We start from the raw sequence: 140,068 nt of genomic DNA, 5'->3' as shown, positions 1-140,068 counted from the left end.
CGTATTGTGGGAAAAAATAGTTCCTCTTGTTTGTTTCCTATCAGCTCTAAGATGCCTGAGAGTGTATTTCCAGTAGATACAGATGTTATCTTTTTCCAATGGCAATGTGCTTCCTTTTCCTATGCAGTGACTCAGCAACTAGAAATAAAGTCTTAAAAAACACTGTAATCTATTTATACAATGCATTTGAGATTTCTCCAGCACCAATGAAAACACACTCCAGTTCAAGATATCAAAAGGTATAAAGATTCAAAACATAACAACAAATTTAAAAATTGAACTTGCATTTACAAATGACTGATCTAAAAGCCTGTTTTTAGCTCTGGAAACAATTCAATTTTACAACATAATAAGAAATCCTGAGTATGTATCTGCAGTGACTGAACTGGCCAGTTCTTAACCGTGTCTTAATGAAAACACAATATGACAATATACATCTTAAATGTTAAGAAAATCTGCCCTCTAAACAATGCCATATTCAAGGGCATACTCAAATGTTAAGGAAGTTACTAAAGAAACTGCAGGTAGGTGCTAGGACCCTTCTTCCCAGCATCCATTTCCTCCTGTCAGGGTTATGCTTCCACTTCAGGTTTGGTATGCAAGGCCCCCTGGCTGGGGGTATCTCCCTGCACCAGGCTCTCAGCCCAGGGTCCCCCTCACTCTCCCCAGTTACAGGGGAGAGTGAGGGGCTGTAACAACCAGGTATTTAAGAGCACTCAAGGAGGTTTTTGTTTGTTTAAATAACAAAAGTCCCCAGGATCCATTGACTATTTCAGGAAAAAAGATTGAGCAGCAGAGATATGTACAATAATACTTCCTCTGATTTCCATCAAGAGCAATTGAAATGTCTCAGGGAAGCACTGAATTGATCCTGCTTTGAGCAGGGGGCTGGACTAGATTACCTCCTGAGGTCCCTTCCAACCCTGATATTCTTTGATTAAAACGGATCAGCTTTATGGGAGAGACTTGGGATCAGCACTCACCAGGTCCCTTCTCTCAGCCAAGGCAAGCCAGAGCCCACGTCCAGACTAACCCGCAGCATCGGCGGGTTAAAATCGATTGCTCGGGGATCGATATATCGTGTCTAGTCTGGACGCGATGTATCGATCCCCGAGCGCGCTTATATCTATTCCGGAACTCCATCAACCCGAACGGAGTTCTGGAATCGACACGGAGAGCCGCGGACATCGATGCCACGCCGTCTGGACGGGTGAGTACCTCGATTTTAGAAATTCGACTTCAGCTACGTTATTCACGTAGCTGAAGTTGCGTATCTAAAATCGATTTTAATACCCTAGTCTGGACGTGGCCAGAAACTGCTCTGTCCTGGGTCCCATCCTATCAGCTGTGTGGGAACTATTTACCCACATGAAGTGCTTTGAGTGCATCTGTGGCCCAGGGGCTGCTAGCACTGCTGCTGGCTGGGGGAGGAATTTGTAACTGGCATAGGCTCTCTGCCTGACGGGGCATTTGAGAAACTCAGTGAAGACTCCCTCTGTGTGCGAAGGGGTGGGGCGGACAGAGCAAAGCAGATAGCTCTCCAGCTCTCAGCCTGGGAGCAGCAGCAGCCCACACCATGGGTAATTTACATTTCCCACAGCCCAGAAGGAGAGAGGAGCTGCTGATCCAACCCCTCCGGGACAGCCCTATCAACTTCTTGCTCAGGGAGGAGTAAAAGCCTGCTCTGCCCTGGAAATGGACCACAACTGATTATACCTGTGCGTGCAGAGCACCCACTATTTTTTTTCCCATGCGTGCTGCTCCAGAGTCGGCGCCTATGTCCCTTGTCACCCATTCCTAGCTTCTGGCCAACAGAGGCTAGGGACACTTCAGAGCATGGTTTTGCCTGATCTTTGGTGTTTGTTAAAGCCCCAGCTCCTGGAAGCATGTGATGAAGTGAGATGCTTGGCTTTTGTTCCCTAAACAAAGGAAGTTTCTAGCTTTCTTGATTGCAGAGAAAAATGTAACAATGTGAATGCAACCTAAAGGTCTGAGAAGCCAGACAGCAAATAGAAAGAACCCAGCATTTATTATTAAGGATTATTTTTAAGTCTCATGGTTTTAAGGCAATCTCATTCTATCACATGTACTGCCTCATGATTTTTAAACGTTTGGAACTGGCAATACTGCGAGAATTCAGGCCTTAACTCTATTCACTACCCATGGAGAGCCCCCTAATTTAATGCCATCATTTATCTAAAACAGCAGAATCAACAGAAAGGGAAACAGAGAGGGCAAGGTGTGGGAATGCGCATGGAGCCGGGCTGTGAGCCCAAGCAGCAAGTGAGCACAGGCCCCCTGGAGTAAGGGTGAAGTAAAGAGCGAAATTAAAATGTTCATTTTTATATTTAGGTCCTTAGAGCCTTTGCTGGAAACAAGAGGCCTGAAAACAAACTGATCAATGCCAACGCAATATTACCAGCACCGCATAATCAAAAATCTTGAGGTTCGCTGAAGGAAACATGAGGGGTTTTCTTCTACAAAATTACATTCTGGAGTTTTTGTTTGTTTTGGAGCGTTCATGATTTGCTCTGGTCACTTTCTCAACCTTTTCTACTCAGCCATGAGAGCAAGAAACTGACCTTTGTTAAAGTGAGAGCTGAGATTGTCACATAATCACAGGATTCCAGGAGCTGGGGTGTTAAGAGAAACACCAGCTAGTGAAAGAGTCAGTGTGAAATTAGGAAAGTTTGTGACAACCCTAATGTGATGTTTTTGTGATCTGATGTGACAGGAAACAGCTGCACTTCTAGTGATTGCAGGTCCTTACCTGGCCCCTATCACTGCACTGTCTGAGCACCTCACAAATGCCAACGTGATTAGCCTCACCATACTGCTGTGCAGAGACAACCTGCCTGCAGTGTGGGGGGTGGGGGCAGAGTGAGGGCAGCACCTTCAGCTGATGTTACTGAACATGCTCAGTCTCTGTGAGTATGGTCACTGCAAGACAGGCAGCAAATCTGGGGGACACATGACCCCATGTGCCCTCTTCCCCCTCCCCGACACCCATATGATGCCTCTGCTACTGTGAGATGGGGAAGGGCTGTTTCCTCCTTTTTAGAAAAGGGGAAATTCAGACCCAGGCAGAATCAGTGACTTGCCTCACTTCACACAGATCAGAGAACAGAATCTGGGTAATTTAGCACCTTCGCTACTGGGCAAACCTCTCCCTCTACAGCCAGAACCTGGGAGAAGAGGATAAGGAGATGGATGGACACACTCAGACACAGAGTTTGTCTGATAATCATCTCACTGACCCTCCCCCTAGGCCAGTCTGTGCAGAGTCAGGTGATAATGGTCATGTTACCAGTCCTTGATGTGGCCTTTATCCCTGGCCCAATATTGACCTGATAATCACTGGGTGGTAACTCCCTTCTCTTCATGTATAATAATGCCTGAATCTGTAATTTTCACTCTATACATCTGAGGAAGTGGTTATTTTTTTACCCACAAAAGCTTATGAACAAATACATCAAACTCAGGGTGGTGAGTTCAATCCTTGAGGGGGCCATTTAAAGATTTGGGGATTTAGTCCCTTCCAAACCCTGTGATTCTATGATTTCTATGAAATCTGTTAGTCATTTAGGTAGCACTGGGCTCCTCGTTGTTTTTGTGGATACAGACTAACACGGCTACCCCCTGTTACTGTCTGGGCTGGTTCTGCTGGGTGGAAATAAGAGCCAGGGATCCTCATTTGGGTTTTGTCTGACTGTGGGCAGAGGAGTGTCAGGCCTGAGAGAAGGGACAATGGGGACTGCTCAGCACACAAAGCTGGACATGCTCAAGTCCACAATTAGCCGCAATCTGCTCCTCTGCACAGGCTCTTTGCTGCTGGAGCTCCCCGCAGCTATTTCCCACCAATGCATTTACCTCCACAGGTCTAGATTCTGACTCAGGTTGTACCATTGCTCCTTTGACCTCAGCAGTTAGCCAGTGTTTGGGGCCTTGCTGGGTTCTTCCATTAGGAGGAGAAATGGATTATAGGAGTCAGGTATTTCTGTGGTGAAATCTGTATTAGTTACAAACGATGTCCACACATTCCTGTGCCCTGAACACGATACAAACAAACAGCAACCGGCAGTTTTCTTACTTAGGACTCCAAGTCTGCCTTTCCAGGGAACCCTGGGCCTGAAGCAAACTCTGTTACTCAGTTTCCTGTTGGGGTCACACTCAGGACTGGTTCTCTTGGCTTTCTGCCTCACGCACACCAAGCTGCTAGCCAGTCTCTCAGTTTCTGTGTTTCCAGTCAGCTCCAGGGAAACCCCTCTTAGACTTGCTCAACACTTTACACTTAGATCAACCTGGTGACATTATTCAGGGCTGTGATACTTTGCGTGCCCTGAGTGACACAGCTAGATCGAGCTAACACCCAGTTCAGACAATGGAATTCTGCCAGTGACCTGGCTATGGTCTCACAGAAAGGGGAATTAACTACAGCAATAGAAAAACCACTTCTGTCAATGTAGGAAGCATCTACACTAGGGCACTTCAGGGACACAGCTGTAACGTTGTAGCTCTCCCACTCTAGCCACTGGCCAACCACTAAACCTTAGGTTAATCTAGCTACATTGCTGTCAAGGTTCCTCCCCCACTCTGAACTTTAGGGTACAGATATGAGGACCTGCATAAACAATTCTAAGCTTAACTACCAGCTTAGATCTGGTTTCGCTGCCACCATCCAGATTCCTCAGTCTGGAACACCCCCTTTACTCCCAAAACCTTCCCCTCCCTGGGTAGCCTTGAGAGACTTCTTCACCAAGTTTCTGGTGAACACCGATCCGACCCCTTGGATCTTAACACAAGGAGAATTTAACCATCCCCCTTCCTTTCCCCCACCAATTCCTGGTGAGTCCAGATCCAATCACCTTGGATCTTAAAACAAGGAAAAATCAATCAGGTTCTTAAAAAGAAAGCTTTTAATTAAAGAAAGAAAGGTAAAAATCATCTCTGTAAAATCAGGATGGAAAATACTTTACAGGGTAATCAGATTCATATAGCCCAGAGGAAACCCCTCTAGCCTTAGGTTCAAAGTTACAGCAAACAGAGGTAAAATCCTTTCAGCAAAAAGGAACATTTACAAGTTGAGAAAACAAAAATAAGACTAACCCACCTTGCCTGGCTGCTACTTACAAGTTTGAAATATGAGAGACTGGTTCAGAAAGATTTGGAGAGCCTGGATTGATGTCTGGTCCCTCTTAGTCCCAAGAGCGAACAACTCCCAAAACAAAGAGCACAAACAAAAGACTTCCCCCTCACCAAGATTTGAAAGTATCTTGTCCCCTTATTGGCCCTTTTGGGTCAGATGTCAGCCAGGTTTCCTGAGCTTCTTAACCCTTTAAAGGTAAAAAAGGATTTTGGTGTTTCTGGCCATGAGGGGTTTTATAGTATTGTACACCGGAAGGCTGTTCTCTTCCCTTTATAGTTATGACAATTTGCTCAGAGCTGTGAAAACTTACACACCCTGTGTGATGTAGTTAGGTCAATGTAACTCCTGCTGTAGATGCAGACAAGTCAAGGGAAAAAAATTTGTTGCTCTAACTACTGCCTCTCCTGGAGCTGGATTTATTGCATTGATGGTAAAACCTCTTTTCTCCCCCTGCACCCCCAGAAGTTCTTCACCCCTTCCCCTCCCATCTCTGGTGCTGCAGGGAGGGAGGGGGAGGAGCTTCCAGGGGTCATAGAGCTCAGAGGCAAGAGGTTGGGTAGACAGGAGCCCTCCAGGCCATAGGGGCTGGGATTACTTGGCTAGAGACACCCATTTTTCCATCTCCAGTGGGCTGTTCCCCCCCATGTCTCGGTGACACTGTCTGACCCCGGATCCCCAGAGTCCTCCTGGCTCATAGAGGACAGTGGCAAACAGGCTGCAGAGTCCCTGGGGCAGTGATGCTATTGGCTTCTCTACCACGCAGCAGCCTCCAGGGTCACAGAGACGGGATGACAGAAAGTCCACAGGGAGAGGTCACAGAGACAAGGGTGTGTGTGCTAGAGAGGCTGATCTCCAGGCTCCCAGTGAGATATTCCTCTGCCCCTCCCCTGTGTGTCTCAGGGACACAGGCAGAGCCGGGATCGGTATCCCACGCAGAGCCAGGGTCTGATTCTCCCCCCAGGGACGGAGCCCGGCGGGAAAGTGAAGATCGGGGCCTCGTCACCAGCACTGATAAATGTCACCTGCCCCCGGTCACAGTCCAGACAAACCCGGATCCTGCTGGGGATCCGGCTCAGGGGCAGGGGGGTCACAGGGGAGGTGAGAACCTGGAACTGACCCAGCCACCACCGCTCCACAGCCCAAATCCCTCCCTCGTGGCAAAGGAAGATCCTTCCCTTCCTCTGCACAGATTCTCTGGCCACCCCTACAGACCAGAATCCCCAATCCCCCATCTCCACCTCCCAGAAATGTCTCCCCAAGGTGAATCCCTCACAGCCCAGCACACAGAGATCAGTGTCAAATCTCTTTGGGTTGTTGGGCAGTTGCTGCTGTGTCTCTCCCCATCTCAAACTTCTCCGATCCTCAGACAGGATGAGTTGGGGATGAGCCGTGTCTGGATCCAGAGTCACATTCAATGGGAAGAGAGAATCAGAGCATTAGGGGCAGAGCTCAGCCCTGGGGGAGGCTTGGACCATTTCTCACACTCCCCAGCAGCCCTGTCCTGGCTGGGTCAATCCTGGATCCCAGGGAGCTGCCTCTGCCTTGGGCATCTGAGACTGAGCAGAGATGTCACTGCAGCTCCTCAGGGTACGTCTACACTGCCCGCCAGATTGGTCGGTAGTGATCGATATATCGAGGACTGATTTATCGAGTCTAGTCTAGACGCGATGAATTGTTCCCTGAGGTTTCTCCCCGTCAACTCTGGTACTCCCCTGCCGCGAGAGGTGGAAGTGGAGTCGATGGGGGACAGCGGCAGTTGACTCGCTGCCGTGAGGATGCCAAGGTAAGTCGACCTAAAATATGTCAACTTCACCTATGAAGTTGCATATCTTAGGTCGACCCCCCCTTCCGCCCTTTAGCATAGACCAGGGCCTAGTGTGTTTCTCATTTCTTTCCAGAAGCTTCAGCTCCCAGCTCCCTCTGCTGGGGCTGCTCCATTCCCAGCATCAGACACAGCCAGGAAGGTGTGAGAAGGGAGCAGAGGAGGCAGTTACCAGCTCTATACCTCGGAGGGGAGCTCTTTCCCCTAACTGCAGCCTCCACTCCCAGGCTGGAGAACAGAGAGGAAGGTGCAGCATTGGAGAAGAGCTGCTTAAAACCAGAGAGTTTGAGGTGGCATTAGGTGAAGTAGCTCCATGCCCAGCGCAGAGAGAAGGCAGGAGCTGGCAGCATCACAGGGAGAGCATCTCCCCAATCCAGGAAGCAGCGAGCAGCTCCAATGAGAGAGCCCAGCCCTGCCCACAGGAAAGGCAGGATGTTGGAGAAGAGCGATGGGGAGACCCCCCTGCACTGGAGTGAAGTTGATGGATGTGTCATCCCTCAGGGTAGAGAGCTCTGTTCAGGTGCTGCTCAGTGAGTGTTTCTGTTCATCAGTGTGGGCATGAACTCAGCACTAAGGTTGGTGTCAAGTTTGTTTGTGTGATGTCGGCTTTGGATCTCCCCAGGAGTTCTGGACCCTTGGTAGAAGTTGGGGGTGGGGCATGAGGTCCCACCATCGATGGCCCCGCCCACTCCGTGGCCCTGCCTCATTACTGCTCTTCCCACCAAGCCCCTGACCCCTGGTCAGGCTGGGAGCCTTGCCTGCTGGGGAGAGCCCTTGACCCTAGACCTGCCCTGGGTGGGTTTCTGGGGGGCCTGAGATCAGTCCCCATCCCATGTCCCCACTCCCCAGAGTGCGCCACCCAGGGCAGGTCGAGGATACAGAGCTCCGCAGTGCTGTTCGGGCTCCCTGGGTGGGAGCCTGGCTCTGGTTTCTGGCCTGGCCAGGGGCCAGGGCCTCGGAGGAAGTGGAGCAGGGGTGGTGCCACAAAGAGGGGCCAGCGCCGGGAAGCAGCTGCAATCTCACCCTGTCTGTGTGCTCCGAGTGGTTCCCCTCTTTTTCTCTCCAGTGCAGACGGCAGAGGGTCTGAAGGGGGAAAGGATAAGAGAGGTGAGATTTCAGGCTTCATATTTGTAACAGTATCATCACTCTGAACTCCTAGAACTGTGTTTTCATCCTGACACAGAAAGAGACGGAGACACACTCAGGTATTTAATGTAAAAAGGTCTGACACCTCTTTCCTCTCTCATTCAGGCATCTCCCAGCAATGGACCCAACATCCTTGTCTAATTCCCAACTTGTCAAAAGACATGAAATTGAATAAAAAATCCTTTGTCCTGATTCTGTCATCTCAGATCTGCTTAGGCTTCATCAGGGGAAGTTTGAGTCGCAAGACTGAGGTCGCAGTTATGCTGGTACGCTCTGAAGGTGATATTGGACATTGGATTATAAACTATTTCTGAAAGAACTCTTTACGACTAGAAAGCTCACCATCTCCGCTATGAATCTGAACCTTGATGAATCAAACTCATGTCTGTATGTATATTGATCTTTTAACCATACTTTCTTCTTTTGTTTTTTAATAGAGTTTAGTTTAGTTAATAAGAAATGGCTGTAGCGTGTATTTGGGTAAGATCTGAAACATTCTTTAACTTGGAAGGTAATGTGTTTGATCCTTTGGGATTGGTAGAATATTTTCTGTTACATGATGAAATAAGATTTTCAGAAATCATCATATTTGACATAAGGGAAATGTTACCTTACGTGGCCTTGTAATTAAATGATTGTTTATCAGTTGCCATATAGGACAAAGAGATGTTTTGACTGCACAATGTGCTTAAAGACACCAGACACCCAAAATGTGCTGCCCAGGAGCAGTTAGCAAAGTCCAAAGAATCCCATGTGGAGAAAAAGGGTCAAAGTGACCCACACACATCAGTGTGTAATGACTGGTAATGAACGAATCAGAAACAAGAATAACTTGAAAATAGCTTGGACAGCAAAAGTCCTGCCAGTTAGAAGATACTTACAATGCATAACACACAAAGGTGATTGGAAAAGAACTAATAAATATATAATCTGGATGTGTATAATATGTCAGACATTGTAAGAAGCATCATAGGAGAAATGCATCATGACCTGCCTATGCCCCAGGAGAAGGTAACTAGGCAGTAGTTCTTTCAGTATGTCTGTCATTTCTTTCTTGAATAGTAGTTGTAATAGCAAGCCATGCTTTTGGAACAAATAAGAGGTTGAATTAATCAGTCTGAGCATCTTGGACCCTAAGTGTGTGGCATTCTCACCAGTGACGTAGCCAGGAGGAGGGAACAGGGGGAGCAATTAAAGAAAAAAAGAAAGGTGCCATCTGCTGTGGCGCTTTTACTCACCCGGCGGCGCTCCGGGTCTTTGGCGGCAGGCCCGTCACTCACTCCGAGTTTCTTCGGCGGCACTGAAGGTCCCGCCGCTGAAGACCCGGAGGGTCTGGGTGGCAAGAGCTGTGGGAGGCACTTTTGGGGGCTCCCACAGGCCCAGAATGGCCCAGCAGGGTATTGGCAGGAGATGGGGAGCGGCCAGCTCGCCCCAGCCCCAGCCGTGTCACTCGGGGCAGGGGGCTTGGGGAAAGGGTTCCCCCCCTGCACTCACTGGCAGCGGCCCCAGCTGGGGTAGGGGCAGGGGCAAGGAAAGTGGAGCGGGCTGGGACCGCATCGCTCCATTTCCCACCGCTGGTGAGTGGGGGGTAAGGGGGGCAGGGACCTTTCCCCAATCCCTCTGCCCCTCCCCCCACAACACGGCTGGGGCCCAAGCAAGGGAAGTGGAATGGGCTGGGGCCGCATCGCCCTGTTTCCCGCCCCAGCTCACCTCCGCCTCCATGGGCCTGAGTGTGAAGCTGCTGCTTGCTTCTCTGCCCTTGCAGGCTTCCCGCGCAAACAGCTGATTCATGGGAAGCCAGTGGGGAGGGCCGGTGAAGCAGAACGGGGCGGCGCGTTTAGGGGAGGAGGCGGAGTGGAGGTGAGCTGGGACTGGGGGGCGGGGCAGGCAGCTGCCAATGGGTGCTCTGCACCCACCAAATTTTACCCTTGGGTGCTCCAGCCCTGGAGCATCCAAGGAGTTGGCGCCTAAGGTGCCGCTTTTGGAGAATGTGCTCGGGGGAAGCAGCCGCTCCCCCTGCTAAACCCCTAGCTACACTAGGGATTCTCACCCAACAAATAATAGATACATAGTCTAATTATGAACCAATTGACCAGCGCCATTCTCTTCCCACAGTCATAGACTCATAGACTCATAGACTCTAGGACTGGAATGGACCTCGAGAGGTCATCGAGTCCAGTCCCCTGCCCTCATGGCAGGACCAAATACTGTCTAGACCATCCCTGATAGACATTTATCTAACCTACTCTTAAATATCTCCAGCGATGGAGATTCCACAACTTCCCTAGGCAATCTATTCCAGTGTTTAACTACCCTGACAGTTAGGAACTTTTTCCTAACGTCCAACCTAAATCTCCCTTGCTGCAGTTTAAGCCCATTGCTTCTTGTTCTATCATTGGAGGCTAAGGTGAACAAGTTTTCTCCCTCCTCCTGATGACACCCTTTTAGATACCTGAAAACTGCTATCATGTCCCCTCTCAGTCTTCTCTTTTCCAAACTAAACAAACCCAATTCCTTCAGCCTTCCTTCATAGGTCACGTTCTCAAGACCTTTAATCATTCTTGTTGCTCTTCTCTGGACCCTCTCCAAATTCTCCACATCTTTCTTGAAATGCGGTGCCCAGAACTGGACACAATACTCCAGTTGAGGCCTAACCAGCGCAGAGTAAAGCGGAAGAATGACTTCTCGTGTCTTGTTTACAACACACCTGTTAATGCATTCCAGAATCACGTTTGCTTTTTTTGCAACAGTATCACACTGTTGACTCATATTAAGCTTGTGGTCCACTATGACCCCTAGATCTCTTTCTGCCATACTCCTTCCTAGACAGTCTCTTCCCATTCTGTATGTGTGAAACTGATTGTTCCTTCCTAAGTGGAGCACTTTGCATTTATCTTCATTGAACTTCATCCTGTTTACCTCAGACCATTTCTCCAACTTGTCCAGATCATTTTGAATTTTGACCCTGTCCTCCAAAGCAGTTGCAATCCCTCCCAGTTTGGTATCGTCCGCAAACTTAATAAGCGTACTTTCTATGCCAACATCTAAATCGTCGATGAAGATATTGAACAGAACCGGTCCCAAAACAGACCCCTGCGGAACCCCACTCGTTATACCTTTCCAGCAGGATTGGGAGCCATTAACAACTACTCTCTGAGTACGGTTATCCAGCCAGTTATGCACCCACCTTATAGTAGCCCCATCTAAATTGTACTTTCCTAGCTTATCTATAAGAATATCATGCGAGACCGTATCAAATGCCTTACTAAAGTCTAGGTATATCACATCCACCGCTTCTCCCTTATCCACAAGGCTCGTTATCCTATCAAAGAACGCTATCAGATTAGTTTGACACGATTTGTTCTTTACAAATCCATGCTGGCTATTCCCTATCACCTTACCACCTTCCAAGTGTTTGCAGATGATTTCTTTGATTACCTGTTCCATTATCTTCCCTGGCACAGAAGTTAAACTAATTGGTCTGTAGTTTCCTGGGTTGTTTTTATTTCCCTTTTTATAGATGGGCACTATATTTGCCCCCTTCCAGTCTTCTGGAATCTCCCCCGTCTCCCATGATTTCCCAAAGATAATAGCTAGAGGCTCAGATACCTCTTCTATTAACTCCTTGAGTATTCTAGGATGCATTTCATCAGGCCCTGGTGACTTGCAGGCATCTAACTTTTCTAAGTGATATTTTACTTGCTCTTTCCTTATTTTCTCTTCTAAACCTACCCTCTTCCCGTAAGCATTCACTATACTAGACATTCCTTCAGACTTCTCAGTGAAGACCGAAACAAAGAAGTCATTAAGCATCTCTGCCATTTCCAAGTCTCCCGTTACTGTTTCCCCCTCCTCATTGAGCAGTGGGCCTACCCTGTCCTTAGTCTTCCTCTTGCTTCTAATGTATTGATAAAAAGTCTTCTTGTTTCCCTTTATTCCCATAGCTAGTTTGAGCTCATTTTGTGCCTTTGCCTTTCTAATCTTGCCTCTGCATTCCTGTGTTATTTGCCTATATTCATCCTTCGTGATCTGAGCTAGTTTCCATTTTTTATATGACGCCTTTTTATTTTGTAGGTCACGCAAGATCTCAAGGGTAAGCCAAGGTGGTCTTTTGCCACATTTTCTATCTTTCCTAACCATCGGAATAACTTGCTTTTGGGCCCTTAATAGCGTCCCTTTGAAAAACTGCCAACTTTCCTCAGTTGTTTTTCCCCTCAGTCTTAATTCCCATGGGACCTTGCCTATCAGCTCTCTGAGCTTACCAAAATCCGCCTTCCTGAAATCCATTGTCTCTATTCTGCTATACTCCCTTCTACCCTTCCTTAGAATTGCAAATTCTATGATTTCATGATCACTTCCACCCAAGCTTCCTTCTACTTTCAAATTCTCAACAAGTTCCTCCCTATTTGTTAAAATCAAGTCTAGAACAGCTTCCCCCCAGTAGCTTTTTCAACTTTCTGAAATAAAAAGTTGTCTGCAATGCAGTCCAGGAACTTATTGGATAGTCTGTGCCCCACGGTGTTATTTTCCCAACATATATTTGGATAGTTGAAGTCCCCATCACCACCAAATCTTGGGCTTTGGATGATTTTGTTAGTTGTTTGAAAAAAGCCTCATCCTCCTCTTCCGCCTGATTAGGTGGCCTGTAGTAGACTCCCAGCACGACATCACCTGTGTTTTTTACCCCTTTTAGCCTAACCCAGAGACTCTCCACCCTTCCGTCTCCTATGTCCATCTCCACCTCAGTCCAAGTGTGTACATTTTTAATATATAAGGCAACACCTCCTCCCTTTTTCCCCTGTCTATCCTTCCTGAGCAAACTATACCCATCCACACCAACATTCCAGTCGTGTGTATTATCCCACCAAGTTTCAGTAATGCCAATAATGTCATAGTTGTATTTATTAATTAGCACTTCCAGTTCTTCCTGCTTATTACCTATACTTCTTGCATTTGTATAAAGGCATCTAAGATACTGGTTTGATCTTGCCTCCCAGCTGTGCCCTGACCCTCCTTCCTCTCTGCCATTATCCCAGACTTGCATGTCCATGTGATCCAAATGATAACTCTAGCCTGTGTTCTTGCACATATGTTGTTAAACCCTGGAAACTGCAGGGAGCAGAGTTAATCAGGCTCTATCCAGTGCCACAGAAGCGATACCAGTTTGTACTGACAGCTACAGATGATTTTTCAAAAGAGGTAGAAGAATTTACACTTAGAACTATGACAGCACATGAGGTGGAGAAGACATGTAAAATTATGTATCAACATGGCTGTGCAGAGCAGACACTGGCAGATCTAGGTTCTGAATTGAATAGTGAGGTAACAGTGAGGTAACAGTTTACATTTGGTGTTATTTTCACTATATAGTCAATTACACAATCATGGCTGTGTGACGGGGGCTGTTAGCAGCTACAAACTAAGCCCTTTGGAAGCCAGCACCCTGCTCACTGAGAACACCCAGGGCACCAGGTGAAGTTAGAGTGTCGGAGACTGAGTAGTTTGGGTTTGGAAGGGCAGAGGGGATCACTTGCACCTGTAGGAAGCCTGGTGACATCACTAGCTCACCATGGAGAAGAAAGCAGCAGTATAAAAGTCTGAATCAGGGAGCAGGGAGGAGTATCCTCATAACTGCTGCTATGTTGTGATGCACCATAAAAAGTTGTGAAGACACTTGGTGGAAGTTCCCTGGCAGACTGCAGGCTGCTTCATTCACAGAGAGGTCTGCCAGCCAGGGGTTGCAGGAACTGATGGGGGAGCCCATTCAGTTAGACATTTAAAAATGAACATTGCCTGCAATCTCTTCATGACGCTTCATGCTGTAAATTGTGAGTGACAACACATTTTTGTGTCTTGTCAGATAGTAAAAACCATGTTGTATATTAACCTATTTGCCAACATATTTCCCCATGTAATAACACAATAAGATTGGAAGCACGGTAATTACAAATAATTCAGTGAGAACTAGGGAAAGGAACGCAGATATTTCTGAAGGAAATTTATGGGAAAAATTATCTATTTTTTGATTAAATTTCCCTGTGTTAAAAACTAGAAAGAACACATAGCTTCAGCAGCCCATGCCACCTAGACATCAGCAGACTGGATAAAAAGTACAAATTAATCCATCAAAAGATAATTTTAGGGTATTTATTTTCAAATAATCAAGGGACGTTTAGGGCACTCTGCCATGGATGGCATATTGTGAATAAATCTTCAAAACTGAAATATTACATTGAAAATGTTCATCACACATCACGTTTAAAACAAAAAGTAGTCCCAGCAATGCCATGTGATGTGCCACCCCTCAGACTCTGCTCAGCTAGATCTTCAAGAAATTAGTCTCAATCACTAATTTCAAGGAATTAGATCAATTGGTCACTATTTTGACAGAGAATTCCAGAAGGGAGTGGACAGAACACAGAGGAATTGTGATGAATTTCCTGGAGAAACTTTATTTTCTTTGTACTCTAAACCTCACATGACAACAAAAATATCACCCTTTCGACTGATTTATGGTCAAAAAGAAAGTTTTATCAAAAAGCTTCACTAAATTTCATGTTATGTGTCACTAAGTGCCAGCATATTTAATACAATTACGTTAATTTGTGATGATTCAGTAAAGGAACACAACCCCTTCTCTATTTCTTTATCAAACTGCATTTGTTGTGTCCTTATAACCAAGACATGAAGAGCCTGGCAGTACACTTGAAATCAATAGCTGACACAGTGACAGTACATTGTCCTGGCAAATAATATGTCTAAGAAAAATAAACTAAAAACTGGAGATTGTAGAAGAGATTTCTATCGATAGGAAGAGAGCATTTGAGGTTGGAGACCTGTATTTGTTAATTGATGTAAGAAAAAGAAAGGAAGGGTCATATCTTGATTACCAATGAAAGTTAGAAAGTAAATCACATGAATTAATGCTGACAGAAGTTCAAAGATTATTATATAATCATGTGTGAGTTAACTTAAACATATTGCTTAATTAATTCTATCATTTTTTCAACTATTAATTGTTAAAAGTGTAGTGCAGGAGGTGGATGTATGTGTCCTGCCATCCAGAGAGAACAAGTAAAGACAATAAAGACAGAAGGGGGAGAGAGTACAGAGAGCAGCTGCACGTGTAGTTGTCATGTTTATGACACGTGTACATTGTAACTGAACAACCCAGTCTGACAATTTAATAGTTTATTTTGTTAAGATAAATAGTTTGGATTTCTTGAAATTCCACAATTGAAATACAAATGACATTATTTAGAGAAGTTAAACTTGACTATAGATTTGAGGGAAAAATAAAAAAAATGTAAATAATTCCATTTCTACAAATATATTTAGATGCTTGTTTTCGAGATACTGTTGAAATGTAAATTAAAATACTCTTGTATTTACACCTTGTTTCAACAATATTTTCTAAATTAAAATATTTTTTCTTTCATATTTTACACTGAGATTTCACAGGGTTAGAAAATTCTGACTGGAGTGAATGACCCCATCCCCTACCATCTGCTACCCCTGGGGCAGGGGACGGGGAAGGTGGGGGCTGGGGGTTCCCAGGTGTCCGGTTTTCAACTGGAAGCTCCAGTTGAAAAAAGAAACTGGCAGCGTCCGGTCAGCACAGAAAGTCCAGTTGCTGCAGTAACTGACCCCCAACACTGGGACGGGAAGAGCAGCGGGGCTGGGAGGGGCCAGTCTGTGCCGCGGGGTCACTGTCAGGGACAGAGATTCCCTCCGGCCTGAGCTGGGACAGGGCAGATGATCAGAGGAGCCGCGTTTTTACCCCCAGCGTTGTTACAGGGACAGAAATAAGGGCAGAGCTTCCCGGAGAAGGTGTCGGTGAAAGTGTAGAGATGGGACCTGTCAGTCACATTGTAAAACGAGACCTCGCCCGCCTCATAGTCCAGGAAAATCCCCACCCGGCTGGGCCTGACGCTCATGGGGAGGGGGGTCGGGGTGGAGGTTAGGGCCTTGTATCCCCCATCCCTCAGCCATATGGCCCAGAATCCATCCTCAGGTGAGAGTGTGACCCATCCCTTCCTGTTCACAGATTCCCTACAAACCCCCAGGTCCCAGCCTGTCTTGTCTCCCACCTCCACCTCCCAGTAACACCTCCCGCCCGCGAACCCCTCAGCGCCCAGGACAAAGACACAATAATCAAATCTCTCAGAGTTGTTGGGCAGATCCTGGCGTTTGTCTCCATGTCTCACACGTTTCCGATCCTCAGACAGGACGAGCCAGGGATTTGCCGTGTCTGGATCCAGAGTCACGTCCACTGGGGAGAGAGTCACAGAGTCAGGGCCGGGGGCCGGGGCTGGTCACTGGGATCAAAGGGAAATTAACCTGCGTCCCCGTTAATCACTGGGGGGGGGAGGGGTTGAGGCCTGAGGGGAGTCAGGGCCCCTCTGCCTGTGAGGAGACAATGAGGGGGAAGGGCAGGAGGAGCGGGGGAGGGGTGGGAAGGTGTCAGGGGAGGCGGGGGAGGGGACGTGACAGGCTGATGCTGGGAGAGGAAAGGGGGGGAGGTGACAGGAGCAGAGGGGGTGGAGGGAGGGACATGGGGTGGGGCAGGCACAAAGACTATGGGGTGATAAGGGAAGGGAGGGGCACCAGAAGGACAGAGGGGTGTGAAGGGAAGGGCAGGTTCCAGGGAGCCACAGGGGGGAGGGAAGGGGTGGGCACCGGGGGAGAAGAAGGGGATAGACCCCACGGGGCACAGGGAAGCAAGGGAAGGGGCAGGCACCAGGGGGCAGAGGGGTGTGAGGGAATGGGGGAGCTCCAATGGGGCAGGGGAAATCAAGGGCAGGGTGAGCTGCCAGGGGGTGAGGTGATGAGTGGGGAGGTGGAACCATGGGGGGGAGTGAATGAACAGGCATTGGTGCCAAAGGGGCAGAATGGGGGGTGAGGGAGCAGGTGAGCAGAAGGGGGCAGAGAGAGGGGTATGGAGAAGGGCAGGCCCTAGGGGGGCAGAGGTGTGTGCAGGGAGATGTGGGCACCAGGGGGGTAGAGGGAGGAGGAAGGGAGGGGTGGGGCCCCGAGGTTAGGAGAGGGGGAAGGGAGGGGTTCGGCAGTGCTGAGGTGAGGGGAAGGGCTGAGACCAGGAGTCCCAAAGGGGGGCGAGGAAAGGGACTTGCACCAGGCAGGCAGAGGAGGCAAAGGAAACAGCAAGCCCCAGGGAGGCAGATGGGGCCAGGGTAGAGCTAGGACTTGGGGAGTGAAAGGCCCCAGCTGCCCTCACTGCCCCCCCTTGGCCTGCCCAGCACCCCCAGCCATTCAGTGCAATAACAGCCATGCTCAGGTTTGGTGACACAGCCAGTGCCCCAGCGGGCAGGGCGAGGGCCTGTCCAAGGAGCAACGGGCACAATCTGCAGCAAGGGAGGTTGAGGCTGGAGAGGAGGAAACACTTTGTAACTCTCAGAGCAGTGAAGCTCTGGACCTGGCTCCAGGGGAGGTTGTGGGATCCCCGTCACTGGAGGTTTGTAAGAACAGGTTGGACAAATCCCTGCCAGGGATTGTCTAGTCCCTGACCTAGCGTGGGGGGCTGGACTAGGTAACCTCTCAAGGTCCCTTCTAGCCCTGCATTGTTATGGTTCTAGGTTACAGCCGTTCCTGGGGCTGGGTCCAGGGGGCTCTAAGCGTGGTGATTGGCATGTGACAGAGTTAACACTGTCAGTGACCATGGCAGCTGGCAGCTCAGGGTCCCTGCCAGGGGTCTGGGCTGGCATGTGGCTGCCTGTACCTGGCTCAGCTGGGTGTTACTGGGCCATGTGGACAGGACCTAGAGTTGGCACCTGTCCATAGGGTTGCCAGACGTCTGTTTTTTTATTGGAACACCTGGTCGAAAAGGGACCCTGGCAGCTCCAGTTGGCTCCACCAACTGGGACACTAAAAGTCTGGTCAGTGGTGCAGCAGGGGCCTGGGGCTAAGGCAGGCTCCCTGCCTGCCCCAGCTCCATGCAGCTCCTGGAAGTGGACACCAATTTACTTCCCTGGAGTTTGAAACTTTTCTAGCAGAACATAACCAAGTGTCAGCCATGGTCAAGCCTCCCTTTGAATACAGGTTGGCTCTGGGGGTAGAGGAAAATGTATCAAGAGGGCTGGCCCTGTTAGGGGAGTCAGGGACCAGACTACCAGTGACAGGCTCCTGTAAGGGACAATATGACAATCCAGACCAAACTGGAAGTAATTAAATCCCTAGGTGGCTAGTTGGCAGCGAAACAGCTAATGAGGCTGAGAAAGGGTAACCAGGGCTCAGCTGAAGGGATCCTAGGGACAGGAAGGTGCTGAGGAGAGGAGCTCCCAGGAGAGCTCAGCAGAGCAAGGGGTCTGGAAGGGGAGCTCCTAGAGCAGTGCTCCCCAAACTGTGGATTGTGCCCTCCTCAAATGTGGAGGAATATTTGGGGGGTCTGACAGGACCTGGACCAGCCCCCATTTGTGGTGGAAAGGGAATGTTACCCAGCCCTGCTCTGTCCCCAGCTCCACTCCGGTCCCACCCTCAGCCTCAGCCGCACCTCCGGCCTCGAATTCAGCCACCAACTCTTGGCCCTGCTCCAGGCTGAGAACCCAGCTGCAGCCCCAGCCCCAAACATGATTCCACCCCTGGCCAAAGCCCCCAGCTCCCGGCCCCAACTGTGGGTCCACTCCCAGCCATGGCCCCCAGCTTCTGGCCCCAACTGGAGCCCCGTTCCTGGCCCAGCTCCTGACAGCAGCTCCCAGGGTGAGGGTGCAAATCAGGTAAGGGAGGGCTTGAACAAAAAAGTTTGGGGACCACTGTCCTAGGCAGAGGAGCTCCCCTAAAGGAGTTGCCAGAGATGACAATGACAGCAGCAGCTGTAGCAGGACAGAACCCTGGAGAGCTGCCCCCGGCTGGAGAAAGTGGATGCAGAGAATTGAGGCACAGTCTGAAATGACCCAGCTCAAGGAGGGAGGGCTGGAGTCATCGGATTCCACGATGGAAACTAATCCAAGCCCAGCTCCGGGAAAGAGTGAGGGCTCCTGACTTGAGGACAGTGAGGAGCTGGAGTGAGAGCTGGAGGCTGGAGCAGAGTGAGGGAAAAGATTTTATTTCAGGGTTTACTTGGACTCAGAGCAGATCCCAGGAGGGGACTTTTCTCTCAGATCTTTTGGACTGTGAGACGTAATTTAAGGAGTGCTGAAGAGGATAAACTGAGGCAAGATGCTTGCCAAGATACCAGCCTCATCCATTTCAGGGTATCAATAACAACACTCACTGCCCAGCCCCTAAGGGCTTCATGACAGCGCAGGGCCTTCCCCATTGCACTCAGGGACCCTGGGGCTCAGGGAGCCCTGGTTACTCTGCCCCACACATTTACCCAGAGACTCCCCTGTGCTGCCGGATCCGGGTCCCTGGGGTCAGAGTGCAGGCAGTAGAGTGGCACTGACCGGCCGGGGCTGCTGGGGTGGGGGAAAGGAAAGGGTTAATCCCAGCGCAGTGGCACTTTGCTGCCCAGCTCTGGCTGGTCTCTGCCCTCTGGGTGCAGCTCAGGGCGTGTTTCTCTGAGCAGGTCCCTGCCCTCTCACCCGCCATTTGCCCCAGACACAGAGCACCCAGGTGCAGAGAGAAGGAGCAGCCCCAGCAGCGCCGCATTGGCCCTGGCACGGGCTGAGCCTGCGAGCGCAGCAGCAGAGGCAGCGGCAGAGAGAGGGGCTCAGCCATTGAGAGCAGCAGCGTTCCCAGCCGCAGGGGAGGGGTCAGCGCTGGGACAACGGGCCGGGCTGGGTCGGGGCTGGGAGCTCTGGCAGTGAGCCCGGCGCCAGCACCAATGGACCTGCTGGAGATCCCGGGCCTGGCCAGCCTGGAGCAGCCAGCGAGTGACTCAGAGCCTGGGACCTTGCCCAGGAAGGGGCTTCTGTGGGGCTGACAGGAGGCTCCCCAGGGGCTGGAGATCCCCTAGAACGAGGCACTGAGCTGACTGGCTCAGGATCCCGACAGGCTCAGGGGCCAGGGGTGTGGAATGGCCCAGAGCCCAGCCGTGTTCAGGGCCCAGTGGGCACAGACTGTGCTGGGCTGGGGGCAGTGAACAGGGAGGGGAGCAGGGATGTGCTGGCTCCAGCTCGTCACAGAGAGGAAGGTGCTTCCCCCACAGCCTGGGGTTCCTGCTCCCTGGAGCCCTGAGATCCTGGCCCTGCAGTCAGCACCGACTGCGCAGCATCCATCGGTCAGGACAGACACACCCAGCTTGGCCCCTTCGACTGCCCCTTGGTGGGGGTGGGTTGGAAGAGACGAGCAGCGGCGGGTAGGATGAAAGGGCCAGTTCAACAATCACAGACCGAGCTCACTGAACCTTCCCACCCTCCTCTCCTCTGCCTTAGCTTCTTCTGTGTCCCTCCTCGTTGTCAGGTTTCTGCCGTTGCCCCCAGTCTCCACGCTGGGGTTGTGGGAGGGGTTTGAACAGGGGCAGCTCACGCTCAGCCGTTGTGACAGGGTCACACACTTGTGAGAGAGTCTCACTCACTGAGCAGCAAACTACTGACCCAACCTCACACTGGGTTGTGCTCAGAGCAGACGAGGGGCCCGTAGGATTCAGCTTGTTACCCAGTAACTCACGGCCCAGGTCAGACCACAGTAGCCAGACCGGTCCCTCCTCCAGCTCAGAAAACTGGGCCAACCTTGGCTAATGGGGGCTGGGGCAGTGCTGAGCGGTGCCCACACAACTCAGCCCTCACATGTCCCAGGAGAGAGAGACAGACACGTCATCCATTACCCGTCTGTGCAGCTCCCAGTACAATGGGCCCAGTTCAGGCCTCACAGCACCTGGCTCAGAGACACCCAGTAACTCAGCCATGGATAGGTCAGGATGTCAGAGTGACGGGGCCTGGTCAGACACCTGGGCAAGTACCAGCAGGTGGCTGTAAGTAGCAGGCAAACTGCCCAGCACTCAGCGCATCACCCTCCAGCTATTACAGCTCCAAGCCTGTAAACTGGGTGCATGCGTGTCCTGGGGTCCCAGGCTCTGTTCAGAGCCCCAGGCACAACACAGCTGAATGTCCCAGTAGAATCCACTCACCTCCAAATCTCTTCAGCGCTTCCCTCATGTCAAGGGAAATTTTATACACGTTCTCCAGATCAGTAGAAACAGCTTCTGGTTTCTGGAGTTTCACATTCTCACTCCTATGAAGAAAACGTCCCATCATCACTCAGCTGCTCTGTACACACATCATCCCAGAACCACCACCAAGAATATAAGAGCAATGAACATAGGAAACACACCTGCTCAAGGTGCTTTTCACATCCTGAAAGGAAAAAAGAGAATCAATGTTCTGTATTAACACAATGTGCATAAAACTGTGTGAGTTTCACTCTGGGTATCAAACTTTCATCTAGAAAATAGATCAACCCTCCCAGGCTTCACTGCTTTGTGGTAAAATCTCGTACACTATTGTGCAGTAACACATGTTTCATTTATGTAGATGAGACAGGAATTTAGCTAAAGGGTTCTCCCTTCTAGGGACCCAACCCATCAGTATCTCTGTTTAGCGCCTGTGTTGGCTCCAATGTTCTGGAGTCAGAGCAGGGATGGGTTCAGCTCAGTATCATTCTTGTATCATCCATTTAATCTCCCACTGGCCTCACTGGGCCTCCATGGGGAGAATTCCCCTCTAACATGAACTGGGATATTTTGGAACTGATGGAGCCCTTAGCCGGATGTTCTGTTTGTCAGTAAACCGCAGAACACATTTACTCTCATTGTTGGAAATCAGACCCAGGGATCTGAGTTCTAATTCTGGATGAGGTGGAGAATTTTGATGCCGTCTCACCTTTAGCAGCTCGACAACTGGTTGCTGACACTTCTCCTCCATCTCTGTGATCAGCTGCTGCAGAGAGGAGCTTTGCTGGGAGAGTTTGGTTACATTTTCCTGTAGTCTCTGCAGAGTCTCCCTCTCCTCCTCCTCCAGACTCTGCAGAAGCAGCTGTTCCTCCTCTCTCAGCAGTGTGTGCAGTTTGTTAAATTCACCTGCAATCATCTCTCTCCTATTCTTCACTTTCCCCTTGAAATAGAAGAATAGGAAAGGCACAGTGAAAACATGAGCCAGATGCTGAGTTACGCAGACTGGGCCTCTGTCCATGGAGCAGGGGATTAGATCAGTATCAGGTTTGTAAGGACATTTACTTCTTTGGGAAACGTACCATACTGGGTTTCTTTTAGTTCAGAGTTCATATGGCCAGTTCCATAGCGGTAGTTGTCTAGGGTGCTTTGTGAGGACACAGTATGTTATTGCAAGTAGCATGGGATGGACACGGGGAGTGGGGAGAAATCGAGGGAGCAGGAGAGATTTACAGGGGGCCACACAGGGTGTCCATGGAGGCATTTGGGTGCCCAGTGCTGGGCACTCAGACACCCAGGGCAGCCAGTCACAGCAGGATGTGGGCGATGCTCCTTCTTTGACAACCTGCTCCCAGGGCTGCAAAGTTCAGGACCTAGGGCTGGTGCTAATAGTCCTTTGGGTGCCATCCGGGGGATCACATGGGTGTTTGGCAACCAGGCCACTGTCAGAGCTGGCTTCGGCCTCACCCAGCCTAGCTGAGCGCCCCATGCCCATGTGCCCAGTGCCCCTGGGATCGCAGCCTTTAGGGAGCCCGCTAGGCTCACAGAGCAGCGGGTTGGCTGATGCCAGCTCTGTCCCCACCTGCTCTCTGGGCACTTTGCCGGACACAGTCAAACCTGCTGTTAATTGTTATCCACCTAAATCCCTATTGTCTGAGGAACTGAGCACCAACTGCTTCCGCTGCAGCAGTGGGAACTGCTGCGGTTCTGTCCTCTGGAAGCCAGCCCACTTCCGCAGGGCTCTAAATACGGCTTCAGATGTAGAACCAGAGGCACCCAGCTCTGACCACTTCAGCTCTTGTAAATGGCCATTTTTATCTGAATAGTGGGGCACCTACTTCTCCTCTCATCCCTGCTGCTGGCGTCTTCCTCACACCCCCCACGCTCCCTGCAGGGATTTCACCGTAAGAGGCAGATGAATCTGAACAGACTTTTTTTCCCATGGGTTCATCACCTGGCTACAGACAAGCACAGGGAAAGTCACAGTGACAGTAGCAGGTGACTGGGATGAAGTGGCCACGTGATGGCAATAGAGGCATCAAAACGGCCAAGCGCTGTCTGGCTTGACACTAACCTGCCCCCGGTTCTGCTCACTCAGGGGGTGTCCCCACTGCAATGAAGGTGCGACAGCACCGTGTGTAGACACACCCAGGCTAGCTCTGATCTGGCTAGCTCGGCTACTCGTAGCTATGAAGCCGCACCAGCAGCACAGGCTGTACAAGCCCACCCAGACCCTGGCTATTACTCAGTCATTAGCCTGCAGCTGGCTGTTGGGGCCATGGAGATGCACCCTAGGGGCAGATTTTCCACAGAGCTCCACACTCTCAACTGGGTTTGATGTTCAGAAGTGCTCAGCTCCCAGCATGCCCCCAGCCCAGCCAGCTCAGTGAATCTCAACCTCACCCATGGGGGGCAAATCATCCTCCCAGCTCCAGTGTCTGGCCCAGGCACTGGTACAGATTCACTGCAGGGATTGTGGGTGCAGAGCGAAGAAGGAACAATCTGTTTCCTCCAGGCTGCAGAGATGCTGCAGAGCTTTATCATGGAGGCCACTGAAATACGATGGCTGTATCCACCAACACACCATCCCCATGTGCAGGAGGGAAAGAGGATCCACATAATAGTGAAAACACTGCATCAAATATTGAGAATTTGCCCCTATCAGAGATCCCAGGGATGGGTCTGCACCACTGTACAAGGGCCAGGAACTGTCCCTCCTCTGCCTACAGGAGCTGCTGCGCTGACATACCCACCAGAGACACAGCCTGATGCTGCCAGCACCCTGGATGGCAGGTACCGTAGGCCAGGGGAGGCTGAGCTTCCCCAAACAGGATGCAGCGCCCCTCTCTTTGGAGGATGCTGCAGATCTGCTACCCTTGGAGTGCTGCCTGCACTCTGCCCGGAGCCCTCGCTCCAGCTCTTCGCCCGAAGCCTGCAGCACCCACCACCTGCTGCCCGTCAGCTGTGGGGGGGGGCCCTGCCAATTGCTCCTCTCCGTCCCTCCCCCCCATCACTCACCCTTAAGACAGGAGGGGGCAGAAAGGAGCAAGCGGTAGGGGAGGGGTTCTTGGAGGAGGGGGTGGGGGAGAGGAGCGAGTTGCAACAGTGAACGATAAGCGAGGAGCCTCTGGGGAGGGGGCTGAGTGAGAGCAGGGCATGGGGCAGAACAGGAGCAGCGCATGGGCGGGATCTCAGGGAGAGGAGGACAAATGGGGGTGCAGCAATGGGCAGAGCAATGATCTGGATGCTGGGAGTTTCCGGCACTCATGCCCGGCATCCTCAAATGCCGGAGGTATGCGCTGCCCATGGCCAGCACCAAGCCGGTGCAATGGAGCAAACAACCAGAGCAGGGTTCATAACCTCATCCTGGAGCTTTACGGCCCTGTCATTCCTGGGAACGCTGCAGGGGGAAGGGCTCAGGGAGGAATAAACCTCGGACACCCACCTGCCATTCTGTGGTTTTCTCCTCCTCTGCAGACATCAGAGCCAGGGCCTCTTCCAGCTCCTTCCTCAGAGGGCCCAGGGCTCCCTGGAGTTTCTCCTGCAGGGGCATCGCATGTGATAAACAGCCATTAGTCTGCCTGTCCAATAGGGTGGACAGTACTGTCCATATTGGCATTTCATTCACGAGCAGTAAAATACCCTGGAAGGAGGCAGCAGACTGGGCTCTGTCGGCCCCAAAGGCCCCATGGGAGCAGAGACGCCAGTCTCAGAGCAGGGGCTCTGCTCCCTGCAGACACTCAGGACTTCTCAGAGCCTGTGTTTGAGCTAAAGTTTCCCATCACCGACCACAGGCCAGAGGGGAAACAGCTGGGAAGGTTCTGAACGATCCCTCCTGCCAGTGTGAGTGAAGAGGTTGGGGCAGCATCTCGCTGCACTGTACCCAGACCCAGCCCAGGAACAAGACCCCACTGTGCTCCCGTCTGTCCAGGCTCCCATGTGGCCTCCCCCAGGCAGTGGCTGAGCACCTGAGCCAGCGCAGTCCCATTAACTGCACAGGGTGAAGCTGTGATGTGTCTGGAGGTCAGTGAGGAACAGGGAACACTCGGTCTGGGGGAATGTGCACCCATAGTTATAACTGCTGCAGAGCTGGAATACCCCAGGGCTCTTCCCCTTTGACAGCGTCTGATTCCTTCACCCGGCACAGCAACGTGACTCCTGCCCCCTCAGCCCCGCTCTGTGCAGCACCCATGGCAGCCCCCAGAGCCCTCCTGTTTCCTCTTCTTTTCTCTGAGCCCTCGAGTTCTCTCCTGCCCTCTGCCCAAGGGCCCAGGCTGCTGCTGAGAGCTCCTGGGGAGCTGCTCGGTGACACCCCTGCGGTGCTGCTGCAGGGAAGCAGTGAGGGATGGAGCCGGCAGGGGCTAGTGAGAGACAGGAGGTCGGAGAAGCAGCCTCTGCATCCAGCAAAACAGCTTCATCAATGAGCAGGGATCAGAATGTGGGAGGGGCAAAGGTGGCTGGATTATTTAAGCTCCACCCACAAAATAAGCTTCCCAGTGAGTCACCAAAAGGAGACACCAGGATCTGTTCAAATGGTGCATTGTTCAAAACAGGACGGAGCTGATGATTGGCTGCAAGGGGCTCCTGGGGCAGGACTCCCCTCATGGGGCTAGAATGTACCCCTGGGCTCTGCTGGGCTCTCTGGGCCTGGTCCTCCTTTACTGGGGGGAAATAAGAGGTGGCATCTCCCAAACATCACCCGCTTGTGGCACCGGAAGGAGGCGCCACTGGCAATAAATGGTGCCGAGTTGTAATTCTCCCTCTCCGCTCTCACAGGGGGAACAAAATAATTAACAGTGTTGATATTTAAATGATCAGTTCTCCAGTCTGAAGGAGACACACTCACCTAGACTGGCCTGCAGCTCCTGTGATTTAAACCTCACTGATGGTTAACACCACCCATGGTGTAAAAAGTACCCTTATTTCAGCAGTGGAAGCTGAGTGTGAAAAACATTCAGAAACTCAGAGAAAAGTTTCCCACATCCAGGTATCTTTCAAGATCTTGATATTCTGATTCTGTCACCACACTGCCAGATCATTAATTTTGTGATAGCATCTCCCCTACAATGAAGGCTTTACAGAGCTGAATGATGCATCACACCTGTGACAGGTAACATTCAGTGAAATCAGCCTGTCATTAAAATCCAAAGTTATTACCCATTAAACTTGACAGCAACTCCCTACCTTGTACTCCTGGGCAGCTTCCTGTATGGGAACCACCCTGTGATCTCTGTGATCCCGGGATAGATGGCAAACCACACAGACAGAAGTTTGATCCTCTTCACAGAACAGTTTCAGAGTCTCCTGGTGTTCCCCACACACCCTCTCCTCTCCTGCTCCCTTTGCTGCCTGTAAACTAAACCGTTTGGCGATTTCTACAACATTTGCCAGCTTCCTGTTCAGCCTGAGGTTTGTTTCCCTGTTGCACAGTTTCTCTGCATTGAGGGTAGGAGACGTCTGTATCTGGTCTCTCCCAGCACTGGGCAATGCAGGTTCGGCAGAAATTGTGCCCACAGTCTATAGTAATTGAGTCCTTAAAATACTCCAGACATATGGAGCAGGTAGCTTCCTCCTGGAGACTTTCCACGAGGTTGTCTGTGGCCATGGCTCCCTCTGGGCAGTGTAACAGGGTTACTTTGACTTTCCTGAGCTCAGAAATATGCCCCGCCTGCAGCAGCAGCAGCAATTGGGTGTTTCCCTTCCTGGAACTCACTCAGGCTGTTCGCTGAGCTGGAGCCAGATCACCAGTAATGTTCCAGCCCCGGGGTCTTTGATAAGAAATGTCCCAACAAGGCTCTGATCCTGCAATCAGCCCTCTCTGCTGTTGTGTGGGGTCACTGGGGCTTCACATGGACATCAGCTTCTCCTTGTCCTGCTGAGCTGACAGAACTGCGTGTCTAAGGAGTGATATTTAGGCTTGGCCGAATTCATTTGATTTAATATGTAATTTTGACAGATAAGATTAATATTTATCTGTAAGGTTTTTTTGAATTTATCTATTTAAACTTTCAAAGTTTCAGTTTTTATCAATATATTGTTCACAGTTGTGGGAAATTGCGGGGGAGTTCAGACAATATTTTAGTCAGACAATAATTATTTTAAGACAGTGGACAGCGAGATTCAAAAAGTTAAAAAGTGTAATTGTTAAAACACAAATTGTCAACATCTCACATAAAAACATGTGAAGTAAATCTCCTTAAATTACACTCTAGTAAGTTCTCAGGCAGCATTTTTCTTACTCTAGCTATTTGTAAATTTCAGTTCTTATCAGTGGAAATGTTTTTTCATCAGTTTGTATGCGCAAAGTGAAATCAACATTTACTGACATCTACCGATAAAATCTAATCCTTCTGAGTCTAGGGATATTCAATTCACAGGCCAAAAACTTGGTTAACTGGAATCAATGTTTCAAAGGCCTGATTCTGACATATGCTAAGGCAGCTCTGCCTCAGTGTAAAGGAGACGCAGTGTCAAAAGTGTTGCCAACATTGATGATTTTATAATGAATCTCATGAACATAAGAATGGCCACACTGGGTCAGAGCAATGGTCCATCTAGCCCAGTATCCTGTCTTCCAACATGGCCAATGCCAGGTGCCCCAGAGGGAATGAACAGAAAAGGTGATTATCAAGTGATCTATCCCTTGTTGCCCATTCCCAGCTTCTAGCAAACAGAACTTAGGGACACCTAAACAAAGGAAGTTTCTAATTTTCTTGGTTGCAGAGAAAAACTTAAAATGTGGCCTGAGTCAGCCTAAAGTCTGAGAAGTCAGAAGATAATTCGAAAGAACTCAACATTTATTATTATTTTTATTTTTTAGTCTCACAAAAGGCATCACATCATTCTGGGAGTCCTGACTCATGATTTTCAAAAGTTTGGGGTTGGCAATCCTGTGTCACTGAGAACTCAGGCCTTAAATTCCCACCCTCCATGGAAAGCCCCCTAATTTCATGCCATCATTTATCTAAAACAGCAGAGTTAAGAGATGAGGGAAATAGAGAGGGCAAGGTGTGGGAATGCGCCTAGAGCCGGGCTGTGGGCCCAAGCAGCAAATGAGCACAGCTCCCTGGATTGGGGGTGATGTAAAGGAATCACTCAGAATGCTCAGTTTTATATTTAGGTCCTTAGAGCCTTTGCTGGAGAAGCCAGGCCTGAAAACAAACTGATCACTGCCAAGGCAATATTGCCAGCACCTTGTAAGCAAAAATCAGGAGGTTGCTGAAGAAAACATGAGGGTTTTTCTTTCTAAAAGAATTATATTCTGGACTGCTGGTTTGTTTGTGAGCAGTCAGGATTCGCTCTGGTCACGTTCTCAACCTTTTCTACTCAGCCCTGAGAGCAAGAAACCTACTTTTGTTGAAGTGAGAGCTGAGATTGTCACGTAATTGTTAGGTAATAAAGCAAGTCCTCACTCACCTCTCCAACACCCAAGCTCGTGCGGAGTTGGAATTTGGGCACACAATTCTGTCAGAGACCAGACACCAATGCGTTGATCAACGGGCTCACACTACCCCAAAAGCTTTAGAATAAGTGTGGCGCCTTTATTAGGGGTGAGCATCAATATTTATACACAGAAGTAAACAAAGTGATTAATAAAAGATAATGGTCATGCATAATCAATCAAGATTTTACAGGAAGAGCAAGTTTAACAAGTAAATGCATAGAGATAAAGGCTAATGGCTACTTGAGGAAGGGGGTGTCATGAGTAGTTTGCAGGTCAGTGCTTTGTTCAAAAAAAGGTTCAGAAAGGATTATGCAGAGACGGCCAGTCTGGGTGTTTTTTGGCTCCAAAGTTCACCAAAAGTTTAGACCCAACATTCCTCCATTTGTAGCTTTGAGATAACTATTAATCAAAAAGCTACACCCTATTTCAAGATCTCAAGGGCCGCTTGGCAATTTCAGCCTGGGCCAATTCGAAGAGAGTAAGGCTTTTAGCTGAAGTGGGAAAAGAATAAACTGACTTACATGAGTTTATGAGGGAGGGGACACACTGAATACAGCAACACAGTATTATAAGGACTACCATGGCCCCAACAACACCCACCAAGAGGTTTTTAACCCACCCAAATCCGGGCAGCCAATTCCATAAGGCTCCCCACCAATCATAAGGTGGCTGGCCAGAGGAGTAGTTTTTAGCCATTTCCCTTAGGTGTTTGGTACATTGAAAAGTGTCAGAGTAGGTGTCATTTACAAAAACACAGCATTCTTCATTTATGAGGGCGCAAGTTCCTCCCTGGGCTGCTAACATCATATCTAAAGCCATTCTGTTTTGCAAAGCCAACTGGCGCAGCTGGGACATTTCCCCGGCCTGATTCTCAAATAGGGTTGCAGTTTCATTGGTCAAAGATTCTAATAGTCCCTGTAGACGGATGATGGCACCCTTCAAGCTAGTGTGACCAGCCCACCGCTGCCAGGACAAACCATCACGGAGATTAATATCTCTGTCAGTTTCACGGATGTTACGAACGTGGGGAAAATGAGGGGGAGTGAGGGAGATCCGAGAAGGCGGTGCTAGCCATGCCAAATAACATGACCCTGCCCAATCAGGGGAGAGAAAATAATAAGCCTTGGGCCCGCACACCCAGTATGTTCCATATAATGCGTTTTGGGTATTCCATTTCTCAAAGTAGGAGGTAACCCACCACCCGTTGTACCACTGTTCCCCTGGTAACGCAGAGGGGTCGTTGTGTGAACTGCAGAGGCACAATTTGGTAGTGTTGTCCTCAAAGGGCAGTGTAGTACTGCTTGAGCAGTTGTAGAAGGCAATTGTGTATCCTTTAACAATTAGTTGGACACCCTCGAGATCTGAGCAGGGCTTTTTAAAAACTGACTCTGAAAACCTGCCCCTCCATGAAAAAGTTGAAAAGGTTGGATCGGGGTGAGGGATCCACATATGGGATAAGTGGGATGCGCAAGGCTTGAAGCCAAGATTTTTACTAAAGGCGGTGCCATTAAAATATATGTTGCATTTACTTGTTCCCACAAAAGTTGACCCTTTTTCTTTAACAAAACACAGTGATCCTGTTTGATTGGTTACCCTGAGATATTTGTTAATTGGCACTTCTGTTTTGTCCCACGTAAGATTGGGTTGGACTGGATCTTTTATTCTAGTCGGTGGCATCCAAGTCATATTAGCAGTGGTTAGGGGAATGGGTGTGAAGGGGAGTCCCTGTGCTGCATTTACTGGAAATTGAGTACATACCCAGCAATCACTTCTATTTCCTAAAATACGAGTTTTAACCTCGTGGGAATATCTAATAAAAGCATTATCTTCATAAGCAGAAAATAAACTGAAAAAGCATAAAAAACATACAGTTGTCAGAATAAAGGGTCCTCTCATTTTTTTCGAGTTAATTTAAGTCTAATGTCTGAGAGAGGTAAGCTGGTCCACTGGTCGAAGGCAGTGTCCTCAGTGGTGACAAGAGCTGCTGGTCCGTCACTGTGGTCCACTACGGCTGGCTTGACGTGGGAGTGGTGGATCCAAGATTTGCGTCCTTCCAGGAACACTGCAGTCTGGGTTGTCAAAAGAACCTGGTGGGGTCCAGTAAACCTTGGCTGGAGGGTGTCGTCACGAACGAACTTTTTGGCCCAGACGAAGTCCCCTGGTTGGAACGGGTGGATTTGTTCCTCCAGCGGCACGGTCTGGGAAAACTGCGAGGCTTTCCAAAGGGTACGGAGGCGAGCCTGTAGGGAGAGAAACTGACACGCAGTCATATGATCCCCTCCCAATAGTGAAACATCAGCACGTGGTAGCGCCCCGCCTTTGAAAGGGGGGTGTCCATAGAGCAGTTCAAAGGGGGATAATCCCAATGCGCGGGTTGGGCGAGTACGAAGGTGAAACAGGACCAAGGGAAGTACCTGAGGCCACTTTAATCCTGTTTCCTGACAGTATTTAGCCAATGTAAACTTAAGTTCCCTATTCATACGCTCAACTTTCCCGCTAGACTGGGGGTGGTAGGGTGTATGAAAGGAGTGTGAAATGCCCAGTCCTTGTTCTAAATGGCCAAGGACATGACCAGTAAAGTGAGGTCCGCGATCTGAGTCGAGCACAAGAGGGATGCCAAAACGGGGTACAATATCTCTAAGGAGAATCTTCGCCACTGTGGCAGCAGTACAATTAGCAGTAGGAAAAGCTTCGACCCAGGAAGTCAGAGGGCAAACCAAAACAAGGAGGTGCTTTTTCCCAAAAGCCTTTGGCATATCTGCAAAATCAATTTGAAGATGTTGAAATGGAGCAGCAGGCGGAGGTCTTCCACCCTTAATTTTGTTAAGAGGTGGAGCAGGTCCATTACGCTGACATGTGCTGCATGCTTTCACTATTGATAGGCAATAGGGTTGAATGCCTGGAGCATACCAAAAGCGAGCGATAGTGTCCACGAGGGCGTGCGTGCCGTAGTGACCCCCTTTATCATGGTGCCAGCGAACTGCCACGGGGTATGTGGAGCGAGGGAGGCAGGCTCGGCCATCTGGCATAAGCCAGGTCCCTTTGACCAGAGTGGCCCCGAGGCTTTCCCATGATTTTAGTTCAGCAGCGGGTACTGGTACGGGGTGCGGTGGAGTAAAGGAGGAGGTTGCAATAGCCAATGTGGGCATGGCTAAAGGTAAGGTGGCAGCCTTCTTGGCGGAGGCGTCAGCCAGGGCATTCCCACGGGTAACGGGGCTGCTATCTTTAGTATGGGCCCGGCAGTGAACTACAGCCAGGACAGAGGGTTTTTGGAGGGCGTCCAAAAGCTTGTGGATGAGGGGGAGGTGCTGAATGGGTTTACCGGCAGCTGTCTGGAAACCTCGAAACTTCCAGAGGTGGATATGACAATGCACAACTCCAAAAGCATATTTGCTATCAGTAAAAATGGTAACGGTCTTACCAGCGGCCAACTGGCAAGCTCGGGCCAGGGCATAGAGTTCAGCGGCTTGGGCTCCCCAGTTGCCTGGCAGTGAGGCGGCCTCTTGAATGTCCCATTCAGAGGTGACAGCATAACCAGTGAAACGCTTGCCATCAACATAGAAGGAGCTTCCGTCCGAGAAGAGGATGCAATCGGGGTTGTCCAGTGGCACGTCAAACAGGTTGTCTCTTATCTGTAAGATGCTGGAAACTACTTCCACACAGTCGTGCTGGTCCTGGGGGACTGGCAGGTCAGGAAGCAAGGTAGCTGGATTAAGGGGTCCACACCTTTCAAAAATTAGGTTAGTGTCTTCTAAGAGTTCGGCCTCTAGCTGTTGCTGACGATGGGCCGAAAAGACTTGGGTTGTGCCCCTACGCAGAAGGGCTGACAAGGCATGAGAGGTCCAAACCGTGGTAAAATGACCCAGGGTTAGGCTCTTTGCCTTTGTGATCAGCAGGGCAGCTGCTGCCAGAGTTCGGGTGCAGGATGGGGTTCCCTGAGCGACAGGGTCGATTTGCTGAGAGTAAAAAGCAAGCGGGAAATGGTGGGGCCCGCTCAGCTGGGTAAGGACACCACTAGCAATTCCGCCCCTCTCGTGGACAAAAAGGTGAAAGGGTTTGCTGTAATTGGGGGGGCGGAGAGACATGGAGGAGGCCACACTGTCCTTGAGTAACTGAAAGGCTTGAATAGTGTCCGGGGACCACTGCAAAGGGTCAGGAGCAAGGTTAGCAGTGAGTCGGTGGAGCGGTTTGTTTAACTCCCCGCAGGACGGCAACCAGGGGCGACAGAAGCCAATTAATCCTAAGAAACCTCGAAGTTGTTTCTTGGTGTTCGGTAGAGGGCAGTTTTGAATAGTCTTTATGCGGGCTGGGTCCATCTGTCTTCCTTCTGGGGTTAACAGGAAGCCCAGATATCGGACCTTCTGTGAGACCCACTGAATCTTTTTAGGGTCTACCTTGTGGCCTCTGGTGTGTAGGTATAATAAAAGTGCCTTACCATCGATGCGGAGGGCAGCTTCTTCGCGATTACCTAATAGGATGTCATCTACGTATAGGACCAATGTGGATCCCTGCGGACTGGTGAAACCTTCCAAGTCGTGGCGGAGGCACTGGCTGAAAATCGTGGGGCTGTCTCTGTAGCCTTGAGGAAGTCGTTGCCAGACATAACTTTGTCCCTCCCAGGTGAAACCAAAGAGATACTGAGAGTCTGGGTGCACAGGAATGCTGAAAAAAGCTGATTTTAAGTCAATAACAGTGAACCACTCAGCATCCCAGGGGATTTGGCTGATGATAGTAGCTGGGTCAGGAACTACTGCATGAAGAGGGACCACATACTGATTAACAACTCGTAGATCCTGTACAAAGCGCCAACGAACAGGGTCTCCGTCCTTTTTAGGAGGCTTTTTGACAGGCAGTATAGGGGTGTTACAGGGAGTGCGCTGAGGGCGGACTAGCTTTTGTGCAATGAATCCCTCGATAATGGGGCGGATGCCCTCCCGGGCTTCCAGCGACAGGGGGTATTGAGGGACTGACGGGGGGGGTTAAGGAAGGCTTTACCTGAATCCTTACGGGCTCTGCCGAAAGGAGCAGGCCAACATCAGTGTCAGAAATTCCCCAGAGGGTTGAAGGCAAGTCAGTGAGGTCAGGGGAGAGAGAGAGAGGTGTTTCCCAATTACCCTGAGTAGGGGCCGAATCTCCTAACACTGTCATCAATAATCCTACCCCTTCAGGAGTGCAGGTTAAAGTAGCCTCAAGCTTACAGAGTAAATCCCGGCCCATCAAAGGGATCGGACAAGCTGGGGAAAAAAGAAAACGGTGAGAAAAACATTTATCAGCATAAATAACATTCAAAGGCAAAGTGAGTCCCAGAGACTGTGGGTTGCCCTCCACCCCAGTCGCAGTTTTAACCTCAGAGGATAGCCAGGGAGAGGGGGCATGATTTAAAAGAGAGAAAGTAGCCCCAGTATCAATGAGGAAAGAGACAGGCAGTCCCTGGACTGAAAGGGTTAAACGAGGCTCTTTGCTGGGAGGGGAGAAAGTGAGAAAGGAGCCGGCTAAAGACATTAAGGAAATAAGACCATCACATTGTTTGCCTTCGCCCCCGGGGTACCGTCATTGAGGAGGCTGAGTTTGCTGCGGCTGCTGCTGTTTCCCGTAGTTGATCCAGGCCTGGGGGATGGGCTGAGCTGGTGGTGCAGGGGTGTATTCCTCACTTGTATAAGCATCTGCGGATGCAACCAGACCCTCTGGGCGTCCCCAGGGGCATTCACGTTTAAAGTGACCAGGCTGTCCGCACTGAAAACAATTTCCTGATGGCTGGGGTCGCCAGGACCCTCTTCCCCGGGCACCCTGGAATCCCCTGCCACGGCCACGGCCTTTGCCTCGAACACCACCGTGAAAAGCTAAAGCCATCAGCTTATATTCTTCCTTTTTCTCTTTCTTTTTACTACTTTCCCTTTCTTTCTCCCAGGCAAAATCAGCTACTTCCAACACTGAAGTGACTGACTCACCTCCCCAACCAGGGCGAAACTTTAAGAAGTAATCCTTTACAGGGGGCACCGACTGATTCACAAAAAATGAAATAAGAGTAGGGTGGTCTGCTTCTCTCTCAGGATCCATCTGAGTGAACATTCGGGCCCCCTCCAATAGCCTCGACCAGAACTTTCTGGGCGGCTCATCAGATTCCTGCCGAATCTGCATGAACTTAGCCTGATTAGGCGAGCGGCAAGCCATTTCCTTGAGTCTCTCTAACAATCGCTCTCTATCTGTTCGCAGCTGAGTCAGCCTTAGCTGAGTCCAGTCTAGGGGATTCCAGCCAGCGGCCAGATCCCGCCTATCCATCCAAGTAAGATTAGCTGCATTGCTATCTCCCCATGTCCTTTCTGCCATCCACAATCTACTACGTTCTTCTCCGGTCAAAACTCTACTTAACAACTGATCCACATCCGTATAAGTAGGATTATAACTTAAAAACAATCTTTCTAGAAGTTCTATGATCTTTCGGGGATTTTCCCCAAAAGACCCTGACAACTGTCCCCACTCTTTCAAATCCCATTCTAGCCATCCTTTATATTCCACAATACTAGCATGTTGCAATCGTCCATCATTGCCCATATAAGGTTGATCGTGCACCTGTAAAGGCATCTCTCTAACTATACTTTTATTATTCGCAAGAGATTTGACGGAGACATCCTCTGGGCTATCCTCAGGGGGGGGGCATGCACCCTGCTGTACCTGCTTGGACCTAAGCCTAGTAACTACTCCTCCCGAGGTTTGCCCCTCCAATTCCTCCTCATCCTTCTGCACAAATTCCAATCTGGGATCCTGCAGATTCCCCTCTGCTACAAGGAGAGAGTCCCCCTGCGGAGGAATAGGGGCAGGTGCAGAGGGGACCAGCTGACGAGTCAAAACACGCCGTGGTCTACACCCTTCATCGAAATAACCTGGAGGGGGTTCACTCTCGGGAGAGTACCTGACTGCCATAATTTTTAAAGATTTCCACAGCTCTGCTGCTGTGTCCCAACAAAACCAGTAACATAACTGTCCCGGATGGTCTTTTTCGATCTGGCTCTTTACTCCTCTTAAGGCAGCCTGCTCGAAAGAGCCATACGAAGGCCACCTCATCTCCGAGTCGGCCAATACCGCGGTATACCCAGTCCAATTCCTTACACATAGTGTGTACAACTTTTTCCTAGACATTCCTGTCTGTACTGGGAGTTTCCCTTCGTTCCATAACTTATTTACAATCCCCAACGGACTCTCAAGAGGCACGCTAGTCCCTTGACCCATGGTGTCTGACAGGAGCCCTCCAACTGGCGTTTACCCTGCTGTCCAATACACGACCCCTCAATATTGAATTGGCTAGGAGAAATCTCCTGTGGCGCCTTGCCAATTCATATATGAGTGGTCTGACCACTGGACAGAGGTACCGCACCAGAAGGAATCCCGGACGAGCCCCCAAATTGTTAGGTAATAAAGCAAGTCCTCACTCACCTCTCCAACACCCAAGCTCGTGCGGAGTTGGAATTTTGGGCACACAATTCTGTCAGAGACCAGACACTAATGCGTTGATCAACGGGCTCACACTACCCCAAAAGCTTTAGAATAAGTGTGGCGCCTTTATTAGGGGTGAGCATCAATATTTATACACAGAAGTAAACAAAGTGATTAATAAAAGAAAATGGTCATGCATAATCAATCAAGATTTTACAGGAAGAGCAAGTTTAACAAGTAAATGCATAGAGATAAAGGCTAATGGCTACTTGAGGAAGGGGGTGTCATGAGTAGTTTGCAGGTCAGTGCTTTGTTCAAAAAAAGGTTCAGAAAGGATTATGCAGAGACGGCCAGTCTGGGTGTTTTTTGGCTCCAAAGTTCACCAAAAGTTTAGACCCAACATAATCACAGGATTCCAAGAGCTGTGGCATTAAGAGAAACACCAGCTAGCGAAGGAGTCAGTGTGAAATTAGGAAATCTTGTGACAATCCCAATGTGACGTTTTTGTGATTTAATGTGGACAGGAAAGAGCTGCACTCCTAGCTATTGCAGGTCCTTACCTGGCCCCCATCCCTGCACTGTCTGAGCAACTCACAAACTTCCATGGGCTTCGACTCACCATACTGCTGTGCAGAGACACCTGTACCTGCCAGTAGTGTGGGGGCAGAGTCAGGGCAGTGTCTTCAGCTGATGTTACTGAGCATGCTGAGTCTGTGTAAGCATGCTCACTCCAAGGCAAGCAGCAAGTCAGTGGGGGGAAGGCACATGGGTTCATTTGTCCCCCTCCGCCCCACACAATGTCTCTGCTGCTGTGCGATGTGGAAGGTTGTTACCCCCATTTAGAAAAGGGGAAATTCGGGCCCAGACAGAATAAGTGACTTACCTGACTTCACACAGGGCAGAGAATGGAACCTGGGTCTGCTCAGGGTAACTTAGCACCTTAACTATGGGGCAAACCTTTCCCTCTACTAGCTAGAACCTGGGAGAAGAGGATAAGGAGACGGATGGACATGCACAGACACAGAGTTTGTCTGATAATCATCTCACTGACCCTCCCCACAGGCACTAGGCCAGTCTGTGCAGAACCAGGTGATAATGGTGAGATCACCAGTCCCTGATGTGGGCTTTCAGGGGGCTCTGCTAGCCCCTGATTGGCTTCCTTTGGTTGCCCCCTGGCATCTAATCAGGCCTAGAAGTCAGTGCCTCTGGGCTGTGTCTCTAGAGGCAGCCTGATCCAGGGTTTTACCCAGGGCCGTTCTTAGGATTTATGGGGCCCTACGCAGTATTATTAAACTGGTGGTGCCCCTATGCCCGATGGCAGCCAGGGCTCGCAGCCCAGCGGGGAGGGGACAAGGCAGCAAAGGATAGTGAGATGCCCGGCCCGCCTCACAGTAGCAGAGAGTCCCAGTTCCCTGCAGAGACCCCGAACCAGCCCCCTCACGCAGAATGGACATGCAGACCCATTTGAAACCCTTCACCACAAAAGACAAAGCCCGTAGGATTCATCATTAACTATTTATTTCTCCTCCCCGGGCTCCCTACAGCCACCAGCCACCTTCAAGCTTTCCCGCTTCTCTCCCAGGCTCTGCTCACTTGATTGAAGCACCTCAGCGGATGGTCCAGCTTTGCTCTTTCACTTCCATTCTTCACTACTTTGGGTAGCTGCATCTGCAACTGAGCAGCCTGATGGAAACACCTGAGTCCTCTGTCTCGGCAGGCAGGCCAAGCAGCTAAAGCCAAAGACTCACTGAGAATGGGGCAGGTTAGCCTGAACTGTCAGGAGTGGAGGCTTGGCCCGTAGGGTGAGGTTACCATATTTGAACGTTCAAAAAAGAGGACACTCCATGGGGGGAGTGGTAGCCCTGCCCCCTATCCACACCCTCCCACTTCCCGGCGCCTGACTGCCCCCCACAGAATCCCCAATCCATCCAACCCCCCCCGCTCCTTGGCCCCTGATTGCCCCCTCCCAGGACCCCTGCTCCTAACTGCCCCCCAGGACCGCACCCCCTATCTAAGCCTCCCTTCTCCTTGTCCCTAACTACCCCCTCCTTAGGCCCCTCACCCTAACTGCCCCCCTAGAACTCCACCCCCTACCTGTCCCCTGACTGCCACCCCATCCACACCCCCGCCCCCAACAGTCCCCTGGTCTCCCACACCTATCCAACCGCTCCCTGTCCCCTGACTGCCCTCCCAAACCCCTGACTCATCCAACCCCCCCTTCTCCTTGCCCCTTGACTGCCCTGACCCCTCTCCAGACCCCTTCCCCCTGACAGGCTCCCCCCAGAACCCCTGACCCATCCAACCCCCCTGCTCTCTGTCCCCTGACTGTCCCTTGGGACCCCCTGCCCTTTCTCCAACCCCCTGCCACCCTTACCATGCTGCTCAGAGCAGTTTGTCTGGAGTGCGGAACCAGACACAGTGCTGTGCTCCCCCACGGACCGTGCAGCCCCGCCCCGCAGAGCGCTGCCGGTGCGGTGCGCTGAGGCTGCAGGAGAGAGGGGAGCAGGGGAGGGGCCCTGGCTGCTGGAGACCAGGATGCGAGCGGCTCAATCCAGCCTGGCCTCCATGTCAGCCGCATCGCACTCTGCACTGGGAGGGAAATCCCGGACCTTTTAGAGTTTTACAAATTCTTCCCGGACGGCTATTTAAAAACCAAAAAGCCAGACGTGTCCGGGAAAATCCGGACGCATGGTAACCCTACCATAGGGACTCCAGCATCTGCAGCTGCTGCCACCTATATGGTGAATCCTCCATCTGATCACCAAACAGCTCTTCCACATGCTGCACACTGGCCTCACTGGCTGACTAGGTAGGAGAACAGAAACCCTTTGTTACAGCAGGAGAGTCTCGTCAATGCTGCACTCTCTGCATGGCTTTCAGAGGTCACCATCAAACACGGCTATCCTGCCCCTAGGAGTCTCTCAAGGAGCTGCCTGCGCAGTCACTTGGCACCCAACAATAATGGCCTCTGACAGCGGCATTGCGGAGGGAGCTGAGCAGACCGTCCCTTCTATGACTTCCTGAATTGCTGCCAGGACTGATTCTAAGAGAAGAGCAGATTTCTCCTCTGCACTAGGGAGATTCCCGTAGGAAAAGCAGCTGTGGTGATGGAGGGGGCAATACAAGAACTACCCCTGAGCCCTTGAATAGCATCAACCAGGACTCTGGGAGCCAGGGGATTGGTGTGTCTTGCTGGGAGAGCAGAGCTGGAGAGCAGAAAAGGGCATTGGAGGAATCGTAGAAAAGTCAGTGTCATGGCCGGGTCCTAGGCAACCAGACCTAGTGGTCAGATGCAGAGTTCACACTCAGAAGACAGGAGTCGAGAGTCAGCTGGGTCAGGACCCTGGAAGAGCAGAAGCAAAAGACCAAATTGTGTTCAGACCCTCAAATCAGATGAGTCCCAGCGAGTCAGGATGCCAGGAAATCAAGCCTGGGGAGTGGGAGCAGGAACAGCTAACACATGGTCCAGAAGACAGGGCAGCTTGGGTGTTCAGACAGCTTCTTGTTCCTGCTGTTGGTTTAAGGAGGTCCCGGGGGCCGATTAGCTTCTCTGGGACTCTGCCGATAGGCCTCAGGGATGGAGCCTCAAACTGGGTCTGGACTTTGTAAGTCCTAGGTAGGCAGTTTTTAGTAGGCTTCCAGGTGGCCTGCTGGAGTGTTGCTGTTCCCATGAACCCTGCAGACCTGGGTTAATGACCCAGGGGTCATGACAGGGAGTGATCTCTCCCTGCTCAAACCTCCTGCAGGAAACAGGATCCCAGACACATCCTCTGAGAATAAAAAACCAATGATGACAAATAGGCTATGTAACAAGAGCCCCCTCTTTCTTGCAATAGCCCCAAGTGCCCAGAAGAGTGAACTGTTCTTACCTCCAGGAGGTGCATGGGATCTTCCATCTAAGCCTCAATGGGACCCATGTTGCTTGGTTTGACAGGATGAGATCATCTGTCCCCACTGCTCTCTGAGCTGGGCTGGCTGCAGCATACATCTGTGTCAGAGGCTGGGACAGAGACTGGAAGAGAGATGTTACAATCAGGGTCCAGGCACCCCCGGAGGAGAACAGAGGGTCTGAAACCGAAAGGCAAAGCAATCAAATCGGAGGATTCGACAGAGAATTTTCGTACCATACAGGGACATCAAATAAGGTCTGTTAGGAAAGCTGAGATGTTAGTCTGGAAACTGCTAAGGCCAAGATTGTGACTCTTAAGATTCAGTTTTAGTCACTACAAAGTGTGTTTGGTTTTGTTTGTCTGTTTGAAATTTGTCTCTGTCTCTTGCTTAGCATCACTTAAATCTCTTCTTTGTTACTATGCTTCCCAAAGCACCTCAGTGTTGTGTGTGTGAGTGAAGTGTGCAGTCTCCAGCCTACCTACAGGCTGAGCTGTGCCCTGTTTCTTTGAATGGTAGCGAATAATTTCGGAGTGGTGCTGGGCACAGAGTCCACGGGACAGTTCACCAGACATCTCCTGTGAAGCCCAAAGAGAACAAAGGAGCAGGAGAGATTCAGGCCTCACTGATCCATGGGAACTTCCCATAGAAGAGGCTACACAGTGCTCCAGATACAGCCAGCAGGATCCCTCCCACAAGCTGGGCCAATGTACCTTCCCCTCCCAGCCCCACAGCTTCTTCCCCACCCCAGCCTCAGTAACCCCTCCCATCTCCCTGGTCTCCCCACCCATGCTCCAATACCAGGCTGTTTCCATAATGGAAGCAGCTTTGTACCAGAGTTCACTCACCGCTAGATCCTGGCCAGGCCTCGTCTCACAGCTTTCTAGCTGGGCTAGCAACCCCGTTGATAGTCATTCTCACAGTTTGTTGGCTGGGAACTCAATCTCCAACCACCTGACTGTCCTTTGGTCCACTCTTTCCTGGGTCACGCTCCTTCCAAACAAAGTCCAAAAATGTCTTGAACAGAAACAAGGTCTTCTACCCTCGTGGGGAGCTCTTCCTCAGCCTGATTTTGGCTTGGCCTGCCCTTCTTGGGTTTCTATGGTCTTCTTTGTCCCCTTCCTTAGGGACGGTGGGAGAACCCAGTCCTACCCTGGACTCCAGGTTTTGGCCCAAGGCCGTATACTGAACAGCTAGGTCTGCTTCTGTACTTTTGCTGCTGTTTTCCCTTGTTTCCTCTCAGGTGGGGCTCACTGGGTCATCAGTTTGGCCTCGCTCCAGGCTTTGCTGCCACAGGCCAAGCCACCCTCCTATATACCCCCTCCTCCTTAAAATCCGGCCCAACCCAGGGGCGAGTTCTACTCTTGTCCAGTATTCATCCCTCACCATCTCAGTCGCTGTCACCGGCTGTGCACTCCTACTGCCTCGTACTCACCAGAACTCAGAGGCCATCCTTCTCCTCCTGCAGCCACTCACTCTCATTAACACTGCTTGCAGAGCCTTGTTCTGAAGCCACTAGCTTCTTCTGTAGCCTTTTTTCTACTGCTTCTGCATCCCCCAAAACCTTTTCCATCAGGGTCTGAGCACACACCACTGCTCAACTCTCCTGCCTGATTCATCTCTGTGCCAACCATTTCATCCTTCACCTCCCTGCAGCACACGACAGGTGTGTTGGAGGAGGGTCTGCAAGGTCCACGGCCATCCCTGCCATCTCCACCTAGCCTGCCTCATGTGTCTTTGTCCAAGAGGACACCTTCTCCATTCTTTCTACCTTCCTGGGGCCCTGGCCCCTCCGTTTGCCACTCAGGAATTTCCTATGCAGGCTCGGGTCTTTCCATATGGCCTGCTTCTCTGCACCCAAACCAAAGAACTTTTCTTCCCATCTTGGCATTAGGCTATGCTTGTACACTTTCTCATGTCCCTGCTCTCAAGGGGCTAACCTTCTCAGCACAGCCCCAGCATGCTCTCTGAGTCAGCTCTTTTTGTCCATGGGCGCAGTAGGTTGATTTCTCTTTGCAGGATCTCTGACAGGTATTGCTGCTGCTCCCTCAAGATTACCAGCTGCATCTGTAGCTCTGCCTGCAATTCCTTCTGCTTCTGTTGGGTTTCTAGGAGCTGCTGGAGAAACCCGAGCCCAGCTTTGGCTGCTTAACCAGTCCTGGAACTCAAATGGGAAATCCTACTTGTGGGGACTGGACCTTCCTTCAGTAACCAACAGTTCCATGAGCCCTCACGGATGACAGGGGAATTCAATCCTGCTGACTATGCCAATAATCAATGAATCTACTCATTGTTAGGTGCCCTCTGGTCCTCCATCGATGGTCACTCCAGCACCATAGCAGTCTCTCTGCCTGGTAATTCGGCCCTCTGGCTGGCTCACCACCTTTAGTCAACGCTTCTGGGGCTCAGCTTGTCACACACTGAAAGTCCAAAGAGGTCTTCGCAGAGAAAAAAGTTCTTCTGCTCTCGCTGGAGCTCTGCCTCAACCTGCAGCTCCCTTGCTGGGCTTGGTAACCCTCTCGGGGTGCGTGTATGTTCCCTTCTTTGGGGCCAGTAGAGGAACCTGGTCCCATCCTGACACTAGAAGCAGCCCAGGGCTCTGTACTCAACAGCTAGGCCTGCTCTTTTCTCTTTGCTGCAGGTTTCTCTGGGCACATCCTACCTCTCTTCTCTAGTTCTCTTCTAGGCTTTCCTTGCTGCTTTCAACTTCCTACCTAGTTTTCATTCCAGTTCATAGCCCAGCTAGGCTTTATCGCCACTGAAGTCTGGTTCTTTCGAGGCCAATACATGGTCCCTCTGAGGTAGGACTCATTCTCTATTCAGTTTGGCTAAGCCCCAGGCTCTGCAGCCCAGCGGAAAGCATTCTCCTTTCCCTCTTACAGACCTGCGCTGCCCAGTCCTGCTCTTATTGGGTTGAGGTGAGACTTGCCTACATGCTCAGGGTTTAGGTGATCACCATATTTGGGCTCGGGAAGAAATTATCCTCCAGGGCAGATTGGCAGAGTCCCTGGGGGTTTTTCACCTTCCTCTGCAGTATAAACACGGTTCACTTGCTGGAGGAATCTCTGCACCTGAAAGTCTTGAAACCATGATTTGAGGACTTCAATAGTTCAGACATAGGTTAGGGGTTTACAAGAGTGAGAGGTTGAGATTCTGTGGCCTGTATTGTGCAGGAAGTCAGACTAGAGGATCCTAATGGTCCCTTCTGACCTTAAAATCTGAGTCCATGAATTCAGACCTCTCCAGTTCAGACCTGGTTTCCAGAAGGGCTAAGTTCACAAAGACTCGACTAGGCTGCAGTTGGAGTTTGGCTGGTTCTGGTGGCTCTGACTTTCATCAATCAGAGGCTGACAGGTTTGTTGAGAGGATGGTGAAACCCCGTTGCTGATCAGAAGGAGGTCAGAGTCAGGTCTCTAGGAGCTGAAGGTTCATTTGTCCTGCTGCAGGAGGTGGAACTGGAGAGCGGAGTTATGTGAATGAGAGTACATGATGGAGTGGAGATTGAGGGACGGGAGCCTCCTCCCAGAAACACTCCCAGGAGAACAGGTTTGAGGACATCTGTGGGGAGCCTCTTGCTAGGAAAAAAACAAGAGTGGCACATTGATGGAGATGTCTCTGTCCCAGGGATGGGAAAAGCTCCCAGCCAGGCTATGCAGCAGGGATCCCATTTCTCCCCCAGGAGACCCATATGCCCAAAGAAGTAAATGGCGCTAACTGCCATGTGGGAGCGGGGTCTTCCCTCTCCACCTCTTTGAGAACTAGCACTGCTTGGTTTCCTAGGACAAGGTGACCTGTCCCCACTGCTCCCTGAGGTGGCTCAGCTTCTGACTGCACCCATCTGGGAGGCTGTCACACCCCCCAGGGCCTAGAAGACAGGTGGGGAGGAGGTTCCTATTCATGTTCCCCTCTGAGAGCCCATAGAAGGGCCAAAGGAAGAATAAAGGGCAGGAGTGCCTTCAGAACTGCCTGGCCAGTCACCATCACCCATCAGTCCTTGGCCTCCCAGGCTGCCAGTGATGGGAGCAGCTCCGGGTGGTGGCTAGGATGACATGGACACTAGGCCATGGGGAAATGGGTGCAGCTCTGTGGGGCAGGAAAGGTTCACAGAGGGCACTTAGAGGACTCCCCTGCCCTTCCCAGGAGTGATAGCAGAGCATCCCATCTAAAGAACACAAGTCCATGAAGTCCACAAGTCCCCACTAGGCTCCTTGCTCCCAGGCCAGCCAATGGTGATAGGATGGGAATGAGGCCTGGGCCCCGCCCCAAACTCCTGAGTCTAATGTAACTGCTCACCTTGTCCCCCATCAGCTGCTGGGTTTCCCCCAGGATGGAGTATGTGAGGAGCAGCCCAGCCTGGCTGACACACGCAAGGGGTCGTGGAGCACCAGCATTGCTGTCTGGAGGAAGTATTTTCTCTGCTCCTCAGAGAAGAATTTTCTGAAGACCTAAAACCAACAGGACAGGAGGCTTTAGCAGATTGCCCAGAGCCAGCCTCCAAGCCCTGGAGATAGAATGGCCTCAGCATCTGGTTCCCCAAAGGGAGGGTGAGAGAGCTGCTGTAGCCAAGGCAGTTTATTTCCCAGGAGGCTTTCAGGGTCCCATGGCTCAGGGAAGCCCCTTTCTTAAAAGGTGGCAGATGCTTAGGGACCAAAGCCTCCAGTGGCTCTTTCTGGAGCGCAATTTATTGCAGGGGCCATGATGGGCTGGAAATGGATCTCTAATGTGGGTGAGCACAGCCCACTCTGCTGTGCAGCGCACAGAGATGATAGGGGACCCTGGATTGCTTCCAGCAGAGAGATTTCCTGCACCTCAGTGGCTAGAGGAGTGTGCGTGGGCAGGGGAGGATTGGAGCTGACAGACCAAAGGTCTATTCCCCCCTAAATTGGTGATTTCTCTAGTAGCTGGGTAAGGTCTCTGCAGCTCCTTGGTTTCTTCCAAAGGGAATCCAATCTGCAACCTGACAAGGATAAGGAGACTCATGTCCCTGTCCCCATCACACACACTCCTAGGAAACTTTTCTTCTGCTGCAGCAATGCAGCTTGTGGGAGGCAGGACAAGCTCACACAGTCTCTCTCACGTGGTGGCTATAGAGCAGCATTCTGGAGATGCACTTGTAGATCCAGGAGCCATTCCAAGGCCTCCTCTGTGATGTTGTGGAAATCACCCATTTCACCTTTCGCTCCAATCTGGGGCTACTGGGTTATGGTGTGTTCCAAGGTTTGGATGTTCTCCCCACGGTTGTGAGACGGGGGGGAGTGGAGAGCGGTCTTTGATTTCCTACTTGTGCAGCAAGTAGCCGCAACTTGGGTCAGTGGCAATGTGCTTCTTTGGAACAGTGGCTGAGGTCCAGATACTCCACCATTCCCTGGCCGGGTCTGGACACATGAGGAGGGCGCATGTGGTCCATACTGGCTCTGGAGCTCACTGTGTCCCCTGCCCAGTTCCCAGGTTGGGGCATTCTGCTTCTTGACTGGCAGTGAAACTGGGCAAACCCACCTCCTTTCTCTGCTTCTACAGGCTGCAGGGAATTAAACAAGGGTCTGATCAAGGAATAGTGACTGACTGAGCCAGTGCTCTCCTCTCAGACACTTGGGGATCAGCCAGGGGGACAAGGAGCAGACAGACACCCAGAGCCATAATCCTCTATTAACTCATCCACCTGGGGATTCTCCTTATGCCTCGTAGCAATGGCTCCATGTAAGACACTCAAATCACGGCAACTAGCCAGGTTCCAGCGTGGGACCTTTAGCACCAGCCTGTCCCCGTGGGTGCTGGATGAGGAACTCTGAGCTGGAAATAAGGAGTGGGCTCTTGTCCTGTCTCCAGGAGGCATCCACTGCAGGGACCCCAGCCAGCCCCACTCCCTGAGCTGTGTCATGCCCTGCCGCAGTGTCCTTACCTCCCCCACGCTGGCTGTGTTTTTATAGCCCAGGAGCCTGCTATCCTGTTGCCAGTCATGGCACTTCTGCCTCATGTATGGTCAGCACTGGAAGAGAGAGAGAGAGAGAGAGACTTTGATCATTCTGATTGCAGTTTCTGTGTCCTTCCAATCCCATTGGTGGCTGCACAGTGGAGTGGAGAAGAACAGAGGCAGAGAGAGATTTGTCCTCCAGCTGGGGTCAGGCTGAGAGAAAATGTTTGGGGTCCCATTATCCACCTGTGGTCACTCTCAGTCCCCTGTTGGGTTCCGTGTCCCAGCGGGTTCCTTACCCCTCTGTTGGAGCAGCAGCTGGTACAGCCGGTAAGTCCCCTCCCTGGCCTGCTGGCTGATGTCCTTGTCTGGGTCACTGACAAACAGAGCCTGCTGAGCCACATGAGATCTAATGGAAGGGAGAGGAGAGGGGACTCCATCAGCAGTTTCCTGTCAGCTCCGTGTTCCCCCTGGGCCACAAGGCTCCTTCCCCTTAGCCCCTCTGCAGGAGATGGTGGGAGAGAGGAGTGGGAGAGAGGAGCCTGAGATAGACCCTTCATTTGCTCTGCTGCCAAGGGAGCCAGGAGCTGCTTTGGGATGCCAAGCAGGGGCTGGAGCATGGTCCCCCTAAAGGCCCAGGGACAACACTTGACCAGGACAAGAAGAACTTGACTCAAGCCTGTCTCGTTCCCTGCTCTGACTCTGCCTCCCCAAGAAGAACACTCCAAACCCACAGCCCCTGCAACAACAGATCCTACAGCCCGTTGGAGCCAGTCCGCCTATGCCTAGAGTCAGGAAGCTAGGGTCAGAGGTCACTTACGTCAAACTCAGGGAGGGTGACTGCCTATCTGAGCAGTACCATGCTGCTCCTTATGGCCCTGGCTCTATCCTGGGACACTCTGGACACGATCCAGAGGTTGACATGCTGTGGGGAAAGGAGACAGGTCAGGATCAATGGGCAGGTGGTGCTTTGCAAAGAGCTTCACCCCCCCAGCCCCAGGGGCCCGAGACATTATGCACAGGGGGAATAGCTGAGTCATTGATCACAGAGCTTTAGAAGGGGATTCTTTCCCCTAGGACACAGCTTGTATCCTGCAGGTCACAACTTGTCAGGGTCTCTGTAGGTTGGGACAAGGTTCGGTATCGGGGCTGGTCCCATCCTCCCAGAATTCCTGATTCCTCAACAGTTCCCCAGAAAGGAGACTGAACCCTTGCCCTTCCCTGCTAATAAAATCCTTGGTGGCATGTAGGGAGTCACTGAGAGCACAACCCCCCCAGGAATTTCAGAGCATATCATAGAGAAGGACTGATTCCCTGGGCTCCTCCTGTTTCTCTAGAAAGGAGCGTGTGCCTCTTCTCTGAGAATGATCTCCAGAATCTCATGGGGTGTGTGTGTTGGGGAGGGGAGGGGGGGAGAAGGGGGGTTTTCAGACTCTCACTCCACAGGACAGCCAGGGGCCCTGTGGTTAGTGCTCAACAGAACCAGGCAGAGCTCTGGCTTGAAGTCCCAGTTCCTTCCTCTGTCCCTCAAGAAAGCAGGACCTGACACTGCATTGCACTGACCTCCCCAACCAAGGACGCCCCAATGAGGACCCAGCTAGGAGGACAGAGTAGAAAGTGGATCTACCCGTCTCTCCTTACCAGTCCCCCAAAGAGTTAAGGTAAAATTGGTTCCCACCCCTCCTGATGGGGCTCACCTCCAGGATGGAGTGGAGCCTGCCTGCGTCTGGGGACTCTGCCAGCAGGTTCCCCAGCATGGCATCCAGGAGCTCTGGCATGACTTTGTACAGCGCCTGCAAAGCATGGCTCAGAGTTAGGGAAACTGGGCCTACATCTGCCAGAGGATGGGAAGATGCATCTCTGGGAAGCACTGATAAGACTCCCAAACACATATCCTGCCCTGTCTCATTCACATCCCACTGCAGGAATTTTAGCAAGGATTGATGACACCTGGATCTTTGATCCATGAGCTTAGCAGGTCTCTGCAGAGGGCCTTGTAGGTAGAAGAGTAGGAAACAGCCAAGTTGCTATGGATGGAAGCTGGGCTGCTGGGCAAAACACGGCATAAGAAAGAAAGAAAGAAAGAAAGAAATCGCCCAGGGTGGGGTAATCCTCTGGAGGAAAGGATCCAATCCTGCAGCTTGTTCCATCTCTGCCTACCTCACCCCTAAATCTGCAGCTCCAGGGAATCAAGGGAGCAGGGACCAAGGACCACTCTGGAAGAGGAGGAGGATGGAGGAGGAGGAGGTACCTGGGTGTTGATGGTGTCCTTCTCCGTGCCAAGGGTGAAGACTGAGCAAAGGGCAGCTCTCAAGAGGTGGGTCTCTAGGTCTGGCTCAAGGGCAGATTTCATGGTGCTGGGAAGAGAGAGGCGCTGGTATTAGACTGCGCAGTACGGGAGTGGGACTGTCACCAACACGGACACGAAACCACAGGGATATAGGCACAGGCTGGCGAGAATGGAAACTGAGGCACTGAGCTAGGGAATGACAAGGCCAAGGCGTCACAGACAGACAGTGGCAGGACAGGAATAGCGCCTGTTCCCTGGAGCCTGCTGCCCCTCCTGTATCTGAGCCCGGGAGTGAGCCCCTCCCCAAGGCCCCTGGAATGTTAGTGGAGTGAAAAGAAGAGCCCAGCCAGGAGAGAGTGAACCTTCCCACCCCACCAGCTCTGCCAGAGGAGCCACTCCTGGGAGGTGACAGTGACTCCCAGCCTTGGGCCTGAGCAGCACTGGGCTTAGGGGAGCCAGCGGGAAGGGGGGCTGTCTCGGTACCTGCGGTTGCCCACTGCAATCAGGGAGCTGGCGAGGGATGGCGCTGGGTGGAGAGTCTTTAGGAAGCTCCTCAGTGAGCTCCTGTGAGACGCGAAGGAGACAAAGCAGCGTGAGAGATTCGGGCCCTACTGACACCTCCCAATGAGGAGATCACACAGCCAGTGCCCCACATGGCCAGCAGGATCCCCCACTACCTCCTGCTCCTCCCATTTCTTCCTGCCCATCAGACTTGTCCCCCTTCCAGGATTCCTGCCCAGCTCAGTCCCACTCCCTTCTATCCTACTCCCTGCCAAAACTGCCCCCATTCAGCACCATCCCGACTACCGAGCTGGGTCCATGTTATTCCTTGTCCCCCAGTCTCAGCTGCCCTCCAGCCCCACAATTCCCTCACTAACCAAACTCACAATTTCTCCCTTCTCTTCTACCCAGCCTTCCGCCCCAGCAATCCCTGCCCTCTGCTGCCCCCTCCAACACCACCCAGCCCCCACCCAATAGCCTGGCGATACCCCTGCCAATCCCATCTCTCTCTCCTCCCTCCAACTGCTGTATGACGTGTCTCATTCACCACAAACCTCTCCACCACAGCCGTCTTGCAGCAGCGTGGCTCCAGCGTGTGCTGCCCTCTGTCCTGTGCAGCCAGACACGTGGGGTAGATGGCCTGCAGGAACATGAGCTGCTGTCCCTCATCCTGTACCCACCAGGAGTGGGGTATAGCGAGAGAGAACCTGTTAGCTAGGGATCTTCCTGCCCCACTCACACCAGCTGCAGGGCTCAGGCCTCAATGGGGGATCGTGGGGACCTGCCTATTGTCCAAATCCCTCATGACTTCTACACAAGCAGAATCAGGAACTCTACGTGATGGTAAGATGGATGGCGGATGTTCAGGTCAGCAGATGTCCCTTGCCCTCCTCCTCACTCTCCAAGCCCAAGGCAGGCTGGAGAGGGTGGTGACCTGAGGAGTTACCCTGCCCAGCCAGCAGGCAGGGTGATGACACTAGGGTGATTGACTGGCTATGAAAACAAGAGTCTGTCTTATTGCCAGGAGATGGAGAAAGTCAGCCAGCAGCAGCGGGGTGCAGAACACTGCCCTAGTGCGGAGGTGACAGCGGCTCCAGGATCCTGACATCCCAGCACTTTACACATCTTCCTGGAGCCTCCCAACCCCCCTGGGCTGTAGCGATGGGACCTCAACCCTACTGATGGCAAACGGGCTTCAGCTACCGGCTCAGGGTCGCACTGAGTGTCAGAGCCATGGACGGACCCCTTCACTAACCACTGCTGCACACTCCTTCCCACAGCTGGCAATTGCAGCCAGGCCCTAATGTCCAGTCCCCCTGCCTTTGAGAGGGAGGGTCACTCCTGCTTCCATTGCTGCCTATTGATCTGTGGGGCTTTGGGCAAGTTGCTCCCCCTCTTTATGGCTCTCTGGCACTCACATCCCCGAATGGGCTTTAAAAATGACAATGGTTAAAGTTTGGCCCCAACTATGTCTTGTTTCTCTACACCAGCCATTTTAGCAACGTTTAGAATTCTTGACGTCCAGCACCTGGAAACATCCCTTTCTCCTTCGCAGACAGCTTGAGCCTCCCTCCTTGCCCAGGCTCTCTGCTGCCTGGAGTTAGAGAACTGACCTTACTCCCACTGGACCTACCCAAGGAGTCACACAACAAAGAGGTGACAGAGCCGGAAAGAGAAGCCAACAGGTCTGACTCCTGTTCTAACTAACAGACAACAACCCCCACGGAGGCAGGGATAGAGCCCAGGAAATAAGGGGTGAAAATTTTCATGGAAACCGTTTTCTGTCAGAAAATCCATTCAGACTAAACCACTTTGTTTCTTGAAATCAAAACAAGTAGGATGAAAATTCTTTGCAAACAAATATTTGTTTGCAAAACAACAGCATCTCCTGGTTCTCACAGTGCATTAAACTAGTCTCATTGTACACAAAGAGGAGACTGTGGTCTAGAAAGTTAGATGAGATGCTTCAGTCTGAGCTAAGTAGTTGCTGCTCTTAACAATTTCAAAAGAATAAAATACCAATCAAATAGAATATTATGTCATAATCTGATATGGCTCAATGTGATAGGACACCTCCTATTCTGCACTGCTACTAGTGACACTCTTCAATGGATCCCCATCATCTACCCATCATGAGGTAGGTGGGAGAGGATTGTTATTCGTACTTGACAGAAGGAGAAACTAAGGCTGAGAAAGGAGCAGTGACTTGTCTTAGCTGATGTGCTCAGTCAGTAGCAGAGTTGCTCTCAAATGAGCTACAGACGAACAATTGTTTATAGAAATTGTTCAGCAAGTATTTTAGAAGAATTGGAATGTCAGAGAGGATCATGAACTGCTCCGAGACAATGAATGGAGAGCAGCATCAACATTGGTCAAACATATCACTGGTTGTGACTTATTTGCTTGGACATAAAAGAGAACCACAAAGACCAGAGTTTCCTCCCTGTCAATAGCCCCCTCCTCAGCCCATCAAGGTTGAGACTTTGAGGGGTGGGAGGCTAAGGGTTCTCATCAAATAGCCCAAAGAATGGCGCAGGTCACCACCAATGGGATCACACTCTGAGCACTATTCCAGTCTCACCTCTCTGTGAGGGCCTCCCACAACCCTCTCCCCCAGCCCCCACTCTACACACAGAGCTCCTGGTGGAGGGAGGAGAGCAGAGGAAAAGGACAAAGGAATCAAGAAGAGAAAGGTAGGAGGGACAGAGGAGAAAGGGAAAACAAAATGGAGAAATCCCGATGTCCCTAGTGATTCTAAGGGACAAGTCCTATGTTGAGAATACAATGCTGCCACCTCAATCTAGCGTTTTCCATTCCTAGAATTCAGCCAGCACCTGATGGATCAGACTGAACAGGTTCCAAACCTCTCAGAGACCCTTACCTTCTATACAGGGATGTCTGTGTTCTAGCAAAATCAAGAAAAGAAAAGGAGAAAACTCCAAAGAGGGTCCTCCTTGAGCTCGCGTACGAGAAAGTGAATTCTCTCTTAGTCCCCAAGGAGAGACCTCGAGAAGGAGACGTGCTGCAGCAAAGCCACAGGGATCTCCAAGGTTGCCCCTGTCCTGCACCCCTGTCCTGCCTGGCTGATGTCAAGATCTCTCTGTGAGATCATCGCCTCCCCACCACCTTTGTCCAATACGCTGAGGTCCTGCCAAAGGCCCTTGTGATGTCACTGCCACACCCACCTCTCCTCTGCAGTGCTGATGTCCTGTCCCTGTCCAGACACATTGGATGTTTGAGCTGCTTCCCCTGGATCACCCCACTCGATAACTCTTCATTGTGGGATGACACCGACTACACAGTAGAACACAAGATGCTCTTCCGCAGGCGGTAATCAACTTTTCATAAGTTAGTAGACTTCATGGCCAGAAGGAACCATTAGAGCATTTAATCTGATCCCCTGCATATCCTAAGGCCTCCTGTATGTCAGAAGAGCTGGGATTTTCTTTTACTCAAACATTTTCCAGAAAGGCATCTAGTCTTTATTAGAAGATATAAAGAGATGGAGAAGCCATCATTTTTCTTGGTAGTTTGTTCCAATGAGAATCACCTTCTTACAAATCTTGGTCTTATTGTCATTATTCTTTTTCTGATTTCTGCTTCCATCCATGGGATCTTGTCATGCCTGTGTCTGCTAGATAAAAGAGCCCTTTATACTCAACATTTTCTCTCCATGAAGTCAGGCAACTCACATCTCATTCTTCTTTTGTACATACTAAACAGATTGAGCTATTTCAATATCTCATTACAAGGCATCATCCCCATCACTCAATTATGAATCTTTTCTGTACCCTCTCCAACTTTTTTAACATAATATTCAAAATGTGGACACAAAAACTGGATTCAATATTCCAGTATCAGTCTCACCAATGCTGGATCACTTTCCTTTCCATACTCACTGCTCTATCCATCCAAGAATGGCTTTAACCTTTTTTTACCACAGTTTCACATTGACAGATTATGTTGAGCAGTTTGTCCACTATGGCCTTGAAATCCTTTTCAGGGTCACAGCTTTGCAGTGGACTGTCTCCCATTCTGTAGAGTGCCGCTTGACTCCTTTGTGACTGGAAGTATGGGTTTGCATATGGCTTTATTAAAACCTAATTATTCAGTAAGTATTTCAGAAGAACTAGCCCATTAGAGAGAGAATCATGAATTACTCAAAGACAATGAATGGAGAAAAGCAGCAAGAACAATCAAATACATGTTTGGTTATGGCTTATTTCCTTGGTCTTAAGAGAGAATAACAAGGACCTGAGTCTCCTCCCTCACAATAGCCCCATGCTCACCCAATTAGCACTGAGACTCTGAGAATCAGAAAGCTGAGAGTTCTCACCAGATGTCCCAGGTCACCACTGGAGGAAGTCACTCTTAGAGCACTATTCCAGCCATATGTCTTTGGGAGGGCCTCCCGCAATGAGAGTTGGAGTGCAACCCCCCCCAACCCCCCACTCCACATGCACAGACTGGTCCTGGTGGTGAAAGGAGAGCAGGGGAAAAGGACAAAGATGCAAGAGAAGAAGAGAAAGGAGGGAGAGACAGGAAAAGGGAAAACAAAAAGGAGAAACCCCAATGTCCCCAGGAATTCTAAGGGACAAAGTCCTAGGTCGGAAATAAAATACTGCCCCCACAATCTAGTGTTTTCCATTCCTAGAATTCAGCCGGCACCTGATGGATCAGACTGAACAGGTTCCAAACCTCTCGGAGGCTCTTACCTTCTATACAGGGACATCTGTTGTCTAGCAAAATCAAGAAAAGGAGAAAACTCCAAAGAGGGTCCTCCTTGCGCTCAGCGTACGTGAAAGTGAATTCTCTCTTAGTCCTCAAGGAGAGACCTTGAGAAGGAGACGTGCTGCAGCAAAGCCACAGGGATCTCCAAGGTTGCCCTTGTCCTGAACTGCTGTCCTGCCTGGTTGATGTCAAGATCTCTCTGTGAGATCATCACCTCCCCACCACCTTTGTCCAATAGGCTGAGGTCCTGCCAAAGGCCCTTGTGATGTCACTGCCACACCCACCCAGGGCTGGTGCAAGGAAGTTTCCTGCCCTAGGCGAAACTGCCACCTTGAGCGCCGCCCCTCAAGCCCTGCAGGAGCTCCACCCTGTGGTGCCTCCCAGTGGCAGCTCCCCCCCAACCTTGAAGCATCCCCACCCCACCCTGAGTTGCCCCCCCCACGGCAGCTCCCCTCCCTGGGGAGCTATGCGGCACCTCACCACCCCAGCTCACCTCTGTTCCCGAAGCCCTGCTGTCACGCCCATCGACGGGCTTGTGTCATATGCACTAAGCAGAGCTGCGGAGCTCTGCCCAGCCACTGGTGGTGCTGCTGGCAATGAGAAGAATCACCTGGGATGGAGCAGCCTCTGCGCTGGGAGGGAGAGGGAGTACGAGCTGCCGGCAGGCAGCCCAGGGGTTCCCCTGGGTCAGTGCGCCACCATTAGCCCGAACCCCTGGGCTGCCTGCCGGTGGCGGCGCGCTGACGCAGGGCAACCCCTGGGCTGGCTTCCGGCGGCTCAGACTCCCTCTCCCTCCCAGCACAGTGGCCGCTGAAAGGCTTTAAAAAAACATTGGGAGCCCCACTTTTTGGCGCCCAAAATGTTCGCACCCTAAGCAACCGCCTAGTTGGCCTAAATGGTAGCACTGGCACTGCACCTACCCTCTCCCCTGCAGTGCTGATGTCCTACCCCTGTCCAGACACATTGGATGTTTGAGCTGCGTCCCTTGGATCACCCCACTCAATGACTAAACACGTTCCAGAAAGGCATCTAGTCTTTGAAGACATCAAGAAATGGACAATTCCCACCACTTCCCTTTCCAGTTTGTTCTTTTAGTGATTCATCTTCACTGTTGAATATTTGTGCCCTATTTCTAATATGAATTGGTCTCTTTTGAGTTTCCAGCCGCTGGGTCTTGTTATGCTTTTCTCTGCTAGATTAATAAGCCCTTTAATACCCGATATTTTCTCTCCATGAAGTCACTTCAACACTTCAATGACGTCACCTCCCGATCTTTTTGATAATCTAAACAAGCTGAGCTCTTTCAATAGCTCGCTAGCAGGCATTTTTCTCCAGCCCTCATTGCTTTTTGCTGCCCCATCTCCAATAGTTCAAAATCTTTTTCAAAAGTGGATGCCAAAACTGGATTCAGTATTCCAGGATCAGTCTTACTGATGGTGTGTCACCTCCCTATGCTACTCACTGCTCTTTTCCTACATCTAAGGATGGCGTTAGGACTGTTCACCACAGCATCACACTGGGTGCTCATGTTGAATGGCTTGCCCAGCATGGCCCCTCAATCCTCTTCACAGTTAGTGCTTTCCTGGATACACGTCCCCATGCGGTAGGTGCAGCCTGCATGCTTTGCTGCTAGGGCTAGGACCTTTCATTTGGTTCTTTTCAAACTTTTCTTTGAATGGGTCCAGCTTATCAAGGGATCCAATTGCTCTGTGTCACTGTCCTGTCCTCAGCATTAATTACCACTCTGCTAGTATTTTATCACCCACCAATGTTAGCAGCAGTGATTTTATATTGCGTTGCAGTTCACTGATATTTATTTTCAAGAATTAGTCCTTGAGAGCCTCTTCGTATCCCTAGTGCCCAGAACCTGCTCCGCACAGCCCAGCGAGAAAAGGCCGCCCAGCCCAGCTGTTGCCATAGCGGCTAAGCACAGAACAAACTTAGGAGCTTGCGTTATCCATAGGTTCTGAACAACATGTGAGAGTCATCAGCTTACAAAGACACTCTAGACCGGTAGAGTAGACAGGCCACAAATGTATCTCAGTTTCCCGCCTTGCAAAATAGGAGAGAGAATAAACAGAACCTTGATTTGCGTTATGTTATAGTTGTGGAAACTGAGGCACACAGAAGCAAAGAGATTTGTTCATGGTCAAAAAGCCAGGAATAGAAAATGGCAGATCTGCTGATAGTCAGTCCTGGGCCCTTGCCGTGTTTATCTGGACTCTCTGCTTCAGCTCTAATAACAACTCGAGTGGAGGTTTTCTTCTTCTCCATGTTCTTTAACTTAACATCACTGCAGAAGAAAGATTTTTTCTTACCGGCTGGCTCTAATGCATGTAGATGTCTTTCCAGCAGATGTGCTTTGGCTCAGGAACACCATAGGTTTTCTGGAGGAAGCACTCGGTGATGTTCTAGGGCCGATGTTATACACACGTTCTAGGGCTGCGCCGTCCCTCCCCGCTGCTTCTTCTACCAGCTCTGAAGATACTCTTCCCTCAACCCCCAGAGCATACACCCAGGTGGTGGCGACCCCCCCCCACCTGCCACTACATCATCTCCTCCTACCACCGCCTTTGCTACCATCTATAGTGGCAGGGGCCCCTTATCCACCTTGACCAGGAAGCACGGCGTCCATTGCCTCCTGGTGCCCACCTCGCCCCAAGTGGAGACCTACGTGCAGGCATTGGCGAGGGCAGTGGGTCCCACTGTTATCGAGGCAGACTCCAAAATGTATGAAAAAGGTTGTCTTCTTCCTAGTATCGGAGGTCGTCGCTCAGGAGGTGGTGGAGAAGGACCTGATGGTGGGGATGTGTTCGGCTCCCTGACACCATTGGAAGACCTGAGTGTCCAGTTAGTCCTGATCTCTGTCCCTCCCTTCCTGCCCAATGTTGCCCTGCTGCCTGCCCTTTCTACCCTGGGGTGACCAAGCTCTGTTATCAGCCCTCTTCCATTGGGCTGCAAAGACCCCGCCCTCCGTCACATCCTCTCATTCTGCCGGCAGGTGCAACTTCAATTGCTGCTGCCAACGTGTGATGGAGAGGCACTCGAGGGGATCATCCTCCTCCGCTACCATGGAGCCCACTACCAGGTGCATTATTCCACAGGGGAGGCCCAGTGCTACCTCTGCCAGGAGATGGGACATGTCTGGAGGGACTGCCCCTTGGCCCAGCATAGAGGATGTAAAGAAACAATGTTCCAGGGGAGTCAGAAGGGTCTAATGATTATGGCACTGGACTAAGAATCAGGAGAACTGGATTCTATTTCTGCCTTGCTGGGTAAGTCAGAAATTCTTAATGCACAGACTGTAGATTAAAATAGGGTTGACTTCTTCAGGGACAAGAAACTGTCCAGAGCTCATAGACTCATAGACTCATTGACTCTAGGACTGGAAGGGACCTCGAGAGGTCATCGAGTCCAGTCCCCTGCCCTCATGGCAGGACCAAATACTGTCTAGACCATCCCTGATAGACATTTATCTAACCTACTCTTAAATATCTCCAGCGATGGAGATTCCACAACTTCCCTAGGCAATCTATTCCAGTGTTTAACTACCCTGACAGTTAGGAACTTTTTCCTAATGTCCAACCTAAATCTCCCTTGCTGCAGTTTAAGCCCATTGCTTCTTGTTCTGTCATTGGAGGCTAAGGTGAACAAGTTTTCTCCCTCCTCCTGATGACACCCTTTTAGATACCTGAAAACTGCTATCATGTCCCCTCTCAGTCTTCTCTTTCCCAAACTAAACTAAACCCAATTCCTTCAGCCTTCTTCATAGGTCATGTTCTCAAGACCTTTAATCATTCTTGTTGCTCTTCTCTGGACCCTCTCCAATTTCTCCACATCTTTCTTGAAATGCGGTGCCCAGAACTAGGACACAATACTCCAGTTGAGGCCTAACCAGCGCAGAGTAAAGCGGAAGAATGACTTCTCGTGTCTTGTTTACAACACACCTGTTAATGCATCCCAGAATCATGTTTGCTTTTTTTGCAACAGTATCACACTGTTCACTCATATTAAGCTTGTGGTCCACTATGACCCCTAGATCTCTTTCTGCCATACTCCTTCCTAGACAGTCTCTTCCCATTCTGTATGTGTGAAACTGATTGTTCCTTCCTAAGTGGAGCACTTTGCATTTATCTTTATTGAACTTCATCCTGTTTACCTCAGACCATTTCTCCAATTTGTCCAGATCATTTTTGAATTTTGACCCTGTCCTCCAGAGCAGTTGCAATCCCTCCCAGTTTGGTATCGTCCGCAAACTTAATAAGCGTACTTTCTATGCCAACATCTAAATCGTTGATGAAGATATTGAACAGAACCGGTCCCAAAACAGACCCCTGCGGAACCCCACTTGTTATACCTTTCCAGCAGGATTGGGAGCCGTTAACAACTACTCTCTGAGTACGGTTATCCAGTCAGTTATGCACCCACCTTATAGTAGCCCCATCTAAATTGTACTTTCCTAGCTTATCTATAAGAATATCATGCGAAACTGTATCAAATGCCTTACTAAAGTCTAGGTATATCACATCCACCGCTTCTCCCTTATCCACAAGGCTCGTTATCCTATCAAAGAACGTTATCAGATTAGTTTGACACTGATTTGTTCTTTACAAATCCATGCTGGCTATTCCCTATCACCTTACTACCTTCCAAGTGTTTGCAGATGATTTCTTTGATTACCTGCTCCATTATCTTCCCTGGCACAGAAGTTAAACTAACTGGTCTGTAGTTTCCTGGGTTGTTTTTATTTCCCTTTTTATAGATGGGAACTATATTTGCCCCCTTCCAGTCTTCTGGAATCTCCCCCGTCTCCCATGATTTCCCAAAGATAATAGCTAGAGGCTCAGATACCTCTTCCATTAACTCCTTGAGTATTCTAGGATGCATTCCATCAGTCCCTGGTGACTTGCAGGCATCTAACTTTTCTAAGTGATTTTTTACTTGCTCTTTCCTTATTTTCTCTTCTAAACCTACCCTCTTCCCGTAAGCATTCACTATACTAGACATTCCTTCAGACTTCTCAGTGAAGACCGAAACAAAGAAGTCATTAAGCATCTCTGCCATTTCCAAGTCTCCCGTTACTGTTTCCCCCTCTTCATTGAGCAGTGGGCCTACCCTGTCCTTAGTCTTCCTCTTGCTTCTAATGTATTGATAAAAAGTCTTCTTGTTTCCCTTTATTCCCATAGCTAGTTTGAGTTCATTTTGTGCCTTTGCTTTTCTAATCTTGCCTCTGCATTCCTGTGTTATTTGCCTATATTCATCCTTTGTGATCTGACCTAGTTTCCATTTTTTATATGACGCCTTTTTATTTTGTAGGTCACGCAAGATCTCAAGGGTAAGCCAAGGTGGTCTTTTGCCAAATTTTCTGTCTTTCCTAACCATCGGAATAACTTGCTTTTGGGCCCTTAATAGCGTCCCTTTGAAAAACTGCCAACTTTCCTCAGTTGTTTTTCCCCTCAGTCTTAATTCCCATGGGACCTTGCCTATCAGCTCTCTGAGCTTACCAAAATCCGCCTTCCTGAAATCCATTGTCTCTATTCTGCTGTACTCCCTTCTACCTTTCCTTAGAATTGCAAATTCTATGATTTCATGATCACTTTCACCCAAGCTTCCTTCTACTTTTAAATTCTCAACAAGTTCCTCCCTATTGGTTAAAATCAAGTCTAGAACAGCTTCCCCCCTAGTAGCTTTTTCAACTTTCTGAAATAAAAAGTTGTCTGCAATGCAGTCCAGGAACTTATTGGATAGTCTGTGCCCCACAGTGTTATTTTCCCAACATATATTTGGATAGTTGAAGTCCCCCATCACCACCAAATCTTGGGCTTTGGATGATTTTGTTAGTTGTTTGAAAAAAGCCTCATCCACCTCTTCCGCCTGATTAGGTGGCCTGTAGTAGACTCCCAGCACGACATCACCTGTGTTTTTTACCCCTTTTAGCCTAACCCAGAGACTCTCCACCCTTCCGTCTCCTATGTCCATCTCCACCTCAGTCCAAGTGTGTACATTTTTAATATATAAGGCAACACCTCCTCCCTTTTTCCCCTGTCTATCCTTCCTGAGCAAACTATACCCATCCACACCAACATTCCAGTCACGTGTATTATCCCACCAAGTTTTAGTAATGCCAATAATGTCATAGTTGTATTTATTTATTAGCACTTCCAGTTCTTCCTGCTTATTACCCATACTTCTTGCATTTGTATAAAGGCATCTAAGATACTGGTTTGATCTTGCCTCCCAGCTTTGCCCTGACCCTCCTTCCTCTCTGCCATTATAGCCCGTGCTCCCTCCTGTTTCCAACCCATCTCCCAGGTCTTGTTCCCCACTTACCTATGGGCTTTGCTCACCTGTCCCCGTCGAACCTAGTTTAAAGCTGTGGCATTTGAGGCTCTTTCAATTATCCTGTGCTGGTTCCAACAGGAAGTTTGTGTTTCCACTGTTTGGTTTGAGTCTCTCTTAGATTTCCAAGGAGACCTTTGAGTGCTCTGGGTAACTGTTCTCTGTTTCATTGGAAAGACAGCAGAGAACCCAGGGAGTTACAGAAGGTTCTGGTCAACCTGCTGTCTCTGTCATATGCTTTGCAGGAGTTCCTACAGGATCTCATGCCAGGCAAATGTCCTGCTTGGATTGGACTTAACTTTAGAACCCCTGTAATGAAGTGGACCTGAGCAGATTGCTTCCCATTAAATCAAACACTTTGCATCTTTCCCATGTTAAATACATCTGAAGTGTTTTTAAGCATTAGCCAAGCGAATTGTTTATCATGATCTGTATTTATTATTGCTGCACAATAAAGCCTCTAATCAGCTCTAACACTAGTGCAGCAACAACTTCTATTGCCCGCTGTACTGGCACAGTGACAGTGTATTTATGCAAGTTTTCAGTTGCAGAAGTTTGGCCTGTATTTATTTATGTCTGAAAAATACCAAAAGTTAGATTCTGACTGTGTGGAGACATCAACTATTATAGAAACCACATTATAACATTTACTTTGCTTACTATAGATGAGATTATAATAAAAATGTCATAGGAAAGATCCAAATAATAACTCTAGCCTGTGTTCTTGCACACAGGTTGTTAAACCCTGGGAACTGCTGAAAGCAAATTTAATCGGACTATATCCAGTACCACAGAAGTGATACCAGTTAGTACTGACAGCTACAGATGATTTTTAAAAAGCGGTAGAAGAATTTCCACTTAGAACTATGACAGCACAAGAGGTGAAGAAGAAGACACGTAAAATTATATAACATCATGGCTGTGCAGAGCAGACACTGGCAGATCTAGGTTCTGAATTGAATAATGAGGTAACAGTTTACATTTTCACTGTATGGTCAATTACACAATCATGGCCGTGTGACAGGGCTGTTAGCAGCTACAGACTGAGCCCTTTGGAAGGCACCCTGGTCACTGAGAACACCCAGGGCACCAGGTGCACTTAGAGGAGGAGGGACTGAGCAGTTTCAGCTTGGAAGGGTAGAGGGGATCACTTGCACGTGTAGGGAGCCTGATGAGGTCACTAGCTCACAGCTGAGAAGAAAGCAGCAGTATAAAATTCTCAGTTGGAGCAGGAAGCGGCTCCTTTTAACTGCTGCTATGTTGTGATGAACCATAAAAAGTCATAAAGACACTTGGTGGAAGTTCCCTGGCAGACTGCAGGCTGCTTCATTCACAGAGAGCTCTGCCAGCCAGGGTTGCAGGAACTGATGGGGGAGCCCATTCAGAGTTAGAAATTTAAAAAGGAACATTGCCTGCAATCTCTTATGACACTTCATGCTGTAAATTGTGAGGGACAACACATTTTTGTGTCTTGTCATATAGTAAAAACCATGTTATATATTAACCTATTTGCCAGCATATTTCCCCATGTAATAACACAACAAAATTGGATTTGGGAACACAGTATTACACATAATTCAGTGAGAACTAGGGAAAGGAACGCAGATATTTCTGAAGGAAATTTTATGGAAAAATGATCTATTTTTAGATTAAAATTTCCCTATGTTAAAAATTAAGAAACACACAATGTTTCAGGAGCCCATGCCACCTAGACACCAGTAGACTGAATCAAAAGCACAAATGGCTCCATTAAAAGATAATTTTAGGGTATTTATTTTCAAATAATCAAGGTACGTTTAGGGCACTCTGCCATGGATGGCATATTGTGAATAAATCTTCAAACCTGAATAATTACATTGAAAATGTTCATAATGCATCAAGTTTAAAACAAAAAGGAGTCCTAGCAATGCCATGTGATGTGCCTCCCCTCAGACTCTGCTCAGCTAGATCTTCAAGAAATTAGGTAAACAGCTAATTTCATAGAATTCGATCAATCAGTCACTATTTTTACAGAGCTTTAGAGAAAGTGGTGGACAAAACCCAGAGGAATTGTGATGAATTTCCTGGAGAAACTTTCTTTTCTTTGTACTCTAAACTTCACATGACAACAAAAATATCCCCCTTTTGACTGATCTAGGGCCAAGAAGAAAGGGTTGCCAAAAAAAACTTCACCAAATTTCATGTTATGTGTCATTAAGTGCCGGCATCTTTAATACAGTTCAGTTAAGGTGTGATGATTGAGTAAAGGAATACAACCCCTTCTCTATTTCTTTATCAAACTACATTTGTTGTGTCCTTATAACCAAGAACATGAAGAGCCTGGCAGTACACTGAAATCAACAGTGGATACTTACAGTACATTGTCTGCAAATAATCTGCCTTAAGAAAAATAAACTAAAAACTGGAGATTTTAGAAGAGATTTCTATCAATAGGAATGTAACTCCTCCGCCCCTCTGAGTTGGCAGCAAGAAGGGCTGGGTTCAGTATACAGGAGTTCCGTTTCAATAATACAATGTAAAACCGGCTCAAGCCCCCACCCAGTGACCTGAGACAATTACATACCACCACTCCCGGGCGCCTCTAGGAGGCAATACTTCCCCACTCGCAAGCACGGAGTCTGAGTGTAGCTAAATCCTTTTAATAAAGGAGGGAAATAATGCAGCATCATGCTGGAGAAACACCACAAACAGGATTATAACACAAACCATAAGCAAAAAACCCACCTCCAAGTACGTTTGGCAATGTCCTTTCCCCCTTAGGGACTTAAGTCCAATCACCTCAAAGTCCAACAACCCAAAAGTCTCTGGTCAGTGCCACCACAGAGTTCAAAAGTTTATCTGCAGGGTTTTACCCCCCTAGCCTGGGTGGAAATGGGAGGGAGGGCACACACAGGGATGTTAAGGGGCATCTTACATGGGTCGGGGCCGACTGCCTCGCCTCTCCATGGAGTTCTGCTGCACCCTTCACCACGACCAGCTCCACTCCACCAGCTGCGCCACCAGCTTCGCCGCTCCTCCAGCAGACCTGTGAGCTGCTCCAGCCGTCCTCGCATACCACTCCACTCCGCTGTTCCGTAGGCTGCTCCAACCGTGCTGCAAAGTGCTCCGCTCTGCTAGCTGCTTAGCAATAGATCTTCAGGCTCCCCCACTAGGTAACACAGCACTCAGTGATTTCAGCTCTTAGTGATTTCAGCTTGTAGTAGGGGAGCCCTGGTGCTGGTGCACCATTGGCCCAACGTGAATTCAGCTCAGCAGCCCCTAGATGGACTCTTAATGGAATAAAAATTAGCTCCCCTCTTCAACAGTGGAGAGAGAAGGATGTGCAATTGGTGTTCCAGGCCCCCAAAAGGGGCCCATTCCATCAGGTACACACACCAGTCCCCAACCTCTCTCATTTCACTGGCTTTTGGCACCCATATCCCTTGTCTAGCAAGTGTTACTTAATTGATGTCGAGACATCTCTGTCATAAAGCAGTCTCATAGTTCCTCATTCACATAATCAGGGTGACAACATTTTATTCCTCCTGCTCCAATAACAAAGAAATTGGGGATGCCAGAGCTGTCAAAACCACCACCCTAGGCTGCCGTGGGCTATGCTAGCTGTGGTGGGTGTGCCAATGCAAATACCTGAAATTCCATTCCGTACTCCCCATAATTCACCACCAGATGTCAGGGTAGAGCTCATCCTGACTCTGCTTACAGGAAGAGAGCGTTTGAAGTTGGGGACCATGTTTTGTTAATTGATGTAAGAAAAAGAAAGGAAGGGTGATATCTTGATTACCAATTAAATGTAGCTAGAAAGTTAAAAATCACATGAATTAATGCTGACAGAAGTTCAAAGATTATTATATAATCTTGTGTGAGTTAACTTAAATATATAGCTTAATTAATTCTATCATTTTTTCAACATTTAATTTTCAAAGGTGTAGTGCAGGAGGTGGATGTATGTGTCCTGCCATCCAGAGAGAACCAGTCAAGACAATAAAGAGTGGGGGAGAGGGAGAGAGAGAGAGAAACCAGCTGCACATGTGTGTAGTTGTGATGTTTATGACACACGTACATTGTAACTGAACAACCCAGTCTGACAATTTAATGTTTATTTTGTTAAGATAAATATTTAGGATTTCTTGAAATTCCACAATTGAAATACAAATGATGTTATTTAGAGAAGTTAAACTTCACTATAGATTTGAGGGAGAGATAAAAAATGTAAATAATACCATTTCTACAAATATATTTATCTGCTTGTTTTTTGAAATACTGTTGAAATGTAAATTAAAATATTCTTGTATTTGCACCTTGTTACAATAATATTTTCTAAATTAAAATAATCTTTTTTCTTTCATATTTTACACTGAGATTTCACAGGGTTAGAAAATTCTGACTGGAGTGAATGACCCCATCCCCCACCATCTGCTACCCTTGGGGCCGGGGACGGGGAAGGTGGGGGCTGGAGGTTGCCAGGTGTCCAGTTTTCGACTGGAAGCTCCAGTTGAAAAAAGAAACTGGCAGCATCTGGTCAGCACAAAACAGTCCAGTTGCTGCAGTAACTGGCCCCCACCACTGGGACAGGAAGAGCAGTGGGGCTGGGAGGGGCCGGTCTGTGCCGCGGGGTCACTGTCAGGGGCCGAGATTCCCTCCGGCCTGAGCTGGGACAGGGCAGATGATCAGAGGAGCCGCGTTTTTACCCCCAGCGTTGTTACAGGGACAGAAATAAGGGCAGAGCTTCCCGGAGAAGGTGTCGGTGAAACTGAAGAGATGGGACCTGTCAGTCACATTGTAAAACGAGACCTCGCCCGCCTCATAGTCCAGGAAAATCCCCACCCGGCTCGGGCCTGGCGCTCACGGGGAGGGGGGTTGCGGGGGAGGTTAGGGCCTCGTATCCCCCATCCCTCAGCCACACGGCCCAGTATCCATCCTCAGGTGAGAGTGTGACCTTCCCCTTCCTGCTCACAGATTCCCTACAAACCCCCAGGTTCCAGCCTGTCTTGTCTCCCACCTCCACCTCCCAGTAACGCCTCCTGCCCGCGAACCCCTCAGCGCCCAGCACAAAGACACAATAATCAAATCTCTCAGAGTTGTTGGGGAGATTCTGGCGTTTGTCTCCGTGTCTCACACGTTTCCGATCCTCAGACAGGACTGAGGTTGGGATTAGCCGTGTCTGGATCCAGAGTCACATCCACTGGGGAGAGAGTCACAGAGTCAGGGCCGGGGGCAGGGGCTGGTCACTGGGATCAAAGGGAAATTAACCTGCGTCCCCGTTAACCACTGTGGGGGGTGGTTGTTGCTTGAGGGGAGTCAGGGCCTCTCTGCCTGTGAGGAGACAATGAGGGGAAGGGCAGGAGGAGCCGGGGAGGAGTGGCAAAGTGTAAGGGGAAGCGGGGGAGGGGAGGGGACAGGCTGATGCTGGGAGAGGAAAGGGGAGGGGGAGGTGACAGGAGAGGAGGGGGGAGGGAGGGACATGGGATGGGGCAGACACAAGGCAATTGGGGGACAAGGGAAGGGGCAGGCACCAGGGGGACAGAGGGGTATGAAGGGAAGGGCAGGTTCCAGGGGGCTGCAGGGGGTGGGGTGAGGGGCGGGCACCAGGACAGAAGAAGGAGATGGACCCCAGGGGGCACAAGGGAGTACGGGAAGGGGCAGGCACCAGGGGGCAGAGGGGTGTGAGGAAATGTGGGGACCTCCAATGGGGCAGGGGAAACCAAGGGCAAGGTGAGCTGCCAGGGGGTGAGATGATGATGAGTGGGGAGGTGGAACCATGGGGAGGAGCGAATGAACAGGGACTGGTACCAAAGGGGCAGAATGAGGGGTGAGGGAGCAGGTGAGCAGAAAGGGGCAGAGAGAGAGGTGTGGAGAAGGGCAGGTCCTAGGGGGGCAGATGCAGTGTGCAGGGAGATGTGGGCACCAGGGGGGCAGAGGGAAGATGAAGGGAGGGGTGGGGCCCAGAGGTTAGGAGAGGGTGAGGGGAGGGGTGCGGCAGTGCTGAGGTGAGGGGAAGGACTGAGACCAGGAGTCCCAAAGGAGGGTGATGGAAGGGACTTGCACCAGGGAGGCAGATGGGGCCAGGGTAGAGCTGGGACTTGAGGGCAGAGGAGAAGCTGGCATCAGGGGACTGGAGGGGTGGTGAGGGGTGCAGGTGTCATGGAGCCAGAGGGGGAGGGGAGGGGTCAGGGGTGAGAAATAAAGAGAAGGTGGCATGGGTGATGGTGGCAGAGGGGCGAGAGGAGAGCAGGGTCAAGTGAGACAGAGGGTGGTGAGGGGCTGGGCACCAGGAAGGAAGGAGACAAGGCGAGGGTCAAGTGTTGGGTGGCAGGAGGAGGGAAAGAAGGGGCAGGCAGCAGAAAGGTGCGGGGAAAAAGTAAAGGCAGGTGCCAGGGGATTGAGGGGGTTGAGCAGAAGGGCAGGCACAGGAAGGGCAGAGGAGGGGAGGGGTGGAATCCACGGGGCAGAGTGGGGGGCGATGCCAAGGGTGGGCACCAGGGGGCAGAGAGGGGTGAGAGGCAAGGCAGGTGGTAGAAGGAGGTGTTAGGATGGGGATTTGAGGAGAGGCAGGTGCCATGGGGTCAAAGTGGGGCTAGAGGAGGGGTGGGCATAAGGGGAGTGAGGGGAGAGGCAGCTGCCAGGGGTCAGAGAGGGTGGGGAGAGGGGCAGGTGTCAGGAGGGCTGAGGGGAGTAAGAAGGGCGAAAGCCAGGACAGCAGAGGAGGGTGAGGGGTGAGGTGGCTATGACAGGGTGGGGGAGTGATGGCAGTGGAAGGCGCCAGGGAAGCAGATGGGGATGAGGGGAGGGGTGGGAGACATGGCACAGAGGAGGGAAAGGGGAGAGGTGGATTGTGATGCAGTAGGGACTGTCTGTGTGGGGAGTAGGAGAGCAGGGGAGGACTTTAGGTGATGGACGATGCCAGGGCCTGTAACCTGAGCTAGGTAAGGGAGGGGAAAGGGTCAACACCTTTGCCCGGGAAGGGGACAAAGGAAGGGAGTGGCAGGAGGGAAGCAGTTTGAGTTTGGGCTTGGGGCTGTGTGGGCGGAATTCAGGGTATCCTAGCTAGGATCTAAGCACCCTGAAAGCCCAGAAGGACTCGGTGGAGGGGTCCTGACTGTGCCTGCAAGCTCTGCTGTAACCTGTGTTCCTGTTGTCCAATAAACCTTCTGTTTTACTGGCTGGCTAAGAGTCACTGTGGGTCCCAGGAAGAGGGGTGCAGGGCCGGACTCCCCCACACTCCGGGACAACTGGTGGCAGCGGTGGGAGATACTGCACCCCGTGGCTGGCGCTACCTGCAGTAAGTGACTGGGGAGCAGTAAAACGAAGGGGTGGTTAACCCCTGGGAGTGTGTGCCCCGTGAGAAGGGACTTTGCAGTAACAGGGTCCCCCGGGGGATTGCAGAGAGCGGTCCCAGGGGCGGAGGAGTCTACAGCTCGACCCTGGCAGAGAGGTGATGACCTCACGAAGGGCTGGTGCACTAGGGGTCCCCCTGGAAACCGTGGGGAGCGGCGAGCACCCCGGCCTGTGAGTGGTCAGCAGGAAGATGTATGCCAAGCGGCGCAAGTGCGACCTGCTGGAGCTGTGGAAGCAGAGGGAGCTGCGCCCGGGGAGACGCACCAAGGACCAGCTGATTGCCCAGCTGGAGCAGGGAGACTGCATGAATGAACGGAGCCCTGTCTCTGAGGGAAGCAGCCGGGCAGATGTAGCGCAGGCACCAGTGTCTGTCCCCGCTGGGAGTGGTCAGCCGGCGGACGAGGGCTTCCCGAGACCCCCCCCTTCCTAGGCCTAGAGGAAGGGCGGGGAGGAGCCCAGTGTATACCGAGGGCACCGTGACACCCCCGGCCACCAGGGGATACTCCCAGCGAAGCCCACCCCCCAGCAGGGGATCCTCCCGGCAACGCTCGGCATCCGTGGAGCGGACGCGGCTGGAATATGAAAGGGAGCTGAGACGGGAGGAGCTCGAGTTAAAGAGGCAAGAGCTGGAGGAGGAGAAACAGCGTAAACATGAGCGGGAGGAGAAGGAGAAACAGTGTAAACATGAGCTGGACCTGGCCCGGCTGAGGAGCAGTGAGGCTCCGGCTGCGGTGAGTGAGGGGGGACCCAAGCCTACAAAGAGCTTTGATAAGCACTTGCTGCCCCGGCGTAAGGAGGGGGAGGACATAGATACCTTCCTGACGGCCTTTGAGAATGCCTGCGAGCTGCACAGGGTTGACCCTGCAGACAGGATCGCAGTTCTCACCCCCTTACTGGACTCCACAGCCGTGGAGGTGTACAGCCGACTGAAAGGGTCGGAGGCAGGGGACTACGAACTGTTCAAATAGGCCCTGCTCCGCGAGTTTGGGCTGACTCCTGAGATGTACCGAAAAAGTTCCGGAGCCAGCGTAAAACCCGTGAGGTCACATACCTACAACTGGTCAACCGGGCGCAGGGGTATGCCCTGCAAGTGGAAAGCTGGGGCCCAAACTAAAGAGGACCTGCTTGACCTATTCATACTGGAGCACCTGTACGAGCAGTGTCCCGTTCGACTTGAGGCTGTGGTTGATGGACCAGAAGCCGGAGAACCCACAGCACGCAGGCCGACCAATTTGTGGACAGTCAGGCAGAGGATGGCAGGGAGGAGTCTCGAAGGAGCAAGCCTGCCTCAACACAGAAGAGAGTCATCATGGGACCTCCCAGTGGGCTCCTATGGAGAACCCCCCCAAAAGGGGAACATCCAGCGGCAGGTCCCTCCGACCCACTCAAGGGGACCCACGAGACATGGGCTGCTATCACTGTGGCCAACGAGGTCACATACGGGCCCAGTGCCCCAAGCTCAGGGACAGACCAAGCAGACCCAACCCGCAGAGGGTGGACTGGGTAAAAACCCAATCGGAGGAGGGGCTACATTCCCAGGAAAGGGGGGCTGGCAACAGTACCACCTGTGGATGCTCCAGGCTCCGGGTTTTTGGTTTACCGGGTGGGCGCGGGGCTGCCCCTCCGGAAGGAGTGCATTGTTTCCCTGGAGGTAGATGGGAGGAAAGTCACTGGGTACTGGGACACGGGCGCAGAGGTGACGCTGGCCCGGCCCGAGGTAGTGGCCTCAGATCGGATGGTGCCTGACACCTACCTGACCCTGATAGGCTTGGGCAGGACCCCATTCAAGGTGCCCGTGGCAAGGGTACACCTGAAATGGGGGGCCAAGGAGGGCCCTAAGGATGTGGGGGTACACCGATATTTGCCCACTGACATGTTAATGGGAGAGGACCTTGAGGACTGGCCTAGTAACACCCAGGGTGCCCTGGTCGTGACTCATAGTCAGAGTCGGCAAAGGGCACTGCACCCTGACAACGGGGAAGGTACTCGACCCGAGGTGCAGGACCCTAACCCAGGGAGCGGGGAACGCCCAGGGGCACGGTGCAGAGAGGCTGCGGCCTCAGACCCAGCCAGCAAGAGAGAGCCGGTCCCCATCCCTGTCCCAGCTGCTGAGTTCCAGGCTGAGTTGCAGAAAGATCCCTCCTTGCGGAAGCACCGGGATCGGGCTGACCTTAGTGCTGGTACAGACCATGAGGAGAGGTTGCAAGGAGAGGTTCCTGTGGGAGAAGGGGTTCCTGTACCGAGAATGGGCTCCCCCAAGGGGAAGTAGAGTCATGGGGGATCAGGAGGCAGCTGGTGGTTCCCCAGAAGTTTCGTCACAAGGCTGCTGTACCTGGCCCATGACATCCCTCTCGCAGGGACACCAGGGAATCCGACGCACCAGACAGAGGCTGCTACAGAACTTTTACTGGCCTGGGGTCTTTACCCATGTCCGACAGTACTGTCAATCCTGTGACCCCTGCCAGAGGGTGGGGAAGGCCCGGGACAAGGGGAAAGCGGCTTTGAGGCCTTTACCCATCATAGAAGAAGCTTTCCAGAAGGTGGCCATGGACATAGTGGGACCCCTCAGCAAGATGACCCGGTCAGGGAAGAAATACATCCTGGTGGTGGTGGATTTTGCCACTCGCTACCCCGAGGCGGTGGCCTTGTCCTCTATCGAAGCCGACACAGTGGCAGATGCGCTGCTGACACTTTTCAGCATGGTGGGGTTCCCCAAGGAGGTCTTAACGGACCAGGGGTCCAACTTCATGTCGGCCCTGCTCCGGTCCTTATGGCAGAAATGTGGGGTCCAGCACAACTGGGCCTCAGCAGTATCACCCCCAGTCCAACGGGCTGGTAGAAAGGTTCAACGGGACGCTGAAGATGATGCTAAAAACATTTATGAACCAGCACCCGCAGGACTGGGACAAGTACTTACCTCACCTGCTGTTGCGTACAGGGAGGTGCCCCAGGAATCTACCGAGTTTTCACCTTTCGAACTGTTGTATGGAAGGCGGGTAAGGGGGGCCCTAGACCTGATGAGGGACGAATGGGAGGGGAAGGCCTCTCCCGAGGAGATAATCAGTGGTGGAGTATGTCCTGACCTTCCGGGAAAGACTGGCCGAAGCTCATGGGCCTGGCCAGGGAGAATCTGGCCCGAGCCCAGAGGAGGCAGAAGGTCTGGTATGACCGCACGGCACGGGCCCGTGCCTTCGCCACCGGAGATCAGGTGATGGTACTCATCCCCGTGAGGAGAAACAAACTCCAGGCCGCCTGGGAAGGGCCCTTCAAGGTTATCAAGCAACTGAATGAGGTAAACTATGTGGTGGAGCTGTCAAACCGGGCACATCACCGTCAGGTGTACCATGTGAACATGATGAAACCATACTATGACAGGGGGAATGTGGTGTTGGCCGTGTGTGGACATTGGGAGGGGCAGGGAGATGACCCCTTAGTAGATCTATTCCCTGGGACCAAAGCGGGTTCCCCCCTGGAGGCGATTCCCCTCTCTGATCAGCTGACCCCGGGCCAGCGCGCTGAGATCAGAGGGGTGCTGCATCTATACCGACAGCTGTTTTCCAACCAGCCTGGACGCACTAATTTGACTGTCCACCGAGTGGAGAACTGGGTCACATCCCCCTATAAGACTACTCCCCTTTTTGGGTCACTGGTAAAACTGCCCAGGATCTTGAAAGAGAGGTCAGGGACATGCTGGCTTTGGGGGTGATCCAGCCATCTTCCAGCCCTTGGGCCTCACCAGTGGTGCTGGTTTCCAAGAAGGATGGGTCAATCCGGTTCTGTGTGGACTATCGAAAGCTCAATGCCATCACCGTATCTGATGCCTACCCTATGCCCAGGCCTGACCAGCTCCTAGACAAGCTGGGAGGTGCTTGGTACCTCACCACTATGGATCTTACCAAAGGCTACTGGCAAGTGCCGCTGGACGCAGATGCCAGGCTGAAATCGGCCTTTATCACCCCTCTGGGGCTATATGAATTTCTGACCCTGCCCTTCGGCCTCAAGGGAGCACCGGCCACCTTCCAGCGCCTGGTGGATCAGCTACTGAGGGGGATGGAGAGTTTTGCCGTGGCATATATTGACGACATCTGCGTCTTCAGCCAGACCTGGGAGGACCACATGTCCCAGGTTAAACAAGTCCTGGACCGACTCCGAAAGGCTGGGTTAACAGTAAAGGCTGACAAGTGCAAGGTGGGGATGGCTGAAGTATCTTACCTGGGCCATCGGGTGGGGAGCGGCTGCCTGAAGCCAGAACCAGCCAAGGTGGAGGTAATCAGAGACTGGCCTGCCCCCAAACCAAAAAGCAGGTCCAGGCCTTTATTGGGATGGCGGGGTACTGTCGAAGGTTCGTGCCCCACTTTAGTGCCATAGCCAGCCCCATCACTGAACTGTGCAAAAAGGGGAAGCCAGACAAGGTGATCTGGACTGAGCAGTGCCAGGAGGCTTTCTGGCGCTGAAGGAGGCTCTGGTTAGCGGCCCAGTTCTGGCAAACCCAGATTTTGACAAACCCTTTATGGTGTTCACCGATGCCTCAGACACGGGACTGGGGGCGGTGTTAATGCAGGAGGATGAAAGGGGGGAGAGACACCCCATCGTGTACCTGAGTAAGAAGCTGCTACCCCGGGAACAAAGCTACGCAGCCATCGAGAAGGAATGCCTGGCCATGGTGTAGGCCCTTAAGAAGCTAGAGCCATATCTCTTTGGGCGACACTTCACCGTGTACACCGACCACTCTCCCCTGACCTGGCTGCACCAGATGAAAGGAGCCAACGCCAAGCTCCTGAGGTGGAGCCTGCTCCTGCAGGACTATGACATGGACGTGGTCCATGTGAAGGGAAGTGCCAACCTGACAGCGGATGCGTTGTCCCGGAGAGGGGGCCCTGAACTTCCCCAGGTCACTGGGCAGAGTGACCCTGCTCACTTCAGTCTCGAAGAGGGGAGAGATGTGATGCAGTAGGGACTATCTGTATGAGGAGTGGGAGAGCAGGGGAGGACTTTAGGGGATGGACGATGCCAGGGCCTGTAACCTGAGCTAGGTAAGGGAGGGGAAAGGTCAACACCTTTGCCCAGGAAGGGGACAAAGGAAGGGAGTGGCAGGAGGGAAGCAGTGTGAGTTTAGGGCTTGGGGCTGTGTGGGCGGAATTCAGGGTATCCTAGCTAGGATCCAAGCACCCTGAAAGCCCAGAAGGACTCGGTGGAGGGGTCCTGACTGTGCCTGCAAGCTCTGCTGTAACCTGTGTTCCTGTTGTCCAATAAACCTTCTGTTTTACTGGCTGGCTAAGAGTCACTGTGGGTCCCAGAAAGAGGGGTGCAGGGCCGGACTCCCCCACACTCCGGGACATGGATGCCAGGACATAGCATGGTGTGAAGTGATGGGAGGGCTCCAGGCTGCAGAGGATGTTTGGGGGAGAGGGGCAGATGCCAGGATGGCAGGGGGAGAAGGATCGGGTCTTCCAGAGGGGCAGAGATGGGTGGAGGGCAGGGGCACCTGCCAGGGAGGCAAAGTGGGAGTAGAGGGGCAGGGGCCCAAGAGGAAGAGAAAGGGAGTGAGAAGAAAGGGAGGGATGTTGGTGAGGGGTCAGAATAGACGCAGGGTCCAGAGTCTCTCACAGGGGTGAGGGAAGGGTGAGGGAGGGGTGGGAGCCAGAGAGGTGGGAGGGAGAGGCAGGCCCCAGGGAATTTCTGTTTCTTTGGGGCCACGTGTGGTTGGTTTCTCGCTCAGAGCAGGTCAGTGCTGTCCCCACACACACTGGGGGTGCAGCTCTGCCCCAGGGGGAGCAGCTGGGACTCTCCATGCTGGTGGGCCTCACCGGCCCCACCTTTCAGCCAGGAAAACCCCACTATCAGCCCCACCTCTTGGCCGGCCCAGCCATACCCCCACGGGGGCAGTTGTCTGCATTGGGCTTACTTGGGGGGCATTACAGTGGAAGATTCGGAGGGGTATAAATGTGTACTGATGGGCTGTTGCTAATGAGGCCAGGGCAGTGGGGAGGGACGGGGCATTTCCCCACTTACTACCCCCTCCATCTGGGAGAAGCTGCACCGGGGACCAGTTCCGGTTCAAACCTGCACAGCGCGTCTGCACTAGGAGTTTGCGCCTGTGCAGCTACAGCAGCGCGAGGAAACCCCGGCAGACATGGCTGAGACACTGCTGTGCCAGGGGCCGTAACCTCTCCAGTCACTGGGGCTATGGATCAATAATTACAGGGTCACTGGAGCAGGGGAGCTGGACTCTGGGCTCCCAGGTGGGGGCCTGACTCACTGGGCTGCAGAGTCGTTCTCACTCCCATGCTCTGTCCCAGTGCCCATGGCAGTGATGAGACACAGGAGGGCCTCATCAGACACCTGGAGCCCAGCAGTCCAAGCCCTCATGGCATCACAAGCAGGGACTGAACCTGGGGCTCCCAGCTGAGGGCCCAGCCACTAGGCTAAAGGCTACAAGGGAAGAGGCAGCACCTTTTTCTCTTAATTGAAATTAGTCAGCGAACTCGACATGGATTCACAAATAGTTTCTGTTGACCTGAAATATAATTTTGCAGCAAATAAACTATTTGTCCAAAACATTTCACCCAGCTTCACTACAAACCTGTCTGAGCAACTTAGGAGCCCCAATCCCAGTGACTTGAAATGAGAGACTGTCAACATCCCCAGAAACGCAGTTACAGACAGGCCAGGCTCAGGACATCAGCTATGAAACACTCCACAGCTGCTGTTTAATTTGCCATTTGCAGACAAATGCCCCCTGGGCCCCTGATCTCAGTCCTATAAATCAGGATGAAAATGGAGACTTGGCTCCAGCCTGAATTCTCTGCCCAGAGCCATTTCTCCCATGGATGCTGCTAGCGGCACAGACCCTCTGCAGCTGCACCTGGGCATCTCCCAGAGTGGATAATGGGCATAGAGACCATCTCAGAGCCCCAGGAGCTCAGGTGTCTCCATCTAACGACTGTGCCACTCGGTCTCATTAACCAGCCCTGGGACAGACACGCTGGGAACTTTCACACTCAGACTCTGGAGACACTTCGGGTCCTTCTACACAGCCTGCAGCACCGATTCTTGGAACAGAGTGGACAGATTCAGGCTTATAGGGCTCCCTCTTTGGAATTAAAAATAGTCACATAGATTTCCAGGTTCTGGCTGGAGCTCAGACTCTGAAGCCCAGGGTGGAGCCAGGTCTGCCCCTCACAGTGCAAGAGGGGACATTGTCTGTGTCCACATCCCCTTCACCCCCTTCCTGGGATGAGGAACAGCAGCCCCATGGTCCCACCCTTCACCCCAGGGCAGAGGAGTGAGAGCCTTCAGCCTCCTGGGCAGTGGGGCCTCCCAGCACAGGTGACTGGGTGAGCGTGAAAGTGTCTCCACACAGAGAGCTCTGTATACCTGGCAAATACACAGATGTAACCGTGGATCAGGATCCGGGATGGTGCTCTCCCCAGGAGTGATGGAAGCTCTCTAAAAGTAGAGGGGTCACCCATTCGTGCCAGCCCTTCTCCTTGAGCTCTTGTCCCCGCATCCCTGAATCCTCGCTCTCACACTGCCCCTTTTTCCTGAGCCCCTGCCTTCACACTACCTCTTCCCCAACACCCTGACCCCTTGGTCCCTCCCCCATCGTCGCTCACCCTTACAGCTGGTAAAAAGTGGGAGAGAATAGCCCTCCCATTGGTAAAAGTGATGGGGCCATGGCCCCTGGCCCCCCTCTTCCAATGCCCCTTACTCACCCCACAACCCCAGTAGCAGAGGACCCTTGGGGCAGTGACAGTGAGTTCGGTGCTGGGGATACAAATTGGGTTTTACACCCCGGCTGCTGGAGCTCTGTGTATTGAGGGTATAAGGAGACAGAGGCCGTGTCAGCCCCCCACTGTCCTGCCAACATGGCTCAGCCCTGACATCTGCCAGAGCCTCTTCCTGGGGAGGAATCGTCCCTGCGGCCCATTCAGACCTTGGCCTCCCTGTGGAGGTGGCCGGTGAGGCTGCCGTTAAAGTGAGTTACGACGTGAGCTCCTGTCCGCTGGGAACTGGACTCTCAGCCTGGGCTGAGATCGGTGACTGGGGAGTGAAAGGCCCCAGCTGCCATCACTGCCCCCCTGAGCCAGCCCAACACCTCCAGCCATTCAGTGCAATAACAACCATGCTCAGGCTTGGTGACACAGCCAGTGCCCCAGCAGGCAGGGCGAGGGCCTGTCCAAGGAGCAACGGGCACAATCTACAGCAAGGGAGGTTGAAGCTGGAGAGGACGAAACATTTCCTAACTCTCAGGGCAGTGAAGCTCTGGACCCGGCTCCAAGGGAGGTTGTGGGTTCCCCGTCACTGGAGGTTTGTAAGAACAGGTTGGACAAATCCCTGCCAGGGATAGTCTAGTCCCTGACCTAGCATGGGGGGCTGCAGTAGGTGACTTCTTGAGGTCCCTTCCAGCCCTGCATTGCTATGGTTCTAGGTTACAGCAGGTCTTGGGGCTGGGTCCAGGGGGCTCTAAGTGTGGTGAGTGGCATGTGACAGAGATAACACTGTTAGTGACCATGGCAGCTGGCAGCTCGCGGTCCCTGCCAGGGGCCTGGCCTGTAATGTGGCTGCCTGTACCTGGCTCAGCAGGGTGTTACTGGGCCATGTGGACAGGACCTAGAGTTGGCACCCGTCCATAGGGTTGCCAGGCATCTGGTTTTTGATTGGAATGCCTGGTCAAAAAGGGACCCTGATGGCTCCGGCTGGCAACACCGACTGGGACATTAAAAGCCTACTGGCCTACCCTAGCTCCGTGCAGCTCCTGGAAGTGGCCAGCAATTTTCTTCCCTGGAGTTTCAAATTTTTCTAGCAGAACATAACCAAGAGTCAGCCATAGTCACGCCTCCCTTTGAATACAGGTTGGCTCTGGGGGTGGGGGGAAATGTATCAAGAGGGCTGGCCCTTTTAGGGGAGTCAGGGACTAGACTACCTGTGACAGGCTCCAATAAGGGAGAATAAGACAACCCAGACCAACCTGGAAGTAATTAAATCCCTAGATGGCTAGTTGGCAGTGAAACAGCTAATGAGCCTGATAATGGGTTACCAGGGCTCAGCTGAAGGGATCCTAGGGACAGGAAGCTGCTGAGGATAGGAGCTCCCAAGAGAGCTCACAGAGCAAGGAGTCTGGAAGGGGCTCCTAGAGCAGTGGTCCCCAAACTGTGGATTGTGCCCCCCCTCAAGGGTGTGGAGGAACATTTGCTGGGCCTGAGAGGGCCTGGACCAGCCCTCATTTGTGGCGGGAAGGGAATGTTACCCAGCCCTGCTATGTCCCCAGCTCCACTCCGGCCCCACCCTCAGCCCCAGCTGCATCTCTGGCCTCCAATTCAGCCACCCATCACTGCCCTGCTCGAGGCTGAGAACCCAGCTGCAGTCCCAGCCCCAAACATGGTTCCACCCCCGGTCAAAGCTCCCAGCTCCCGGTCCCAACTGCAGGTCCACTCCTAGCCATGGCCGCCAGCTTCTGGCCCTAACTGGAGCCCCATTCCTGGCCCAGCTTCTGACAGCAGCTCCAAGGGTGGGGGCCAAACCAGGTAAGGGAGGGCTTGATCAAAAAAGTTTGGCGACCACTGTCCTAGGCAGAGGAGCTCCCTTAAGGGGGAGGAGCTGTCTGAGATGACAATGACAGCAGCAGCTGGAGCAGGACAGAGCCCTGGAGAGCTGCCCCCAGCTGGCGAAAGTGGATGCAGAGAATAGAGGGACAGTCTGAAATGACCCAGCTCCAGGAGGGAGGGCTGGAGTCATCTGATTCCACCATGGAAACTAATCCAAGCCAAGCTCCGGGAAGGACTGAGGGCTCCTGACTTGAGGACAGTGAGGAGCTGGAGTGAGAGCTGGAGGCTGGAGCAGAAGGAGGGAAAATATTTTATTTTGGGGTTTACTTGGACTCAGAGCGGACCCCAGGAGGGGACTTTTCTCTCAGATCTTTTGGACTGTGAGGCGTAATTTAAGGAGTGCTGAAGCGGAAAAACTGAGGCAAGATGCTTGCCAAGATACCCTGAAATGGCTGAGGCTGGTATCAATAACACTCACTGCCCAGCCCCTAAGGGCTGCATGACAGTGCAGGGCCTTCCCCATTGCACACGGGGACCCTGAGGCGCAGGGAGCCCTGGTTATTCTGCCCCACACATTTACCCAGAGACTCCCCTGAGCTGCTGGGCCCGGGTCCCTGGGGTCAGAGTGCAGGCAGTAGAGTGGCACTGACCGGCCAGGGCTGCTGGGGTGGGGGGAAGGAAAGGGTTAATCCCAGCGCAGTGGCACTTTGCTGCCCAGCCCTGGCTGGTCTCTGTCCTCTGGGTGCAGCTCAGGGCGTGTGTCTCTGAGCAGGTCCCTGCCCTCTCACCCGCCATTTGCCCCAGACACAGAGCACCCAGGTGCCAAGGGAAGGAGCAGCCCCAGCAGTGCCGCATTGGCCCTGGCACGGGCTGAGCCTGTGAGCGCAGCAGCAGAGGCAGCGGTAGAGAGAGGGGCTCAGCCATTGAGAGCAGCAGCGTCCCCACCCGCAGGGGAGGGGTCAGAGCTGGGAAAACAGGCCAGGCTGGGTCAGGGGCTGGGAGCTCTGGCAGCGAGGGCGGTGCAAGCACCAACAGCTCTGCTGGAGACCCTGGGCCTGGCCAGTCTGGAGCAGCCAGCGCGTGACTCAGGGCCTGGGACCCTGCCCAGGATGGGGCTTCTGGGGGGCTGACAGGAGGCTCCCCAGGGGCTGGTGATCCCCTAGAACGAGGCACTGAGCTGACTGGCTCCGGATCCCAACAGACTCAGGGGCCAGGGGTGTGGAATGGCCCAGAGCCCAGCCGTGTTCAGGGTCCAGTGGGCACAGACTGTGCTGGGCTGGGGGCAGTGAATGGGGAGGGGAGCAGGGAGGAAGCTGCTTCCCCCACAGCCTGGGGTTCCTGCTCCCTGGAGCCCTGAGATCTTGGCCCTGCAGCCGGCACCGACTGCGCAGCCTCCATCAGCCGGGACAGACACACCCAGCTTGGCCCCTTCCACTACCCCTGCTGGGGTGGGTGGGAAGAGAGGAGCGGGGAGGGGGTAGGAGGAATGAACCAGTTCAACAATCACAGACCGAGCTCACTGAACCTTCCCACCCTCCTCTCCTCTGCCTTAGTTTCTTCTCTGTCCCTCCTCGCTGCCAGGTCACTGTCTTTCCCCCAGTTTCTGCGCTGGGGTTGTGGGGAGGGGTTTGGATGGGGGCAGCTCACGCTCAGCCGTTGTGACACAGTCACACTCTTGTGAGTGAGTCTCACTCACTGAGCAGCAAACCACTGACCCAACATCACACTGGACTGTGCTCAGAGCACACGAGGGACCCATAGGATTCAGCTTGTTACCTAGTAACACACGGCCCAGTTCAGAGCGCAGCAGCCAGACCGGCCCCTCCTCCAGCTCAGAAAGGGCTGGGGCAGTGCTGAGCGGTGCCCAAACAACGCAGCCCTCACATGTCCCAGGAAAGAGGCACAGACACATCATCCATTACCAGTCTGTGCAGCTCCCTGTACAATGGGCCCAGTTCAGGCATCACAGCACCTGGCTCAGGGACACCCAGTAACTCAGCCATGGATGGGTCAGGATGTCAGAGTGACGGGGCCTGGTCAGCCAGCTGGGCAAGTACCAGCAGGTGGCTGTAAGTAGCAGGCAAACTGCCCAGCACTCAGCACATCAGACTCCAGCTATCACAGCTCCAAGCCTGTCAACTGGGTGCATGCGTGTCCTGGGGTCCGAGGCTCTGTCCACAGCCCCAGGCACAATACATCTGAATGTTCCAGTAGAATCCACTCACCTCCAAATCTCTTCAGCGCTTCCCTCATGTCAAGGGAAATTTTATACACGTTCTTCAGGTCAGTAGAAACAGCTTCTGGTTCCTGGAGTTTCACATTCTCACTCCTATGAAGAAAACGTCCCATCATCACTCAGCTGCTCCGTACACACATCATCCCAGAACCACCTCCAAGAATATAAGAGCAATGAACATAGGAAACACACCTGCTCAAGGTGCTTTTCACATCCTGAAAGGAAAAAAGAGAATCAATGTTCTGTATTAACACAATGTGCATAAAACTGTGTGAGTTTCACTCTGGGCATCAAACTTTCATCTAGAAAATAGATCAACCCTCCCAGGCTTCACTGCTTTGTGGTAAAATCTCGTACACTATTATGCAGTAACACTTGCTTCATTTATGTAGGTGAGACAGGAATTTAGCTAAAGGATTCTCCCTTCTAGGGACCCAACCCATCAGTATCTGTGTTTAGCGCCTGTGTTGGGTCCAATGTTCTGGAGCCAGAGCAGGGATGGGTTCAGCTCAGTATCATTCTTGTATCATCCATTTAATCTCCCACGGCCTCACTGGGGCTCCATGAGGAGAATTCCCCTCTAACATGAACTGGGATATTTTGGAACTGATGGAGCCCTTAGCCGGATGTTCTGTTTGTCAGTAAACCGCAGAACACATTTACTGCAATTGTTGGAATTCAGACCCAGGGATCTGAGTTCTAATTCTGGATGGGTGGAGAATTTTGATGCCGTCTCACCTTTAGCAACTCGACAACTGGCTGTCGACACTTCTCCTCGATCTCTGTGATCAGCTGCTGCAGAGAGGAGCTTTGCTGGGAGAGTTTGGTTACATTTTCCTGTAGTCTCTGCAGAGTCTCCCTCTCCTCCTCCTCCAGGCTCTGCAGAAGCAGCTGCTCCTCCTCTCTCAGCAGTGTGTGCAGTTTGTTATATTCACCTGCAATCATCTCTCTCCTAGTCTTCACTTTCCCCTTGAAATAGAAGAATAGGAAAGGCACAGAGAAAACGTGAGCCAGATGTTGAGTTACACAGGCTGGGCCTCTGTCCATGAAGCAGGGGATTAGATCAGTATCAGGTTTGTAAGGAGATTTACTTCTTTGGGAAACGTACCATAATGGGTTTCTTTTCGTTCAGAGTTCATATGACGAGTTCCGTAGCGGGGTTGTCTAGGGTGCTTTGTAAAGACACAGTATGTTATTGCAGGTAGCATGGGATGGACACACGGGAGTGGGGAGAAATCGAGGGAGCAGGAGAGATTTACAGGGGGCCACACAGGGTGTCCATGGGAGCATTTGGGTGCCCAGTGCTGGGCACTCAGACACCAACAGGAGTCGTCACAGCGGGATGTGGTCGATGCTCCTTCTTTAACAACCTGCTCCCAGGGCTGCAAAGTTCAGGACCTAGGGCTGGTGCTAATAGTCCTTTGGGTGCCATCCGGGGGATCACATGGGTGTTGGGCACCCAGGCCACTGTCAGGGCTGGCTTCGGCCTCACCCAGCCTGGCCGAGTGCCCCATGCCCATGTGCCCAGTGCCCCTGGGATCGCAGCCTTTAGGGAGCCCATTAGGCTCACAGAGCAGCGGGTTGGCTGATGCCAGCTCTGTCCCCACCTGCTCTCTGGGCACTTTGCCGGACACAGTCAAACCTGGCTGTTAATTGTTATGCACCTAAATCCCTATTGTCTGAGGAACTGAACACGAACTGCTTCTGGTGCAGCAGTGGGAACTGCTGCGGTTCTGTCCTCTGGAAGCCAGCCCACTTCCGCAGGGCTCTAAATACGGCTTCAGATGTAGAACCAGAGGCACCCAGCTCTGACCACTTCAGCTCTTGTAAATGGCCATTTTTATCTGAATAGTGGGGCACCTACTTCTCCTCTCATCCCTGCTGCTGGCGTCTTCCTCACACCCCCCACGCTCCCTGCAGGGATTTCACCGTAAGAGGCAGATGAATCTGAACAGACTTTTTTTCCCATGGGTTCATCACCTGGCTACAGACAAGCACAGGGAAAGTCACAGTGACAGTAGCAGGTGACTGGGATGAAGTGGCCACGTGATGGCAATAGAGGCATCAAACGGCCAAGCGCTGCCTGGCTTGACACTGACCTGCCCCTGGCTCTGCTCACTCAGACGGGTGTCCCCACTGCAATGAAGGTGCGACAGCACCGTGTGTAGACACACCCAGGTTAGCTTTGATCTGGCTAGCTCGGCTACTCGTAGCTATGAAGCCGCACCAGCAGCACAGGCTGTACAAGTCCACTAGTGACTGTACTCAGTCACTAGCCTGCAGTTGGCTGTTGGGGCCATGTAGATGCACCCTAGGAGCAGATTTTCCACAGGGCTCCACACTCCCAACTGGGTTTGATGTTCAGAAGTGCTCAGCTCCCAGCATGCCCTCAGCCCAGCCAGCTCAGTGAATCTCAACCTCACCCATGGGGGGCAAATCATCCTCCCAGCTCCAGTGTCCGGCCCAGGCACTGGACAGATTCACTGCAGCGATTGTTGGTGCAAAGGAAGAAGGAACAATCTGTTTCCTCCAGGCTGCAGAGCTTTATCATGGAGGCCACTGAAATACGATGGCTGTATCCACCAACACACCATCCCCATGTGCAGGAGGGAAACAGGATCCACATAATAGTGAAAACACTGCATCCAATATTGAGAATTTGTCTATCAGAGATCCCAGGGGTGGGTCTGCACCACTGTACAAGGGCCAGGAACTGCCCCTCCTCCGCCTATAGGAGCTGCTGCGCTGACATCCCCACCAGAGACACAGCCTGATGCTGCCAGCACCCTGGATGGCAGGTACCATAGGCCAGGGGAGGCTGAGCTTCCCCAAACAGGATGCAGCGCCCCTCTCTTCGGAGGATGCTGCAGACCTGCTGCCTTTGGAGTGCTGCCTGCACTCTTCCCAGAGCCCTCGCTCCAGCTCTTCCCCCGAAGCCTGCAGCACCCACCGCCTGCTGCCCGTCAGCTGAGGGGGAGCCCCACCAATTGCTCCTCTCCGTCCCTCCCCCCAATCACTCACCCTTAAGGCAGGAGGGGGAAGAAAGGAGCAAGCGGTAGGTGAGGGGGACTTGGAGGAGGGGGTGCGGGAGAGGAGCGAGCTGCAACAGTGAACGGGGAGCGGGGAGCCTCTGGGGAGGGGGCTGAGTGGGAGCAGGGCATGGGGCAGAACAAGAGCAGCGCATGGGCGGGATCTCAGGGAGAGGAGGACAAATGGGGGTGCAGCAATGGGCAGAGCAATGATCTGGATGCTGGGAGTTTCCGGCACTCATGCCCGGCATCCTCAAATGCCGGAGGTATGCGCTGCCCATGGCCAGCACCAAGCCGGTGCAATTGGAGCAAACAACCAGAGCAGGTTCATAACCTCATCCTGGAGCTTTACAGCCCCTTCATTCTTGGGAACGCTGCAGGGGGAAGGGCTCAGGGAGGAATAAACCTGGACACCCACCTGCCATTCTATGGTTTTCTCCTCCTCTGCAGACATCAGAGCCAGGGCCTCTTCCAGCTCCTTCCTCAGAGGGCCCAGGGCTCCCTGGAGTTTCTCCTGCAGGGGCATCGTGTGCGATAAGCAGCCATTAGTCTGCCTGTCCAATAGGTGGACAGTACTGTCCATATTGGCATTTCATACACGAGCAGTAAATACCCTGGAAGGAGGCAGCAGACTTGGCTCTGCCGACCCCAAAGGCCCCATGGGAGCAGAGACGCCAGTCTCAGAGCAGGGGCTCTGCTCCCTGCACACACTCAGGACTTCTCAGAGCCTGTGTTTCAGCTAAAGTTTCCCATCACCGACCACAGGCCAGAGGGGAAACAGCTGGGAAGGTTCTGAACGATCCCTCCTGCCAGTGTGAGTGAAGAGGTTGGGGCAGCATCTCGCTGCACTGTACCCAGACCCAGCCCAGGAACAAGACCCCACTGTGCTCCCATCTGTCCAGGCTCCCATGTGGCCTCCCCCAGGCAGCGGCTGAGCGCCTGAGCCAGCACAGTCCCATTAACTGCACAGGGTGAAGCTGTGATGTGGCTGGAGGTCAGTGAGGAACTGGGAACACCTGGTCTGGGGGAATGTGCCACCCATAGTTATAACTGCTGCACAGCTGGAATACCCCAGCGCTCTTCCCCTTTGACAGCGTCTGATTCCTTCACCCGGCACAGCAACGTGCTCCTGCCCCCTCAGCCCCGCTCTGTGCAGCACCCATGGCAGCCCCCAGAGACATCCCTGTTTCACTCTTTCTTTTCTCTGGGCCCTCGAGTTCTCTCCTGCCCTCTGCCCAAGGGCCCAGGCTGCTGCTGCAGCTGCTGCTGAGAGCTCCTGGGGAGCTGCTCAGTGACACCCCTGCGGTGCTGCTGCAGGGAAGCAGTGAGCGATGGAGCCAGCATGGGCTAGTGAGAGACAGGAGGCGAGAAGCAGCCTTTGCATCCAGCAAAACAGCTTCATAAATGAGCAGGGATCAGAATGTGGGAGAGGGCAAAGGTGGCTGGATTATTTAAGCTCCACCCACAAAATAAGCTTCACGTGAGTCACCAAAAGGAGACACCAGGATCTGTTCAAATGGTGCATTGTTCAAAACAGGACGGAGCTGATGATTGGCTGCAAGGGGCTCCTGGGGCAGGACTCCCCTCATGGGGCTAGAATGTACCCCTGGGCTCCGCTGGGCTCTCTGGGCCTGGTCCTCCTTTACTGGGGGGAAATAAGAGGTGGCATCTCCCAAACATCACCCGCTTGTGGCACCGGAAGGAGGCGCCACTGGCAATAAATGGTGCCGAGTTGTAATTCTCCCTCTCCATTCTCACAGGGGGAGCAAAATAATTAACAGTGTTGATATTTAAATAATCAGTTCTCCAGTCTGAAGGAGACACACTCACCTAGACTGGCCTGCAGCTCCTGTGATTTAAACCTCACTGATGGTTAACACCACCCATGGTGTAAAAAGTACCCTTATTTCAGCAGTGGAAGCTGAGTGTGAAAAACATTCAGAAACTCAGAGAAAAGTTTCCCACATCCAGTATCTTTCAAGTCTTGATATTCTGATTCTGTCACCACACTGCCAGATCATTAATTTTTGTGATAGCATCTCCCCTACAATGAAGGCTTTACAGAGCTGAATGATGCATCACACCTGTGACAGGTAACATTCAGTGAAATCAGCCTGTCATTAAAATCCAAAGTTATTACCCATTAAACTTGACAGCAACTCCCTACCTTGTACTCCTGGGCAGCTTCCTGTATGGGAACCACCCTGTGATCTCTGTGATCCCGGGATAGATGGCAAACCACACAGACAGAAGTTTGATCCTCTTCACAGAACAGTTTCAGAGTCTCCTGGTGTTCCCCACACACCCTCTCCTCTCCTGCTCCCTTTGCTGCCTGTAAACTAAACCGTTTGGCGATTTCTACAACATTTGCCAGCTTCCTGTTCGGCCTGAGGTTTCTCTGCTGCACAGTTTCTCTGCACTGAGGGCAGGAGGCGGCTGTATCGGATCCCTCCCAGCACTGGGCGATGCAGGACCGGCAGAAATTGTGCCCACAGTCTATAGTCACTGCATCTCTAAAATACTCCAGACAGATGGGGCACGTAGCTTCCTCCCGGAGGACTTTCCACGAGGTTGTCTGTGGCCATGGCTCCCTCTGGGCAGTGTAACAGGGTTACTTTGACTTTTTGAGCTCAGAAATATGCCCCGCCTGCAGCAGCAGCAATTGGGTGTTTCCCTTCCTGGAACTGACTTAGGCTGTTCGCTGAGCTGGAGCCAGATCACCAGTAATGTTCCAGCCCTGAGGGCTTCGGTGAGAAATGTAGCAATAAGGCTCTGATCCTGCAATCAGCCCCCTCTGCTGGTGTGTGTGGGGGGTCACTGAGGCTTCACATGGACATCAGCTTCTCCTTGTCCTGCTGAGCTGACAGAACTGCGTGTCTAAGGAGTGATATTTAGGCTTGGCCGAATTCATTTGATTTAATATGTATTTTGACAGATAAGATTAATATTTATCTGTAAGAATGTTTATATATTTATCTATTTAAACTTTCACAGTTTCAGTTTTTATCAAGATTATTGTTCACAGTTGTGGGAAATTGGGGGAGTTCAGACAATATTTTAGTCAGACAATAATTATTTAGAACAGTAGACAGATTCAAAAAGTTAAAAGGTGTAACTGTTAAAACACAAATTGTCAACACCTCATGTCAACACATGCTAAGTAAATCTCCTTAAATTAAACTCTAGTAATTCTGAAGCAGCATTTTTCTTACTGTAGCTATTTGTAAATTTCGGTTCTTATCTAATGGAAATGTTTTTTCATCCCTTTGTATGCGCAAAGTGAAATCAACATTTGCTGACATCTACTAATGAAATCTAATCCTTTCAAGTCTAGGGATATTCAATTCACAGGCCAAAAACTTGCTTAAGCTGGAATCAAAGTTTCAAAGGCCTGATTCTGATATACGCTAAGGCAGCTCTGCCTCAGTGTAAAGGAGACGCAGTGTCAAAAGTGTTGCCAACCAGGACTGGCAATAGGGGTTTTAGCCCCCTAGGCACATCGGCAATTTTGGCACCCCTGTCCTGCGGAGTCGTGCCTGCGGGAGGTCCCCCGGAGCCGCGGACCAGCGGACCCTCCGCAGGCACGACTGTGGCAGCTCCACCGGAGCCGCCTGCCGCCCCCTCCGGCAAAATGCCGCCCACCAATAATCCTGGCACCCTAAGCGATTGCCTAGGCCGCCTAAATGGAAGCACCGGCCCTGTTGCCAACATTGATGATTTTATAATGAATCTCATGAACATAAGAATGGCCAGACTGGGTCAGACCAATGGTCCATCTAGTCCAGTCTCCTGTCTTCCAACCGTGGCCAATGCCAGGTGCCCCGGCGGAATGAACAGAACAGGGAATCATCAAGTGATCCATCCCTTGTTGCCCATTCCCAGCTTCTAGCAAACAGAACTTAGGGACATCTAAACAAAGGAAATTTCTAGTTGGCTTGGTTGCAGAGAAAAACTTAAAATGTGACCTGAGTCAGCCTAAAGTGTGAGAATCAGAAGGCAAATAGAAAGAACTCAACATTTCGTAGTATTTTTATTTTTTAGTCTCACAAACGGCATCACATCATTCTGGGAGTCCTGACTCATGATTTTCAAAAGTTTGGGGTTGGCAATACTGTGCCACTGAGAACTCCGGCCTTAAATCCCCATCCCCCCATGGAAAGCCCCCTAATTTCACGCCATCATTTATCTAACACAGCAGAGTTAACAGATAGGGAAACAGAGAGGGAAAGGTGTGGGAATGCGCATGGAGCTGGGCTGTGGGCCCAAGCAGCAAATGAGCACATAGGAACATAAGAACGGCCGTACTGGGTCAGACCAAAGGTCCATCTAGCCCGGTACCTGTCTACTGACAGTGGCCAATGCCAGGTGCCCCAGGGGGAGTGAACCTAACAGGCAATGATCAAGTGATCTCTTTCCTGCTATCCATCTCCATCCTCTGACAAACAGAGGCTAGGGACACCAATCCTTACCCATCCTGGCTAATAGCCATGTCACGGAGTCCCCGGGCGATGCTCCAGAACTGCTCCCCACCAAGCCAGTCAGGACTTTGGGGAGCCTCCTCTCCCTTGGAGCAGACTTGTTCAGGGCAAGAAGCTCACACGTCTTCACCTCCTGGGTCTCTCCTTGGAGCATTCAGCATCCTCTGCCCCTCCGTGCGCTTCCCACAGCGAGTCCGCCCCAGCGGGGTCCTGGGGAAGCCACCGGGTCCTGCACCCCCACTTTGCAGTCAGACGTGACTCTCAGCCAGCCAGTAAAACAGAGGTTTATTCGATGACAGGAACAGGGTCTAAAACAGAGCTTGTAGATACAGCGAACCGGACCCCTCGGCTGGGTCCGTTCTGGGGGGCAGTGAGCCAGACCCCCATGTCTGCCCTCCACCCTTGACCCCAGCCAGCTCCAGACTAACAACCCCTCCCAGCCCCTCCTCTCTCCTCAGCCCCTTTCCCGGGCCAGGAGGTCACCTGATCCCTTTGTCTCCAACACCTTCAGCTGGCACCTTTGCAGGGGAGGGGCCCAGGCCATCAGTTGCTAGGAGACAGAGTGTCAGGCATTTAGGTGCACTGGCCCTTTGCTCTGCCAGATACTTAAGAACTGCCATGGGGACACTGAGGCACCAACACAGTATTCAGAGCAAACCTAAAGAACTTTCCCAGTTCGTCACAAGCCATTTATGGACTTAACCACCATGAATGTATCCAGTTCTCTTTTAAACGCTGTTATAGTTCTAGCCTTCACAACGTCCTCAGGTAAGGAGTTCCATAAGTTGACTGTGCGCTGTGTGAAGTAGAACTTCCTTTTATTTCTTTTAAACCTGCTGCCTATTAATTTCATTTGGTGACCCCTAGTTCTTGTATTATGGGAACAAGTAAATAACTTTTCCTTATGCCACATTCTCCACATCACTCATGATTTTATATACCTCTATCACAGCCCCCCTGGATAAAGGGTGAAGTAAAGGAATCACTCAGAATGCTCAGTTTTATATTTAGGTCCTTAGAGCCTTTGCTGGAGAAGCCAGGCCTGAAAACAAACTGATCACTGCCAAGGCAATATTGCCAGCACCTTGTAAGCAAAAAGCAAGAGGCTGTTGAAGAAAACATGAGGGTTTTTCTTCTAAAAAGTTATATTCTGGACTGCTGGTTTGTTTGTGAGCAGTCAGGATTCACTCTGGTCACATTGTCAACCTTTTCTATTCAGCCCTGAGAGCAAGAAACTTACTTTTGTTAAAGTGAGAGCTGAGATTGTCACATAATTACAGGATTCCAAGAGCTGTGGCATTAAGAAAAACACCAGCTAGTGAAGGAGTCAGCGTGAAATTAGGAAATCTTGTGACAATCCTAATGTACGTTTTTGTGATTTGATGTGGACAGGAAAGAGCTGCACTCCTAGCTATTGCAGGTCCTTACCTGGCCCCCATCCCTGCACTGTCGGAGCAACTCACAAACTTCCATGGGCTTAGACTCACCATAGTGCTGTGAAGCGACACCTGTACTGGCCAGTAGTGTGGGGGCAGAGTCAGGGCAGTGCCGTCAGCTGATGTTACTGAGCTGTGCTCAGTCTGTGTAAGCATGCTCACTACCAGGCAAGCAGCAAGTTGGTGGGGGGAAGGCACATGGTTTCTTGTGTCTCCCTCCTCCCCACACAATGTCTCTGCTGCTGTGCGATATGGAAGGTTGTTACCCTCATTTAGAAGAGGGGAAATTCGGGCCCAGTCAGAATAAGTGACTTGCCTGACTTCACACAGGGCAGAGAAAGGAACCTGGGTCTGCTCAGGGTAACTTAGCACCTTAACTACAGGGCAAACCTTTCCCTCTACAGCTAGAACCTGGGAGAAGAGGATAAGGAGATGGATGGACACGCACAGACACAGAGTTTATCTGATAATCATCTCACTGACCCTCCCCACAGGCACTAGGCCAGTCTGTGCAGAACCAGGTGATAATGGTGACCTCACCAGTCCCTCATGTGGGCTTTCAGGGGGCTCTGCTAGCCTGATTGGCCTCCTTTGGTTGCCCCCTGGCATCTAATCAGGCCTAGAAGTCAGTGCCTCTGGGCTGTGTCTCTAGAGGCAGCCTGATCCAGGGTTTTACCCAGGGCCGTCCTTAGGATTTATGGGGCCCTACACAGTATTATTAAACTGGTGGTGCCCCTATGCCCGATGGCAGCCAGGGCTTCCAGCCCAGCGGGGAGGGGACAAGGCAGCAAAGGAGAGTGAGATGCCCAGCCTGCCTCACAGTAGCAGAGAGTCCCAGTTCCCTGCAGAGACCCCGAACCAGCCCCCTCACGCAGAATGGACATGCAGACCCATTTGAAACCCTTCACCACAAAAGACAAAGCCCGTAGGATTCATCATTAACTATTTATTTCTCCTCCTCGGGCTCCCTACAGCCACCAGCCACCTTCAAGCTTTCCCGCTTCTCTCCCAGGCTCTGCTCACTTGATTGCAGCAGCTCAGCGGATGGTCCAGCTTTGCTCTTTCACTTCCATTCTTCACTACTTTGGATGGCTGCATTTGCAACTGAGCAGCCTGATGGAAATACCTGAGTCCTCTGTCTCGGCAGGCAGGCCAAGCAGCTAAAGCCAAAGACTCACTGAGAATGGGGACAGGTTAGTCCTGAACTGTCAGGAGTGGAGGCTTGGCCCATAGGGTAGGATTACCATATTTGAACTTTCAAAAAAGAGGACACTCCATGGGGGGAGTGGTAGCCCTGCCCCCTATCCACCCCCTCCCACGTCCCGGCCCCTGACTGCCCCCCACAGAACCCCCAATCCATCCAACCCCCCGCCACTCCTTGTCCCCTGATTGCCCCCTCCCAGGACCCCTGCCCCTAACTGCCCCCCAGGATCCCACCCCCTATCTAAGCCTCCCTTCTCCTTGTCCCTGACTACCCCCTCCTTAGGCCCCTCACCAAAATTGACCCCCTAGAACTCCACCCCGTACCTGTCCCCTGACTGCCACCACCCCATCCACACCCCCGCCCCCAACAGACCCCTGGTCTCCCACACCTATCCAACCGCTCCCTGTCCCCTGACTGCCCTCTCGAACACCCGACTCATCCAGCCCCCCCTGCTCCCTGTCCCTTGACTGTCCTGACCCCTCTCCAGACCCCTTCCCCCTGACAGGCTCCCCCCAGAGCCCCTGACCCATCCAACCCCCCTGCTCCCTGTCCTCTGACTGTCCCTTGGGACCCCCTGCCCTTTCTCCAACCCCCTGCCCCCCTTACCATGCTGCTCAGAGCGGTGTGCGGAGCCAGACACAGTGCTGTGCTCCCCCACGGAGCATGCAGCCTCGCCCCCCAGAGCGCTGCTGGTGCGGTGCGCTGAGGCTGCAGGGGAGAGGGGAGCAGGGGAGGGGCCCTGGCTGCTGGAGGCCCGGATGCGAGCGGCTCAATCCAGCCTGGGCTCCGTGTCAGCCGCATCGCGCTCTGCACTGGGAGGGTAATCCTGGAGCTTTGAGAGTTTTACAAATTCCTCCCGGACGGCTATTTAAAAACCAAAAATCTGGACATGTCCGAGAAAATCCTGACGCATGGTAACCCTACCATAGGGACTCCAGCATCTGCAGCTGCTGCCACCTATATGGTCAATCCTCCAGCTCATCACCAAACAGCTCTTCCACATGCTGCACACTGGCCTCACTGGCTGACTAGGTAGGAGAACAGAAACCCTTTGTTACAGCAGGAGAGTCTCGTCAATGCTGCACTCTCTGCATGGTGTTCAGAGGTCACCATCAAACACAACTACCCTGCCCCTAGGAGTCTCTCAAGGAGCTGCCTGCGCACTCACATGGCACCCAACAATAATGGTCTCTGACAGTGGCATTGCAGAGGGAGTTTAGCAGACCGTCCCTTCTATGACTTCCTGAATTGCTGCCAGGGCTGATTCTAAGAGAAAGAGCAGATTTCTCCTCTGCACTAGGGAGATTCCCGTAGGAAAAGCAGCTGTGGTGATGGAGGGAGCAATACAAGAACTACCCCAAGCCCTTGAATAGCAGCAACCACGACTCTGGGAGCCAGGGGATTGGTGTGTCTTGCTGGGAGAGCAGAGCTGGAGAACAGAAAAGGGCATTGGAGGAATCGTAGAAAAGTCAGTGTCATGGCCGGGTCCTAGGCAACCAGACCTAGTGGTCAGATGCAGAGTTCACACTCAGAAGACAGGAGTCGAGAGTCAGCTGGATCAGGACCCTGGAAGAGCAGAAGCAAAGGACCAAATTGTGTTCAGACCCTCTGATCAGATGAGTCACAGCGAGTCAGGATGCCAGGAAATCAAGCCTGGGGAGTGGGAGCAGGAGCAGCTAACACATGGTCCAGAAGACAGGGCAGCTCGGGTGTTCAGACAGCTTCTTGTTCCTGCTGTTGGTTTAAGGAGGTTCCGGGGGCCGATTAGCTGCTCTGGGACTCTGCCAATAGGCCTCCGGGATGGAGCCTCAAACTGGGTCTGGACTTTGTAAGTCCTAGGTAGGCAGTTTTTAGTAGGCTTCCAGGTGGCCTGCTGGAGTGTTGCTGTTCCCATGAATCCTGCAGACCTGGGTTAATGACCCAGGGGTCATGACAGGGAGTGATCTCTCCCTGCTCAAACCTCCTGCAGCAACAGGATCCCGAACACATCCTCTGAGAAGAAAAAAACAAATGATGACAAATAGGCTATGTAACAAGAGCCCCCTCTTTCTTGCAACAGCCCCAAGTGCCCAGAAGAGTGAACTGTTCTTACCTCCATGGGATCTTCCATCTAAGCCTCAATGGGACCCATGTTGCTTGGTTTGACAGGATGAGATCATCTGTCCCCACTGCTCTGGGAGCTGGGCTGGCTGCAGCATACATCTGTGTCAGAGGCTGGGACAGAGACTGGAAGAGAGATGTTACAATCAGGGTCCAGGCACCCCCGGAGGAGAACAGAGGGTCTGAAACCGAAAGGCAAAGCAATCAAATCGGAGGATTCGACAGAGAATTTTTGTACCATACAGGGACATCAAATAAGGTCTGTTAGGAAAGCTGAGATGTTAGTCTGGAAACTGCTAAGGCCAAGATTGTGACTCTTAAGATTCAGTTTTAGTCACTACAAAGTGTGTTTGGTTTTGTTTGTCTGTTTGAAATTTGTCTCTGTCTCTTGCTTAGCATCACTTAAATCTCTTCTTTGTTACTATGCTTCCCAAAGCACCTCAGTGTTGTGTGTGTGAGTGAAGTGTGAGTCTCCAGCCTACCTACAGGCTGAGCTGTGCCCTGTTTCTTTGAAGGTAGCAAATAATTTCGGAGTGGTGCTGGGCACAGAGTCCACGGGCAGTTCACCAGACATCTCCTGTGAAGCCCAAAGAGAACAAAGGAGCAGGAGAGATTCAGGCCTCACTGATCCATGGGAACTTCCCATAGAAGAGGCTACACAGTGCTCCAGATACAGCCAGCAGGATCCCTCCCACAAGCTGGGCCATGTCCTTCCCCTCCCAGCCCCACAGCTTCTTCCCCACCCCAGCCTCCGTAACCCCTCCCATCTCCCTGGTCTCCCCACCCACGCTCCAATACCAGGCTGTTTCCATAATGGAAGCAGGTTTGTACCAGAGTTCACTCACCGCTAGATCCTGGCCAGGCCTCGTCTCACAGCTTTCTAGCTGGGCTAGCAACCCCGTTGATAGTCATTCTTACAGTTTGTTGGCTGGGAACTCAATCTCCAACCACCAGACTGTCCTTTGGTCCACTCTTTCCTGGGTCACGCTCCTTCCAAACAAAGTCCAAAAATGTCTTGAACAGAAACAAGGATCTTCCACCCTCGTGGGGAGCTCTTCCTCAGCCTGATTTTGGCTTGGCCTGCCCTTCTTGGGTTTCTATGGTCTTCTTTGTCCCCTTCCTTAGGGACGGTGGGAGAACCCAGTCCTACCCTGGACTCCAGGTTTTGGCCCAAGGACCGTATACTGAACAGCTAGGTCTGCCTCTGTGCTTTTGCTGCTGTTTTCCCTTGTTTCCTCTCAGGTGGGGCTCACTGGGTCATCAGTTTGGCCTCGCTCCAGGCTTTGCTGCCACAGGCCAAGCCACCCTCTTATATACCCCCTCCTCCTAAAATCCGGCCCAACCCAGGGGCGAGTTCTACTCTTGTCCAGTATTCATCCCTCACCATCTCGTTGCTGTCACCGACTGTGCACTTGTTCTGCCTCGTACTCACCAGAACTCAGAGGCCATCCTTCTCCTCCTGCAGCCACTCACTCTCATTAACACTGCTTGCAGAGCCTTGTTCTGAAGCCACTAGCTTCTTCTGTAGCCTTTTTTCTACTGCTTCTGCATCCCCCAAAACCTTTTCCATCAGGGTCTGAGCACACACCACTGCTCAACTCTCCTGCCTGATTCATCTCTGTGCCAACCTTTTCATCCGTCACCTCCCTGCAGCACACGACAGAGTGTGTTGGAGGAGGGTCTGCAAGGTCCATGGCCATCCCTGCCATCTCCACCTAGCCTGCCTCATGTGTCTTTGTCCAAGAGGACACCTCCTCCATTCTTTCTACCTTCCTGGGGCCCTGGCCCCTCCGTTTGCCACTCAGGAATTTCCTATGCAGGCTGGGTCTTTCCATATGGCCTGCTTCTCTGCACCCAAACCAAAGAACTTTTCTTCCCATCTTGGCATTAGGCTATGCTTGTACACTTTCTCATGTCCTGCTCTCAAGGGGCTAACCTTCTCAGCACAGCCCCAGCATGCTCTCTGAGTCAGCTCTTTTTGTCCATGGGCGAAGGAGGTTGATTTCTCTTTGCAGGATCTCTGACAGGTATTGCTGCTGCTCCCTCAAGATTACCAGCTGCATCTGTAACTCTGCCTGCAATTCCTTCTGCTTCTGTTGGGTTTCTAGGAGCTGCTGGACAAACCCGAGCCCTGCTTTGGCTGCTTAACCAGTCCCTGGAACTCAAATGAGAAATCCTACTTGTGGGGACGGACCTTCCTTCAGTAACCAAGACTTCCATGAGCCCTCACGGATGACAGGGGGAATTCAATCCTGCTGACTATGCCAATAATCAATGAATCTACTCATTGTTAGGTGCCCTCTGGTCCTCCATCGATGGTCACTCCAGCACCATAGCAATCTCTCTGCCTGGTAATTCGGCCCTCTGGCTGGCTCATCACCTTTAGTCAACGCTTCTGGGGCTCAGCTTATCACACACTGAAAGTCCAAAGAGGTCTTTGCAGAGAAAAAAGTTCTTCTGCTCTCGCTGGAGCTCTGCCTCAGCTTGCAGCTCCTTTGCTGGGCTTGGTAACCCTCTCGGGGTGCGTGTATGTTCCCTTCTTTGGGGCCAGTAAAGGAACCCGGTCCCATCCTGACACTAGAAGCAGCCCAGGGCTCTGTACTCAACAGCTAGGCCTGCTCTTTTCTCTTTGCTGCAGGTTTCTCTGGGCACATCCGACCTCTCTTCTCAAGTTCTCTTCTAGGCTTTCCTTGCTGCTTTCAACTTCCTACCTAGTTTTCATTCCAGTTCATAGCCCAGCTAGGCTTTATCGCCACTGAAGTCTGGTTCTTTCGAGGCCAATACATGGTCCCTCTGAGGTAGGACTCATTCTCTAATCAGTTTGGCTAAGCCCCAGGCTCTGCAGCCCAGCGGAAAGCATTCTCCTTTCCCTGTTACAGACCTGCGCTGCCCAGTCCTGCTCTTTTGGGTTGAGGTGAGTCTTGCCTACATGCTCAGGGTTTAGGTGATCACCATATTTGGGCTCGGGAAGAAATTATCCTCCAGGGCAGACTGGCAGAGTCCCTGGGGGTTTTTCACCTTCCTCTGCAGTATAGGACACTGTTCACTTGCCGGAGGAATCTCTGCACCTTAAAGTCTTGAAACCATGATTTGAGGACTTCAATAGTTCAGACATAGGTTAAGGGTTTACAAGAGTGGGAGGGTGAGATTCTGTGGCCTGTATTGTGCAGGAAGTCAGACTAGAGGATCCTAATGGTCCCTTCTGACCTTAAAATCTGAGTCCATGAATTCAGACCTCTCCAGTTCTGACCTGGTTTCCAGAAGGGCTAAGTTCACAAAGACTCGACTAGCTGCAGTTGGAGTTTGGCTGGTTCTGGTGGCTCTGACTTTCATCAATCAGAGGCTGACAGGTTTGTTGAGAGGATGGTGAAACCCCGTTGCTGATCAGAAGGAGGTCAGAGTCAGGTCTCTAGGAGCTGAAGGTTCGTTTGTCCTGCTGCAGGAGGTGGAACTGGAGAGCAGAGTTGTTATGTGAATGAGACTACATGATGGAGTGGAGACTGAGGGACGGGAGCCTCCTCCCAGAAACACTCCCAGGAGTACAGGTTTGAGGACATCTGTGGGGAGCCTCTTGCTAGGAAAAAAACAAGAGTGGCACACTGATGGAGATGTCTCTGTCCCAGGGATTGGGGAAGGTCCCAACCAGGCTATGCAGCAGGGATCCCATTTCTCCCCCAGGAGACCCATCTGCCCAAAGAAGTAAATGGCTCTTACCTCCATGAAGGAGCGGAGTCTTCCCTTCTCGCCTCTTTGAGAACTAGCACTGCTTGGTTTCCTAGACAAGGTGACCTGTCCCCACTGCTCCCTGAGGTGGCTCAGCTTCTGACTGCACCCATCTGGGAGGCTGTCACACCCCCCAGGGCCTAGAAGACAGGTGGGGAGGAGGTTCCTATTCATGTTCCCCTCTGAGAGCCCATAGAAGGGCCAAAGGAAGAATAAAGGGCAGGAGTGCCTCAGAACTGCCTGGCTAGTCACCATCACCCATCAGTCCTTGGCCTCCCAGGCTGCCAGTGCTGGGAGCAACTCCGGGTGGTGGCTCGGATGACATGGACAGTAGGCCATGGGGAAATGGGTGCAGGTGTGTGGGGCAGGAAAGGTTCACAGAGGGCACTTAGGGGACTCCCCTGCCCTTCCCAGGAGTGATAGCAGAGCATCTCATCCAAAGAACACAAGTCCATGAAGTCCACAAGTCCCCACTAGGCTCCTTGCTCCCAGGCCAGCCAATGGTGATAGGATGGGAATGAGGCCTGGGCCCCGCCCCAATCTCCTGAGTCTAATGTAACTGCTCACCTTGTCCCCCATCAGCTGCTGGGTTTCCCCCAGGATGGAGTATGTGAGGAGCAGCCCAGCCTGGCTGACACACGCAAGGGGTCGTGGAGCGCCAGCATTGCTGTCTGGAGGAAGTATTTTCTCTGCCCCTCAGAGAAGAATTTTCCAAAGACCTAAAACCAACAGGACAGGAGGCTTTAGCAGATTGTCCCGAGCCAGCCTCCAGGCCCTGCAGATAGAATGGCCTCAGCATCTGGTTCCCCAAAGGGAGGGTGAGAGAGCTGCTGTAGCCAAGGCAGTTCATTCCCCAGGAGGCTTTCAGCGTCCCATGGCTCAGGGAAGCCCCTTTCTTAAAAGGTGGCAGATGCTTAGGGAGCCAAAGCCTCCAGTGGCTCTTTCTGGAGGGCAATTGATCACAGGGGCCATGATGGGCTGGAAATGGATATCTAATGTGGGTGAGCACAGCCCACTCTGCTGTGCAGCGCACAGAGATGATAGGGGACCCTGGATTGCTTCCAGCAGAGAGATTTCCTGCACCTCAGTGGCTAGAGGAGTGTGCATGGGCAGGGGAGGATTGGAGCTGACAGACCAAAGGTCTATTCCCCCTAAATTGGTGATTTCTCCAGTAGCTGGATAAGGTCTGTGCAGCAAATTGGTTTCTTCCAAAGGGAATCCAATCTGCAACCTGACAAGGATAAGGAGACTCATGTCCCTGTCCCCATCACACACACTCCTAGGAAACTTTTCTTCTGCTGCACCAGTGCAGCTTGTGGGAGGCAGGACAAGCTCACACAGTCTCTCTCCCGTGGTGGCTATAGAGCAGCATTCTGGAGATGCACTTGCAGATCCAGGAGCCATTCCAAGGCCTCCTCTGTGATGTTGTGGAAATCACCCATTTCACCTTTGACTCCAGTCTGGGGCCACTGGATTATGGTGTGTTCGAAGGTTTGGATGTTCTCCCCACACTTGTGAGACGGGGATGGGGTGGGGTAGGGGGGGATGGAGGGCGGTCTTTGATTTTCTACTTGTGTAGCAAGTAGCCGCAACTTGGGTCAGTGGCAATGTGCTTCTTTGGAACAGTGGCTGAGGTCCAGATACTCCGCCATTCCCTGGCCGGGTCTGGAGACATGAGGAGGGCGCATGTGGTCCATACTGGCTCTGGAGCTCACTGTGTCTCCTACCCAGTTCCCAGGTTGGGGCATTCTGCTTCTTAATTGGCAATGAAACTGGGCAAACCCACCTCTTTTCTCTGCTTCTACAGGCTGCAGGGAATTAAACAAGGGTCTGATCAAGCAATAGTGACTGACTGAGCCAGTGCTCTCCTCTCAGACACTTGGGGATCAGCCAGGGGGACAAGGAGCAGACAGACACCCAGAGCCATAATCCTCTATTAACTCACCCACCTGGGGATTCTCCTTATGCCACGTAGCAATGGCTCCATGTAAGACACTCAAATCACGGCAACTAGCCAGGTTCCAATGTGGGACCTTTAGCACCAGCCTGTCCCACTGGGTGCTGGATGAGGAACTCTGAGCTGGAAATAAGGAGTGGGCTCTTGTCCTGTCTCCAGGAGGCATCCACTGCAGGGAACCCAGCCAGCCCCTCTCCCTGAGCTGTGTCATGCCCTGCCGCAGTGTCCTTACCTCCCCCACGCTGGCTGTGTTTTTATAGCCCAGGAGCCTGCTGTCCTGTTGCCAGTCATGGCACCACAGATCTTCTGCCTCATGTATGGTCAGCCCTGGAAGAGAGAGAGACTTTGATTATTCTGGTTGCAGTTTCTGTGTCCTTCCAATCCCATTGGTGGCTGCACAGTGGAGTGGAGAAGAACAGAGGTAGAGAGAGACTTGTCCTCCAGCTGGGGTCAGGCTGAGAGAAATTGTCTGGGGTCCCATTATCCACCTGTGGTCACTCTCAGTCCCCTGTTGGGTTCCGTGTCCCAGGCGGGTTCCTTACCCCTCTGTTGGAGCAGCAGCTGGTACAGCCGGTAAGTCCCCTCCCTGGCCTGCTGGCTGATGTCCTTATCTGGGTCACTGACAAAGAGAGCCAGCTGTGCCACATGGTGACCCATCCTAAGGAACTCTGCTGAGATCTAATGGAAGGGAGAGGAGAGGGGACTCCATCAGCAGTTTCCTGTCAGCTCCGTGTTCCCCCTGGGCCACAAGGCTCCTTCCCCTTAGCCCCTCTGCAGGAGATGGTGGGAGAGAGGAGCCTGAGATAGACCCTTCATTTGCTCTGCTGCCAAGAGAGCCAGAAGCTGCTTTGGGATGCCAAGGCAGGGGCTGGAGTATGGTCCCCCTAAAGGCCCAGGGACAACACTTGACCAGGACAAGAAGAACTTGACTCAAGCCTGTCTCGTTCCCTGCTCTGACTCTGCCTCCCCAAGAAGAACACTCCAAACCCACAGCCCCTGCAACAACAGATCCTACAGCCCGTTGGAGCCAGTCCGCCTATGCCTAGAGTCAGGAAGCTAGGGTCAGAGGTCACTTACGTCAAACTCAGGGAGGGTGACTGCCTATCTGAGCAGGGCCGTGCTGCTCCTTATGGCCACGGCTCTCTCTTGGACACCCTGGACACGATCCAGAGGTTGACATGCTGTGGGGAAAGGAGGCAGGTCAGGATCAATGGGCAGGTGGTGCTTTGCAAAGAGCTCCACCCCCCCAGCCCCAGGGCCAGAGACATTATGCACAGGGGGAATACCTGAGTCATTGGTCACAGAGCTTTAGAAGGGGATTCTTTCCCTCAGGACACAGCTTGTATCCTGCAGGTCACAACTTGTCAGGGTCTCTGTAGGTTGGGACAAGGTTCGGTATCGGGGCTGGTCCCATCCTCCCAGAATTCCTGATTCCTGAACAGTTCACCAGAAAGGAGACTGAACCCTCGCCCTTCCCTGCTACTAAAATCCTTGGTGGTAGGTAGGGAGTCACTGAGAGCACAATCCTCCCAGGAATTTCAGAGCATATCATAGAGAAGGACTGATTCCCTGGGCTCCTCCTGTTTCTCTAGAAAGGAGCGTGTGCCTCTTCTCTGAGAATGATCTCCAGAATCTCATGGGGTGTGTGTGTTGGGGAGGGGAGGGTGGGAGAAGGGGGGTTTTCAGACTCTCACTCCACAGGACAGCCAGGGGCCCTGTGGTTAGTGCTCAACAGAACCAGGCAGAGCTCTGGCTTGAAGTCCCAGTTCCTTCCTCTGTCCCTCAAGAAAGCAGGACCTGACACTGCATTGCACTGACCTCCCCAACCAAGGACGCCCCAATGAGGACCCAGCTAGGAGGACAGAGTAGAAAGTGGATCTACCCGTCTCTCCTTACCAGTCCCCCAAAGAGTTAAGGTAAAATTGGTTCCCACCCCTCCTGATGGGGCTCACCTCCAGGATGGAGTGGAGCCTGCCTGCGTCTGGGGACTCTGCCAGCAGGTTCCCCAGCATGGCATCCAGGAGCTCTGGCATGACTTTGTACAGCGCCTGCAAAGCATGGCTCAGAGTTAGGGAAACTGGGCCTACATCTGCCACAGGACGGAAAGAGGCGTCTCTGGGAAGCACTGGTGAGACTCCCAAACACATACCCTGGTCTCTCTCATTCACATCGCACTGCAGGCAATTAGCAAGGATTGATGACACCTGGATCTTTGATCCGTGAGCTTAGCAGGTCTCTGCAGAGGGCTTTGTAGGCAGAAGAGTAGGAAACAGCCAAGTTGCTATGGATGGAAGCTGGGCTGCTGAGCAAAACATGGCAAATGGAAGAAAGAAAGAGAAGAAATCCCCCAGGGAGGGGTAATCCTCTGGAGGGAAGGATCCAACCCTGCAGCTTGTTCCATCTCTGCCTACCTCACCCCTAAATCTGCAGCTCCAGGGAATCAAGGGAGCAGGGACCAAGGACCACTCTGGAAGAGGAGGAGGATGGAGGAGGAGGAGGTACCTGGGTGTTGATGGTGTCCTTCTCCGTGCCAAGGGTGAAGACTGAGCAAAGGGCAGCTCTCAAGAGGTGGGTCTCTAGGTCTGGCTCAAGGGCAGATTTCATGGTGCTGGGAAGAGAGAGGCACTGGTATTAGACTGCGCAGTACAGGGGTGGGACTGTCACCAACATGGACACGAAACCACAGGGATATAGGCACAGGCTGGCGAGAATGGAAACTGAGGCACTGAGCTAGGGAATGACAAGGCCAAGGCGTCACAGACAGACAGTGGCAGGACAGGAATAGCGCCTGTTCCCTGGAGCCTGCTGCCCCTCCTGTATCTGAGCCCGGGAGTGAGCCCCTCCCCAAGGCCCCTGGAATGTTAGTGGAGTGAAAAGAAGAGCCCAGCCAGGAGAGAGTGAACCTTCCCACCCCACCAGCTCTGCCAGAGGAGCCACTCCTGGGAGGTGACAGTGACTCCCAGCCTTGGGCCTGAGCAGCACTGGGCTTAGGGGAGCCAGCGGGGGTGGGGAGGCTGTCTCGGTACCTGCGGTTGCCCACTGCAATCAGGGAGCTGGCGAGGGATGGCGCTGGGTGGAGAGTCTTTAGGAAGCTCCTCAGTGAGCTCCTGTGAGACGCGAAGGAGACAAAGCAGCGTGAGAGATTCGGGCCCTACTGACACCTCCCAATGAGGAGATCACACAGCCAGTGCCCCACATGGCCAGCAGGATCCCCCACTACCTCCTGCTCCTCCCATTTCTTCCTGCCCATCAGACTTGTCCCCCTTCCAGGATTCCTGCCCAGCTCAGTCCCAATCCCCTTCTTTCCTCCTCCCTGCCAAAACTGCCCCCATTCAGCACCATCCCGACTACCGAGCTGGGTCCATGTTATTCCTTGTCCCCCAGTCTCAGCTGCCCTCCAGCCCCACAATTCCCTCACTAACCAAACTCACAATTTCTCCCTTCTCTTCTACCCAGCCTTCCGCCCCAGCAATCCCTGCCCTCTGCTGCCCCCTCCAACACCACCCAGCCCCCCCCCATTAGCCTGGCGATACCCCTGCCAATCCCATCTCTCTCTCCTCCCTCCAACTGCTGTATGACGTGTCTCATTCACCACAATCCTCTCCACCACAGCCGTCTTGCAGCAGCGTGGCTCCAGCGTGTCCTACCCTCTGTCCTGTGCAGCAAGACACGCGGAGTAGATGGCCTGCAGGAACATGAGCTGCTGCCCCTCATCCTGTACTCACCAGGAGTAGGGTATAGCGAGAGAGAACCTGTTAGCTAGGGATCTTCCTGCCCCACTCACACCAGCTCCAGAGCTCAGACCTCAATGGGGGATCGTGGGGACCCGCCTATTGTCCAAATCCCCCATGACTCCTACACAAGCAGGATCAGGAACTCTACATGATGGTAAGATGGATGGCAGATGTTCAGGTAAGCAGATGTCCCTTGCCCTCCTCCTCACTCTCCAAGCCCAAGGCAGGCTGGAGAGGGTGGTGACCTGAGGAGTTACCCTGCCCAGCCAGAAGGCAGGGTGATGACTCTAGAGCGATCATCTGGCTATGAAAACAAGAGTCTGTCTTATTGCCAGGAGATGGAGAAAGTCAGCCAGCAGCAGCGGGGTGCAGAACACTGCCCTAGTGCGGAGGTGACAGCGGCTCCAGGATCCTGACATCCCAGCACTTTACACATCTTCCTGGAGCCTCCCAACCCCCCTGGGCTGTAGCGATGGGACCTCAACCCTACTGATGGCAAACGGGCCTCAGCTACCGGCTCAGGGTCGCACTGAGTGTCAGACCCACGGATGGACCCCTTCACCAACCACTGCTGCACACTCCTTTCCACAGCTGGCAATTGCAGCCAGGCCCTAATGTCCAGTCCCCCTGCCTTTGAGAGGGAGGGTCACTCCTGCTTCCATTGCTGCCCATTGATCTGTGGGACTTTGGGCAAGTTGCTCTCCCTCTTTATTGCTCCCTGGCACTCACATCCCCGAATGGGCTTTAAAAAAGACAATGGTTAAAGTTTGGCCCCAACTATTTATTGGTTCTCTACACCAGCCATTTTAGCAAAGTTTAGAATTCTTGACGTCCAGCACCTGGAAACATCCCTTTCTCCTTCGCAGACAGCTTGAGCCTCCCTCCTTGCCCAGGCTCTCTGCTGCCTGGAGTTAGAGAACTGACCTTACTCCCACTGGACCTACCCAAGGAGTCACACAACAAAGAGGTGACAGAGCCGGAAAGAGAAGCCAACAGGTCTGATTCCTGTTCTAACTAACAGAGAACAACCTCCACGGAGGCAGGGATAAAGCCCAGGAAATAAGGGGTGAAAAATTTCATGGAAACCATTTTCTGTCAGAAAATCCATTCAGACTAAACCACTTTGTTTCTTGAAATTATAACAAGTAGGATGAAAATTCTTTGCAAACAAATATTTGTTTGCAAAACAAGAGCATCTCCTGGTTCTCACAGTGCTTTTAACTGTCTCGTCATACACAAAGAGAAGACTCTGTGGTCTAGAAAGTTAGATGAGATGCTTCAGTCTGAGCTAAGTAGTTGCTGCTCTTAACAATTTCAAAAGAATAAAATACCAATCAAATAGAATATTATGTCATAATCTGATATGGCTCAATGTGATAGGACACCTCCTATTCTGCACTGCTACTAGTGACACTCTTCAATGGATCCCCATCATCTACCCATCATGAGGTAGGTGGGAGAGGATTGTTATTCGTACTTGACAGAAGGAGAAACTAAGGCTGAGAAAGGACTTGTCTTAGCTGATGTGCTCAGTCAGTAGCAGAGTTGCTCTCAAATGAGCTACAGACGAACAATTGTTTATAGAAATTGTTCAGCAAGTATTTTAGAAGAATTGGAATGTCAGAGAGGATCATGAACTGCTCCGAGACAATGAATGGAGAGCAGCATCAACATTGGTCAAACATATCACTGGTTGTGACTTATTTGCTTGGACATAAAAGAGAACCACAAAGACCAGAGTTTCCTCCCTGTCAATAGCCCCCTCCTCAGCCCATCAAGGTTGAGACTTTGAGGGGTGGGAGGCTAAGGGTTCTCATCAAATAGCCCAAAGAATGGCGCAGGTCACCACCAATGGGATCACACTCTGAGCACTATTCCAGTCTCACCTCTCTGTGAGGGCCTCCCACAACCCCCCCCCACCTCCTCAGCCCCTGTTGCACACACAGAGCTCCTGGTGGAGGGAGGAGAGCAGAGGAAAAGGACAAAGGAATCAAGAAGAGAAAGGTAGGAGGGACAGAGGAGAAAGGGAAAACAAAATGGAGAAATCCCGATGTCCCTAGTGATTCTAAGGGACAAGTCCTATGTTGAGAATACAATGCTGCCACCTCAATCTAGCGTTTTCCATTCCTAGAATTCAGCCAGCACCTGATGGATCAGACTGAACAGGTTCCAAACCTCTCAGAGACCCTTACCTTCTATACAGGGATGTCTGTTCTCTAGAAAAATCGAGAAAAGAAAAGAAGAAAACTCCAAAGAGGGTCCTCCTTGCACTCACATATGTGAAAGTGAATTCTCTCTCAGTCCTCAAGGAGAGACCTCGAGAAGGAGATGTGCTGAAGCAAAGCCACAGGGATCTCCAAGGTTGCCTCTGTCCTGCACCAGTGTCCTGCCTGGTTGATGTCAAGATCTCTCTGTGAGATCATCACCTCCCCACCACCTTTGTCCAATACGCTGAGGTCCTGCCAAAGGCCCTTGTGATGTCACTGCCACACCCACCTCTCCTCTGCAGTGCTGATGTCCTGTCCCTGTCCAGACACATTGGATGTTTGAGCTGCTTCCCCTGGATCACCCCACTCGATAACTCTTCATTGTGGGATGACACCGACTACACAGTAGAACACAAGATGCTCTTCCGCAGGTGGTAATCAACTTTTCATAAGTTAGTAGACTTCATGGCCAGAAGGAACCATTAGAGCATTTAATCTGATCCCCTGCATATCCTAAGGCCTCTTGTATGTCAGAAGAGCTGGGATTTTCTTTTACTCAAACATTTTCCAGAAAGGCATCTAGTCTTTATTAGAAGATATAAAGAGATGGAGAAGCCATCATTTTTCTTGGTAGTTTGTTCCAATGAGAAATCACCTTCTTACAAATCTTGGTCTTATTGTCATTATTCTTTTTCTGATTTCTGCTTCCATCCATGGGATCTTGTCATGCCTGTGTCTGCTAGATAAAAGAGCCCTTTATACTCAACATTTTCTCTCCATGAAGTCAGGCAACTCACATCTCATTCTTCTTTTGTACATACTAAACAGATTGAGCTTTTTCAATATCTCATTACAAGGCATCATCCCCATCACTCAATTATGAATCTTTTCTGTACCCTCTCCAACTTTTTTAACATAATATTTAAAATGTGGACACAAAAACTGGATTCAATATTCCAATATCAGTCTCACCAATTCTGGATCACTTTCTTTCCATACTCACTGCTCTATCCATCCAAGAATGGCTTTAACCTTTTTTTACCACAGTTTCACATTGACAGATTATGTTGAGCAGTTTGTCCACTATGGCCTTGAAATCCTTTTCAGGGTCACAGCTTTGCAGTGGACTGTCTCCCATTCTGTAGAGTGCCGCTTGACTCCTTTGTGGCTGGAAGTATGGGTTTGCATATGGCTTTATTAAAACCTAATTATTCAGTAAGTATTTCATAAGAACTAGCCCATTAGAGAGAGAATCATGAATTACTCAAAGACAATGAATGGAGAAAAGCAGCAAGAACAATCAAATACATGTTTGGTTCTGGCTTATTTCCTTGGTCTTAAGAGAGAGTAACAAGGACCTGAGTCTCCTCCCTCACAATAGCCCCATGCTCACCCAATTAGCACTGAGACTCTGAGAATCAGAAAGCTGAGAGTTCTCACCAGATGTCCCAGGTCACCACAGGAGGGAGGCACTCTTAGAGCACTATTCCAGCCACATGTCTTTGGGAGGGCCTCATGCAATGAGAGTTGGAGTGCAAACCCCCCCGCCCCCCACTCCACATGCACAGACAGATCCTGGTGGTGAAAGGAGAGCAGGGGAAAAGGACAAAGATGCAAGAGAAGAAGAGAAAGGAGGGAGAGACAGGAAAAGGGAAAACAAAAAGGAGAAACCCCAATGTCCCCAGGAATTCTAAGGGACAAAGTCCTAGGTCGGAAATAAAATACTGTCCCCACAATCTAGTGTTTTCCATTCCTAGAATTCAGCCGGCACCTGATGGATCAGACTGAACAGGTTCCAAACCTCTCGGAGGCTCTTACCTTCTATACAGGGACATCTGTTGTCTAGCAAAATCAATACAAGAAAAGGAGAAAACTCCAAAGAGGGTCCTCCTTGCGCTTGCGTACGTGAAAGTGAATTCTCTCTTAGTCCTCAAGGAGAGACCTTGAGAAGGAGACGTGCTGCAGCAAAGCCACAGGGATCTCCAAGGTTGCCCTTGTCCTGAACTGCTGTCTTGCCTGGCTGATGTCAAGATCTCTCTGTGAGATCATCGCCTTCCCACCACCTTTGTCCAATAGGCTGAGGTCCCGCCAAAGGCCCTTGTGATGTCACTGCCACACCCACCCAGGGCTGGTGCAAGGAAGTTTCGCACCTTAAGCGAAACTGCCAACTTGAGCGCCACCCCCTCCAAACCGAGCAACAGCTCCGCCCTGAGGTGCCCTCCAGTGGCAGCTTCCCCTCTACCCTGAGGCACCCCCACCCCACCCTGAGGTGCCCCCCCCACAGCAGCTCCCCTCCCTGGGAGCTATGCGGCACCTCACCACCCCAGCTCACCTCTGTTCCCGAAGCCCTGCTGTCACGCCCAACGACGGGCTTGTGTCATATGCGCTAAGCAGAGCTGCGGAGCTCTGCCCAGCCACTGGTGATGCTGCTGGCAATGAGAAGAATCACCTGGGATGGAGCAGCCTCTGCGCTGGGAGGGAGAGGGAGTCCGAGCTGCCGGCAGGCAGCCCAGGGGTTCCCCTGGGTCAGTGCGCCGCCATTAGCCCGAACCCCTGGGCTGCCTGCCGGTGGCGGTGCGCTGACGCAGGGCAACCCCTGGGCTGGCTTCCGGCGGCTCAGACTCCCTCTCCCTCCCAGCACAGTGGCCGCTGAAAGGCTTTAAAAAAACATTGGGAGCCCCACTTTTTGGCGCCCAAAATGTTCGCACCCTAAGCAACTGCCTAGTTGGCCTAAATGGTAGCACTGGCACTGAACCCACCCCTCCCCTGCAGTGCTGATGTCCTACCCCTGTCCAGACACATTGGATGTTTGAGCTGCGTCCCTTGGATCACCCCACTCAATGACTAAACACATTCCAGAAAGGCACCTAGTCTTTGAAGACATCAAGAAATGGGCAAGTCCCACCACTTCCCTTTCTAGTTTGTTCCTTTGTGATTCATCCTCACTGTTGAATATTTGTGCCCTATTTCTAATATGAATTGGTCTCTTTTGAGTTTCCAGCCGCTGGGTCTTGTTCTGCTTTTCTCTGCTAGATTAATGAGCCCTTTAATACCTGATATTTTCTCTCCATGAAGTCACTTCAACACTTCAATGACGTCACCTCCCGATCTTTTTGATAATCTAAACAAGCTGAGCTCTTTCAATAGCTCGCTAGCAGGCATTTTTCTCCAGCCCTCATTGCTTTTTGCTGCCCCATCTCCAATAGTTCAAAATCTTTTTCAAAAGTGGATGCCAAAACTGGATTCAGTATTCCAGGATCAGTCTTACTGATGGTGTGTCACCTCCCTATGCTACTCACTGCTCTTTTCCTACATCTAAGGATGGCGTTAGCCCTGTTCACCACAGCATCACACTGGGTGCTCATGTTGAATGGCTTGCCCAGCATGGCCCCTCAATCCTCTTCACAGTTAGTGCTTTCCTGGATACACGTCCCCATGCGGTAGGTGCAGCCTGCATGCTTTGCTGCTAGGGCTAGGACCTTTCATTTGGTTCTTTTCAAACTTTTCTTTGAATGGGTCCAGCTTATCAAGGGATCCAATTGCTCTGTGTCACTGCCCTGTCCTCAGCATTACTTACCACTCTGCTAGTATTTTATCTCCCACCAATGTTAGCAGCAGTGATTTTATATTGCGTTGCAGTTCACTGATATTTATTTTCAAGAATTAGTCCTTGAGAGCCTCTTCGTATCCCTAGTGCCCAGAACCTGCTCCGCACAGCCCAGTGAGAAAAGGCCGCCCAGCCCAGCTGTTCCATAGCAGCTAAGCACAGAACAAACTTAGGAGCTTGCGTTATCCATAGGTTCTGAACAACATGTGAGAGTCATCAGCTTACAAAGACACTCTAGACCGGTAGAGTAGACAGGCCACAAATGTATCTCAGTTTCCCGCCTTGCAAAATAGGAGAGAGAATAAACAGAACCTTGATTAGCTTTATGTTATAGTTGTGGAAACTGAAGCACACAGAAGCAAAGAGATTCACTCATGGTCCAAAAGCCAGGAATAGAAAATGGCAGATCTGCTGATAGTCAGTCCTGGGCCCTAGCCAGTGTTTATCCTGCCTCTCTGCTTCAGCTCTAATAACAACTCGAGTGGAGGTTTTCTTCTTCTCCATGTTCTTTAACTTAACATCACTGCAGAAGAAAGATTTTTTCTTACCGGCTGGCTCTAATGCATGTAGATGTCTTTCCAGCAGATGTGCTTTGGCTCAGGAACACCATAGGTTTTCTGGAGGAAGCACTCGGTGATGTTCTAGGGCCGATGTTATACACACGTTCTAGGGCTGCGCCGTCCCTCCCCGCTGCTCCTTCTACCAGCTCTGCAGATGCCCCTCCCTCAACTCCCAGGACATAAGCCCAGGTGGTGGCGATCCCCCCACCTGCCAATATAGCATCTCCTCCACCACTGCCTCCGCTACCATCTATAGTGGCAGGGGCCCCTTATCCACCTTGACCAGGAAGCACGGCGTCCATTGCCTCCTGGTGCCCACCTCGCCCCAAGTGGAGACCTACGTGCAGGCATTGGCGAGGGCAGTGGGTCCCACTGTTATCGAGGCAGACTCCAAAATGTATGAAAAAGGTTGTCTTCTTCCTAGTATCGGAGGTCGTCGCTCAGGAGGTGGTGGAGAAGGACCTGATGGTGGGGGCGTGTTCGGCCCCCTGGAGCCATTGGAAGACCTGGGTGTTCCAGTTAATCCTAACCTCTGTCCCTCCTTTCCTGCCCATGCTGCTCTGCTGCCTGCCCTTTCTACCCTGGGGTGACCAAGCTCTGTTATCAGCCCTCTTCCATTGGGCTGCAAAGACCCCGCCCTCCGTCACATCCTCTCATTCTGCCGGCAGGTGCAACTTCAATTGCTGCTGCCAACGTGTGATGGAGAGGCACTCGAGGGGATCATCCTCCTCCGCTACCATGGAGCCCACTACCAGGTGCATTATTCCACAGGGGAGGCCCAGTGCTACCTCTGCCAGGAGATGGGACATGTCTGGAGGGACTGCCCCTTGGCCCAGCATAGAGGATGTAAAGAAACAATGTTCCAGGGGAGTCAGAAGGGTCTAATGATTATGGCACTGGACTAAGAGTCAGGAGACCTGGGTTCTAGTTCTGCCTTGCTGGGTAAGTCAGAAATTCTTAGTGCACAGACTGTAGATTAAAATAGGGTTGACTTCTTCAGGGACAAGAAACTGTCCAGGGCTGTGGCATTTGAGGCCTTTCAATTATCCTGTGCTGGTTCCATCAGGCAGTTTATGCTTCCACTGTTTGATTTGAGTCTCTCTTAAAACTCCTAGGAGACCTTTGAGTGCTCTGGGTAACGTTCTCTGGTTTCATTAGAAAGACAGCTGAGAACCCAGGGAGTTACACAAGGTTCTGGTCACCCTGCTGTCTCTGTCATATGCTTTGCAGGAGTTCCTACAGGATATCATGCCAGGCAAATGTCCTGCTGGGATTGGACTAAACTTTACAACTCCTGCAATGAAGTGGACCTGAGCAGATTGCTTCCCATTAAATCAAACACTTTGCATCTTTCCCATGTTAAATACATCTGAAGTGTTTTTAAGCATTAGCCAAGCGAATTGTTTATCATGATCTGTATTTATTATTGCTGCACAATAAAGCCTCTAATCAGCTCTAACACAGTGCAGCAACAACTTCTATTGCCCGCTGTGCTGGCACAGTAACCATGTATTTATGCAAGTTTTTAGTTGCGGAAGTTTGGCCTGTATTTATTTATGTCTGAAAAACACCAAAAATTAGATTCTGACTGTGTGGAGACAACTTTTATAGAAACCACATTATAACGTTTCCTTTGCCTACTATGTATGGGATTATAATAAAAATGTAATAGAAAAGATCCAAATGATAACTCTAGCCTGTGTTCTTGCACATTGGTTGTTAAACTCTGGGAACTGCTGAGAGCAAATTTAATCGGACTATATCCAGTAACAAAGAAGTGATACCAGTATTTAATGATAGCTACAGATGATTTTTCAAAATAGGGAGAAGAGTTTCCACTTAGAACTATGACAGCACATGAGGTAGAGAAGACGACATGTAAAATTATATAACAACATGGCTGTGCAGAGCAGACACTGGCAGATCTAGGTTCTGAATTGAATAATGAGGTAACAGTTTACATTTTCACTATATGGTCAATTACACAATCATGGCCGTGTGACAGGGGCTGTTAGCAGCTACAAACTGAGCCCTTTGGAAGCCAGCACCCTGGTCACTGAGAACACCCAGGGCACCGGGTGCACTTAGAGGAGAAGGGACTGAGCAGTTTGGGTTTGGAAGGGCAGAGGGGATCGCTTGCACTTGTAGGGAGCCTGATGAGGTCACTAGCTCAGTGCTGAGAAGAAAGCAGCAGTATAAAATTCTCAATTGGAGCAGGAAGCGGCTCCTTTTAACTGCTGCTATGTTGTGATGAACCATAAAAAGTCATAAAGACACTTGGTGGAAGTTCCCTGGCAGACTGCAGGCTGCTTCATTCACAGAGAGGTCTGCCAGCCAGGGGTTGCAGGAACTGATGGGGGAGCCCATTCAGAGTTAGAAATTTAAAAAGTAACATTGCCTGCAATCTCTTCATGAGACTTCATGCTGTAAATTGTGAGTGACAACACATTATTGTGTCTTGTCAGATAGTAAAAACCATGCTGTATATTAACCTATTTGCCAACATATTTCCCCATGTAATAACACAATAAGATTGGATAAGGGAACACAGTAATTACACATAATTCAGTGAGAACTAGGGAAAGGAACGCAGATATTTCTGAAGGAAATTTTATGGAAAAATTATCTACTGTTAGATTAATATTTCCCTGCGTTAAAAATTAGGAAAAACACAAAGCTTCAGGAGCCCATGCCACCTAGACACCATAGATTGGATAAAAAGCACAAATGGCTCCATTAAAAGATAATTTTAGGGTATTTATTTTCAAATAATCAAGGTACGTTTAGGGCACTCTGCCATGGATGGCATATTGTGAATAAATCTTCAAAACTGAATTATTACATTGAAAATGTTCATAACGCATCAAGTTTAAAACAAAAAGGAGTCCTAGCAATGCCATGTGATGTGCCTCCCCTCAGACTCTGCTCAGCTAGATCTTCAAGAAATTAGGTTCAACAGCTAATGTCAAGGCATTAGATCAATCAGTCACTATTTTTACAGAGCTTTAGAGAAAGTGGTGGACAGAACCCAGAGGAATTGGGATGAATTTCCTGGAGAAACTTTCTTTTCTTTGTACTCTAAACTTCACATGACAACAAAAATATCACCCTTTCGACTGATTTATGGCGAGAAGGAAGGTTTGCCAAAAGCTTCACTAAATTTACATGTTATGTGTCATTAAGTGCCACCGGTCATTAATACAGTTAAGTTAAGGTGTGATGATTGAAGTAAAGGAATATAACCCCTTCTCTATTTCTTATCAAACTAGCATTTGAAGAGCCTGGCAGTACACTGAAATCAACAGTGGACACTGACAGTACATTGTCTGCAAATAATATGTCTAAAGAAAAATAAACTAAAAACTGGAGATTATATAAGAGATTTCTATCAATAGGAAGAGAGCATTTGAGGTTGCGGACCTGTGTTTTGTTAACTGATGTAAGAAAAAGAAAGGAAGGGTCATATCTGGATTACCAATTAGATGTAGCTAGAAAAGTTAAAAATCACATGAATTAATGCTGACAGAAGTTCAAAGATTATTATATAATCTTGTGTGAGTTAACTTAAATATATTGCTTAATTAATTCTATCATTTTTTCAACTATTAATTTTCAAAGGTGTAGTGCAGGAGGTGGGTGTATGTGTCCTGCCATCCAGAGAGAACCAGTCAAGACAATAAAGAGTGGGAGAGAGGGAGAGGAGAGAGAGAGAGAGAGAAAGAGACCAGCTGCACATGTGTGTAGTTGTGATGTGTATGACACATGTACATTGTAACTGAACAACGCAGTCTGACAATTTAATGTTTATTTTGTTAAGATAAATATTTTGGATTTTTTGAAATTCCACAATTGAAATACAAATGACGTTATTTAGAGAAGTTAAACTTCACTATAGATTTGAGGGAAGAATAAAAAAAGTCAATAATTCCATTTCTACAAATATATTTATCTGCTTGTTTTTTGAAATACTGTTGAAATGTAAATTAAAATATTCTTGTATTTACACCTTGTTACAATACTATTTTCTAAATTAAAATAATCTTTTTTCTTTCATATTTTACACTGAGATTTCACAGGGTTAGAAAATTCTGACAGGAGTGAATGACCCCATCACCCCCCACTTGCTACCCCTCGGGCCGGGGACGGGAGGTGGGGGCTGGGAGTTCCCAGGTGTCCGGTTTTTGACTGGAACCTCCAGGTGAAAAGGGAAACTGGCAGTGTCCGGTCAGCACAAAACGTCCAGTTGCTGCAGTAACTGGCCCCCACCACTGGGACGGGAAGAGCAGCGGGGCTGGGAGGGGCCAGTCTGTGCCGCGGGGTCACTGTCAGGGACAGAGATTCCCTCCGGCCTGAGCTGGGACCGGGCAGATTATCAGGGGAGCCGCGTTTGTACCCCCAGCGATGACACTAGGACTGAAATAAGGGCGGAGCTTCCCGGAGAAGGTGTCGGTGAAAGTGAAGAGATGGGACCTGTCAGTCACATTGTAAAACGAGACCTCGCCCGCCTCATAGTCCAGGAAAATCCCCACCTGGCTCGGCCTGACGCTCACGGGGAGGGGAGTCGGGATGGGGGTGCCGGCCTCGTATCCCCCATCCCTCAGCCATACGGCCCAGAATCCATCCTCAGGTGAGAGTGTGACGTCCCCCTTCCTGCTCACAGATTCCCTACAAACCCCCAGAGCCCACTCAGGCTTGTCTCCCACCTCCACCTCCCAGTAACGCCTCCCGCCCGCGAACCCCTCAGCGCCCAGGACACAGGCACAAGGATCAAATCTCTCAGGGTTGTTGGGCAGATCCTGGCGTTTGTCTCCGTATGTCACACATTTCCGATCCTCAGACAGGACGAGTTCGGGATTTGCCGTGTCTGGATCCAGAGTCACGTCCACTGGGGAGAGAGTCACAGAGTCAGGGCCGGGGGCCGGGGCTGGTCACTGAGATCAAAGGGAAATTAACCTGCGTCCCCGTTAATCACTGGGGGGGAGCTGTTGTCTGAGGGGAGTCAGGGCCCCTCTGCCTGGAGGAGACAATGTGGGGAAAGGGCAGGAGGAGCAGGGGTGGACGGAGGGACATGGGATGGGGCAGGCACAAGGGCTATGGGGTGATAAGGGAAGGGAGGGGCACCAGGAGGACAGAGGTGTGAAGGGAAGGGCAGGTTCCAGGGGGCTGCAGGGGGTCGGGGGAGGGGTGGGCTCCATGGGAGAAGAAGGGGACAGACCCCAGGGGGCTGCAGGGGGCAAGGGATGGGGCAGGCACCAGGGGGAAGAGGGGTGTGAAGGGCCAGTTCCTGTTGCTGTAGGAGGTAAGGGGAGGGATGGGCACCAGGGCAGTAGAAGGGGATGGACCCCAGGGGGCACAGGGAAGCAAGGGAAGGGGCAGGCACCAGGGGGCAGAGGGGTGTAAGGAAATGTGGGGGGCTCCAATGGGCAGGGGAAATCAAGGGGCAGGGTGAGCTGCCAGGGGGTGAGATGATGAGGAGTGGGGAGGTGGAACCATGGGGGGAGTGAATGAACAGGCATTGGTGCGAAAGGGGCAGAATGGGGAGTAAGGGAGCAGGTGAGAAGCAGGGGGGCAGAGAGAGGGGTGTGGAGAAGGGCAAGTCCTAGGGGGGCAGAGGCGTGTGCAGGGAGATGTGGGCACCAGGGGGGCAGAGGGAGGATGAAGGGAAGGGGTGGGGCTCAGAGATTAGGAGAGGGTGAGGGGAGGGAGGGTGCGCAGTGCTGGGTGAGGGGAAGGGCTGAGACCAGGGGGGGAGGGAAGGGACTTGCACCAGGCAGGCAGAGGGGCAAAGGAAAGAGCAGGCCCCAGGGAGGCAGATGGGGCCAGGGTAGAGCTGGGACTTGGGGCAGAGGAGGAGCTGGCATCAGGGGACTGGAGGGCTGGTGAGGGGTGCAGGTGTCATGGAGCCAGAGGGAAAGGGGAGGGGCAGGGTGACAAATAAAGAGAAGGTGGCATGGGTGATGGTAGCAGAGGGGCGAGAGGAGAGCAGGGTCAGTGAGGAAGAGGGTGGTGAGGGGCTGGGCACTAAGAAGGAAGGGGCCAAGGGGACGGTCAAGTGTTGGGGGGCAGGAGGAGGGAAGGGGCAGGCAGCAGAAGGGTGCGGGAGTAAGGGGAAGGGCAGATGCCAGGGGATTGAGGGGGTTGAGCAGAAGGGCAGGCACAGAGAGGGCAGAGGAGGGGAGGGAGAAGCACGGGGGGGCAGAGAGGGGTGAGAGGCAGGGCAGGTGGGAAGAGGGAGGTGTTAGGATAGGGGATTGGGGAGAGGCAGGTGCCAGGGGGTCAGAGTGGGGCTAGAGGAGAGGTGGGCACAGGGGGACGAGGGAAGGGGCGGGTGCCAGGGGTCAGAGAGGGTGAGGAGAGGGGTAGGCGTCAGGAAGGCTGAGGGGAATAAGAGGGGCGAAAGTCAGGACAGCTGAGGAGGGTGAGGGGAGGGGTGGAAGACACGGCACAGAGGAGGAGAAAGGGGAGAGGTGGATGTCAGGACATAGCTGGGGTGTGAAGTGACTGGGAGGGCTCCGGGTGCAGAGGATGTTTGAGGGAGAGGGGCAGATGCCAGGATGGCAGGGGGAGAAGGGATGGGCTGTTCCAGTGGGGCAGAGATGGGTCACGGGCAGGGGCACCTGCTAGGGAGGCAAAGTGGGAGTAGAGGGGCAGGAGCCCAGGAGAGCAGAAAGGGAGTGAGAAGAAAGAGAGGGATGTTGGTGAGGGGTCAGAATAGATGCAGGGTCCAGAGTCTCTCACAGGGGTGAGGGATGGGTAAGGGAGGGGCGGGAGCCAGAAAGGGGGGAGGGAGAGGTAGGCCCCAGGGAATCTCTGTTGCTTTGGGGCCACGTGTGGTTGGTTTCTCGTTCACAGCAGGTCAGTGCTGTCCCCACACACACTGAGGGTGCAGCCCTGCCCCAGGGGGAGCAGCTGGGACTCTCCATGCTGGTGAGCCTCACGGGCCCCACCTTCCAGCCAGGAAAACCCCACAGCCAGCCCCTCCCCTCGCCCGGCCCAGCCCCACCCCCACAGGGGCAGTTATCTGGATTGGGCTTGCATGGGGCACAGTACAGTGGAAGATTCTGGGAGGGTATAAATGCGAACTAATGGGCTGTTGCTAATGAGGCCAGGGCAGTGGGGAGCGGAGGTGGCATTTCTCCACTTACTGCCCCATCCATCTGGGAGAAGCTGCACCAGGAACCAGTTCCATTTCACACCCGCACAGCGCGTCTGCACTAGGGGTTTGCACCAGTGCAGCTACATCAGTGCAAGGAAACCCCGGCAGACATGGCTGAGACACTGCTGTGCCAGGGGCCGTAACCCCTCCCGTCACTGGGGCTATGGATCAATAATTACAGGGACACTGGAGCAGGGGAGCTGGACTTTGGGTTCCCAGATGGGGCCCTGACCCACTGGGCTGCAGAGTCCTTCTCTCTCCCACGCTCTGGCCCAGTGCCCATGGCAGTGATGAGACACAGGGGATGTCATCAGACACCTGGAGCCCAGCAGTTCAAGCTCTCATGGCATCACACGGGGGGAATTGTACCTGGGGCTCCCAGCTGAGGGCCCAGACACTGGGCTAAAGGCTACAAGGGAAGCGGCAGCACCTTTTTCTCTTAATTGAAACTAGTCAGCGAACCCGACATGGAGTCACAAATAGTTTCTGTTGACTCGAAATATAATTTTGCATGCAAATAAACCATTTGTCCAAATCATTTCACCCTAGCTCCACTGCAAACCTCTCTGAGCAACTTAGGAGCTGCAATCCCAGTGACTTGCAATGAGTGACTGTCAACATCCCCAGACACGCAGTTACAGGCAGGCCAGGCTCAGGACATCAGCTATGAAACACTCCAGAGCTGCTGTTGAATTTGCCCTTTGCAGACAAATGCCCCCTGGGCCCCTGATCTCAGCCCCATAAATCAGGCTGAAAATGGAGACTTGGCTCCAGCCTGAACCCTCTGCCCAGAGCCATTTGTCCCATGGACGCTGCTAGCGGAACAGACCCTCTGCAGCTGCACCTGGGCATCTCCCAGAGCGGATAACAGTCACAGAGATCATCGAAGAGCCCCAGGGGCTCAGGTGTCTCCATCTAACGACTCTGCCAGCCACCCCCCTCCCCTTGCTCTTGTTAAGCAGCCCTGGGACAGACACGCTGGGAACTTTCACACTCAGACTCTGAATACACTTCGGGTCCTTCTACACAGCCTGCAGCAGCGAGTTTTGGAACAGGGTGGACAGATTCAGGCTTATGGGCTCCCTCTTTAGAATTAAAAATAGCCACAAAGATTTTCAGATTCTGCCTGGAGCTCAGGCTCTGAAGCCCAGGGAGCAGGGGCGGCTTCAGGCCCCAGCACGCCAAGCGTGTGCTTGGGGCAGCATGCCACGGGGGGGTGCTCTGCCGGTCGCTAGGAGGGTGGCAGGCAGCTCCAGTGAACCTCCCACAGGCGTGCCTGTGGGGTATCCGCTTGTCCCACGGCTTCTGTGGAGCAGCGCAACCAGCGGACCATCCGCAGGCATGCCTGCGGGAGGTCCACTGAAGCTGCGGGATTGGCGACTAGCAGAGCGCCCCCCGCGGCATGCCACCGTGCTTGGGACTGTGAAATGTCTAGAGCCGGCCCTGCCAGAGAGGAGCCAGGTCTCACCCTCACAGTGCAAGAGGGGACATTGTCTGTGTCCATATCCCCTTCACCCCCTTCCTGGGATGGGGAAAAGCAGGCCCAGGACCCCTCCCTTCACCCCCAGGGCAGAGGAGTGAGAGCCCTCAGCCTCCTGGGCAGTTGGACCTCCCAGCACAGGTGCCTGGGTGAGCGTGAAAGTATCTCCACACAGAGAGCTATGTACACCCAGCAAATACACAGATGCAGGGGCGGCTCTAGACATTTTGCCACTCCAAGCACGGAGAGTCCAAAGCCGCGGGACAGCGGACCCACCGCAGGGGAGGGATAGCTCCGTGGTTTGAGCATTGGCCTGCTAAACTCAGGGTTGTGAGTTCAGTCCTTGAGGGGGCCATTTAGGGAACTGGGATAAAAAACTAGTTTGGGGATTGGTCCTCCTTTGAGCAGGGAGTTGGACTAGATGACCTCCTGAGGTCCCTTCCAACCCTATGATTCGATTCTATTCTATACGCTGCCGAAGGCACTCTGCCTGCCTCCCTAGGGGCAACCAGCAGAGCGCCCCCCACAGTTTGCCACCCCAGGCACGTGCTTGGAGCGCTGGTGCCTGGAGCCGCCCCTGCACAGATGTGCCCGTGGATCAGGATCCGGGATGGTGCTCTCCCCAGGAGTGATGGAAGCTCCCTCAAAGTAGAGGGGTCACCCACTCGTGCCAGCCCTTCTCCCTGAGCTCCTGTCCCCACACACCTGAACTATCACTCTCATGCTGCCCCTTCTTCCTGAGTCCCTGCCTTCACACCACCTCTTCCCTGCCCCCTGGTCTCTCCTCTCGGCCCCCTCCCCCATCATCGCTCACCCTTACGGCTGGTAAAAAGTAGGAGGAAATAGCCCTCCCATTGGTAAAAGTGATGGCCCCCTGGCCCCCCTCTTCCAGTGCCTTACTCACCCCCCCAACCCCAGTAGGAGAGGACCCTTGGGGCAGTGACAGTTAGTTCAGTGCTGGGGATAGAAATTGGGTTTTACACCCCGGCTGCTGGAGCTCTGTGTATTGAAGGTATAAGGAGACAGAGGCCGTGTCAGCCCCCAACTGTCCTGCTAACATGGCTCAGTCCTAACATCTGCCGGACCCTCTCCCTGGGGAGGAATCGTCCCTGCGGCCCATTCAGACCTTGGCCTCCCTGCAGAGGTGGCTGTGAGGCTGTCGTTAAGGTGAGTTACGATGTGAGCTCCTGTCCCCTGGGAAGTGGACTCTGAGCCTAGGCTGAGATTGGTGACTGGGGAGTGAAAGGCCCCAGCTGACCTCACTGCCCCCCGAGCCAGACCAGCATCCCCAGCCAGTCAGTGCAATAACAGCCATGCTCAGGCTTGGTGACACAGCCAGTGCCCCAGTGGGCAGGGCGAGGGCCTGTCCAAGGAGCAATGGGAACAATCTGCAGCAAGGGAGGTTGAAGCTGGAGAAGAGAAAACACTTTCTAATTCTCAGGGCAGTGAAGCTCTGGACCCGGCTCCAGGGGAGGTTGTGGGATCCCTGTCACTGGAGCTTTATAAGAACAGGTTGAACAAATCCCTGCCAGGGATAGTCTAGTCCCTGACCTAGCATGGGGGGGTGGAGTAGGTGATCTCTCAAGGTCCCTTCCAGCCCTGCATTGTTATGGTTCTAGGTTCAGCAGTTCCTGGGGCTGCGTCCAGGGGGCTCTAACCGTGGTGGCACATGACAGAATTAACACTGTTAGTGATCATGGCAGCTGGCAGCTCAGCGTCCCTGCAAAGGGCCTGGGCTGGCATGTGGCTGCCTGTACCTGGCTCAGCAGGGTGTTACTGGGCCATGTGGACAGGACCTAGGGTTGGCACCTGTCCATAGGGTTGCCAGGTGTCTGTTTTTTCATTGGAAAACCTGGTTGAAAAGGGACCGTAGTGGCTCTGGTTGGCACCACTGACTGAGACATTAACAGTCTGGTCAGTGACGCAGCGGGGGCCTGGGGCTAAGGCAGGCTCCCTGCCTGCCCTAGCTCCATGGAGCTCCTGGAAGTGGCCACTAATTTACTTCCCTGGAGTTTGAAACTTTTCTAGCAGAACATAACCAAGTGTCAGCCATGGTCAAGCCTCCCTTTGAATACAGGTTGGCTCTGGGGGTTGGAGTAAGTGTGTCAAGAGTGCTGGCCCTGTTAGAGGAATCAGGGACCAGACTACCTGTGACAGGCCCCTGTTAGGGCGAATGAGACTACCCAGACCAACCTGGAAGTAATTAAATCCCTAGGTGGCTAGCTGGCAGTGAAACAGCTAATGAGCTTGATAAAGGGTAACCAGGGTTCAGCTGAAGGGATCCTAGGGACAGGAAGCTGCTGAGGAGAGGATCTCCCAGGAGAGCTCACCAGAGCAAGGAGCCTGGAAGGGGCTCCTAGAGCAGTGCTCCCCAAACTATGGGTGTGGAGGAACATTTGGGGGGCCTGACAGGGCCTGGACCAGCCCCCATGGTAGCTCGAAGGGAATGCCACCCAGTCCTGCTCTGTCCCCAGCTCCACTCTGACCTCACCCTCAGCCCCAGCTGCATCTCCGGCCCCGACTTCAGCCACCCACTCCTGGCCCTGCTCCAGGCTGAGAACCCAGCTGCAGCCCCAGCCCCAAACATGGTTCCGCCCCTGGCCGAAGCCCCCAGCTCCCGGCCCCAACTGCGGGTCCACTCCCAGCCATGGCCCCCAGCTTCTGGCCCCAACTGGAGCCCCATTCCTGGCCAAGCTCCTGACAGCAGCTCCCAGGGTAGGGGTGCAAACCAGGTAAGGGAGGGCTTGATCAAAAAAGTTTGGGGACCACTGTCCTAGGCAGAGGAGCTCCCCTAAGGGGGAGGACATGTCTGAGATGACAGTGACAGCAGCAGCTGAAGCTGGACAGAGCCCTGGAGAGCTGTCCCCGGCTGGAGAAAGTGGATGCAGAGAATAGAGGCACAGTCTGAAATGACCCAGCTCCAGGAGGGAGGGTTGGAGTCTTCTGATTCCACAGTGGACACTAATCGAAGCCCAGCTCTGGGAAGGACTGAGGACTCCTGACTTGAGGACAGTGAGGAGCTGGAGTGAGAGCTGGAGGCTGGAGCAGAGTGAGGGAAAAGATTTTATTTTGGGGTTTACTTGGACTCAGAGCAGACCCCAGGAGGGGACTTTTCTCTCAGATCTTTTGGACTGTGAGGCATAATTTAAGGAGTGCTGAAGCGAAAAAACTGAGGCAAGATGCTTGCCAAGATACCCTGAAATGGTTCAGGCTGGTATCAGTAACACTTATTGCCCAGCCCCTAAGGGCTGCATGACAGCGCAGGGCCTTCCCCATTGCACACGGGGACCCTGGGGCTCAGGGAGCCCTGGTTACTCTGCCTAACACATTCACCCAGTGACTCCCCCGAGCTGCCGGATCCGGGTCCTTGGGGTCAGAGTACAGGCAGTCGAGCGGCACTGACCGGCTGGGGCTGCTGAGGTCGAGGGAAGGAAAGGGTTAATCCCAGCGCGGTGGCACTTTGCTGCCCAGCCCTGGCTGGTCTCTGCCCTCTGGGTGCAACTCAGGGAGTGTATCTCTGAGCAGGTCCCTGCCAACTCACCCGCCATTTCCCCCAGACACAGAGAACCCAGGTGCCGAGGGAAGGAGCAGCCCCAGCAGGGCTGCATTGGCCCTGGCACGTGCTGAGCCTGCGAGCACAGCAGCAGAGGCAGCAGCAGAGAAAGGGGCTCAGCCATTGAGAGCAGCAGCGTCCCCAGCCGCAGGGGGGCGGTCAGCGCTGGGACAACAGGGCCGGGCTGGGTCAGGGCTGGGAGCTCTGGCAGCGAGCGCGGCGCCAGCACCAATAGCCCTGCTGGAGACCCTGGGCCTGGCCAGCCTGGAGCAGCCAGCGAGTGACTCAGGGCCTGGGACCCTGCCCAGGAAGGGGCTTCTGGGAGGCTGACAGGAGGCTCCCCAGGGGCTGGGGATCCCCTAGAACGAGGCACTGAGCTGACTGGCTCAGGATCCCGACAGGTTCAGGGGCCAGGGGTGTGGAATAGCCCAGAGCCCAGCCGTGTTCAGGGCCCAGTGGGCACAGACTGTGCTGGGCTGGGGGCAGTGAACGGGGAGGGGAGCAGGGATGTGCTGACTCCAGCCAGTCACAGACAGGAAGGCTGCTTCCCCCACAGCCTGGAGTTCCTGCTCCCCAGAGCCCTGAGATCCTGGCCCTGCAGCCGGCACCGACTGCGCAGCCTCCGTCAGCTGGGACAGACACACCCAGCTTGGCCCCTTCAACTGCCCTGCTGGGGTGGGTGGGAAGAGAGGAGCAGGGAGGGGTAGGAGGAATGAACTAGTTCAATAATCACAGACCGAGCTCACTGAACCTTCCCACCCTCCTCTCCTCTGCCTTAGCTTCTTCTCTGTCCCTCCTCGCTGTCAGGTTTCTGCTGTTGCCCCCAGTCTCCGCGCTGGGGTTGTGGGAGGGGTTTGGATGGGGGCAGCTCACGCTCAGCAGTTGTGACAGGGTCACACTTGTGAGCGAGTCTCACTCACTGAGCAGCAAACCACTGACCCGACCTCACACTGGGTTGTGCTCAGAGCAGATGAGGGGCCCATAGGATTCAGCTTGTTACCCAGTAACACACGACCCAGGTCAGACCACAGCAGCCAGACCAGCCCCTTCCCCAGATCAGAAAACTGGGCCAGCCTTGGCAAATGGGGGCTGGGGCAGTGCTGAGCGGTCCCCACACAATGCAGCCCTCACATGTCCCAGGAAAGAAGCACAGACACGTCATCCATTACCCGTCTGTGCAGCTCCCAGTACAATGGGTCCAGTTCAGGCCTCACAGCACCTGGCTCAGGGACACTCAGGAACTCAGCTGTGGAGGGGTCAGGATGTCAGAGTGACGGCGCCTGGTCAGACACCTGGGCAAGTACCAGCAGGTGGCTGTAAGTAGCAAGCAAACTGCCCAGCACTCAGCGCATCAGCCTCCAGCTATCACAGCTCCAAGCCTGTCAGCTGGGTGCAAGTGTGTCCTGGGGTCCCAGGCTCTGTCCAGAGCCCCAGGCACAACACAGCTGAATGTGCCAGTAGAATCCACTCACCTCCCAATCTCTTCAGTGCTTCTCTCATGTCAAGGGAAATTTTATACATGTTCTTCAGGTCAGTAGAAACAGCTTCTGGTTCCTGGAGTTTCACATTCTCAGTCCTGTGAAAAAAACGTCCCATCATCACTCAGCTGCTCCGTACACACATCATCCCAGAACCACTTCCAAGAACATCCAAGCAATGTCATTCGGAAACACACCTGCTCAAGGTGTTTTTCACATCCTGAAGATAAAAAGAGAAAAAATGTTCTGTATTAACACAATGTGCATAAAACTTTCATCTAGAAAATAGATTAACCCTCCCAGGCTTCACTGTTTTGTGGTAAAATCTCATACACTATTGTGCAGTAACACTTGTTTCATTTATGTAGGTGAGACAGGAATTTAGCTAAAGGATTCTCCCTTGTAGGGACCCAACCCATCAGTATCTGTGTTTAGCGCCTGTGTTGAGTTCAATGTTCTGGAGTCAGAGCAGGGATGGGTTCAGCTCAATATCATTTTTGTATCATCCATTTAATCTCCCACAGCCTCACTGGGTCTCCATGAGGAGAATTCCCCTCTAACATGAACTGGGATATTTTGGAACTGATGGAGCCCTTAGCCGGATGTGCTGTTGATCAGTAAACTGCAGAACACATTTACTCTAATTGTTCGGATCCACATCCAGGGATCTGAGTTCTAATTCTGGATGGGTGGAGAATTTTGATGCCATCTCACCTTTAGCAGCTCCACAACTGGTTGCTGACACTTCTCCTCCATCTCTGTGATCAGCTCCTGCAGAGAGGAGCTTTGCTGGGAGAGTTTGGTTACATTTTTCCTTAGTCTCTGCAGAGTCTCCCTCTCCTCCTCCTCCAGACTCTGCAAAAGCAGCTGTTCCTCCTCTCTCAGCAGTGTGTGCAGTTTGTTAAATTCACCTGCAATCATCTCTCTCCTATTCTTCACTTTCCCCTTGAAATAGAAGAATAGGAAAGGCACAGTGAAAACATGAGCCAGATGCTGAGTTACGCAGACTGGGCCTCTGTCCATGGAGCAGGGAATTAGATCAGTATCAGGTTTGTAAGGAGATATACTTTTTTGGGAAATGTACCATAATGGGTTTGTTTTAGTTCAAAATTAATGAGGCCAGTTTGGTAGCAGGGTTGTCTAGGGTGCTTTGTAAAGCTACAGTATGTTATTGCAGATGGCATGGGATAGACACAAGGGAGTGGGGCACACATCGGTGTTGGGAACCCAGGGTATTGTCAGAGCTTGCTTTGGCCTCACCCAGCCTGCCATGTGTCCAGTGACCAGCCAGTGTCTTCCTCACACACCCCACGCTCTCTGTGGGGATTTCACTGTGAAAGGCAAGTGAACTGGCACAGACATTGTGTCCCAGGGGTTCATCACCTGGCTACAGACAAGCACAGGTATAGTCACAGTGACAGTAGCAGGTGACTAGGATGAGGTGCCCACATGATGGCAGCAGAGGCTGTGAAGTGGCCAGGCTCTGCCTGGCTCTACACTGACCTGCCTCTGGCTCTGCTGACTCAGGGGGTGTCCACACTGCAATGGAGGAGTGAAGGCAGTAGGTGAAGACACACTCCAGCTTGCTCGGGTGCTGGTAGCAGTGAAGCCGCAGCAGCAGGGGCTGTATAAGCCCACCCAGACCCCTGGGCAATGACTCGGGCTGCTAGCCCGCAGCTACCTGTTAGTGCCTTTTAGATGCACCCTTGGGGCAGACTTTGCAAAGAGTTCAGCACTCACAACCGAGTTTGATGTTCAGAGGAGCTCAGCTCCCAGCCCAGTCCCAGCCCAGCCTGCTGAGTGATTTTGAACCTCACCCATGGGGTAAATCCTCCCCCCAGCTCCCAGCTCTAGTGTCTGGCCCCGGCACTGGGCAGATGCACGGCAGGGACTGTGGGGGAGGAGATCGGGGAGGATGGAGAAGGAACAATCCCTGTGTCCTCCAGGCTGCAGACACACTGTGGAGCTATTTCATGGAGGCCCCTGAATCCCGCTGGCTGCAGCAGCCTCTACACCACCCCCACCTGCAGGAGGGAAAAAGGTCCGTGTGATAGTGAAAACACGGCACCCACTATTGAGAATTTACCCCATCAGAGAGCACTGGGGTGAGTTTGCACCACCTCACTAGGGCCAGGAACTGCCCCTCCTCTGCAACGTACAGGAGCTGCTGTGCTGAGGCCACCACCAGAGACACAGCCTGATCCTGCTGGCACCAAGCCTGTGTCACAGGGAAAAAACCAGAGCAGGTTCATACCCTTGTCCTGGAGCTTGACAGCTCCTTCATCCCTGGGAGAGTTGCAGGGGGAAGAGCTCAGGGAGAGAGATACCCGGACACTCACCTGCCACTCTGTGGTTTTCTTCTTCTCTTTAGACGTCAGCACCAGGGCTTCCTCCAGCTCCTTCCTCAGAGGGCCCAGGGCTCCCTGGAGTTTCTCCTGCAGGGACATTGCATGCAATAAACAGCTATTAGTCTGCCTCTCTGATGGGTGGAGAGTATCATAGAATCATAGCGTTGGAAGGGACCTCAGGAGGTCATCTCGTCCAACCCCCTGCTCAAAGCAGGACCAATCCCCAACTAAATCATCCCAGACAGGGCTTTGTCAAGCCTGACCTTAAAAATCTCTAAAGAAGGAGATTCCACCACCTTCCTAGGTAACCCATTCCACTGCTTCACCACCCTCCTAGTGAATTCTTTTATCCTAATATCCAACTTAAACCTCCCCCAGTGCAACCTGAGACCATTACTCCTTGTTCTGTCATCTGGTACCACTGAGAATAGTCTATATCCATCCTCTTTGGAACCCCCTTTCAGGTAACTGAAAGCAGCTATCAAATCCCCCCTCATTCTTCTCTTCTGCAGACTAAATAATCTCAGTTCCCTCAGCTTCTCCTCATAAGTCATGTGCTCCAGCCCTCTAATCATTTTTGTTGCCCTCCGCTGGACTCTTTCCAAATCCTTCTTGTCGTGTGGGGCCCCACACTGGACACAGTACTCCAGATGAGGCCTCACCAATGTCAAATAGAGGGGAATGATCACTTCCCTCCATCTGCTGGCAATGCTCCTACTTATACAGCCCAAAAGGTCGTTAGCCTTCTTGGCAACAAGGGCGCACTGTTGACTCATATCCATCTTCTCGTCCACTGTAACCCCAGGTCCTTTTCTGCAGAACTGCTGTCTAGCCATTCGGTCCCTAGTCTGTGGCAGTGCATGGGATTCTTCCATCCTAAATGCAGGACTCTGCACTTGTCCTTGTTGAACCTCATCAAGTTTCTTTTGACCCAATCCTCTAATTTGTCTAGGTCCCTCTGCATCCTATCCCTACCCTCCAGCATATCTACCACTCCTCCCAATTTAGTGTTATCAGCAAACTTGCGGAGGGTGCAGTCCATGCCATCCTCTAGATCATTAATGAAGATACGGAACAAAACCTGCCCCAGGACCGACCATTGGTGCACTCCGCTTGAAAACAGCTGTGAACTTGACATGGAGCAGTCAATGGATCACTGCCCGTTGAGCCCGATGATCTAGCCAGATTTCTATCCACCTTACAGTCCATTCATCCAGCCCATACTTCTTTAACTTGCCGGCAAGGCTACTGTGGGAGAACGAATCAAAAGCTTTGCTAAAGTCAAGGAATAAGACATCCACTGCTTTCCCCTCATCCACAGAGCCAGTTATCTCCTCATAGAAGGCAATTGCCCTTGGTGAATCCACGCTGACTGTTCCTGATCACTTTCCTCTCTTCTAAGTGCTTCAGAATTGATTCCTTGAGGACATGCTCCATGATTTTTCCAGGGATAGAGGTGAGGCTGACTGGCCTGTAGTCAGGGACGGCTCTACCAATTTCGCCGCCCCAAGCACGGCGGCACACCGCGGGGGGCACTCTGCCACTTGCCAGTCCCGAGGTTCCGGTGGACCTGCCACAGGCGTTTTTGTGGAGGGTCTGATGGTCCCGTGGTCCGTCTCTGCGGGAGGTCCACCGGAGCTGCGGGACCAGCAGACCGTCTGCAGAAATGCCTGCAGCAGGTCCACCGGAGCTGCCAGCCGCCCTCCCAGCAACTGGCAGAGCGCCCCCTGCAGCATGCTGCCCCAAGTACGCGCTTGGAGTGCTGTGGCCTGGAGCCGGCCATGCCTGTAGTTCCCCGGATCCTCCTCCTTCCCTTTTTTAAAGATGGGCACTACATTAGCCTTTTTCCAGCCATCCAGGACCTCCTCCATCACTCTGAGTTTTCAAAGATACTGGCCAATGGCTCTGCAATCACATCAGCCAACACCTTTATCACCCTCAGACGTAGTGTATCTGGCTCCATGGACTTGTGCTCATCTAACTTTTCTAAATAGTCTTGAATCACTTCTTGCTCCACAGAGGGCTGGTCACCTCCTTCCCATATGGTGCTGCCCAGTGCAGCAGTCTGGGAGCTGACCTCGTTCATGAAGACAGAGGTAAAAAAAGTATTGAGTACATTAGATTCTTCCACATCTCTGTCACTATTGCCTCTCCCATTCAGTAAGGGGCTTACACTTTCCCTGACCTTCTTCTTGTTGCTAACATACCTGTAGAAACCCTTCTTGTTACTCTTAACATCCCTTGCTAGCTGCAACTGCAAGTGTGATTTGGCCTTCCTGATTTCACTCCTGCATGCCTGAGTAATATTTTTATATTCCTCCCTGGTCATTTGTCCAAACTTCCACTTCTTGTAAGCTTGTAAGCTTCTTTTTTGTGTTTAAGATCAGCAAGGATTTCACTGTTAAGCCAAGCTGGTCGCCTGGAGTGACTGAAGTCCCCCATGAGAACCAGGGCCTGTGATCTAGTAACTTTTGTTAGTTGCCAGAAGAAAGCCTTGTGCACCTCCTCTCTCTGGTCTGATGGTCTATAGCAGACTCCCACCACAACACCACCTCACACTTCTAAACTTACTTCAGAGACACTCAGGTTTTTCTGCAGTTTCATACTGGAGCTCTGAGCAGTCATATTGCTCTCTTACATACAATGCAACTCCCCCACCTTTTCGGGCCCTTCCTGTCCTTCCTGAACAGTTTATATTCATCCATTACATCCAGTCATGTGAGTTATCCCACCAAGTCTCTGTTATTCCAATCACATCATAATTCCTTGACTGTGCCAGGAATTCCAATTCTCCCTGCTTGTTTCCCAGGCTTTTTGCATTTGTGTATAGGCACTTAAGAGAACTCATCGTCTTGCATTCTCAGCATGAGGTAGGAATCTTCCCCTCTTGTGCTCTCCTGCTCGTGCTTCCTCCTGGTATCCCACTTCCCCACTTACCTCAGGGCTTTGGTCTCCTTCCCCCAATGAACTTAGTTTAAAGCCCTCCTCACTTGGTTTGCCAACCTGCTTGCAAAGATGCTCTTCCTCTCTTCGTTAGGTGGAGCCTGTCTCTGCCTAACAATCCTTCTTCTTGGAACACAATCCCATGGTCAAAGAACCCAAAGCCTTCTCTCCGACACCACCTGCGTAGCCATTCATTGACTTTCACTATTCAACAGTGTCTACCCAGGCCTTTTCCTTGCACAGGGAGGATGGACTAGAACAACACTTGCGCCTCAAACTCCGTTATCCTTCTTCCCAGAGCCACACAGTCTGCAGTGATCCGCTCAAGGTCATTCCTGGGAGCATCATTGGTGCCCGTGTACCATAGATATCGTCCTTTCATACACAAGCAGTAAAATACCCTGGAAGGAGGCAGCAGACTCAGCTCTGCGGGCCCCAAAGGCAGCGTGGGAGCAGAGACACCAGTCTCAGAGCGGGGACGCTCTGCATCATGCAGACACTCAGGACTTCTCAAGGCCTGTGTTTTTAGCTAAAGTTTCACATCACTGAGCACAGGCCAGAGGGGAAATAGCTGGGAAGGTTCTGAAGGGTCCCTCCTGCCAGTGACAGTGAGGAGCTTAGGACAATGCACCACTGCACTGTGCCCCAGGCCCAGGCCAGGAATAAGATCCACACGGTGCTCTCATCTGTCTGTCAGGCTCGCATGTGGCCTCCCCCAGGCAGCAGCTGGGAGTCGGACACCAGCGCCGTCCCATTAACAGTACAGGGTGAAGCTGTGATGTGGCTTGGGATCAGTGAGGAAGAAGGGACACACTCGGTCTGGGGGAATGTGCCATTATAACTGCTCCAGAGCTGGAATACCCCAGGGCTCTTCCCCTTTGACAGCGTGTGATTCCTTCACCCGGCACAGCAGTATACTCCTGCCCTGTCAGCCTGACTCTGTACAGCACCCAGGGCAGCCCCCGAGAGTCCCCTCCTGAGCTCCTTGCAGAATCTCCCCATTTCACTCCTTCTCTTTTCTCTGGGCCCTCAAGTTCTCTCCTGCCCTCTGCTCAAAGGCCCAGGCTGCTGCTGCAGCTGCTGCTGAGAGCTCCTGGGGAGCTGCTCGGTGACACCCCTGCGGTGCTGCTGCAGGGAAGCAGTGAGCGATGGAGCCAGCAGGGGCTAGTGAGAGACAGGAGGCGAGAAGCAGCCTCTGCATCCAGCAAAACAGTTTCAGCAATGAGCAGGGGTCAGAACAGGGGAGGGGCAAAGGTGGCTGGATTCTCTGAAGATCCACCCACAAAATAAGCTCCACCCACATGAGTCACCAAAAGGAGACAGCATGGTCTGTTCACAGGAGATGGTGCGATGTTCAGAACGGGATGGAGTTGCTGATTGGCTCCAAAGGGCTCCTGGGGCCGGTCTCCCCTCATGAGGCTAGAATGTACCGCTGGACTCTCTGGGCCTGGACCTTCTTTACTGGGGGGGGGGGGGGAATAAGAGGTGGCATCTCCCAAACATCACCCGCCTGTGGCACCGGAAGGAGGTGTCACTGGCAGTACGTGGTGCAGGGCTGGAACTCTCCCTCTCTGCTCTCACAAGGTGGATGAAATTGTTAACAGTGCTGATATTTTAAGGATCATCCCCAGGCACCTGAGCCCACCCCCCACTCAGGGACTGGGGCTGTTCACACCTCTCCGAGCTGCTGTGCCTGACTCTCTGCATCCCTACACGTGGGTCAGTTTTGAGATTTTCTTCACAACGGGAACAGCTGGAGAGTCAGTATAACACAAAGTGAAAGCTGAGATCCCGGAGAACAAGGCAGTCACAGAGAAATGCCAGTACTTCCTGGCTGTTTCTGAGCCCCGCCAGTGAAAGTAGACACCGGGACTTACCAATGCTTCCTGCACCAGGCCTGGCGTCCTTGACAGGGTTGGTGGCTCTGGCCTCCTGGAACGAGTGGGACCTTGGGGCAGAAAGGCCAACGGGGCTCCACTTCCCAGAACTGGTAAGTGCACTGAGGAGGGTGGTTTCCATTCCTCCCCCCCCACAAGCAACACGGCTGGGACCGGGTCGCTCTGCTTCCCGCTGGCTGCAGTGAGTGCGGGTGTGCACCCAACACCTGCTGCCGGCCGGCACCAGGCCCCCTGCTAATCCTTCAGGCTACCCTGGGCTCCACAGGGCCCCCCAAAGCTGGGGCCCAGGGCAGCAGCCCCTTTTGCCCTCCCCGCCCCCATTGGCAGCCCTGCTGGTAGGGTCCAGCAGTGCTGCCATGGCAGCGCTTTAACCTCGCTAGTGCGGCCGTGCTGCTGGGACCTACTGGCAGGGCTGCTGACGGGGGAGCAAATGTCGGCTGTGTGTGGGCCGGACTGGTGGCCGGCTCTTGCCAGAGCCCTGCTCCGGCCGCACCGGCCCACTTTCACCTCAGCAAAGCACCCTGGCGGCCAGTTTTCACAGCGGGATCGCTACGAACCGTGCTGCTGTCTGTGTGGGTGTAAGAGCTGCTAGTGGGAATGTGCTCTGCCTGCACAAGGAGCTAGTATGCACATGCAACAGCGGCTTTCATTAAAGTGGCATCACTTTTGCCAGCAAAACTTTGTAGTGTAGACAAAGCCTAAGAGCTGACATTCACTAAGAGCAGGGTAGAACCTCAAGAGACTGATCTTATAGATCTCATAGTAGAGAAGCAGGTAACAGCTGGTGGGGCAGTCAGTGGAGTGGATCAGTTGGGTATGTGGCAGGGTGGTGACTGACAGGTGATGCAGAGGAGCAAGCAAGGTGCCTTCTTGCTCTCATCCACCAGATGTACCTCCGAGTCTTCACTACCCTGGGACCACCACTGTGAGTGGGGTGTGGTGAGGGACTTGTTAAAGGAACCTTTTGTTGTAGAACTAAAAAACCTTGGGCAGAAAATACAGCCCATCACACTCTGGGGTGAGTGTTTTGCTCACGGTTTTATGTTCATGAATCCTGCTTGTAGCATTTTCCTTAATCAAGGCCTGGTGACCTCCCAACTCTCATTTAAAGTTTCTTTTCTATGATAGGCACCAATTCTGTGGGTGCTCCAGGGCTAACCAAACCAAGGGCAAAAAAGAGTGGGTGCTCAGCACCCACTAGCGGCCGTGCGATCAGCTCCTCCCTCGTTCTCCCAGTGCCCCCTGCCCACCGTGGGTCAGCTATACAGCAGTGTGCAGGGACATTGGGGGAAGAGGCAGAGCGAGGGCAGGGTGCGCTTGTGTGAGGGGGCAGAATAGGGCAGGAAGCGGTGGGGTGGGGGTGTGGTCTCAGGGGAAAGGATGGAGTGGGGGCGGGGACAGTGCAGAGCAGGGCTTGAGCACCGCTGGGGAAACGAGGAAGCCAGCACCTGTGTTTTCCACACTCAGACTCTGTGCTTTAGAGAGAGGAAGTTTTGCCTCTCACGGGCACGCGGGGTGGGGTGTGATTTGCCCAGGTCACTGGGTGGGGCTCGAGCTGGTTCTGTGTTGTATATTGAACCCAGCCCTTCTTGCTGCCCACTCCACCTGGCAGATGGGTTGCAGGTGCACAAACAACCATCAGCCCTGTTCTCTCTGTCAGGCATTGAAACTTGCAGTGTGGGGGCAAAAATGTCTGGATCTTTTCCCATTACCCCCAACCCCCAGTGCTCAACCCCCTGAAAACCTTTCATTTAGGTGCCTAACCTTAGACAGCCAGGTGTGAATGTTTTTCCTTGGATTGATGGGGGATAAACCTGGTGTCCTTAAGGGGTTTAATTAAGCAAAGTCAACAGCATTTCCTACCTTGTACTCCTGGGCAGCCTCCTCAATGGGAACCACAGTGTGAGACTTGTGGTCCCGGGATTTCTCACACACCAAGCAAATGGTTTCTCCATCCTCGTCACAGAAGAGTTTGAGACATTCCTCGTGTCTCTCACACAGCTTCTCCTTTTGCCCTTTTCCTGGTTTTGACCCCAGTTGTTTGACTTTTTGTATGATGTTGTTCAGCTGGGTGTTGGGCCTGAACTCCCCTTTCTGGAACCGGGCTCTGCACTGGGGACAGGTCAGAGGTGTCCCCTCTCCCTTTTCCACACAGTGCTGGGTTAGGCAGGCTCGGCAGAAGTTGTGCCCACACGCTATAGTCGCCGGCTCTGTCAGATACCCCAGGCAGATGGAGCAAATGGCTTCATCTTGCACTTCCTCTGCTGTAGCTGCAGAGGCCATTGCAGCTGGCTGGGTGTCTGTTCTCTCTGCCCTTTGCAAGCAGCCCAACCAACCACACCCACAGGCAACCCAAAAGCGAAAGGGAAAAAATCAACAACAAGCAGCCTTTTAAAGCTTCTTTTAGCAGATTGTGCAACCGGGAGCCAATCACGTGCTCCGGCAGGATATTCTACCCAAAAGAAAAAAAAAAAGGCAGAAGCCACAGCCCGGAAAAGCCTCCAAACAAGCAACTTTAAGAAACGAATAGGCAGAGGGGATACAAGCTACCACAGTGGGGTGAGCCATCTGCAGTGGCTGCCGAAATAGGACATGTGGCAGAGACCCTGGTGTTCCTTGCTGGCCCATCTCAGCACCCCTCCCCCAGGGCTGTGGCGTTAAAGCACATTGCTGTATACGTCTTTGTTACATAAAATAATTCATTGTCACTTGAGGTGGCTCTGACCTGCTGTTCCCATGGCCTGACAGTTACTCTGTTTCCTATAAGCCACTGTAAATGCAGCTTCACTCTATTTTAGTTATTTATTTTTAATTCCTTTTTAAAGCAGTGTTTTGGTTACTCCTATTTTCCTTAGAGCGCCTTGGTTAACCCTGTGAGCATGGATGTCTTTGTGCTGCTCAGTGTACAGTTTTAATAATAAATAATCATAGAAAAAAACAATAATTGAAGCTACAGGTTGAACCTCCCTGATCGGAACTTCCCTAATCCAGCAACACCCCTGGTCTGGCATAGTCGGTGACCCAGTGGGTGCTGCGGGGCTGGAACACTCAAGGGGGAAAAACTGACGGGCTGGGGCCAGGAGAATTGTGGGACCAGGGAAGAGTGGATCTGGCTGCAGCCAGAGGAGCAGGGGGCCAGCGGCGGGGAGCTGAGCCCCTGGGGAGCAGAGCCCTGGTGGGCCGAGGGCCAGCAGTGGAGTCCCAGAGTTCCTGACAGGGTTGGGCTGCTGTGGCTAGGGGCGGTTCTTCACAGGCCCAAGGGTGGGTGGTGCCTTTGGGCAGAGACAGCACAGAGCTGCTCACTCCAGGGCACGCAGAGAGGCACTGAGCTTGGGGGAAGCCCATGGGGCCTGGCAGCTGCCAGGGACATATGAAGCCTGGGGAGACACTGAGCCCAGAGACGGACAGTAAGGACTGATCAGCCCCACCCTAACCATCTCTTCATTCAGGCCCTGAGCCTGGACAGAGCCTCACCCTAAGGAGACAGATTCAGGGTCCTGCATGTCTCTGACTCTCCCCAAGATAAAGAGCGATTTGTCTTCATGTAGCTGGGACAGGGCTGATGGAGGATCCCACTTCTGCCTGCACATCCTGGGGGGGGGAGCTCTCTGCTCCAGGGCAAGGAGGCAGAGACAGCTGGTCTCACTGGCCCCCAGGTCCAGGGTAGGACAGCAGCTGGGCAGGGCCCATCAGTAACTGGGGGCTGCACGTGGCTCAGGCTCAGGGCTTGTTTGGGGCCACCAGGGTTTTTATCCCCAGGGAGAGGGGTTTGTGCAGAGGGAGATCCCTGAGGTGAGATTCCCTTTGGGGAAGGAGCCCCCCAAGCTCTCTCAAGCCTGGGGCATCTGCATAGAGGGACTGGAAACCTCCCCGCGCCCATCACATCTCCCCAGGATCTGGGAGATGGGAACTTCCCTCCCCACTTACAGCTCCTGCTGCTTCTTCCAGTCTCTTCCCCATCTCTCGCCTCCCTCATTCCCCTCCGGCTGGGAGATTCAGTCGCCCGGGGGGGTTTGCTCTCCTGGGGCTGGTTCGGCTCAGGCAGGTGCTCAGGGGAGCAGAGCCTGGGTGGGGGGAGGGTTAGGGAGGGCAGCAGCTCTGGGACAGTAGCAGAGCTGGGGCGAGGAGGAGCTGTTGTTGGAGTCACTTTCCTGCCTGGCCCCGGCCCTTCCCTCGCGTCTGTCCCCTCAGCTGCAGACTCTGGCTCAGGAGCTGGTGTCGGCAGAGCTTGGGGCTGCCCCAGAGGCTGGTTCCAAACACCATACAAAGTTATTCCCTACCCCCTCCCACCATGGAGTTTTAATGGCCAACTCTTGAGTTTTCATGAAAGCTCTAGGTGGCTCAGGGCTGGTGCTGAAGGCAATTGCTGGGGGCTGAAGGGGGAGGTGGCAGGGTATGATCACTGCTGCGCTGGTCAGGGCAGCAGCAGCCCAGAAAGGGGGACCCTCCCAGCCCCCCAGATCAGGGACTGAGGGCAGGGCTGGGCCATGTCCACAGAATCTCTGGGGCTGAGCTAATGGGCTGGGTTCTGATCAATCCCATGATCCCCTCCCCCAACCCCAGTGGCCTCCACAACAGGGAACGGACGCAGGAACGGAAACAAATAGCCCAGATGGGGCCATGCCCCTGCTGCTCAGTGCAGACAGACACTCCCAACCAGAGACCCCCTGGAACATCCCCCTCTGCTCAGCACCCTGCCCCTGCCCCCTCCATCCAGCACCTCGTGCCCCTGGCCCCTCTGCCCAGTGCCCCCTCTCCCCTCTGCACAGCATCCCCTACCCCTTCCTCCAGCATAACCTGCTACTACCCCCTGCCCAGCAGCCATTAGTCATGGCAAGAGCCCTCCCTCACAGACGAATAAGATGATTCCCATGGGAGCCCCCCACACACACACTCATGCACACACACACCTGCGTGCATGCACACATGCACATACACACATACACAAACACACACTCCACCTTAAAAAAAAGTCAGAATTTTGTTTTTGGTATTTGCAAAATTCCTTGTCTATTTCCATACAAGGGACATGTCTACATATGTCCTCAGAGCTGTTCATATGTTTGTCTTATCTGCTGTTCTGGTAGCCTAAATCTGGTTCATGTCACCCACTGTGAACGTATTTTCATTCAAATTAATTATTTACTTTTAAATGTGTTATTTTTGTTCTTCTTATAACATTTCTTCTGTCATTTAGTATCTTTAATATTGAAGCTTTGGTTTTTTGTAATAGCACAAGTTTATTTCTGGTGATCCTGTGATTTCAATGCTGACTGATTTCCCGGGTTGCCCATCTTGTGGTCCAGGGGAAGTAATTTGTGACGGAAGCGGGTCCCTGTCACAACTTGCTACTCACACATGTTCCATGGGTAGCTATTTGAAATGGGTGGATGGCAGCCCCTCCTGTCACAATTTGCTACACCTGTGAAATGTCTATTTTAAATTTGGACACAAATGAAATAAAAGATTTTTCTAATTAAAAAAATTATATAACATTAGAATGTGTATTATGCCCAAATTTAAAAGCGATTTCACAGTTGTATCTCATTGTGATGGGAGCGCTTCCATCTAGCAGAGCTTCTACCTTTGGCCTATGGGGAACTGTGGATGTAGCGAATTGCGATAGTGCAGGGAAAAATCCCAGCTGGATGTCAGTAACTGCTACCAGCTGGAAATTGGGACAGGGAGCAGTTTGTAACAGGACCCCTGGCTCCACAGGAAAGGTCAGTATCTCCCTGGAGCAAGTGCTCTAAGTAAAGGTCTCAGGCCTGGGGCAGCCCCTAGGGCTGTCACTGGGCTCTAGCTCAGGGAGGTCAGGCAGGAGCCAGGAACCTGCCCCGAGCCTGGGAGACCAGCAGCAGGAACAGCAAACCCCAAACCACACACAGCTAATGGAGAGCTAGAGTCACACACCATGGGGCAGGGACAGGAAAACACACAGGACGCTGGTGTAAATCAGGAATAACCCAGTAGAGTCACTGTGACCCCTAAATCCTTTCCAGAGTCATTGCTTTCCAGGATACAGCCCCCAACCCCTGCCCCATTCTGTTGGTATGGTCCACGTCGCTTGTTCCTAAATGTGAAACTTTCTACTTATCTCCATTAATAAACATTGGGAGGGGGGCAGGGGTTGCAATTCTGGAGGAATCTGAGCCCTCTTTCCCTGACCCCTGTACCTATGCTAGGACACGCAGGAGCCCTGTCCCTCTGGGGTTATCTGAGTCCCTCTCAGTGCTTCTTATGCATGTGTTAGTGTCTGGGGGTCCCAACCCCCCTGTTGTCCAGAGGCCTTCTCTCTGCCTCCCAGATATTTACTGAGATGTGGGGAGCCCTGCCCTTCTAGGTGTTATCAATCCAATCCCCTCTCCCTGCTACACCTCAAGTCAAGAGCTGGTGGGGCCAACCCTTCCTGGGGTGTCTGAGCCTCTCTCCAGTCCCCTCATGTGAGCTGGGATGTGAGGAGTCTTGTCTCTCTACAGAGATCAGAGCCCCTCTCTCTGCCCCCAGGTGAGCCAGCAGCTGGAGAATCCCTGGGAGCTAAGAACAGACATGCTGGGAACATGCACCAATATCACACTGCTGAGGCCTGATCAACACTAGAAAATTCGTATGCAGGGTTGGAATGAGCTCTCCCTGACATTTTGTGATGAGCTGGGGAAAGACTTTAGGGACAGACCCTGTTTTATATATGCCCACTATGCCTAGGTGCACAGCAGAGGGAACTGTTCTGCCAAAATGATCACGTTTGGCTGGTGCAGGGTTACACAACACTCCAGTATTGAATGCAGGGTAATGGAATGTCACTATCCCTCTTTCATTAGCAAACGGCAGCAGAGCGATGCTTAGCCTGCCCTGACAGAGGTGAGTTACCCTCAACTGAACCTCACTTGCTAAGTAGAGATGCCAAATCCCTGTGAAAAGGAGACAGGGTGGGTACAGGTGTTCCTAAGGGCATGGCTACACTTGCAAATGCTGAGCGCTTTGAGTTAAACCAGCCTTCGGAGACCGCAGCAGGGAAAGCGCCACTGTCCGTCCACACTGACAGCTGCAAGTGCACTGGCGTGGCCACATTTGCAGCAGTTGCAGCGGCATTGGGAGCGGTGCATTATGAGCTGCTATCCCACAGAGCACCTCTTCCCATTCTGGCGCTGTTGCTTGTGGGAAAGGGGCGGGTGGTGCAGGGCATTCTGGGTCTGGTCCCAATGCCCCATGATGCATCGCTTCACATCCCATCAATTTCTGTGCTTCCGTCCATTTTTGGCGCCATCTTTAAATGTTTTTTGTACTGCATGCTCTGTCTTCCCTTTTGGTCTACGGGAATGAAGCCGCAACTGCTGAGGAATATGCTGACAAGTCTTGCCAGCACTTCACGTTTGGCAGTCGAGTTACTCCTTAAGATCCAAACTGACAGTAAGGACTCTGACGATATCGACTCGAGTAGCGCATACAACATGAGATTGCTTGTGGCATTCACGGACATGCTCAGCACTATGGGACGCTGCTTTTGGGCTCGGGAAACAAGCACTGAGTGGTGGGATCAAATTGTCATGCATTCTTCCAGATTGCAATAGCAACCCGCTTCTCCACCATCAGGGTAGCTTTCAATCTCGTGTCCTTGTGCTACACGGTGGGAGCGAGCTCCTCACACAGTCCCATGAAGGTCGTTTTTTTCATCCGAAAGTTCTGCAGCCACTGCTCATCATCCCAGACTTGCATGTCCATGTGATCCAAATGATAACTCTAGCCTGTGTTCTTGCACATAGGTTGTTAAACCCTGGGAATTGCAGGGAGCAAATTTAATCGGGCTATATCCAGTACCACAGAAGCGATACCAGTTTGTACTGACAGCTACAGATGATTTTTCAAAAGAGGTAGAAGAATTTCCACTTAGACCTATGACAGCACATGAGGTGGAGAAGACATGTAAAATTATATATAAACATGGCTGTCCAGAGCAGACACTGGGAGATCTAGGTTCTGAATTGAATAATGAGGTAACAGTTTACATTTTCACTATATGGTTAATTACACAATCATGGCCGTGTGACAGGGGCTGTTAGCAGGTACAAACTGAGCCCTGTGGAAGCCAGCACCCTGGTCACTGAGAACACCCAGGGCACCGGGTGCACTTAGAGGAGGAGGGACTGAGCAGTTTGGGTTTGGAAGGGCAGAGGGGATCACTTGCACCTGTAGGGAGCCTGATGAGGTCACTAGCTCAGTGCTGAGAAGAAAGCAGCAGTATAAAATTCTCAATTGGAGCAGGAAGGGGCTCCTTTTAACTGCTGCTATGTTGTGTTGAACCATAAAAAGTCATAAAGATGCTTGGTGGAAGTTCCCTGGCAGACTGCCTGCTGCTTCATTCACAGAGAGGTCTGCCAGCCAGGGGTTGCAGGAACTGATGGGGGAGCCCATTCAGAGTTAGAAATTTAAAAAGGAACATTGCCTGCAATCTCTTCATGAGACTTCATGCTGTAAATTGTGAGGGACAACACATTTTTGTGGCTTGTCAGATAGTAAAAACCATGTTGTATATTAACCTATTTGCCAGCATATTTCCCCAGGTAATAAGACAATAAGATTGGATAAGGGAACACAGTAATTACCCATAATTCAGTGAGAACTAGGGAAAGGAACACAGATATTTCTGAAGGAAATTTTATGGAATAATTATCTATTTTTAGATTAATATTTCCCTGTGTTAAAAATTAGGAAAAACACAAAGCTTCAGGAGCCCATGCCACCTAGACACCAGTAGACTGGATAAAAAGCACAAATGACTCCATTAAAAGATAATTTTAGGGTATTTATTTTCAAATAATCAAGGGACGTTTAGGGCACTCTGCCATGGATGGCATATTATGAATAAATCTTCAAAACTGAATTATTACATTGAAAATGTTCATAACGCATCAAGTTTAAAACAAAAAGGAGTCCTAGCAGTTCCGTGTAATGTACCTCCCCTCAGATTCTGCTCAGCTAGATCTTCAAGAAATTAGGTTCAATAGCTAATGTCAAGGAATTAGATCAATCAGTCACTATTTTTACAGAGCTTTAGAGAAAGTGATGGACAGAACCCAGAGGAATTGGGATGAATTTCCTGAAGAAACTTTCTTTTCTTTGTACTCTAAACCTCACCTGACAACAAAAATATCACCCTTTCGACTGATTTATGGCCAAGAAGGAAGGTTTGCCAAAAAGCTTTACTAAATTTCAAGTTATGTGTCATTAAGTGCCGGTGTCTTTATTACAATTAAGTTAATGTGTGGTGATTGAGTAAAGGAACACAACCCCTTCTCTATTTCTTTATCAAACTACATTTGTTGTGTCCTTATAACCAAGAACATGAAGAGCCTGGCAGTACACTGAAATCAACAGTGGACACTGACAGTACATTGTCCGCAAATAATATGTCTAAAGAAAAATAAACTAAAAACTGGAGATTGTAGAAGAGATTTCTATAGATAGGAAGAGAGCAGTTGAGGTTCGGGACTGTGTTTTGTCAATTGATGCAAGAAAAAGAAAGGAAGAGTCATATCTTGATTACCAATGATATGTAGCTAGAAAGTTAAAAATCACATGAATTAATGCTGACAGAAGTTCAAAGATTATTATATAATCTTGTGTGAGTTAACTTAAATATATTGCTTAATTAATTCTATCATTTTTTCAACTATTAATTGTCAAAGGTGTAGTGCAGGAGGTGGGTGTATGTGTCCTGCCATCCAGAGAGAACCAGTCAAGACAATAAAGAGTGGGGGCGGGGAGAGGGAGGGAGAGAGAGAGAGAGAGAGAGAGAGAGAGAGAGAGACCAGCTGCACATGTGTGTAGTTGTGATGTTTATGACACTTGTACATTGTAACTGAACAACCCAGTCTGACAATTTAATGTTTATTTTGTTAAGATAAATATTTTGGATTTCTTGAAATTCCACAATTGAAATACAAATGACGTTATTTAGAGAAGTTAAACTTCACTATAGATTTGAGGGAAAAATAAAAAAAGTCAATAATTCCATTTCTACAAATATATTTATCTGCTTGTTTTTGAAACACTGTTGAAATGTAAATTAAAATATTCTTGTATTTACACCTTGTTACAATATTTTCTAAATTAAAATAATCTTTTTTCTTTCATATTTTACACTGAGATTTCACAGGGTTAGAAAATTCTGACCGGAGTGAATGACCCCATCCCCCAACATCTGCTACCCCTGGTGCGGGGACAGGGAAAGTGGGGGCTGGGGGTTGCCAGGTGTCCGGTTTTTGACTGGAACCTCCAGGTGAAAAGGGAAACTGGCAGTGTCCGGTCAGCACAAAACGTCCAGTTGCTGCAGTAACTGGCCCCCACCACTGGGACGGGAAGAGCAGCGGGGCTGGGAGGGGCCAGTCTGTGCCGCGGGGTCACTGTCAGGGACAGAGATTCCCTCCGGCCTGAGCTGGGACAGGGCAGATTATCAGGGGAGCCTCATTTGTACCCCCAGCGTTGAGACCAGGATGGAAATAAGGGCGGAGCTTCCCGGAGAAGGTGTCGGTGAAAGTGAAGAGATGGGACCTGTCAGTCACATTGTAAAACGAGACCTCGCCCGCCTCATAGTCCAGGAAAATCCCCACCCGGCTGGGCCTGGTGCTCACGGGGAGGGGGGTCGGGGGGGAGCTGCAGGCCTTGTATCCCCCATCCCTCAGCCACACAACCCAGTATCCATTCCCAGGTGTGTATGTGACCTTCCCCTTCCTGCTCACAGATTCCCTACAAACCCCCAGAGTCCATCTAGTCTTGTCTCCCACCTCCACCTCCCAGTAACGCCTCCCGCCCGCGAACCCCTCAGCGCCCAGGACACAGGCACAAGGATCAAATCTCTCAGGGTTGTTGGGCAGATCCTGGCGTTTGTCTCCGTGTCTCACACGTTTCCGATCCTCAGACAGGACGAGTTCGGGATTTGCCGTGTCTGGATCCAGAGTCACGTCCACTGGGGAGAGAGTCACAGAGTCAGGGCCGGGGGCAGGGGCTGGTCACTGGGATCAAAGGGAAATTAACCTGCGTCCCCGTTAATCAGCTGGGGGGAGGGGTTGTTGCCTGAGGGGAGTCAGGTCCCCTCTGCCTATGAGGAGACAATGAGGGGGAAGGGCAGGAGGAGCGGGGGAGGGGTGAGAATGTGTTGGCGGAGGCGGGGGAGGGGAGGGGACAGGCTGATGCTGGGAGAGGAAAGGGGAGGGGGAGGTGACAGGAGCAGAGGGTGGAGGGAGGGACATGGGGTGGGGCAGGCACAAGGGCTATGGGGTGATAAGGGAAGGGAGGGGCACCAGGAGGACAGGGGTGTGAAGGGAAGGGCAGGTTCCAGGGGGCTGCAGGGGGTTGGGAAAGGGGTGGGCACCAAGGCAGAAGGGGATGTACCCCAGGGGGCACAGGGATGCAAGGGAAGGGGCAGGCACCTGGGGGCAGAGGGGTGTGAGGAAATGGGGAGGGCTCCAATGGGGCAGGGGAAATCAAGGGCAGGGTGAGCTGCCAGGGGGTGAGGTGATGAGGAGTGGGGAGGTGGAACCGTGGGGGGGGGAGCGAATGAACAGGCATTGGTGCCAAAGGGGCAGAATGGGGGGTGAGGGAGCAGGTGAGCAGAAGGGGGCAGAGAGAGGGGTGTGGAGAAGGGCAGGTCCTAGGGGGGCAGAGGCGTGTGCAGGGAGATGTGGGCACCAGGGGGGCAGAGGGAGGATGAAGGGAGGGGTGGGGCCCAGAGGTTAGGACAGGGTGAGGGGAGGAGTGCGGCAGTGCTGAGGTGAGGGGAAGGGCTGAGACCAGGGGGGTAAGAGAAGGGATTTGCACCAGGCAGGCAGAGGGGGCAAAGGAAACAACAGGCACCAGGGAGGCAGATGGGGCCAGGGTAGAGCTGCGACTTGGGGCACAGGAGGAGCTGACACCAGGGGACTGGAGGGGTGGTGAGGGGTGCAGGTGTCATGGAGCCAGAGGGGGAGGGGAGGGGTCAGGGGTGAGAAATAAAGAGAAGGTGGCATGGGTGATGGTGGCAGAGGGGCGAGAGGAGAGCAGGGTCAGTGAGGCAGAGGGTGGTGAGGGGCTGGGCACTAAGAAGGAAGGGGCCAAGGGGACGGTCAAGTGTTGGGGGGCAGGAGGAGGGAAGGGGCAGGCAGCAGAAGGGTGCGGGGGGAAGGGGAAGGGCAGTTGCCAGGGGATTGAGGGGGTTGAGCAGAAGGGCAGGCACAGAGAGGGCAGAGGAGGGGAGGAGAAGCACTGGGGGGGCAGAGAGGAGGTGAGAGTCAGGGCAAGTGGGGTAGAGGGAGGTGTCAGGAGAGGGGATTGGGGAGAGGCAGGTGCCAGGGGTCAGAGTGGGGCTAGA

At 52.0% G+C, this 140,068-nt stretch overlaps 5 protein-coding genes and 2 long non-coding RNA genes across 17 annotated transcripts in view; 1 reads left to right on the top strand and 6 right to left on the bottom strand.

Annotated features, from left to right (window-relative positions):
* Positions 1-14,248: 14,248 nt before the first annotated feature.
* LOC115640766 (E3 ubiquitin-protein ligase TRIM39-like) lies at positions 14,249-26,825 on the bottom strand. Its single transcript, XM_030543749.1, is given in 8 exon segments — positions 14,249-16,386; positions 21,139-21,242; positions 21,342-21,364; positions 21,890-22,120; positions 23,016-23,135; positions 24,623-24,718; positions 26,362-26,595; positions 26,597-26,825. Coding segments are annotated over 8 exon segments (1,554 nt in total). The 5' UTR covers positions 26,783-26,825; the 3' UTR covers positions 14,249-15,826.
* A 3,785-nt stretch (positions 26,826-30,610) lies between these two features.
* On the bottom strand, positions 30,611-101,027 carry LOC115640831. Of its 8 annotated transcripts, none has more exons than XM_030543860.1 (9): positions 100,351-101,027; positions 99,785-99,865; positions 99,261-99,366; positions 98,711-98,806; positions 97,301-97,436; positions 96,991-97,085; positions 44,231-44,385; positions 35,247-35,254; positions 30,611-30,621 (listed from the first exon to the last, which is right to left on the bottom strand). In XM_030543860.1, exons 1-7 carry the CDS (start codon positions 100,470-100,472, stop codon positions 44,245-44,247), a joined length of 777 nt encoding a protein of 258 aa, XP_030399720.1. In that variant the 5' UTR covers positions 100,473-101,027; the 3' UTR covers positions 30,611-30,621; positions 35,247-35,254; positions 44,231-44,244. The 8 variants fall into 8 exon arrangements, 4 of the variants coding, with proteins under 4 accessions (XP_030399720.1, XP_030399719.1, XP_030399718.1 ...); XR_003997928.1 differs by lacking the exons at positions 30,611-30,621; positions 35,247-35,254; positions 44,231-44,385 and adding exons at positions 94,048-94,652; positions 94,793-94,941; positions 95,369-95,520 and having other exon boundaries at positions 96,751-97,085; XR_003997930.1 differs by lacking the exons at positions 30,611-30,621; positions 35,247-35,254; positions 44,231-44,385 and adding exons at positions 94,048-94,652; positions 94,793-94,941; positions 95,369-95,520.
* On the top strand, positions 56,370-63,901 carry LOC115640919. The gene is made up of 3 exons (XR_003997937.1): positions 56,370-56,648; positions 60,447-62,149; positions 63,419-63,901. It is a non-coding gene; the product is annotated as an uncharacterized LOC115640919 (long non-coding RNA).
* Positions 63,932-84,445, bottom strand: LOC115640797 (E3 ubiquitin-protein ligase TRIM39-like). The gene is given in 9 exon segments (XM_030543791.1): positions 63,932-64,545; positions 64,547-64,852; positions 64,854-64,894; positions 78,821-78,924; positions 79,024-79,046; positions 79,570-79,800; positions 82,279-82,374; positions 84,028-84,417; positions 84,419-84,445. Coding segments are annotated over 9 exon segments (1,431 nt in total). The 3' UTR covers positions 63,932-64,332.
* On the bottom strand, positions 89,585-93,976 carry LOC115640925. 3 transcript variants are annotated; one of them, XR_003997950.1, is made up of 4 exons: positions 92,511-93,976; positions 91,924-92,068; positions 91,071-91,655; positions 89,585-90,970 (listed from the first exon to the last, which is right to left on the bottom strand). It is a non-coding gene; the product is annotated as an uncharacterized LOC115640925 (long non-coding RNA). The 3 variants fall into 3 exon arrangements; XR_003997948.1 differs by lacking the exon at positions 92,511-93,976 and having other exon boundaries at positions 91,924-92,247; XR_003997949.1 differs by lacking the exon at positions 92,511-93,976 and having other exon boundaries at positions 91,071-91,260; positions 91,924-92,247.
* Positions 101,028-110,791: 9,764 nt separating the features above from the next.
* On the bottom strand, positions 110,792-130,101 carry LOC115640765 (E3 ubiquitin-protein ligase TRIM39-like). 2 transcript variants are annotated; one of them, XM_030543747.1, is made up of 7 exons: positions 129,586-130,101; positions 122,873-122,968; positions 122,620-122,751; positions 121,248-121,478; positions 120,731-120,753; positions 120,528-120,631; positions 110,792-111,751 (listed from the first exon to the last, which is right to left on the bottom strand). In XM_030543747.1, the coding sequence occupies exons 1-7, from the start codon at positions 130,003-130,005 to the stop codon at positions 111,192-111,194; spliced, it is 1,566 nt and encodes a 521-aa protein (XP_030399607.1). In that variant the 5' UTR covers positions 130,006-130,101; the 3' UTR covers positions 110,792-111,191. The 2 variants fall into 2 exon arrangements, with proteins under 2 accessions (XP_030399607.1, XP_030399608.1); XM_030543748.1 differs by lacking the exon at positions 122,620-122,751 and having other exon boundaries at positions 129,586-130,100.
* An 8,509-nt stretch (positions 130,102-138,610) lies between these two features.
* The window catches only part of LOC115640848 (zinc finger protein RFP-like), a 1,004,025-nt gene continuing 1,002,567 nt past the window's right edge, over positions 138,611-140,068 (bottom strand). Inside the window, exon 5 of the mRNA XM_030543897.1 lies at positions 138,611-138,688. Coding sequence (XP_030399757.1) covers positions 138,680-138,688 — 9 coding nt within the window. The 3' untranslated portion in view covers positions 138,611-138,679. The remainder of the gene's footprint in view (positions 138,689-140,068) is intronic.

This window comes from Gopherus evgoodei, unplaced genomic scaffold (genome assembly GCF_007399415.2).
Source record: "Gopherus evgoodei ecotype Sinaloan lineage unplaced genomic scaffold, rGopEvg1_v1.p scaffold_32_arrow_ctg1, whole genome shotgun sequence".
Taxonomy (NCBI): Eukaryota; Metazoa; Chordata; order Testudines; family Testudinidae; genus Gopherus; species Gopherus evgoodei.
The sequence above is the reverse complement of the archived record's forward strand: the minus strand, read 5'-3'. Positions and strand labels throughout refer to the sequence as shown.

Bases quoted from the DNA above. Each gene is read 5' to 3' on its own strand.
- LOC115640831 (XM_030543857.1), bottom strand. From the start codon at position 100,472: ATGAGGGGCAGCAGCTCATGTTCCTGCAGGCCATCTACTCCGCGTGTC. The intron at 99,367-99,784 runs GTACCGAGACAG...CTCTCTTCCCAG, and splicing joins ATTGCAGTGGGCAACCGCAG to CACCATGAAATCTGCCCTTG. The intron at 97,437-98,710 runs GTGAGCCCCATC...CCCTTCCATTAG, and splicing joins GGCTCCACTCCATCCTGGAG to ATCTCAGCAGAGTTCCTTAG.
- LOC115640765 (XM_030543747.1), bottom strand. From the start codon at position 130,005: ATGGCCTCTGCAGCTACAGCAGAGGAAGTGCAAGATGAAGCCATTTGC. The intron at 122,969-129,585 runs GTAGGAAATGCT...ATGTCCCTGCAG, and splicing joins AGGCTGCCCAGGAGTACAAG to GAGAAACTCCAGGGAGCCCT. The intron at 111,752-120,527 runs GTGAGTGGATTC...CTCTCTCCCCAG, and splicing joins AGCACTGAAGAGATTGGGAG to TGGACGTGACTCTGGATCCA.